Raw genomic sequence first — 144179 nt, forward strand, 5'->3', positions numbered from 1 at the left:
TTACACTATTTCATGAAGTCTTCATGCCTACAGGGTTGCCACCCCAAAATAAAGTACATAGGAAATCAACTTGCAGTCAGCTTTATTTGCAGACTCATTAAGCACCCAGACGTAGATGATGATTTGTGGCTCAGAATTTGTTTTGCAATAACCTTACGTTGTTTTTCAGATCAAATTGCAGTGCATTTTATCAGCTTGTGTTTAAGTGGCTTCACTGAAAATATGCATTATCATGTTCTATTCCCACAATAGAAAAAGTCTGTTTGAAGGGGGTTTTTTTTAATTATTTTATTTTATCAGAAGGATAACAGCTCATCTAATATATTTTTCAGTCTTAACTTGCACACAGTAAAAAAAAAAAAAAAAAGTTGGCCAATGCTTCATTGATGTTCTTTTCTGTATGTCATCCTGCACATATACTTTTACTGTATTAGGAAGGCTGATTACTCTGAAAACCTTTTCATTTCTTACTTGAATGGCTTCTCTGTGGCTTTCCTGTATGACAAACACAACCAAGTTCTTTGCTTTTCAATGACCCTGGACTTTTTCTTGAGGTCTTCAAGACTCCTTCTGAAAACCTGATTTTACTCTTCTACAGGATGTAAAGCTTTGGTATGTGTAATTTACCTTTAACCTCTGTGAAAGTACCTTGTGGTTGTGAGGAACAGAATGAGTAAATAGGCCTGCAAGAAAGAAAGAAAGACAGAAAGAAAGATAGATTTGAGGCTAATTTTTTGACAAAAGCTTACATTAACAAAGTTAACCTATTCTAGGTTCAGCAGTCTCTGTAACTCAAAAATATCTTGACTGCTAAACTGTCAACAACTTTGTATCTGATACATGCCAGCTGCGACCACAGCAGCCAGTAGCTATGATTGTGGTCTCCAGTGGCTATGAGCTGGCTGCGACCACAGTTAGAGCTGGAACTTGGCCCCACTGAGGACCCTTACACTGAGAAGATGCTTAATGAGTCTAGTACACATTAAAGTGGCTTGCCAAACTCACAAAAACCTGCTACATAAAGTTGTCATTCTTTTATGTAGAACTATTGCCTTCAATAAAAAAAAGTAATTTGAAGACACTTTGTTTACAATAATCAAATATTTATAATCATTCAAAGACATAACGCATTCATGTCTTTAAAAAGACATCCGCAGATGGATATGATTATGCTACACTAAGGAAAGGATGGGTTTCTCATATGCCCTGAAAAGAAGCCCAAAGATGGAGTTATGTCTGTGCCAGTGGCTAGAAATTTAATGCAAATATGACGCAAACGAGGGCAACCTAAAGAGGAGGTTGGAAAAAGTAAGACTGCTACACCAGTTCTGGGTTTGTGGTTGCAAGGTATCTGCCAAAACTGAGACAAACCCCATAATTCGCCCCGAATTTTACTCTTGTTAATTCATGGTATCTATAACAGATAGCAGCAACACACACACAGCAGAGAAAAAGAAACAGACACACACACAAACACATGGCAAAAGACGAGAGACAATGACACATGCCTCCATTCAGTGTTAGACAGACAAGAGTAGATGTTTTGCCTGTTCGTCATAAAATGGTGTTTTAAACAGTACATATTAGTCTGTTTATGCATTACAGTGTTTTAGTCCCTGTCTGTTGAGTTTTTTGTCTGTTATTTTGAATAGGGCCTGATGTGTTGATGTTATGATGCTCATTTACATTTTCAAGCTAAAGGTCAGCCTGTCTGGAGTACATTCTGCTCTTTATCCTTATCTTGATTATATCCACGATAAGACTCTGAACAGGGAAACCACCATGCATGTGAAGGTCTAATGACAAAAGTGTTATTAATTGGTATGGTACACAGCAAAAGTTAAGTGAACCTTGATAATTTCATTGTGTATTTTCACACTGATCATTTCGAACTAAAATATCTTTAGGTTGAAATGATCAAGACGTTAAAGGATCAGCCTAATAACATTTATAGGATGTGATCTTACCCCAAAATGACCAGAAATAGCTTTGTCCCTGTCGTCGGTCCCTTAGCAGTCCACAGGAACAGAGTAGAGCTCAGGCAAAGTGCCCAGGTGTAGACCAAAGTGAATTTTTTCATATCCACCCCAAAACAGAAAATATTTACTAAAAGAGGCAGTGAAAAAAGGTTTAAAACATGCAAAATGTACAAAAAAATGGTTTGGTTCGGTTCGGTTTGGTTCAGTTAAGTTCAGTTCAGGTAGCACTCCTCCTAAACAATGGAGGAGAACAACCTTTTATAGGCTGACCAATCCACTAACCTATACTACGGTGGAGCACAGGTAAGTTGACTCAACTACCATTAATAATTTAAAATTACAAATTTCCAAAAAGTAAAGTGATTGACTACATTTCACAAAATCATATACAAAGCTATATATTTTATTACGTTGACAGTGTGAAACTTAAAATATTAATTAGATTTGGTGGGCACTTAAATTAAAACACCCCTGCTACTCCTCCCACAGTGGTCCCTCCCTGAACTTTGGTAAGGTGCTCCAGCTTCCCAGGGACTCTTTTAACTGGAACACCTGGGACTAGACCAGAGAGAAAAGGGAAAGTCCACTTTCCACACACACAATTACACCATTTACCTTTAGTTTTACTTATACTTTCCTTTCTTTTGCAGGTCTACACTTCCCCCAAGAGCAAGACACAAAAAAATAACAAACAATTTGAAAATACATAATGTGCATTTCTCTTTGTCTAGCTGATTAGTAATGGACTTGTTACATTACAGTCCCATTAGTTGGCAATGGTTATTTAAATAATTGAAGACTAGATACGATAAGCAACAGAATAAAGAAATATGGTTTTAAAAATATGCATTTCTTTATGTCTCCAATTGTACATATTCTTTGGTAAAGAATGGCAGGTGGGCAGAACTGCTGTCAATGGCTTGTCTCATCTGCCAGCGAGCCCTCCATCCGTCAGGGCTTAAGTAGTTTTCCAACAGTACATTGACCTTGAGTGCCTGGTATCGATTTCCTGTGGTGTTGCACTGAGAGGGGTCGTTACCACATGGCCCCTGCCGTGGGGTGTGATCAGGAACAGATTCCTGAAATCCCGATGCAATGGTGATGGATCGCCAGCCTCTGCAGACCATCAATCCTCACCTAACGTAACCAGGGTGACACCTGTACTGAATTTATCATCATACAAACCACAGACATGGCACTACTAGGATGCACTAGTATGAAATAAACTTGACCACAGGTACAAACACATACACGCTCATTCATGTGTCCTGCAATATATCTGACCTTAGCAGAGGGGCATATCAATGCATTACATTCCTCAACTCATCCCTGACAGTCCTGTCGCTATCTACAGGGGACTTGTGATTAGAGTAAGGATAAAATTTAGATTGCTGATGTGACAAGGTGATGTACGAGTAGATAAAAGTGTATCCAGATATAGTTGTTCAGCTACATATAAAAGGCATCCACACAACAGAGATACCCTTTGTTTGACTCCCTGACATTGTGAAAAAAGTACAAACAAGACCTTGCTTTTTAGAGTTTGGAAGGAAAAATCTGTGCCCTTATATGACTTTATCTCAAATATTCAATACTGAATTTTTCAAGGTTCAGTAGGTAAGATTTGTAAAAGCTTATCTGAGATATTTGTTGGAGTATGTCTTGTTTTACAGGTAGCTATAGACTTATACACTGTGACCACTGTAGAGAAACAGAAAAGAGGTGCAAATTGGTGAGTGTAAAGTTTCTCGCCGAACAAAACTCTTCATAGAAATCAGAATAAAGCCTATTATCATAGATGTAACTGCCACAACAAGCATGACCTTAGATGCGGTGTTAACTAATGTCAACAAATTACTAGCACAAAAGAGACTCAAACACAAACTCCATGCAAACATGCCTGCACAAATCATACTGAAGTCTTTTATTTTATTCTATTTTATTCATTCATTCATTCATTCATTTATTTATATTTGGTTGTTATGGTATTGCTGATATTTTCCTGTGAGGGTCTTTGCCACCTTCTTCCTTTTTCTCCCCCCTTCACTCTTTCCTTCTCTTCTCCCCCTTTCTTCTCCCCCCTATTCCTCCATGTCAGGTCCAGCATTGAAATATGGTTCAACAAAACTCAGAATAAAGACAGTAGAACATCAAGGGAAACCTCATATACTTTATGAAGTTTCCCTTGGCAAAGCAAATCTGTTCAGCACCAAAAGGCAGCCACACTACCATTCTGCTGTTATGATGTTGGACAAGACAAGTTCAAAAAAAAAAAAAAAGAAGTTTTATATTTTAGGTTTATTCAGTCATCATCCATAATACAGAAAATACAAACAATGAGGCTGATTTTAAGTCAACAGACTGTGAATTCTGAAGACTGAATAGGCTTAGGCAGACGCTAAATACTTGTATACACCTCACCTACATTCAAATCAAAATTAGTTTTATTCTACCAATCAAAACAACAAAATCATTCCTGCTTGTATTCTTCAAAAATATCTTTACACACCAATGTTTTGAAAACCATTAATGAATTACACATCTTTAATGTATATTTATGCCATTCCATAATTTAACCCCTATAACAGAAATACATCTTTTTATACATTTAACATTTTATTTTTGGTTTTTTGCTGTAGATACAATTAAAACAATTAAAAAGTGTAATGTATACTTGAAAAATAGTTGAACACACAGATATCCGCTCCTTTTTTCTAACACGTCGTAGGCCCTATTTTAGTCGAAGTCTCGCTACCTGTCTTTTCATCTCTCTCCCGCTTTTGTATCATATTTGTATTGCATATTTTCTGTGTGCCTCATCTCCTCTCTGGGCAACAGGCCTTGCTATTAGTATTGTCTCAGAGGGAGCAGTCTCTGGTGCCATTCAGACCACAGCTCTGAGCCTCAACAGCAGGCCCCATGTGGAGGAGAGCGGCTTACAAGCTTTACCCGCCAGGCCAACACTCCTACAGCACAATGCTCCTTTTCACTGAGTTCCTCCATAGGCGTCACACAAACCCACCATGAGACGGAGCCAGAGGTTTAAGGGGACACACACACACACAACCACACACACAGAAAGCATAAGCATATAGACACAAACACACACAAGCATGTCCAAGATCTCACATACATCTGTCTCCCTTTTTCATTAACTCTGACAGCTGAGGAGATTAATGAAATGCATCCCTTACAGCAAAAAGTAGTACCTAGAGCCCAAAACTTCTAAATATGCAGATGCTTTTTCTCTCTACATCCTCTCACTAAGACGAGGATTAGGTTACATCAAAGAATGAAGATTGCAATCGATCAGTTTCTGTTTTTTTGATCCTAGTTCTTCCCCCAAAAGTAAAACTTCAGATCCCTGCTTCTTGAACATAGGGCTAAATATTGTCTTTTTGAACCTAATAGTGTTTACAGAAATACACTTAATGAATATGACACCACTGACTAATGACAGATGAAATAATATTAAAACACTTACACTGTAAATATTCTGGGAGCAGCTATGTGAACATTTAAATCATTTTAACTGAAAAAAATTGTAATAAATGTGAAGCCCTGTACTTAGGAGATATTTCATGTGAGAACTGGACTCTGAAAAATTAAAAACTGTTATTAATGCTTTTGGCAGCAAGCAAAAAGACTACCACTAGAAAATGGTTAAAGCCTGAAGCACCTACAACTGAAGAATGGATTCATATCATACAGGATATTAACATTGTGGAGAAGCCGACATTTTGTTTTAAGGAAATGAACAAACTATGTTAAATCTGAAATTGATGTGAATTGAATGTATTGGTCATGTGATAACATTTATATGATATACATTTTTGTTTAGGTTAATGCAAACATACACACCTTATTGTGTCATTACGTGTTGATGAAGAAGCAGAGCAAGCCCTCTCCTCCCGCCCACTTTTTTTTCTTTTATTTATTTATTTTTTAATTTGTTCTATATTCTACAAAAAAAACAAAACATGGATTAGCATCTTTTTTTGATTCAATGTATGGCTACTGAAACATACCCAAAAGGACAGTTTTGTATGACCTGCTTTTCCAAATATACAAAGAATGGAAAAAAACAAAACAAACAAACAAAAAAACTTATACTGTAGTTCTCTGTATATTTTCATTTAAACATTTTCATATAAAAAGCCAGACTATGTTGCTGTGTTAACTGGAACTCTAAGAAAAAATCTGTTTTCATATGGAAAATTGTGTTTTTATTCAACATTGTACTTAAACAGACTCGTCCCCTTTGATGCACTCAAAGGTGTTTCTAACCAGTTTGATTGTGAGCTGTGAAGACAGGGTTAATCTATCTACACATAGAGGATGGCCCTGACTACGCTCCAGAACAACATGCTTTGATAAGGAATGGCTTTGAATAATTCCCTTAACTATTGATTGGCTTGGAGATGACAATCAACAGCAAAAGAAAAAAGAGAGATAATATCAAGGGATTATTTCTTACAACACTCCAGAGGTCAAAGGTTGATGAATGTGAAGATACTGTAGGCTATACAGGAGACTCCTTTATTTTTATCCTGGACGTATGGGTTTTTAGATGTGTCCACATGGTGTGCATCCACTCCCATTACATTTCACAATACCTCAGCAATGACTGGACACAGTATCAAGTTTGGCACAAAGTTTGGTAGCAAAAGGTCAAAGGTCAAGGTGACCTATTGTCTCTTAATTCTTATCAACATTTTATTTCCGGAATGCCTTGACAGATTTTTTGGGTTTTTTTTTGGCCCAATCCCAATTCACCTCTTGGCCCTCCCCCTTACTCTTACCCCTACCCCTTGGCCTTTGCACCTCCCTTGAGCACTACCCCTTGAAATGGAGTTGCAAGGGGGAGGGGTTGAGAGATTCCCCTATGAAATGAGACAACCCTTCGAGACCTGTTACGTCATCAGCAGTCATCGATGCTGCTATAAACAAATGCAACAACTTTGTTTCTGAAAGAATTCACCATGCCGTCAGCGGCTGTAACCACCTCTGTTGCATGGGCTTTGGGCATCTTTTTGCAGCTATCAACCACAAATTGCAAACCATAATGGGATCCTGAAAAATCTCCATTTCAGGGCCAAAAAGCCCTCCCCCTTAGCCCTTCCCCTCCGAGTCATCGAGACACCCCCACCCCTTCACATGAATGCACAAAATAGAGGAGCAGGGGTAAGGGGGAGGGCCAAGGGGTGAATCTGGGTTGGGCCTTGGAATGTAGTACATATATTCAATTACATTAAAGGTTGAACAGGTTACATTTTTGTTGCCAAAGGTCAAAGGTCAAGATCACTGTGACCTCATGTACTTCATTCCTATCAATGTGATATCTCTGGAATGTTTGACAGATGTCTTTTGTGATTTGGTAATACATTCACTTGGATTGAAAGTTGAACCGATTAGATTTTTGTTGCCAAAGGTCAGAGGTCAAGATCACTGTGACCTCATGTCTCTGCATTCTTGTGAATATGATATCCCAGAAACAACTTGAGGGAACTTTTCATATATTCACTTGCATTTAAGGATGAACTCATTAGATTTTGGTGTGGAAAGGTCAAAGGTCAAGGTTGTTGTAACCTTTTGAGCCGTGATTCCTTGAGGAAAATGCATAAACAGATTGTGATTCAAGTACTAGACATATCTAGTTGAAGTTGCATTTCTTATTCTCATACAAGAATGTAGATCAATGACAAAGTGCATATTCAATTAAAATCTTCTTAAAATCTTTTTTGCTCAAATAAATTCAATGTCAAATTGAATTACTGTCAAGCGTCAAAAATAAAGACATGAATCCATTTGAGACTGCACAACACTAATGGTAAAGGATACCACTTAAAAATAGACAGATCCTGGCATCAGTTTACATATTTTCCTTCATATTTGCGGCTTTAGCGTGGTACAATAAATACATAAATAAAGGCACAGGGCTGGATGGGTTACAGTGGTTCTTCCTGTTTCCACTTGTGGTGTCCTTGTCCGTGGTCTGTTTCTGGCTGTACTGGCTGTTGTAGGAACAGCCTACTCCTACCAGTTATTCACTCTGTGCACCACATAATTCAGCCTGGGAGGTACAGATCATCCCCTATAACAAACTAGTGGCAAGACGTTACTCATTTCCTCCAATCTGCCACTTCTTGTCTTTATCTACTTTATTTATGATGGAACAGAGTTGGGAGTCATGAAATCCAGAAGTGTTCCATGTTAAAAGGGGAAACGCAGATCCTTGATGCTTTTTCTTTAAAAATATAATAATATCAGTATTATAGGCAGTCTTGTGGACTCCTTTGCCAGTGCGTGTGCCCTTCTTACCCGTGCTTTCTTTCTCTGTCTTCCTCCCCTTCCGACATTGACAACAGTGTAATTTGAACTGCTTTCCCAGGGGCCTAATCGTTTACTTCCTGCTCGCACAATATGCAGCTATTGATTAGTTATCAGATCCTAATTGGGGTGCAGTCTCTCTCTCCCTCAGATGTTCAAATCTATGATGGAAATGGCAGAAAGTAAATAAGCTAATAATACTTGTAAATAGTTTTGGCAACTTGCCTTGCCAGCCATATGAATGTGTCCAAATTTGTATTCTTTTGTGTTTTCTGTAGAGTAAGAATAGAATTAGTAGAACAGAAAGACCGAGAAAATAGATGATGAATGCATTTACATTCTAATTTAAAACCACAACAGCAGAAGGGAACATAAGCTGGGGTACACCATCTGTTTATTAGATCCGTGTAAGTGCTGGATCTCCCAGTTTCTCCCTGTGCATTTGTGCTAGGACTGACCTACATGTCTTAAGCACCAGGAAACCTGCACAGCTTTCTGTTCCTCTCTTCTTCCCTCAGCGCTCATCTCGGTCTGGCCTCCCTGGAAAACTGTAGGCGGCTCCGGCTACAGCTCCCACTGTGTTGGAGCATGGTGCACAGCGCGGCTGGAATGGGAATAGACAGTTAATGGGCACTTAGAGGATGGTGAAAACATTTTCCTCTGGAGACGCAGCGGTTTGGAGATTTCTCAGCGGGACATGGCCTAGCCAGCGCCCTGTCGCTCTGTTTTTTTCAGTTCGCTCACCCACTTGGTCTGTCTTCATTTCATTCTGATTGCTCAAAGCTTGTCATGTTCAGCTCATTCCAACCCAAGTATTTTCTACTCTGTATTTATTAATGCAACTCTGCCCCTAAATTGTTGACATATATGTGAAGTCCCCATTTATGCCAACTACAGTGTGAATGTTGTTACTGCTAAACTTACTGGAGTTCACCTTTATATGTTATTCTTACCTGCATCCAAGTTCATTCTGCTCTTCCTTTATTTTTCCTTCATTCATTCCATCTTTTTACTGGACAGGCTAAGTTGGCAGACACCTAAAGTACTCTGCTAACGGGTGTCTATGAGGCCCAGGGTTCAGAGTGGAGCCTTTAGCTCCATGCCCGGCAGCAGTGTCTGGTGATGGGTACTGGCTGGGCCCCAAGCCTCACGTCCAGTCCAGACATCTGAGAATGTCGTTTGAGTCTGGTGTCACCTCAGGATAAGTTGGAATTAGCTGTGCATTTTTCAAGCCTTTTACTCTGCTTTTGACTTCCACATCACTGTCTTGCTTCTTTTCAACAACACCTCATATAAATCTGAAGGCAGCTCATATTTACCGTTCATTTTATGATGTGTTTATTTTATATAAAAATGTGTTCCTATGCATTCATCCATATAGGAAAAATACTATGGAGAGTAGTAAAGAAAAGTAGAGTGGTACAAAACTGATAAAAGTCAGTGATTCTTTCAAATTAAGAAAAGTGAGGTTTTAATGACTGCAGTTATAAATAATATTACACTTGATACTGTGATCATCACCAGAGAGCAAAGGTTGTGGATTTTCACAGTAATTGCATTCACACTGACTCACACTCTCTGCTATCCCCCCAAAATTAGGCTTATAATTAACACTTTTTTTTTTTTTTTTTGCAATTATCAATGCTGGTGCAAAGCAGAGTAGACTGAGATATTACAGCATATTCAAGCCATGTCTGTGCAGGAAAGCATTACAGGAACATACAACTGTCAAAGCCAACTAATGGCTCCTGACTTCTCTGACCTTGTACACTGGTTGTTGTGCCACAGTACAAAATGTGCCACAGAGGATTGTTGAAGTGTAGGTGCTTATGCTCTGAGAGTGAGGGATATCTGCGCCAGTGGGAGGGAAGAAATCTGCAATGGGAGGCAGAAGTGTCCAAATGTGACCCCCTCAGCAGAACCATCCAACTCTAAAGGCTATCTAATTGACTGGCTGGTGCTCTCCTGCCTCCTTCTATCCTCCCCCAGTCCCTGTGGATAGCCATCAGATGGATTGTGTGAACTTGCCCCTAATCAAGGCCCATTCACCACTAATGAGAATACGCTTAATGACCAAATAATGTGTGTGTGTGTGTGTCTGCATTCGTAGGTCAGTGTGTCAGTAAGGCAGGAAATACATCAATCTTTAGAAGGACAAGGAGCCCCAAAATGTAAAAAAGGAAAAAAAATAATTATTGAAGACAAAAAAAATTGGCAGAAGTGGATCTATAGTAGCTACATTTGATGGAATAAACTTACAAAGTAGAATGACCAACTTAAAAGTTCCTTATTGATGTTTGGTTTGCTTTATGTTACATTTAATATTACAATGAGATTAAAAAGAAACAAGTAGCTTTGTATTTTACAGTCCTGATTCTTTGTTATTATACAGAAACTCCCTCTTAAGAAGTCCCAGTATTAAGGTCTTTCCACAGCAGAAGTGATGTGATTCATTTGCATATCATTACACACTCAGAACACAAACATTATGCTATAAAATAGTGGGATTTTGTTTATTTATTAATGAATACTGCCAATTTTTTTTCCAAGATTTAGCACAGTGAATAAGGGCATCAACCAGTGTTTTGTGAAGTCATGTGACAACAGCTGTGATGTATACAGACCTGTTGATTTGTAGCCACAGTTTGTAGTATGAAACATACAAACGAGGGGATGTCTGTCATGAAAACGTCACAAATGACATCATGTGAATCACACACAGTTTGCACAACACTAATCTTTTTACCAGGACATTGAATGCTGGTTCCAGAGGAACAGAACAAGCTGGATCATATAAATGGAGACACAGAGGCTGAAGATGAAGCTGATAATGACACTGAATCCATTACTATTTTTGTCCAGTTGGTCTGGCGCAAATTTATTCTGATCTTTTGTTGAACAAATGTTGCAACTGTCGCAAACTAGGATCATCAGAAGTTTTTCCGTAGATATTATTCTTCATATCTCTGATATACAAAGGCCTTCAAACATCATTTCTATAGTTTTACCTTGAAACAAAAGAGAATGTTGAATGGATTTCAGAAATATAATATGGTACACACCGTTTGGTTCCAATAATTTACACTGATTATTCCTGGAGACACAACTTGGTTATTATTTTGAAAATGAAAAGGTATGATTACATTATTTCTTATGTAATACTGAATAATTACTCCACTATTAGCTTGTTAATACCAAGCTGGAATGTGCTACTAAAATGCATAATAAAAATACACAATTTTAGTACCTAGCTAATATCAACATGATAATCATAATACTTCATTAGGCAGACGCAAGTGTATTTTGTTACTGTTGGCTACCTATTATATGACGGCTATGCGCTAAATGGGACTGTTTTTGAAACCAAAAAGAGATGTTTGAGACTATTCTACAAATTAAAGGCACTTAAGTATATATTTTGAATTCTGATTCATAATACTGTACATTTAGATTCATCATCGGAAGCAGTGGGATAAAACATATTTGCAGCCTTGTTTATGTTTTTGTACTTTGTTTAGTCATTTTCCTCATTTGTTTGAGAAGATTGTCCTTAGAAAGGCATTATAAAGACTAAGTGAAAAAGAAGTAAGCCTTCAATATCAAGAGGTTAAAATAACTCTGGTCCCCATTCAAACATGGAAGGAGGTGGTAATGTACCTTAGCACTGGACGCCATAAGCTATAAAATGAAAAAAGAGGAGAAAAGGAAATCCATTCAGAACTACTGGAAACATGGAAAAAATATGAATCATTTGCTCTTCGGTGGTGTGTCTGGAACCAATGCTAATAGTGTTCTGGGCAGTTATTTTATAACTAACATGTCAAGGCTGTCTGTTAAACTACATCTTTTTGGAAGGAATGGGTTGATTAAGTTCTGTCATTGGCTACAGTATATTCACTTCCATTTTATATCAAAGTACTGTGGAATTGTATAAAGTCAAGAGAGTTAAGCTTATTCCCACAACTACCATCCATGCACATTGTTTCAGTGTTTACTTTAGAACAATCTGTGTTGTCAGAAATGAAAATAGGACATAACCCATATTAGCCCTAACTCTAATAAATAGCCTGTTATGGTCATGTTGTTTAGACTCCTATCATCAATGTACAGCTGAAGTAAAGGATTGTCCTTAACACAAAACAATAATCCTGCACCAACAAGACAGCAAGATTATTTAAGTATGCCAGCAGCAGAAAGTTTTAATGTACTTCGTCATGTCTTCTCAGGATGTGACAAGTTGTAAAGCTGGCAGGAGGGCAAAGTTACTCTCTGAAGAAGGTCAAGTCATGGTACTCTGTTGGAGCAGTGGTCAGAGTCTGGGAATTCAAGCCTAGGTGAGTAACTGTGGCCTCTGTAGCAGAAATAGCAGACTTAAAACAAGATGAAATATTGCCATTCAAACTCCCTTCCAGAAGATCAGGCAAAACAGGGATTGTGCAGCACAAATACACCACAAGAGAAATGAGGTTAATGTGGATCTGATCATGAGGATTCCAGAAAAGCAGGATGAGCAAAGGTTCTGTCCGGTGAGTGACTTTGGCGTGGAGCCTCGTATCTAATACATTGGCCACAAGAGGGGTCTCAGAAGAAATACTGGCCTGGAGGGCTAGATAAATGTCACAGAAGTTTTCATCAGTATCAGAATTAATCAGTGCAGTCAAAGGCAAAGCTAGGTTACTTGAACAGATTGTAGCTGTGAGCTCTAGTTTGTTTCATTGGACTGAAGAGGCTCACCAGGACCCGGACCTCTAATGGTGGGCCAATGAGGGCAGGTGGCAAGATAATTCACTAATGTACAACGATAGATTAATTTAACAGCCCTTATTCTGTACAGGCCTTCAGCAGAGGTGAGATGTGCAAGACCAAGCTGGATCGACTTCTCATCTAGAAACTGAAGTAGAACTCTGAATCTCAGTATTCACTCAGTATTCAGTTTAATGGCTACAGAATATAGGAGTCCATGTTATCAAATAAATCCTTTAGCATTAGCTTAGCATCCTAAATCAACCGCTTATTCATTGTTCTGCTCATTATCGTTCTGCCCAGTTTTGGCAGCTACAATCCCAAAGTCAACTGCAATGCAATACTAGACTGCGTGAACATTAATGAACATAAAGAGGATGTTCAGCTGCCTCCTTGGCTTGTACAGGATGGTCAGAAAACTTTTCCATTTCCCCATTAAATGTATCATATTTTGCTTGAACATATGGCTTATTGTCTAAAAGAGCTGCATCTCAAACCAAAGGCTTCCTCTGCAATAACCATGTGATGAAAGCACAGTTTTTTTAGGTTATCTTATCATATGTCAGTGGCAGCTGGTCGAAACCAAACAGCTTTTAAAAAGTTTAACATCTCCCCGTATCACTTGAATACTGTGGATCTGGAATAAAAGATTCCCTGGGTTGTGGTTTGGGCAGAGACAACAGAAAGGAAGAAGAACTGTGGCCTTGGGTCAAGGGGCTTGAGTTGGGAGAAGCAAGTTATCAGGTTTTCTAGCAGGATCCTTGGCTGTCCACCAGGAATGGGGGGAGGGGGCTGGTTATACTGTTTGAGGAGGGCACTTTGACTGATTACTGCAAACCTGACAAGTTGGTAATAGATGAACTCATGTGGTTGGAAATGAGCAGGCTGGTGTTGTCCTGGTGGAGGAGCATGTCTATTGTCAGCTACTGTGATTTTTTTTTTTTCCTGCAGTTGTCTCAAGACATCAGCGTAGGAGTTACCTGTACTTTGTGATCCATGTAGTTCATGAGCAGCACCAGGAAAAACAGATCTATCCCCTTACCTGTACACATCACAGACTTGTCTTTCTTGGGAGTCAGATCCTGGGTGTGTCCACTGTGACAATTGTTCTTTTGTCTTATGTTGGAAGTGGAAAACCAAATTCTCACCCATGGTTACAAACAGGGGAAAATCTGCTTCTGATTAAGCCCAAAGTTTTGTTTCATTTTGGGACCCATTGTGCTGATGCCTTGGGTATTCAAATTTTGCTGTGGGTAAGTATCTGGGTATCTGTCATTGTGTTCTTCTTGAGCAGGGGTCTCAAACTCAACTTACCTGGGGGCCACTGGCGGTAGAGTCTGGGTCAGGCTGAGTACTCCACAAAAAAAGGGTTTCTTTACTTTACCCGCAGCTAGTAACATGCACTTTTTGTTGAACTCACCTTCTTTGAATGGCTTTCTAGCCCTAGCAATCATCTCACTCACCACGTAGCTAGCTTTGACTGCTGCTTCATTCTCTTTGCATGATTTCTTAAATAAATGTTGTTGCCTTAATAGACATTTTTTAAGATTGGCAACCTGGTTCTTCTTGTCATCTCTCTGGTATTTTGTGTACTCCTCAGCATATCTAGTTAAGTAATGAGGTAAGACGTTGTATTCCTTATACGCCACAACTTTCTTTGTGCATACGAGACACAAAGGGGTGCCCCTGTGCTCAACAAAAAAATATTCCGTCTCTCACTTTTCCTGAAATTGCCTGTGCTTGTTGCCAATCTTTCTCTTCACGGCACATTTTGAGAGAGACATGACTGGAACTGGGTGATGGCGTATATTTTCCGTCCACTTGGTGTCACTCTGGAATATTTTTCAACTAAGTGACTAACGTTCATACTTCCCCAGGTACCTCGTGGTAGGCTAGCTTGACAACCATTGACAACAAATGCAGCCAGAAGATGTCACAAGACTATATATGGTAGCCCATAAGTGATAAAGATAAATAAAATAAAAGCATGACAAGACTCAGCAAAAAGGTGCGTTTGAGAAGTATGTGTGGGCCGCACTAATGCTAAACTTTGATGTCAAGTAGGGGGCCACAAAATATCATCCCATGGGCCACATTTGGCCCCCAGGCCATGAGTTTGAGACCCCTATTCTAGAGGTTATGCCAAGATCATATCATTTCCTTTGTCAAAGGTTTCCTGTGTGCTCATAGAGGCAGACCATCCTGTTGCGTTACTTTCTAGCCTCTGCATTTGAAACTACCATCAAATTTCTTTATCAAGCTATAAGAACGGGCACCTTCACTCATTGTTACCAAAACCTTGTAGACCTTCTTACACCACAAGACATTGAAACTGTAGAGGATGATTGCACAAAGGCTGATGTCCATTTTTTCTCAAACTCACAACTTGCAATTTCCAATTATTCAACACTGAAAAATCATTGTATCTGTTAACTTTAAACTTTGAAACATGAGCTGTATAGCTATATTCTTTTCACCTTAGGATAGATACTTACAAATGTCATATTCTTAAACCAACAGATGGAGAAAAGTGTTTTAAAGGAGGGACGAATATAATGGGACCATTGAGGTGTCAAATGAAACTGTGTGACAATAGTAAATGTTTTACATAGCTCACAGATAACAGCTAAAGGGTCGCTTAGTAGAATTTTACTTAGGGAAATAATTTAGGATTTTTATATGATGTGTGCTGCATAGTACAAACAGAATGGCATCAAAATGGACCTGCCAATCGATAAATGACTCTTCTTAAATATTTGAAAGCTCTGAACCTCAAATGTTCATCTGTGTGAAGGGATGGCTGGGAACAGGATATCACTTTGATCTCAGTCTCCCTCTTTATCACCCCACAATCTTTATCTTGTCCCCATGGGATCTCTGTAGATCTGTTTAAAATTGGAAGCATGGAAGTCAGTCTTTGACCAGAACTTAAATAGACCCCCAGGAATCTACTTCGCCTACTCTTCAGTGTACTGGGTGTCCCTGTGAGAGCACAGAGCTAGACACCCATTAAAAAGGCCTTGGACGACCATTTGCCAGTCTCCGATACCCCTTTAAGAGCACAGGATAGTGCTTTAAATGGGCCCTTTCCTCACTGATTGTGTGTCATCTCTGGAGCAGATTAGACAGCAGGCAGCAGGGTCTTTGGTGGAGCAGCATGCTCCTTTCTGCCACAGGAGAGACGACTAAGAGGAGTCATCCATCACTGCTTTTGTGAAGCCCTTCTGCAAGAGGATGAGCGGCTAATGACTGCTCTGTGAGGGCCAGGAATGAAGCACTGGGGTATATCTGGGCCTTCTCTTGGGATACACAGACTGAGATTTGGGGGACCAGACATTGGTGTGACTTTGGAGTTAAATCTTTTCCTAAATGCAAAGTTTCTGATACAGAGCCGGGTTGACAATTTTTAGAAAACACGTGTAACACATTTTAGTGGTTGTTGGTGTATTTTCAGCAGTACGCTGTAGGGTTAAGCAGAAAGCTGCTTTGGCTGGATTGTATTCTCTTCCTCCACACTGTGTGAGGCCAAGGAGGGGGAAGGGAAACAGGAGATTTATGTCCTTCTGTGACACACGCTGCTCTAGGTCTCATGTTAATGGAAAATGAGATGTTTAAAAGTCTGGCAGAGAAATACAGCTCTCTTTAAATCCTCTGCTTGTCAGCCAGTGTAACAGCATTATAAGTATAGTCCAGCATGATAATGCTGTTAATGACAGTAATATGTCACATTTTCAGCACACTTTCATGCTTCTTTTACTGTGTATTTCTGTGAAAATCTTCAGCTTTTTCAAATACAGCTTACTTGACACTGTACGAATGGTCATGTCAGGGTGAATTTACACTGAATTATTAGATATGACCAGAAGAAATCCATGAAGTTACAGGAGAAGTGCTTCCAAAGCTGTGAACTAATTCAAAAAGTTCATTTACAATGGCCGCCCAGTCGATCAACATGTCTTCCCACTCTTCACCAATAGACTGAAAAGTCTCTCAGTGAAACAGACTCACAATGCTTTACCTAAGTTCTGTGGGAAAATGACTTGGGTCATAATCTTATAATCTTTTCCAAACAAGGAGTTACAATTCCATACTTTTCAGCCACCACAGTTACTCTTTGTCTTTCCAATCTGACATTCCCATAGTGCCCACATGCTTCAGATGCCTCCTTCTTCCTTGTTTCTTCAATTATGTGTCTGTTTACTTTCTAAAGGGCTTTCTCTGCCCTCTGTTCTCAGCCCTGCTGCCAACTGTTCTGTAGGAGAGGAATGGAGACAATAATATCGGCTGGATGACCTGATGAAGAGGACAATTTTACAGTTTAATAAGATATACAAATGTATCAAAGAAGCCAAATATTCAAGTCACTCAATCAAGGAGTAGAACTGTTAACCAATAAAAAAAATACCATGTCTGTCAACAACTTTTACAAATATGTCAAAAAAAAAATGAGCAAACAGAAGACACTAGCTTTATTTATTTCTATCTATTGTCAGGAAACAGAGATCAAAAGAGTTTACATGAACAATGCATTCAACCATATAAGACATGTTATAATCTTGCAATATACTGCTGAGAGATAGTTATCAGTGAGCATCCCTGTTCAGTGCTTTGACCCCAGCTCACCCTCATCAACCCACCAATCCCTAAAACAACAATAGGGGAGATAAAAACAGTGCTATGTAAACCACAGCAGCTTCTCTTCCTCCTGAGCACAAAACCATGGACACCACTTCCCGTGTCAGAGATTGCAGCAGGATTTCATCCAGGAAAGGATGAGTATTTTCTTAGCTAATCCTAGTTCTGTGGTTGTAGAGGGATGAGCCCATGTGGCCAAAGCGCAGAGAAGAGTCTGTGAAGCTGTAATAAAAGAGCTGAAATGATCAGCAGATGAAGTGATGACATACGCAACTTAATATATTTTAATTCAAATAATATATGATTGTAATTTTATGTGCAACTGTGGGAAATTTTTTTGCTATTTCGTCTCTGAAGTGGAATACAGTGGGCTAATGTGCTTCAGATGGCACTTACTAAACGATTTGTAATATTATAGCCTACAGATTATGCTGTTTGTACACCACACAAGGCCATCCTATTAAATCTCATCAAACACAACAGCCCATATCATGTCTTCTCTGCCTGGCACTCCTTAGAGATACACGCTGCTTCATCTATCTGGTCTGGATCGGGTCCAAAATCCTCCAGCAACCCTAAATTTGTGTAACAAGATCTGGACCTTGAGACGCACGCCTGCCACAACAAATTGGCCTCATGTAGAGAGAGAGAAAAAGTGGGAGGTGGAAGGGGGGCTGCAAAGCTAGTGAAGATGTAAGCTAGCAGAGGGAGGTAATCTTAGAGCCTCCATGGCCTGAAGGAGCCCTGCCCCCTGATGCTGAGCATTTGGCCCTGGCCCAAATAGTGAAGACAAACATCATGTCTTCCTCAATTAGACACACTTCTGTCTGGTATAGGCAGCACATGGTGCAGCGTGATCAGGATCAGGATTGCTTTTTTTTTTCTTTTTTTTTTTCTGAATGCAAGTTTTGCTCAGCTTTTAATATGAATTATTTCTTACCCAACTTAACCGTCTGGCAGATTTGTTGTATCAAATCAATAAATTATTGTAGAATTATCCTCTAGTATCAGTGAATTGCATATGTTATACAAAAGTAAACTTTAACCTCTGTATGTTGTTTGAAGACAGGTATTGATGACTACCAATTCATGTTTTGGGGTCCATACGACAAAAGAGACACTTAAACTCTATTTCAAATCATTTTCTGCCAGCTCATGAATTTGACAGTCCAAATATCCTCTCAATATAACTTTTTCAGTGCAATATTTCTGTCCTCTCTCTCCTTCTGTTTTCCTGTTTCTGCCTGGCAGCAGGTGTAGGTGTGAGATGAATGTGTCCCAATGGCGTGTAGCACAGCTGGTTGCAAGTTTTACTGCATATCCTTGTAAATCAGAACTTTCTCTTGTCTAGCGTCCAATTCACGTCCATTACCTTTGTACAATGTTTTCATTTTTCTGCCCATGTTTTTCTTCCAGTGAAGGTGGAAATGAAATCACTTGTCTACTTTCCAAAAGAATTGCAGCTGCATTAAGAGCAGTCATATAGTAGTGATTTGACATATGCCTTGAGTTTTTTTGATTTTATTCTACTTTATAACTGTGCATTGTTAATTGCAACCAATGACTCCTTATGTATTCATCATAAATGGAAGTTTTAATTGTGGCTTTATAAAAGTGGGTTAAAGTGAAGGTTGACAGTAACATGCTCAACTTTACTATAATTGCTGAAATGCTGTGAAATGTTAAAGATTAGATCATTGTTCTACAGATAGTACTACTGATATGATATGTGGTGTTCAAAAGTATGTCATTTCAACTGATGGTGTGGAACAATCTGAGTAAGTATGACACAGACATTTCCTAAGCAGCGGTGTGTGGAGTACAGAGCAGGCAGAAAGAGTGAATGCTGCTCCGTCATATAGCGCACTAATTAGGAAGGGACAGGCTGATGTTGAGCACCATAGGACAGAAAAGGCGACTTCAGACTTCAGTTGCTGTCTGAGCTACGACAATGCTCCATAAGTGGTTGGACGGACAAGTCTGTCTGAGTCCAATGACTGTAACACACAGACCCTGTCATTAAATGGATTATGGACAAAAATTGGAAAGTAGTTTCCCTTCAAATAAATAATTCAGATTTCTGTTGTCATACCATCAGATTCATTCTAAACTGTTAGATGCAACTTCTGCAATGCTCTTATTTTCTTTAATACAGTATGGTGGGATTCTCACCATCAGCAGCGCAATACAAAAGCCCATCAGTGCAGTGGAAGCTATATTTACATTAAAATCAACCTTATACCTTTTCCCACTTTTAACCATATATACCTTTATTTTCCAAAGCAATTTTGGGGGCACTTCTGTTTTATTTATGTTCATTGTTAACCTGGAATCATGGCAGTTACAATCTCTGCTCAATGAACATTTTGAAACTGTTTGTTAGATAAGAATTGAATTGGGAAAAAAAAAAAAAAAAACTTCTAGGTTTTCAGCTCCTGATGTCTGGAACAAGCTTCAGTCTGAGCTCCATCTACAAACACTGGTTCCTTTGACTGATTTTAAAGAGAAAATCAGCTCTGGATTCAAGACTGTTTGTCTGTAAATGTTTCGATTGATTGCATATGTTGTTTTTTCTATGTTTGCAAATGCTTTTATTATTGTAGAACTGTAATGATGTGACTGTATTGCTGCTGTCTTGGTCAGGTCTCCCTTGAAAAAAAGATCCCCCATCTCAGTGGGACCAACCTGGTGAAATAAAGGTTAAATAAAAATAAAAAACAATAAATATTAATCTTTTGACTGACCTTTGTGGAAGAGTTACTGCATATGCACATCTCTACAGTTAGTGCCTTCAGAATATAATGGGTTAAAACAAAGACTTCCTATCTTGGCAGAAATCCCAGACTAAGACGTGTCTGTGCACGTTTATGTGGAGACTACAAAACATCTGTGTGGCAGCACCATGACAGGAGCACCCACTAACACACTTTTGCAATACTATATGTGCAGAACACCCCCACAAACTCCATTTCTCGCTTGCCTTTTCTTATATTACAAGATGCTAAGATAACCCTGTATGCGTGACTCATCAGTTTATATTAAACAACGCTCAACCTTTCACAGAAACGCAAACTGTCAAGTCATGTGAAACTAGAGACCGGAGAAGCGGCTCTTAATGTCACTGCAAATTAGATATCAACACGGTCTTTGTTTCACATCAAAGGACAGTGTTAAATATGTGTTTGTGTTTCAAGCATCTTCAATAATTTTGTTATGAATATAAACCTAAAGAAACATCTTTTTTTTTTATTTTTTACACATTTAAACTTTGTTGTATTTTTTTCAGAGAAAAACCTCAATTCATTCTGTAACAGCTGCTGTTTTTGTTGATGTTTTTCATATTGCATTCTTAATCAATAGTATACCTGAGAAGCTGCAATTTTTTTTCTGTTTTTTCTCCTGCCAATTTTTAATCAGTTCTTGGCTAAAGAACTGACTGACTGGTTAGAGAAAATGTGCTGCTTTGGTAAAATAAAAAAAAAGGTCCGTTAAGCCTTGGACAGAGAGACACAATATGTTTATTAGCATTAACCTTTACTACCTTCAGTTATGATGCTTTGATTTCCTACTCTTAAACACAGATGGTCACCCTGGCATCTTATACTTTGCGTGTTGTGTGTTGCATGCTCACTGTCAACCCAAACTCACTCGAGTGCATTGGAAGCATTATTCATTCACATAAATATTTCCTCTGCATATAACACACGCAGTGAGTAATCACAACAATATGGCTGCAATTTATTATTATATACAGTAAATTTAATCTCCAGGGGACACTGTTGCCCATCCAATTTGTTGTGAGACAACAAATAAACTGGCAAAGGTGCATAATTGTGATTGGTAACTTTATAGGTATAGCTGTTTCAATCTGTAAATCACTTACATGACCAATTAACATTCTATCAAGTTCTCCTATTCGGCACTGTCACACCTACCAGATGTGATGTTACATCCCTTCCTGTGACATTGCATTGTCATGAACAAGGGTGTTGTATACAGGGTGGGGAAGCAAAATTTACAATATTGTGAGGCAGGGATTGAAAGACAGTGTATGACCAATTAGTTTATTGAAAGTCATGAGAATTTATTTGCCACAAGAAAATTGACATAATAGAAAATGTTTTTATTCTATGTGTCCTCCTTCTTTCTCAATAACTGCCTTCACACGCTTCCTGAAACTTGCGCAAGTGTTCCTCAAATATTCGGGTGATAACTTCTCCAATTCTTCTTTTTTTAATATTTTCCAGACTTTCTCGTAATAGTTTTGCTCATAGTCATTCTCTTCTTTACATTATAAACAGTCTTTATGGACACCAGCTATTTTAGAAATCTCCTTTGGTGTGACGAGTGCATTCAGCAAATCACACACTCTTTGACGTTTGCTTTCCTGATTACTCATATGGGCAAAAGTTTCTGAAAAGGTATGGATAATAGTGTTAGGTATGATTATGACATCAATATATGTTTGGTTTCAAAACAACTGACGTAGTGCCTGCTGAGAAAAAACAACTAAATGTTCATTGTAAATTTTGCTTCCCCACCCTGTACAGTACAGAAGACTGCACGTTTTTGATTTAGCAAAATTGTGTTGTATAGTTTCATGAGTCAAGCAGGGTACTGTTACATTAATAGCTTTTTTATAGACAAAGTGAATTATAATTAAATGGTTAGTGCTAGTAAGTTACTGATGTGGAATACATATTGATTGCCATGGCTGTGTCCCTTCTATCAATGCCTAAATGTGAACGATGTTTTACATTGTGTGTAAAAGGGGCTTTCATTTATTTAAGGTCCGCTATGCCAGATGTGAAGTATGCCGTAGTAGAGGTGCGATGCCCTGAAGCGGTCAAAGTAAATGAAAATCAGTTAAAACTAGCAGAGGGAAACAGCTGTTGTGCATATGTCTTACTGGAGTGAAACAGAAAGCTGCTAGGGTAGAACTCAGAGGGCTATCATGAAGGAATGGAATCAAATGTATTGTTTTTTACAGTCTGTGAAAGTTCTCATATCATCTATGTTATATCTGTTTTTCTTTGGCTGTAATTCATTGCTTCTCCTTTACGAAGGCTGTTAGAGTTGAGTTGTGCCCACAGGGAGAGGTGGACGTACAGGTGGAATTACTACCCTAACCATGCCACTCGACTCGCTCATCTCCTGCTACAGGTGTGTTGTCTGCTTGTCTGAGGGAGTCAGATCTCTCTTTGTTCTCTTCCCCCATTATTTTGTTACTCTTCCAGGAAAGGTACGCCTTGTCTTGCCAGTAAAGCATAATTTACAGATGTCACACCCCCATCTGCTGCACCCAGTTCATGTCAGTAACTTGACTGAAATAATGTTTTCACTGAGGTAAATCTAAAAAAAAAAAAAAACAAAAAAAAAAACCCAACTCCTGTCTGTAGAATAAAATACTATACACAACCTACAAAAAGAACAATTAGCACATAAACATGAAAATCCTTGATGTAGAGAAAAGATAAGATTTAAACTTTGTGAGTGCATCGTTTTACTTTTTGCAATACAACTCTTGCTTGATGCAACAGTTATGGATTTGATTTCTATTTGGGATTCAGTGTCTTATGTGGCATTTGTGTGCGCTGCACTTTTACAAGGAATAAAACATTTTCTGTTATCAAAACCCACAAATGACTGTTGCACAGGAAATATTGTAGTGTTTTAACACATATAGGTGAACGACAACACTGGGGTTCCCCACATCACCGGATGTTGCATATGAACATTCAGCATCATATCCTGCCTTCCTCTCATTGCTTTACCACATCACATTAAAGAAAATGTACACGCGCACACAAATACAAACACATTCAGCAATCAGATACACATTAATTCTGAGTGCATTCCCACACAAAGGTTCAGCTGAGTAGTTTCCTGTGGTGTTTCAGTTTTGTTTCCTCTGGTACTGTACTTCACCTACTTTCTAGGCTTTTTCTTTGCAGATGCAGAATCCTTCTTTCACCTCCTTCTGATTTTCTAGACTGTACTGTGCATAATGTAGGCCATGACCTCTATTCAGCATTTAACTGAACAAAGTTTACTATGCAGAATTTAGCAATAAATAAAACACTTGAAAAAAAATTCAGTCCAGAAAGAGAATGAAGTCTGTTTAGCTCTGTCTGTATCTGACTCAGTGCCCAGTGTGCAATAATGACAGAAGTAAAGCACACAGCAGTGATCTGTGGGATAAGCTCTAAGAGCCTCCATACACCCCTCTTCACTCTAATTGACGAGTGTAATTTGATGGCACTCGTAACAGAGTTAGAAAGCAATTAGCGTCATGGCCCATCGGCACAAACAGTGCAGAGAGCCCACCTGTGGGTCACTTTTTAATTTGGTGAAGTGCTTAGTGCTTATCACAGGACTCTGTCTTTGATATACTCAGTAGATGGTAAATCCTGTTAGCGCTAACTCCACAAACTACTCCACCGACCAATATCCATCTAATCCACTGGTTAGGAGCTCACAAAGCAACACAACAAATTATTAGGGTGTCATCTGGCCTAGGATTAAAATCCAGACTCCTTCGCATAAAAAGAGGAGGAAAAGTAGAGATGAAAGGGAGGGAGGGAATGGGAGAGAAGAGGGATGAGGCAATGATGGGGGAGGGTGTTTAATTAAAGCGACTGATCCGTGCTGTTTGTTGAAGGACTAATTGTCTTTCCCCCTGAGGAAGCTGTTTCCTCAAGGAACCTCTCCAAATTACACTCCAGACGGTAAATCCTTGTTGGTGGTGAAGACAACTGCAGTAACTAAAAAGGAAAGAATAATTCAAGGAAATAAGTTTATTTCAAAACAATAACATCACACGAGGAGATACTCTTTGTTCCTTTTGTTCCTTGCAGATATGGTTGGTCCCTGGTGTCTGTGTTTGTTCTAATTAGGCCAGTGTTGTTGATCTTGTCAGACACTGTGGTGTCCCTCTTTTTCCCCGGGGAGAGTGTTTAACATGCAGTCCCCTGGCAGGGTACTTGACCCAGAATGATCTTTAACCTCCCATTAAACCAGCTTGAATTTCCTTACTTAGCTATGCTCCTCTGGTCCAAATATCAGAACGGGTGCATTGCTCTGTAACATTGCCCTTGAGCAAAACTCCACATAACTACACATGGCACGGTATGTCATTCAGTTTTCTGAACTCAGAGTAATTTTATTGGAATGATTTGAAAGGGCACACACACACACCAAACAAAACAGACATCAGTGGGGCCTTACAAGATGTAGTGATATGATTTTCCCTCCAACAGATTGTGCACAGTATAGAGTAGGTCTATCAGGCCTGTTTCTCTTTAATCAGTTCATCAGAGCATCATCATGTTACCAGTGTCAACATTTCAGTCTCTTATGATCAGACACATTTGGAATTAGGTAAATTTATACTCAGGTATATTGGAGTTAACTTTGGATTATGTCTCTTTTTGCTCAGCACATGTAGCTCAGAATGATTTTCCACTGGACTGTTTCACGTCGGGACCACTGGCCCTGATAATGAAACAACTATGATAGCCTTTCCTTTAGTGTCCTCAAGTTGTCATTTAGCAAATTCTGACTGACACAGAGTGATTTAGCTTCAGGCAAGGCAAGGGTAATTGAGCACATCATCCACAGGCTGAATAATGGAGAGGCATTATGGGAAATTAAATGTGGTTATGAATATGATGAGTGAAGAGCAACCTTTGAATGAGCTATTCAGACAGGTCAACATTTCTGCAAGAACAAAAACAAAACATGAGATTTGGGCATAAGTATTTACTTCTTATCACTTCAGATGAAGACACTGGGGCTTCTGTCAAAATAAACAATCCAACTAAATTCATGCAATCAAAGAATCAATATACTGGAGTATGGCTGACCTTTGGTTGCTTTCTTTGTTAATTCAGTTATCAGCAGACTTTTGTAACAAAAAAAAATCATTTTCTTTTACAAACAACATTGGAAATGCATATATTAGACTTTTGCTACACCTGAATTTTGGTGCTAATAGATTTAAATCTGTCTTGATACACAAAATAAGGATTACACTGTGATTTTCTAACACATGACGCAAAGTTCCATGTTCAGTCTCAGTTCAGCATCTGATTGGTGAATGGCAAACTGTCACTAGGCAGCTTAAACCAGTCAGATTTCTGAAAACCATGCCCACATAGACAAAGCCAATCCTCTGGCCTCTGCTTAACCAAACAAAACCAACAAAAAAAGTGAGCTGAGTGATTCCACAGCACTGGACAATGGCACAGGGGAGACTGTATGGATGTAGATGTGAGTGTGCTGACAGACAGGCAGAACAGTCTCACATGTGTGTGTGTTGGTGTTACAACATCATGATGTTCTGAGTCACAATCCCATCCTTTGGCCTGAGTTACTCAAGTACTAAATAACTATTCAAAACATAGTCCAGAGTTCTAGTGGTACATAGTTTTTTGTACATAATGTTGTATACACATGGAGTTAAACACAAGAAATCAATACTGTAGTCAACTGTATATTTAATCACAAACGCTCATATTGGATAAAGTGTAGTGGTCTCTGGTGGGTTTGATCTCCTGCCGTTCTTATGGCTGTGGTCTGTGTGTAGACACATGAGTCCACATGGCACCCTTGCAGTGTTTCCAGCATGGGCTAATGCCTTTTACAGCCAGTTGCAGCCTGATTTGGGTGCAAGAGGAAACGTAGCTGTCATCGCAACACCCTTTACTGGCCAAGGGTCTTGGTGATAAAAAGGGGGTGGGATTTTTGCAGCGATTATGATTTCATAATCCCAGAAGAGGCTGTCCACTCGCCATCATGGATGAAGTTGTAATGTAATACGCATATAATGCAGTTTTTTTTTCTTCTGTTTTCTTCTTCCTTTTTTTCACAGGAAGGACATGGTTTTGAAAAATCTACTTTAAGAAAGTGAAAAGTACTGTGATTTGCTTCAACTCTGCATGGAGTGGGAGCAGCAGTCACAGATGGTGAACAAATGTTCTTTTGAGGGAGCGTTGCACAAGACTTGGTTCTTGCACGGCCCAGCAGTGAGCTAGCTCTGCTGCAGATGGTTTGAAAAGCAGCCACGAACAAACACGCTTGAAGCAAACATGACTTCTTTCAGCAATTTGTGATGCAATGCAACTGGAAAAGTGGGGTTTGTATCTGCTTTATTGCATTTTTCATTTTGTTTGCAGCTGAGCACTTACTAAATCATTTCACTTATTGATAGAATTGATCAGGGCGGTTTAGACAGGAACCAGTTAAACTAATCAGCGTCATTATTTCAACATCATCATGAATGTAATTTAATTTAATGTTGTAGGAGCATTTGTTAACTTCTCTACGGGTTTCATGTGCATTTATTTGTAATTAATCTAGGCCCAGTGTTATTACTGACTGTGTAATAGGCCTGTGAGCTGTTCTGTCTGGTCAACATGCACCAATTTTAGAAGAAAAGTAATAAAAACACTTAAAAAGACTTTAGTCAAACCAATGCTATTTCCATTACATCTGGGGTATTTCATCTCACACTGAATTACAAACCAGATTTTGCTCACGAAATTGCGACGCAGGCCATTAACACATAATTACGTGGTGTGAATAATGGCTGTGTGTTTGAAATACAAGCATTTGGACAGCATTTCTTTTTTTTTATGTCTTCTAAAATAACTGAGAAAATTAATGGAATATGTCTGAGAATTACCAGAAGAGGTAAACAGTGTCCAAGTAGATGTGAGCTGGCAAATACGTTTTGTTTTGAGAAAACATTTACAAATGTAATCTACTTCACTTTCCTTTACTCCCCCACAAAACCAACACACGTTTCATGTCAAACACTTCAGTGTTTCATATTGCTTAATGCATTCCCAGGACGTTCAAAAAAGTTATGCAAATAATATTGAAATTACAAAATCACAAGGATATTATCAAACATCAGTTGTGGTCAAGTCATCCCTCACAAAAACTCAATGCCATGACCTAGTTTGTTTTATTGGTCATTACGCTAATGTGAGAATATGCAATGACTGAGAATTCTTCTAATGAGTCAGTTAAGATTAATAACAAGATTGGACCAGGAGCAGAGGGAGAGGGGGGATAGCGGAATGATGAGGGTCCTGAGAGGGTTGCCCTTGTGTGCAAACAGTGATGCTCATTGTTTTAGTGAGTAGGTGTTTTGGTCTGGATTGGTAGGCCCAGTGCTGTAATTGCTGGTTGGAATGTCAGCCTGGTTAGAGGATGTGCCCCAACTACTGGGTGTCATTGTCTATGTGAACTCCAACGCCAGAACTCTGGAGTCACGAACCACAATTTAGATTAGCTTTTATTAGCCAATTTAGCTCCTCTGTCTCCATGGGAAGGGCACAGAGCACAGACAGTCATTTGACTCACTGGTCTCAACCATGTGATGTCTATGTTAAGAATTAAGCTAATTCTTATATTCACAGTAAATATATGTTGAAGTGTTTGCACATTTATATATGAATGTGTGGTAGTGTTTTGCGTAGGTTCAGCTGATTATCTGCTAATAATTTAGTGAAGTAAACCTGAGCATCATGCAGACCTGCCACATGTGACATATACCTCTGAGACTGCTCTGTTGTGGGAGGATTACTAAGCTTTAGACAAAGTAAGGATACGTCTGGATTAATGCTGTTAAATGCCACTAAAATTAAAGATTCAATATGTAACTCTTGTGAAGAAATTTACATTATTCTTTTTTTATTTCCAATCTGTGAATGACATACTTTAAGCATATGCGCCTTCCCTGAGTTTCTCAATTATCTATAGTCAGGATAAGTAATTTTTATATCAAGTACTGGAGTCAAATCTTCCACAATTACCTTTGTGCTCTTGATCTGCAAGTGCCTCAGTTCTGCTTCTCTACTGTGGTAAATATGTCATAAGCAAACACCTCTCATCTTAAAACAGACTTTGAGAAAAATGTAAGCACTTCATGACAAATGACACACATTTAAATAATGGGCGACCGAAGTATCAAGTCCTTGTTCTATATCCTTAATTCTTTAAACAAACTACTGTTGGTAATTCCAAAGCAGATTAAGCCATATTAAATATTTTGCTAATATACTTTTGCTTTTTATGACATGATTAATTTATTTATTAGGTACGCTACTGCAAAAAAAAATTACATATACAGGGTTAGTCATACTAAATATGCCAGTTTTTCACAGAAAATCTATGTTCAGCCTTTAAGCACTAAATAAACAAAATCTTCCTGCTAGCTGAAAAGGGTCAAATGCACCAAAATATTTAACAACTGTATTTATTTTAAACTAACTTGCAATGTAGTTATAGTTAACTACAAAGCCCTAGATTTTTCCCAATCAGTGATTAATTATTCTACCTCTGGCCCAAAAATGGGACTGTTATCCATAAAGAAGCTAAAAACAAAGTCTTACTTCATAACAAATGCAAACCATAACTAGCTTATTGTTTTTATTTAGCTCCAGTGTAAGAGGAATATGACTCTAGCCACTAATGAAAGTGCAAACTGTGATGAAGATTAAGAATCTTTGGCACCATTTTACACTGAGAGCAATCTGTCATAGACTGAAAAGAATAATCATCATATTGGTTTTGTTTGTAATTAAATACATTTTTACTTCTGTGAGTAACTGGCAAGCAGTCTAGATGTGAATGCCCACAGTGTGCAGCGATAACGTCTCTGTCTCTCATTCAGTCCCTCTCTCTTCCTATTTCCCTCTGTGTCTCTGTCTCTGTCAGACGAGCAGGGAGATTCATTGTTCTGCAGGAAATGCTCTCACCATACAGACGGCAGGATTGTATACTCTAGATTTAACCTTATAATAGCGTCACCAGCATTTAACCAAACAGCTTCCGTTTGCTTTACACTGAAGCCACGTTAGAAATACAAATTAGTAGACAAAAGCTCATCTGAGACATATGAGGAGACAGAAATGGGGAGGAGACAGAGCACTAGGGGTCTTTTTTCCCCCTAGTATTTTTACTGTCCCACTTTGCTTCCAGCTTACAAGAAGCTAAGAGGTAGATGTGTTTGACGTCTTCTGCCTTGAGGCCTTCAGGTATACAGACTCTGACAGGGGCCACGGGGAAAGCTATCGCTGTGTTCGCCACTCGTAAAGACTGACACATATTTACATGCATACACGTGTGTGTGTGTGGGGGACTCACCGTCTCTCTGTCATTCTCCCCAACACCAGCTCAAATACACACTTAAGAGAGCAGAGGGAGAATGAGGAGCTCTGTAATGGATGGTCCAGGTGTTAGGATGTTGTGATATGGGAATTTCCCCAGGCCATGAAATATGCCTGTCTATAGTGAAAGGGCCAATAGTAGCCTGTAGTTAGCAACATGTGTCCAGAGGAAGGAGTTTTTACTGGCCAAGCAGCACACCTGCCCTGTAAATATTCTCTCACTTCTGACTCATCTACTCCTCTGCTCTGCTCATCCCTCTTTATAGAGACATTTCCTCCTTTAAAGTCTTTACAATTCGTAAACTTTACATCATTGTCCCTTGCGCAACAACAGTTCTCTGAGTAAATATCAAGGACAATTATAAAAAGCATATTTGTCTGTCACTATGATTATTTTTCTAATGAATTCATAATTTGCCAGTGACAGATTTATTTATTTATCCAGTAGATGTTTCTATCTCCGTCTCTGTGTGTCTATCTCTATAGAATGGCCCTGACTAGGCATCCGACTCCCAGCCTTGTCAGTACCTCCCCCGTCCTTCTCATTTCATTAGGAATCACTCAGCACTTCAGAGAAACATTCAATTACGCTCCAATGGTAATTAAATGTTCCTCAAATGAGTTCATTTAAATCATCTTCATTTTGGCTTCAGTCAGGTTTTTAATGCCGAGTGCTCAACGCAAGGCTCAAATGAACTTTAAGTGCCTCATCCGCCGGGAGTGTTTGAAGGGCCATGCTCACAATCGCAGTCAGATGACATTTTAACCAGCTTAGCAGCGTAAGAAGTGAGAAGATACCATTATTAGAAACAGATACAGACTGCAGGATTCAAACACGCAAAGACCTTAACACTATTGGTTATGATACTGGTGCACATTAAATCAGGGGATGCACATTTGTAGGTCGGAGGTGGCTCTGATTAAGTCTTGCATTCTGAATGTGGCGATTAGTCTTTTTGCCATAAGAGCAAATGTGACATTACCTGTGATTACTTAGCTCACTATGTTAGATTATTTCTGATTTGACATGGGTAATAGGACTGCTCATCGGGAGGAAAAAACTCATCCACTCACGTTTCAGTACATTTTCTTACAAAGGTTTACAAAGTATGACGGTAAAAGACGTGAATGTCATTGCAAATCCAACAATTAGAAATGGCTGAAATGCAGGAGTTACGACATTACAGGATATGAACGGAAAGTTAAACATTATTAGTCCTCACCAAAGCCAAACTTTGTGCTCTCTCTTTCCTTTTAATAGTTTTTTCTTACAGTAGACAATGCACCATTAAAGCTATAGCTTCGGTTTTATATTGGCTTACTGCACCCCTCACAAAGCTGCAAACTATTTTCTTCTGATGTTAACTTCTGAGTGTAACAGTATTCACCGAAAATAAACTTTTAATCGCCTCCATTGTGCGTTAAAAGGTCTACCTCCTACCACAATGGACCAACCCTGTACAGACCAACATAATAAATGTAATAATTATGTGTTGGTGAAATAACTGTAAATCATTTAATGACCCTACAAGGCGAGAGTTATTTTTAAAAGGGGATTCATCAATATTCTCCAGGGGTACATGAAGAAAGGTCAGAAAATCTCTCATTAGGCTATGAGCATGCGCATGTGTATACCTCTACGTGCATTTGTGTAAGCATGCATGCATTTGGGACTAGATTTGTGCCATTGTTTTTTTATTATTATTTACTTGTTAGTGTGGGCGGCATGATTGGATTGGTGCAGCCATGTTATCAGAAGAACATGAAACAACGGGGTAAACAGCAATCTGTAAATAACCAATACACAAACATGCATCTATTTGGTTTCACTTACCAGTCGACTGGTGTCTATGTGCCACCCTAAGAATGATTTATAATTATCTCTGTCTGTTGTTGTCTCTGAGGGTTTGCGATATCTGAGCCACTAGAAATGCTTAAGACTCAACAGGCTTCTTGACATCTCTTGTTATGTAACCAGCCCCTATACAAATTTTGTGACTCTTATCAACTGTAGTTTTGCTTTAAACAAGCTCTTGTATATCTTCACCGAGTCGATGCCCTGTATTGGCATATTTGACAAACACTGTGTTGAATACAATGCAGAGATGGTCTCATTAAGTTCAGTTTAATGACTATGTAACGGATGATGAATGAATAGAAAAAATACTATGGAAAGGTTTGGGTCCATAAGTTAAACAACAAAACACACGCAGACACAAACACTCTAACCATTCCTCTTTTATTTGTCTGTCTATTTTCACTGACTGGCTGCTACAAGTAGTGTTTCCAGACATTTTCCCTACCTTTTCTCTAGTATTTCTGAGATTTCAGCTCACTAGCACTCTGTAACTGTGAAAATTGTACTTTATTGTTACTTTCAGTTCCAGGCTATTGTAGCTTAAGGCGATAACAGCTGAGGGGTGGAGGCTAAAGACTTGCCAGATAGTTGCATAAGAGGTGACAACGCCTACAAACATTGCTGTAATTCCTACTGAAGCTGTGTTATTGACAGGACTGGACTCCAGTTATTACTGTAATATATACAAATCCTAATGTCTTTCAGTCTGCACAAGAACAGGGATGGTTTGAAATGATCATTCTGTTTTGCAGAATGGGAACCAAATGTTTTGCTCTTTCTTGTATAAAAAAAAATTATTTACTTCTACAACAATAAAAGCACACAACAATACAAGCCAGTAGGTTTTTATAACATCACAGTTGCATTTATGAGTGCAATTTTCTAAATTTCTAGTGTGCCTCAGTGCAAATTATGACTTTCTTTAGCTTGATAGAAAACTGTTATTGTACTGTAAATGCTATTAACTTTTAATAATGACAAAAATTCAAACACATACATGCAATTCCATGCACTGACACTTGAAGTAAATATAGAGTACGTAGCTACGCTAAAGCACCACTCACACATACATACACATACACACACACACTGAGAGATGAAAGTCTAAACTGTGTGAAAGCAGTGAGGACGTCCAAAGGAGATAACCCTGGAAAGTTGTCCAACAGTTAACATTAAATTGCTATACACATTAACCTTACGCATGACAGTAAACCAATACATTATGTTCATGTGAATGTAATTATGGCTAATATGCAAGCCACCCTGCCAACTCTTGTGCAATATTGACCAGTCCTCTTCGATTAGTTCACATGTGGTGAACAGAGTAGCCCACATTTACGGGCCACAGTATTAATTAGCAACCATGTTATTTAACCTGACAAATATTCCGTTTTTCAGGCAAAGAGGACTAAATAATAAAGATTAAACCTCAAAACTCTGTCACCCCTGATCATGTGACACTGAGACAGTCCAGAAAACATGTGTGACTCCGCTGTTCACAGCAACGTTATACATTCACTGGTTTACTGTCGGTCCCTTGCCATCAAGCCACAGAAATGATACTTGCACATACAACAGAGTTACACACAAAGCCACTGGCTGTAGGCTACTACATACTTTCCACCAGTGTCAGAGGGGGCATCCAAAATCCACCGCAGACAACAGATCTGCTCTTTTCTTGACCTTGTTTTGTCTGCCCTGTCCTCTGTCACACCCTTCTCAGCCTCACCCTCCTTCTGACTAATGGATTAAGGTAATAATGACATGGCTGTGCCCACATTCTGTTGGTAGGGTGAAAATTGATATTGCAGCTTTGTTGTTCTCACTAAACTGTTGATGAAAGTGCATCGCCCCGCAGCCGTACAAGCTCTACAACAAATGTAAAGCACAACTAGCGTTTATGCCTTCAAATGAAAGTTGAAGCACTGCTATGTTTGGATTTTTGGTGGTGGTCTATCATATTAAAAGCGGTGTGACTCCATTCGTTCACCTATCAGCTTTCAGGTATTCACCAATGCTGATATGGATATAGTAATAAGCTCAGGTTAGGGGGCAGATTACAAAAGCGTTGGAATGCAAAGAGTCTGATTAGATGGCCTTATCAAGCCCTTTCTGGTCCAGGCAACCCCCTCCAACTCCACAACACCATTATATACACATAGGTGAACAGACATACAGTAAACAACTCAGTGACCTCTGCTCTCTCCACTCAATCGTATCTGTCACTCAAATAGTTCACTCCGAATGATACCTTTAATGATGTGGTTACTTTTATGGATTTAGCTGATTTACATGTCTTTTTTTCCTCAAACGATTAGCTCGACAAATAACAGACCCAAACACAGTGAAGTGTATATTTTTGACAGGACGCTAGGTGTTTGGGAAATGTGAAATTAAATAATAATAAATCATTTCTTCATGTAAGGTAATTTCTTGGAACTTCCGTCAACCATGATTTTACGGATTATGGGTCAAAACACAGTAATGTCCCGTCAGAGAGCGAACTTTAATCGATTGCCATTCCGATATTTATTTCAGTATAAAGTAGCTCCTTGTTTTGGATAATCCCTTATGGTCCAACTAAAGCAAAAATGGATTAAGAAGTAAAAATGTGGGTTATTTAGCAACTAATCTATCAAATTGTCTCTAAAATGTCCCGTCAGAGATTTCAAATACTGTGTTTTGACCCTTATCTGGACCAAAAAGATACTAGAATACATGCATTGAGTTAAATATGGTAGATGCTATAATTTAAAATACATTATTTTATTCTTGTCGATATAAGACTGTTGAGAAGGGGACATGGATTTGGAGCTTCCTTTAGACTGACAGTGAAAACCAGCACCCAGACGTCATCATAGCAGTATTATTCCAACATTAAAAAGGAATGGCTCCAGAAATGACATCTAATGTTTTACATCTTTGTTACACCTGTATTATTCTAACACTTCATCATGTGAACTTCTCCTTTCCTGGTTTGATAAGTTCTCTTCACAACGGGCCGATCCTCTCCATGTAGATCTCTCTCAGCTCTGCATCATCAATAACTTCAAAGACACAAAAGCAGCTAAATTAGGTCCGCCACTTTCTTCTGTCATGACTAATGAGCTCTGCCTTCGTTTGTGTATTAGTCTCGCTCTGCTGTGGCTGTACCCCAGGGAACGGGCCACTGCTGTGCCTTCCCATGAACAGGTAAGCCCAAACAGATGACAAGACAACAGAATGGAAATAGAAACAATAGGGTTCTGGTTGAGTTTTGTTTGAAACACACACAGTTATATAAACTTACAAGCAAATGCATCCGTTTACCCTTTACTAGAACATTAGGCACATGTTTGGCAGTTTGCCTGAAGATTAATCTACGCAAGTGCAAGTAATACGAAGAAACAAGTCCAATATTTCATAATTGGTAACTGTATGTACCCAGAAGTAATGAACTTGACACAGACACACAAATCAGACACAATTTCCACTTCATATATATCAGAGAAAACCAAAAGAGACAATCTGAACTACACTGTCAGACAACCATAAGGAAGTGTTGATCTCCTTATGGTTTATGAGAATCTGGCTCATTTTCAGAATAATCTTCTGCAGCTTTTGGAAGCAGGAACATGACTGATTCGGCCTATCATTAAATAGCATGCACCCAATACTAAAAATACACATGGTTGCAATGATGAGCTCATATACTCGGAAATAGAGAGACAGACTATGATTATAGGCTTTTGTCACAGGAAAGAAATGGTAATTTGTCAGCACCATGTCAAAGGAGGCCACAAAAGAAATCAACACTGTGACTGGCCAGTGGGACAAGGCCTTAGAATAGCTTAGCTCACGCTTTTCCCAAACAATTTGCATTATCCTTAAATAAGTAACTTGATCGTGCCATCAGTAAATGGCATTTTATATTAATGCAGGCACAATGTGGAACTCCCACTCATTAAGTATAGATTCAATACTAATGTAATTTGATTCTCATTGATGAAAATTAGGCTCACACATCGGAATAAAGTAGAATGAGGGAGCATTACGCGATTCTAAAAGTTACACAAAGCCTCTTTACTCGCTCGTATTTGTCAGTGCCGCACTAATAGTGAAGTAAGTGTGTTTTACATGTACAAAAAGTACCAGAGAAAATGATAAATCCACCATGAAACAACAAAATTCTGCAAAACATTTACAGAGACGATGCAGCTGCCAAAATGTAAAAAAACAAACAAAAAACTGTCTAATCCATATAGTTAAAACCAGGGAAACTCATCTAGACAAGACAAGGTATACACACACGCACACGGTTGCGTTGTGCATGAGTCAATTATAAGTACGAGACCTCTGAACTGGGATAAAGTGCAATGTACGGCAGTGGTTTATATGACTGCACTGCAATACTGTGCTTAGATAAAGTGATTTTATGGCTGTTAGACATAATATCAGTTTGGATGGAACACTGGGTTCACTTGGCTTTACTTCCTCTGACATGACTGCAGTTATTTTGTCATTTTCTACAGTAGTTATTAATGGAGTATGCTCAAACTTTAAGTATATAAACAACAATTTTTGTGCAAATGTGTTTTATAAACCTGTTTTAAGAATCTAGTAATAGTATTCCTTGTTTCTTTGTCTGAACATTGTATTGTTTGTGTGGTGGAGAGGGTATTCCATGCAACGTCATGTCCAAAAGGTGGCAGTGTTGAGTTTTGTAATGGTGCGCAAAGGCATGACCAATATCTTCAATCCACCTTTAATATTTATGGTTGAGTATTTTTCAAGTTGCCATTTAACGTCATCTCTACCCATAGAATAATTAATCTATACTAAAAAAGAAAAATAATATTAAAATAATTGGAAGCAACTTCAATTTTTTAATAAGTTACAGTTAATTGATTCATGTTATTATTGCTATTATTATTTTCTTTATTTGTATATTATTATATTTTTCTCAGGGGATGCTGCATTAAATTAACAATACTGGGATTGAATAAAGTTCATAAGAAGGTGAATGTTACAAATCTTAAAAAAAATAAAATAATAAAATAAAAAAATATTGGAAGAATTATGTGAAACTATCTATTAATCCATCAGTTCATCTGTATATTTAACGTAGCCTATATTTTATTTTATTTTTTCTTTCCACCTCGTTTCTTCATGTTTCTTTATATTCTAAATGAGGTTTCAGATTGTTAATGAATAGACAAAATAATCTCAACAGGAAGTCGTTGAATTCCAAATAAATGTAAAACGGTAAAAAAAATAGTGATTATAAATGAAAATCATAGCAGCTAAAGAGTTAAGAGAGTGTCTCCCATCTGACAGTCAGCTGATGGCCTTTGACAGTTGAGAAAAGTTTTGTTTCTGTAGGCTACTAATATGTTAATTAGCTCTCAGACTGTGCGACCCTATTGGCTCTTCGTCCGAGTCAATTTCCCATTTCCAGCCTGACGTCAGGGCAGCTACAATGCTCTTAAACTCATCTGCTGTGTGATCCCTCTAAAAAATCGCCCCACCAGTCAGCGGCTTATAACGTGCGAGGCTACATTTGACTCCCTTACTTTCGGCTTTTTCCCCCCTCTCCGCTTGCGCAATGCACTCATGAAGAAACGTGAAGTGTTAAATGTTTGAAATACAAAACCGCCGAATTTCATATGCTGAAAAAGGACTCCGCTACTCGTGTGCGCGGCACTGCTGTGTCTGTGCAATAGACTCTGCAAAGAAAACTCCTCACACACGCCTGCAAGTCTGAGGCTGCACAAGGGACGCTGAAAAACTCATTTTTCGTTTTTAAGACAAACGCCTAAAAAAAATATCAAACTGGCTCACGTTCTTCCCAACCAGCCCAGTTTGACAGCTGCTCTTCACCCCATTTGGAGGACTGTCAGCAGCAAGAGGATGGCATCAGAGCTGGCAATGAGCAACTCCGACCTGCCCACCAGTCCCCTGGCCATGGAATATGTTAATGACTTCGATCTGATGAAGTTTGAAGTGAAAAAGGAGCCGGTGGAGCCCGATCGCAACATCAGCCAGTGCAGTCGCCTTATCGCCGGGGGATCCTTGTCTTCCACCCCGATGAGCACGCCTTGCAGTTCGGTGCCCCCTTCCCCAAGCTTCTCGGCGCCCAGTCCGGGCTCGGGGAGCGAGCAGAAGACACACATAGAGGATTTCTACTGGATGTCCGGTTATCAACAGCAGTTGAATCCAGAGGCGCTGGGCTTCAGCCCCGAAGACGCGGTCGAGGCGCTGATCAACAGCAGTCACCAGCTCCAGTCGTTCGATGGCTACACCAGGGGCCAGCAGTTCGCCGGCGCAAACGGAGCAGGAGGCACCATGGCCGGAGAAGAGATGGGCTCCGCCGCCGCAGTCGTGTCGGCAGTCATCGCCGCCGCAGCCGCTCAGAACGGGGCGCAGCACCACCACCACCACCATCACCACCACAGCGGCGGACACCACCAAGCGCCCGGCGTCCAGTCCAACGGCACCTCCGGGACCAACCACCCACACATGCGCCTGGATGACCGGTTCTCAGACGAGCAGCTGGTCACCATGTCCGTGCGGGAGCTCAACCGGCAGCTACGAGGGGTCAGCAAGGAAGAAGTGATCAGACTGAAACAGAAGAGGAGGACCCTAAAGAACAGAGGTTACGCTCAGTCCTGTCGGTTCAAGCGGGTCCAGCAGCGGCACGTCCTAGAGGGAGAGAAGACGCAACTCTTGCAGCAAGTCGAGCACCTAAAGCAGGAGATCTCCAGGCTGGTCCGGGAGAGGGACGCGTACAAAGAAAAGTATGAGAAGCTTATCAGCAACGGCTTCAGAGAAAATGGATCCAGCAGTGACAACAACCCTTCATCCCCGGAGTTTTTCATGTGAGTCTCCACATTATCGTGAAAACAAAACAAAAAAAAAGAATATCAGATGAGTTACTCAACCCCGCTTAAAAGTTTTCATTATGAAACCTTTTTTTTTTTTCATTTGGCATAAATGCCTACTAGACCAAGAACTAATTCGCCAACTTGATTTTTGTTTTATTTTATACTTTTTTTTTTTTTTTTTTTTTTTTTTTTTTTTTTTTTTTTGAAAACAAGAGTTTGCTCAAGTCTGCGACTGATTTTAGATTTGGAGGGCTGATCATCTGTGTTTTTAATTTTGGAGAGGCATATTCAGAAAATTTCCATCTACTTTTTTCTATCATACTCAGTATATTATACATAGCCTGTTTGTCAAGATTTTTCATCGTTGTTCATTAGATTTGCAGTGTTTGAGTAAAATATGATTTTTGAAAGTTGATCCAACTTTATGCCGCAGTATACCAAGTGTGCATGCAGCACTGAGTATACTCTGAAGTTCATCAACTTGGCCCTTTTCATCATTTTACTTTGAATTCAGTGTACAGTTATCTGTCAAACTGCATCCCATCGACAATATGTTTTGGGTCTTTTTTTATCTTTCTTTTTTTGTCTGCCAAACTTGGAGGATTGCGAGCCTGCCGTTTTAACGCCACCTCATCTCATACGTTTGCTTGTTATTGTGTTGAGCAACAAAAAGACTATATCCATTACAAACTATTCATTGTTTTTAAAGAGATGTGTTATTGAACTGCCCTGCATGCTGGACATGTATGGTATTTTTTTTTTTTTTTCTTTCTGTGCTTGAAGATGTCCTTTTTGTCGGATGACTCCAGCATGGCATTCATTCTTCATTTATGGCCTCTTCACTTTTTTGGGACAGCAACAAAAAAGTGACAGGACTTCCCACCCCTTGTAATCTATACAAGTGCATTTCAGCTGTGTTGAAGTGCACGACCATCGGCTGTCATTCAGCTGCAGTGAATGCGCTATGCATTCCTGATGGAAGTTGATCGGCGGGGATCCGGTGCGAGGGGAAAAAAAGGAAAGACTTCACTGTTAAGGAAATCATCTATCCCTTTCCTGGAGGTTTAGTCTGTTGCTTAAAGCATATTGTTATTTAAAGATATTCCATTGTGCATTTGACACCATTTGAATAATTTTTAAGTATAATTTAAGTGAAAAGTTTTAAAATATAAGTTGCAAAAGATAACGTATTCTACAGGTTGAAGCTTATAGGACAATTAATATGGAGAAAAGACTGCACAAAGGTATTTTTTATATTGGTTTAGAGAAATTGGCTCGGCTCCAGTTTATACAATGAGCAGTATTGTGTAGTGCATAAACAGCGCTTTTGCAGCATGTGCTTCAAACAGAAGTGTGAGAGCTCTATTGGTCTGCGCCGAACATTTCATTATTGTATTTCATAAAGTATTGTTGGAGAAAATAAGTCTCGGAGCTGGAGTTTAAGTAAATTGCCATGCTTTTGGAAATATGTTTCATGAATGAATTGAATATTTTGGACTGAAATGCACTAAAAATCTTCGCCTGTTATCATGTAGAAGTTAAGGAAAAGTTATCTCCACAACTTAAGAAGATAAGTTTGGCCTACTGTTACGACGTAAGCGTAACATTTTCATACTTTATTATCAGTTTAGGCAAAACTGTTGTTTTTGTCTTAAACACTCAGTCAATATTTGCAAAGCAATAATTATTATTCTATTCAATAATGTCTGGACATTGTTAGATCGTCAGGGATTGACACCCTGCATGTATAAAATGAGGGAGTACCATTCGCCATTAAATCTTGAAAATATGTTAATTAATCTTTCATCTTATATATAGTATATATATATATTTTGCTGTGCAAAATTATTTCACTCACTAACCATATGTGATGTTCATATGTGCTCGTTTTTTTCATTTCATACAATTAAATGATATGCAATAAATGTATGTAATTGTCTTCAATAAGTTTCTCACTTTTCTTTTGACGTGTCCACAGAATTTTTTGCTGTGATTGAAACATGAGGAATTCAGAAAAGAGATCAAAACGTGATGGAAATCACTGCACTGTACTTAAACACTTTCTATTTACTGATGGCACCTTTTTCATGCATTTCAAGCAACATAAGAAACACCTTCACAGACTTGTTTTTACTCTGAACTTATTTCTAATTTTGCTCAAAAAAACCCACATTGAAGTTCAGACACTTTATGCACTTTGACGCATCACACTGATGCACGGAAATGCTGAGGTACAGGATATTACAGATAAGGTAATGAACACACAACCATTACAACACACAATGCCCTACAGTTTAATGCTTGTAATAAAATGTTATTGTGTTCACGTTCTTCAGCTGAATATTTAATATTTTCAAACTCCAAACTAAACTGTGAATGGAAAAGTATTTTAGCAAATAATGCTGTTAAAACATAGAGTGTAAAATACACTTTTGGGGGGGTTTTTTTTTTTTTTTTTTTAAATTTCATGCTGTTTCATTCTTTCAGTTTCAGTTCCATTTTCAATCATTACACCAGTAGTGTTATTTATATACAAATATTATTTGTACATTTTAATCCTATTTTAAGTCATGAACATTATCTGCTATGTGTTTATTGAAGCCACATCTGATCTGAAATATTTTACATCAAAATTGATCATCATACAGTAGTAACTGCAATGGTATGTGACATATGTGTTTCTCTGCATGTGTGAGAGAGAGAGAGAGTGGGCATGTTTGTGGACATGTGGCTGTGAACATGCATGTTTTAAACATGCAGTAGAGTGGATGTAAATGTGTGTATTTTCCCCTTAAACGATGGTGCGTCTGTATGACTTATTCTGGTGTCTATACATGTTCTAGTATGTGCAGTCCCATGTGTCCTTTTTTCCTCTTGTTTGTTTATATGTTGTGTGCCTGGACACTGTGTGCTCACTGTCATTAGCATGCCACTGTTTGGCTCTTCCATTATCTGGCCGCATTAGGCTATCCTGTATGTCAGAGGGCCTGGATGTTGGCCTGGAGCAGACAGTTCTCAGACAGGGGTACAATGAGGGTACAGTCATGTCAGGCATGTAAGGGGGCGCTGGAGAAGGTGCCAGTGTAAGTCAGCCACAGCGGTGGGCAGAAGAGGCTCAGCGCTGCTGCACCCAGTGGCGCATATCAGCCGGTGTTTAGACATCTTATTGTAACTTCCCTCATTATAACTTTTGAAGTGTACAACACAATACAAAATAGTTTTTTCCTCTTGAGTAAGACCTTGATTTTTGGGACTAGGAATAGCCTTGTGGGTACCGTCTCAAAACATTTTGCTTGTTGAAACAGGAAGACCAACGTGCCAAAATACACTCTGAAGAAACACAAAGGTTTCTGAGGACAGACTTTCCAACACACTCTTAATTTTTTTGCGTCTTAGCCACAGATCGTGGCTCACAGGTTGCTAACAGTCAGGACACCTTTCATAAAACTTATTCACATAAACAGTATGTTAAAGCAAGAGACATTATTGACACCAGTGGTCCTTGTAGTTTAAGATTTTATACATAATAAATTTATATATAAATGTATAAAAACACAACTGTGTGCATAATGTGTCAGTTATGCTGTGGAGCTCATCAAAAAAAGGAAAGAACAGCTTTAATCCAACACTTGTATGCACTGTGTTTTTTGTGACTTCTTGTGCTGAGGTGTGTGCTGCTGCTGTGGTGGCTGATTTGCCCAGAGTGAGGGGAGAGACTGAGACAATAGTCGGGCTTGGGCTGAATTAAATGATTTTGCTGATGATTAATAGTGGTGTGGGCCACTGGCTCCTACGATGTAGAGATGATAAATCGTGAGTGCAGCTCCGTGCAGCTGTGCCAGTGCTGGGTCTTAGCATGCACACACCATGCAATTTACAGCCAAGGCGTTCTCCTTCTTCCTCAATTTATCTAATTACATCTATTTGATCTAAACAGTAGTGCTGCTATATTTTCATATTTCATATTAAGAACAAGAATGTGTTGAATGACTTCAGGAAGGAAAATTGTTGCTCTGCCACTTTTAAAGAACATGTTGCAACACTCACCATCTCAAAGAGAAAATCATTTTTCTTTACTTAGGAATTGGCTTTTCTTTCCTTCCCTAAAGACCTTGCATTTATGTGGTGAGTTTTTTTCATGTGTTTTGAGTGGTATGTTAGAAATGAAAACTTGGTTTCTATATAAACTGCCTTGTTAGGATCGTTAGCATGTTTACTTTTATTGTTTCTCTGATGGGACAGACCTGTTATGTCCATAATACTAGAAGTAAGAACACACACACCATGAAAACATAAGAAATAAAAACACAGCAGTCTCTGCGCCAGCAATAACAACAACAACACACAAACAATAAATGACCCTACATAGATTTGCCCCAGCTTTTTGTTTCACAGCGTAAATGTTTTGTCTCTCTCTATTCTGGCATTTTAAAACACTTCAGTCTCCAAGTTAAAATGACATTTGCATGGAGACAGAAACAATTTGCAAAAGCTGTTTCCCTTTATATCTGTGGCACCAGTGTGCAAGGGTTATGTAAGTGATAAATCTATTGATCTTCTCATGATGCACTCTGTGGAACAGTGGCGTTATGCATGTTGACAGCATAAGATGCAACACTGTGTTCCCTCAAGTTGTAGTATGCCAGTTTACAGATCCCAAAAAGCTGGTTGTGGGTTTAAATTCTTACAAGCTTTAGAGGATGCTGGAGAAAAGGCCAGAGAGGATCTGATATTTGTGTTTTGTTGAGTGTGAATCTGCATTTTTTTTTTTTTTTTTTTTTTTTTTTTTTAACTCACATGGGCTTGTGTGCAAAGTCAAATAGTGATTGTGTGTGTGTGTGTGTAAATAAATGTGTGTGTCTGTGTGTGCATGTTTATCTCTCTTGTGGTCTTTTGGAGAAGAGGATGAGTAGAGGTCAAAAGTTACAATGCACAAGGCTGCTCTCAAAGTCATCAGAGTAATCCCTGCCCTGGAGAGCACATGCTCATTTCCTCCACTCAGAGCCCACTGAATGAGATGTACAGCACATGCACATCTGACATTGTCCAACACACAGTAAATTCAAGACTTCAACTTCAACTGGCTGCCAAATTTCCTGTATTTTGGCAAAGTCTGAGAAACTCACTCTCAACATACTTTTGACAAATAAATAGGATTTCAACAAAATCTCCTTAATTTGAGTCAAAAAGAGCGTGAAGTCCATATGGTTTGTGTTGTGTGTTTTGTCTCTGTGTGTGTGTGTAAAACCATAATATTTGACTGTTTGTCTTCATGACTTCATTACACATCATTAGTGTGAATAAAATAAGGTGTGTACTTGCAGTATGCCGCACAGATGTTGCATAAATTTGTCCAATGTGCAGAACCAGGGCAGACATGGCATGTGATAAAGGTCTGTCAGGTTTTGTTTCATGTCACCAAATATTTATGACTCCTCATCATGTAGCTGACAAGAATAACGTAAGTATTGAAATAATGACATGAGCAGAGATAAATGAACACTGTCACAAAGTGTGTCTCCTTCTATTCTCACACACATTAATCTATAGTTGAACTGTGGGTGTTGGAATCATAACAAAACAAAAGGTGAAACTTAAAAATGATTGATCCTACTGTTATCTCAGTTTTAGTGTTCACACTAGGGGTATGCTCACACAGTTAATAAGAACCATACATATAACAACGTAATAAATAAAATAAAATAAAATAAGTGTAGTTATCTAATATTGCATTGAGGCCAACTTTCACTTGCTTCTTCTACGTACAAGACATAAGCTGGCAAAGTCACCAAGCTTGGTAAAAATTAAAGAATGTAATGATTGACATTATATTCTCGATGACCGACCAGTCCAAATTCATAGCACAAAAAAAAAAAAAAAAAATGTTTTACACTATGTATGAGAGGTACATCACAGGGGCACTCACTCAGAATTAAACACCAACAGGGATGATTTTCTTTCCCTTTTTTTTTTGTTTTTGGCAGAGAGTCACAGTGTGTTTCAAATAGACATTAAGAGAATACGCATGGTGTCATTAGAGAGTTGTCCTTGAAAGACTGGCTGCAGGTTATGTTGATAATGAGGTGGTTGGGACTTGCTGAAGTAATTTTATATGTCTGTAAATGGACCCAAACCAAGAGACTGTGACTTAAATAAATTCAACACTATCTCTTAGTAGTCCCATTTCCCAAAAGGTGACAGAGTGAAAAAAAAAAAAAAAAAGGTAAGCAATTAAAGTAAGAGCAGTGATCCTTTTTTGTTTTTACAAAAGAAAATTCTTTACAAATACAGAAATTGACTGAACCACAGTTTGGATTCATTTATGTGTCATGTTTTAATTGCAGCATAAGTGAAATTTCTTTCTGTAGATTTTGAAAGTGTCCTTTTTGAGAAATGTAGAGCTGTAGCAGAGCAATTTTCATGATATATAATCCAATGAGAATTTAGCCACTTAGAGATGATAAATAACCAATATTCATCTGAGCTTTTTTTTGCGTAGAGGTGTTTTTTCTCTATATGTTTCTCCTTTTTGCACCTCAAGTGTAGGCACTCGCAATGAGTTACAGATAATTGTATCACATGCTGCGGAACATAAACAAGACATTTACATATATTTTAAAGATGTGGTTTACTTTCCCACATCCACTGATATTTTCATGTAAATCTGTGATATTTGTTAATACAGATGCTCTTTTTACTTTCCTCATTTCATCCTCTCATCATTGCACATTTTCTGCAGAATACTTCTATATTATATTAAAAACAAAAGCATCTCTTACATTTGATTTTGATGCAGTGTGATGTGGCCCTCATTTTATCAGCTTGCTGTTTTGCTGCAGTTTCTATAAACTCGGTTGAACTGATTTACTAGAATTTATTTGACAATGTCATGATTAAAAATTTCCTTTACTGCAGAGTATGGATAAAGTATTTCCACCTCTATCATCTTCCACAGTATTTTAAACACACCCCTGTTGGCATTCTTGTACAGTGAGCTAAGAGCTACGCTAAAGCTTTCAATTGTGTTGAAATATTTTATAGAGAGTATGAATAACTCATTGGACCTAAAGAGCTGCACACACACACACACACACACACACACACACACACACACACACAGTGAGTATGAGAAGTGTTGTGAAAGTGTCTGTCATGAAGCAGCAGTGGGATAAATAGTAATTTTCACCCTCTACCGTTTATTTGTCTCAGTGCTAAATTCCCTCTCAACTAATTATGCAATCTGAATAAATAAGCAGGTATAAAGACCTTGCCATTAAACTATTTTCCCTTTTCTGTGTGATAGCACAATGTATGCTTAGATATTTTACTTTTGTCTCTTGTGGTTACAGTGTTTTGATGCATGCGTTCTGCCTGTAGAATCTATTTGCATGCAAATTTTTACATTTCCCTCTGCATCAAACGCTTACTATGATACATGTACTGTATTTCACCAGACAGACAAGGTGAGAGAATCCCACTCGGAATAGATCTACTTGTTTCTTTGTGGTTGTTTGTGTGGGTCTGTGTATATATATATATATATATATATATATATGTGTGTGTGTGTGTGTGTGTGTGTGTGTGTGTGTGTGTGTGTGACAGTGGATGCCACAGACTCACACACACTAGAGGAAACACATGGGAGAGAAAAAGGGACACCTTGCCTCAATAATTATTTATTCATTCTCATATATTTTGTCTAATCTTATGTGCCCCTTTAGGTCATCGAGAAAATTCCTCCATCTGTGATTTCAAGCCCCACTCCTTCGTGCCCTTGGTTTCCTGAGGTAAAACACTTCTTACTTGATCTCTCTCAGCTTTTTTTTTTGTTTGTTTTTCTTTTTCATGTAAGTTCTGTTTTATACCATGTGCAATGTCACTTTTGTAAAGTAAGTCTCCAAAATCCTATTTCTCTGACAATCAGAGCTGTTTTTAAAATAATAACATTGCTATATTACTAGTCATTTTGTTTCAATTTTCTTTAATATCACATGCATCTAGATTAAATATTCATTAATGTTAGACTCTAATAGTAAATTGAAAGAGGCTGTAGTCACCGCATATGGTATTAAGTGTTTTAAAGCATACTGCACATGCCAGTAAAGCTTCCATTATGGATACATAATGTACTGTAGGTTGTCAGTTCCAATTCATATGCACACTCCTTTTTTATGTTGACAGTATCTCTCTCCATCACATCTCTCCGATACCATAACTTTACAGACTTCCGTATGCATTTTTCCACTGTATTTAACTCCATGAAGCAAAACAGATATGAAGTTTTCAACCTCCCTCGATCAACAGCCCAACTAGCAGATTATAACAGCCCATTCAAATGTAAATTACCTGTTCAGATATTGTATGAAAAAGACTCAAAAGGAAAAGCAGAATGTTGGACGGCAGGGAAGGCAGGGTGAAGAATAAGCTTCTAGTTCTGAAATCAATTCTCTGAGACAGAGAGGAACCTGGGTAAATGTATATTGCAAACCCAATTGTTCCTATAATGGTTTCACTGATTGTTCCAAAGCTCTATGATGTATTTGGTCATGACACATGAGGATAAGAGGAGCTTCAAGCTTGTATTTATGAATTTGCACCTTAGTCCAGTAAAATGTACAGTATGTGTGTGTGTGTGTGTGTGTGTGTAGATGTATTCGTATCCAGCGTTATTTACTTGATTGTGTCTAAGTGGGGCGTGGGATCAGTAACTGGCTCTTCTCCAGGTCCACTTAACTTCAGGAGGGGAAACAGGACAAAAGCCATCAGGGATGACAAGGACAAATCATCTTTAGATGAAGTGTTTTAAGTGCTTTGATTCTCCTCCCACGTCATCACTGTGAATTAGATGCCCTCTGCTCGCTGCTAAGGGGTGTGGAATATAAACAATGCCAGGGGAACGGATGTTAAACGAATGAAAGTGGAAAACCATGAGGGTGTCTATCTTAGTCAGTCTCGTAAATCTCGACTCCCTCGCCACGCCACTGAGCTCCACTGATGTTGCACTCTGTCGATCTGCAAGCCGAGCTTAGAGGGGCTGCGTGCGGTGTGGTCTGGTCGATCCTGTTCTTAGCGGTTTCAACCAAGGCAGACGTTGCAGGCAGAGCCATGTCTTTGTTTTATGCAAATCCATGCATATGAGGAGGGGGGGAGGGCGATGAGCAGTCTGGCCACGTAGCTCCAGGAGGACAGGCTGAGTGATGGAGATGGAGAGCCAGGTCTCAGTGTCCTTGCCTGGGGAAACAGTGTCCTGACTCTGGCCTGGACTGCCTAGACACCACCAGGACACTGTGTCACCGTGCCTCTACCACCACTGAGAGAGAAAAAGATTTGTCCGGCCATAAAAGTATTGACGTTACAAGATGTTGAGTTAGGCTGGAGGTAAAGAGAGGTTAACTTTGGAGTGAGTCTGCCAGTAGGCCTTATCTGTGACTGGGGTGTGTGCATGCATGCATGTGTGTGTGTGTGTGTGTGTGTGTGTGTGTTACTAACGCAGGCACACCTCAGGGGTTCACCATGCAAAAAGACACTGGAGTTCAGAACCCAGCAGGGAGTTGAAGGACCCAGAATATGCTGACAAAGATAAAATGCCAGGTGTGTATATGTACTGTAAGTGTGTGAAATAGGCTGTGAGTGTGTGAGCTGAGTACAAATATAGACTAGGAAAGCAGGGTTATGTGTGTTTATGTATGCGACTGTGTGCATGCAAGTGTTGACACAAAAGCATCCTGTAACAGGTAGGAAGGGCCACCACCCATGTGGCTACTGAATATCAGGGTGGTTTACATGAAACCTGCTGAAACAGTGTCACCCACACACCACATCTGCTCGTAAGACTCCACTTCTCATAAGTGTCTGGTCTTGTATGTCCTTCTATCAGTACAGTATTTGTACAGTAAATTATGTTTTGTAAGTGCTTTGTCAATGCTGTTGTGCACCCATCCTGCCTCGCTAACCCTATTTTAAAGCTGCTTGCAAATGGTAATGGTTGGTCGGAGGCTCCTCTGTTACAGAGAGCTCTATTTCTGGGTGCCAGGATGTTGGTCTCAGTCACCGGGGGCAGATGAAATTGATCCAGATTGACCTGTCATGTGGAGGAGAAAATGAATGAGATAGAGAAGGGGTGCAGAGGCCATAGAGAGAAGGGGGAGCAGCGCAAAAGTATAAAAACAACCTCCTGCTCCATATGGGTCAAAAGTCAAGGGATGATTTATTCAAGACTGGGTGTTATGCCTCCTTCCCCCACCTCCTCTCTGCTCCACCTGCCTCTCGGAAAGGAGTGAGAAACTGGAGACTGCTCAGGAGAAGCTGACTATATTTAGCCTTGGTGACCAAAGACACTGTGGTCTAACTTTAAAGTTAAAAATACAGATAGGCATGTACAGTGAGATGGGCATAGTTTTAGTCACTATCATGCACAAAATTCTTCATCTTGGATCCACTCAGCCTGAAGATAGTGTGTCTTTTTGTACGGGTGTATCAGCCACTGGGTGCTTATTCTGTACCAGAAGTCTTTATACACAGATATATTTATTCAATTATTCTTAACGGCTGTTTCATTTTTTAAAAAAGTGTTTCAATAATGAAATGAAATGTTATATGTTATATTGTAAGTGGTAATTTTGTGGCAGATAAATACAGAGAGAAAAGCAAACAAACAAAAAGAAAGAAAAAACAAGCAAGAGCGTAAGAAAGGGAAAGATTTATAGCCACATTTGTATGTGAAGTGGTACTAGATTTAGCCCTGTGTGTTTGGGCAGAGCTCCACTTTGCTAATTATTTTCCTGTGGCAGAGTTCTCAGCATGGCGCTCCTCTCTCGCTCTAAGAAAAGAGGCTCAGCAGTAAGTGCTTAGTCAGCCCTACTCTGGGTGTGAGATACTGTTGAGTCTCTGGTGGACTGTCGGGGAGGCGGAGCAGCACGGGATCAAGCCATCGTAAGGGCGACGGCTTTGAGAAGAGGGAAGGCCCATTATCACCCCTCAGTGAGAGAAAGAGTAATAAAATACTACTGGTGCTGACCATGAATGAGAGCTCTGTATTCTATCTGTCTCAATCCTCATAATGATGAGGCACTCAGGCACTATTACTGTAGGATTTTTTTTTTTTTTTTTTTAACATGTCTGCTTAGGCTGATAGTACAGTATGTGCTGACCAGATCCTACTTACAGAGGCAAAAAAGGAACCCCAGTCATTCTGGAGATAGTTGTTCTAAAAGTCTACAAAGCTGCACTCACAAGCAATTAGTAAGGGCATGGACTTAAAATGTATAAACACATCATAGTTGGTTTCTGTTCTGCCTTTATCTCGGTGCCAATCTGTCAGTCATTCAGAGCAGAGGAAACTATCTGTGTTCTGTTTCTCTCCTCCCACTCTATTTTTAATCCAATGTCAAACTTGTCTTTCTTTCTATCTGTAACCCTCTTTTTAGAGTGACACAAAGTTCCTCCTCTTCTGTCTGCCCTGCTATCCTCCAAACGACTCTCCTCCGCCTCCCAAACAAACTTAGCTTCCTTCCCTTTGCCTCTGTTCCCAACATCACTTTCCCTCCCTCTCTCCCTCCCTCCCTCCCCCTCCACCCTCCTTTCTGCCTCACACTGCACCTGCTTCCCTCCTGCTCTCTGCTCCCTCTCCAAACGTCACTTTTCCCCTGCTCTCCTCCTCCACTCCTATTCTCCCCCTCGTTAGCTTGATGAATGGCTTCACTGCAGGGAAAGTGCTGATTTTCATCCCTCTGTCTGATTTCTGCTGGCTGTTATTAATTTCAAACACTCAGAGAAAAGCAAGTGAGTCAATAAATAAGGAAATGAACACACTTCATCCTGCCATACACCAGCTCTCACAGTCATTCACCCAGGGTACAGGTCGTCTTTGGAGGCCAGGCCTGCATTTATACTGATAGAGTTTAGCTCCACTCTCAAATCACAATATGCTTCAATATTTTTTAATGCAAAACTAAAAGTCACCGGGTACTACTACATCAGATCGAAACGGTGTGTTTCTGGAGGATTTCGGTGTCTCTCTTTATTCAGACAAACAAGACCGGCGGGAGACAGGGACTGTACAAAGTAAAAGCTCAGAAGAGACCTGCAATGTCCCCTCTCATCTTTCATACCACCGCACCATTTAAGAAATGTATACAGAGAGTTACAGTATGAAGGAGGATAGTTTAGATGCAGGGTGAAAGAGAGGCAATAAGCAGCAGCAGCGGCCTAACAGAGTTATTGCTGCACATTAAATGATGTTGTCCACACAGTGTGGCTCAGGCTCTATGTCTAAGTGCACATTACTTACATTGCAGCCTTAATGCATTGTACCACCCTGTTAACATCAAACACAAAAAAGCCTTTTTAGACAACACACTCTGTTTCTTGTTGTCAGAGAGAAACACATGTACCAAAAGTTGTTATGCTCTATTTTATGTGCCTAATCAAAAGGAGTTTGCGTATTTAATCAGAGTAGGATCACCATAAGGCATGCATAGACACAGAAATTAAAGCCTGTGATATCAGCGCACTGTTTACAAAGTGTTAAGACAAACAGTCTGGTGGAGTGTCCCATTAATGCATGGGTCTGAGACATCCACATGTCCTCACTTATGTGGTCTGCAATGAGGGTTACATTTCCTCTGAGGCAATTATATTACCGGTAGGACATAAATAAACATATTTCATTAGCACCAACACTTCTGTAATTTCCTGATGATCGTTCTGTGTATATAACAATGCACATAATTGTTTTCTTCACACTCTGAATATGTAAAAAAAAAAAATAAATAAATAAAAAGTGTACAATGTCACGGACAAAAGTGAAAGAGGTAGTGGATGGAGGTTTCTTTTTTGACCCAAGTTCAATTCCGCACCAGACTTTATTTCAGAACCACAAGTAAAATTTGTGCCAAGAGAAGTGGTTTGACAACTTTGGCAGTTAATGGATTCCCAGAGGCCCACTGCAACCTTTGTATATGTGTGTATAAATATTTGCAAGAAAGATTTGAAAAGTTTATGAAAAATCTGCAACATCATTGTGTAAACCTGGAAAAGTGATAAAATGTACACTATGATAAACATTGCATTAAGTTTATTGTGAATCTGAGGAGAGGAGACGAGGAGAGAGGGAGGAAGAAGAGAGAAGAGGAGGAGAGGAGGAGAGGAGGAGAGGAGCGGAGAGGAAGAGAGGAGAGGAGAAGAGGAGATGAGGAGAGGAGGAGGAAGAAGAGAGAAGAGGAGGAGAGGAGAGGAGAGGAGAGGAGGGGAGACGAGGAGAGGAGAGGAGGGGAGACGAGGAGAGGAGAGGAGAGGAGAGGAGAGGAGAGGAGAGGAGAGGAGAGGAGAGGAGAGGAGAGGAGAGGAGAGGAGAGGAGAGGAGAGGAGAGGAGAGGAGAGGAGGAGAGGAGAGGAGATGAGGAGAGAAGGAGGAAGAAGAGAGAAGAGGAGGAGAGGAGCGGAGAGGAAGAGAGGAGAGGAGAAGAGGAGATGAGGGGAGGAGGAGGAAGAAGAGAGAAGAGGAGGAGAGGAGGAGAGGAGAGGAGGGGAGACGAGGAAGAGGAGAGGAGGGAGAGGAGAGGAGAGGAGAGGAGAGGAGAGGAGAGGAGAGGAGAGGAGAGGAGAGGAGAGGAGAGGAGAGGAGAGGAGAGGAGAGGAGAGGAGAGGAGAGGAGAGGAGAGGAGAGGAGAGGAGGAGTATTGTATTGTATGTATTAGTTGTAGCTGCAGGGGTAGTGGAGCCTGTATGTCTGCTTCATGGCTCTGTGAACGCAGACATAACTATTGTGTTTACAAGGCTGAGTTGCTCTTACTGTTAAATTATTGGGGTGGGGGCACGTTAAAGGAGGAGGGAGAGAAAGAAGGAGCAGGGGGAGTAAATATTTGTTCGTCTCTCTCATAGTTCTGGTTAACCAGGCTGAGGAATGCTCTTTGGATTTTATAATTACAGAGTTTGGGTATAGTGTCACCCTAGAGTATGTGGCCTCAGAGACCTGAGAGATGAGGGGGGGGGGGTTCTAAAGACACAATATCGTAACTCAGTCCTAAAGTGTGGCGGTTGAGGAGCAGCACACTTGTCACTACTGTTGAAGAGGCATATTACGTTAATGGCCATTTGCCGTGAGGTTATTGTCTGAAGGGTAACAGCTACACCAGGCCAGACCAAGCTGTGAACTCCGTTGGTCACCACACTGTTGTCTTTTTGTTTAGCTGGAAGGGTGTGTGACCCCTGGGAAAGAATGTTGTGGCAGAGACTAACACAGAAATCACAAGAGACTCGTAGCACCGCTTTGCAACTCTTTTCTGAGAAATACAGAAACTCTTCTCCTTTTCACACATGTATGCAGCCTCTCTGTTGAACATACACTGTGGCTTCACCGCTCTGCAATGCTCTTACATTTTTTTTTTTCCTCTCTGCAACCTGGCCATTAAAGGAGAGCGATGAGTTCACAGCTGATAGTCTCTGGTTGCGAAGAGCGCAGAGGAGTGTAGGATGACATTATCGGAAGCGGCTGCATATAGATACTAAAAAAAAGAAGACACAAACAGAAAGAGAATACTATGGCGCACTTCTCTCAGTATAAACTTATGTCTGCTTGGATTACACTAATGACCCCTGACAAACCATAATAAGACACATGCATCTTTATGGATACCAGCCATGACCAAAGGAATGGCCCTGTGTTTACTTTCTAGTTTATAACATTCTGTAGTATGAGACTTTCGTTAGCAAAAATAAAAAACACCATTAGTTTCCCGCTGTGTTTTAAAACCAACAGTTCATCTAACAAAAACAGAAAAAAAAAAAAAAAAGCATATGCGTACAGGCAAATGCATTTTAAGTGTACAACCCAGTATTCCACAACTGCCATTAATGAGAGTGATGTGAATGGAGGGTGATGGAGAGGGACAAAGCTTTCCCTCCATCCCTGTGGCTGAGGCAGAATAGTTGTGGTGACGGGTTGTGACAGCTGAGGGAGCGAGGGAGCAAGAGGGGAGTATCACTCCAAAATCCCCAGGAAACGGAGCGGAGGAAAGAGTAATTTAGGATGAACTGCCTGCTGTAGCCTCGCTTAGTCAGTCTAGGTTGTGTTGTCTTCTCTGCTTTGAACACGACACTGTACACACTGGCATTCACACGTACAGAACATGCTTTGGGTAATAGCTATTTATTGTAAGGATTCTTTTATTAAGTCTCTAGTCACTACATTTTCATAATGATTCAGCCAATAAGTATTAATATTGGCTTGGCGGCTGTGTCCTTTGGGTCAAAATTAGACATACGTCAAACATATATGGCATTCCAGAATTAGGTGCACGTGGGACCAGCGCACTGACTCTCATTTCCTTCCCCCCGTCTCTTGATAGTATCCCTAATAGACCTCTCTCCCAGTGGCACACTGCTGTTGCAACATTCACCTACTATTGCTTTAATGAGATGTCTGTGCCGTAGTGTGTATGTGCATGTGTGTGTGTGTGTGTGCATGTCTGTATGAGTGTGTGCCTGAGAAAGAAAGATGTTAGCGATCCTTGTGGCCCTGTTTATCTCCACCCTTGTGTTGAAGTAGAGGGAGGTCAGAGGCAGGGCTGCTTGTATCCATCTCCATTCCCACGGCTGCTGTCTCACAGGCACAGTGGTCACAGGAGGATGAAAAGACTATAGATTTTTTTTTTCCCCCCTCCTCTGTACACTCAACAGAGCAGGAAGATTAGACAGAAGATGAGCACAGCCTGGCCCATTCAAAGCAGCGCTAAGCCAAACACTGGAGGCACCTGACCCCAGCTCTGTGGTTCATGGAGCACACACACACACACACGCACACATGCACACACACACACTCTCACATACACGGACTTTATCGGTTCAGTTTTCTGGTTCAGAGCCTGGTCATATATAAGGTGTTAAACACTAATCCTGTGACCTCTGCATATTCACATGCTTATTGCCTACAAGACGCATGTAAAACAGAGAGGGAAAAAAAAAAAAAAACAAGCACTCACCCTCACTTTTCAGCAGCCCCAGATGGAGGCTGACAGTTGCATATGTATAATAAGACATTTTGGGGAAAACGTGATAGACAATGAGGTGAAGCAAGTCAGGAGGGAAGAGAAGGAGAACCATATGGGGCGGGAAAGTGAAAGACAGGGAAAACGATGCAGGCAAGGAAGGAACATGATGATAGAATTCAAAGCTGTCTGCATGAGCAATTAGAATAATTTCAGTTTAATATGAGACAGGCTTATCAGTTTCAAGTTGAATCTCCTTCTTCTCCTCCTACTCTTCCTCAACTGGAATCCACGAGAGGCACTCATAACTACAACCAACGCAGTTGCAATACGGCCCGCCTCCTTCACCCACTGAATATAAACATACAAACATGCAAAAAGGCAATGTCAAGTTTCTGAATGACGACATCTCGATCCTAAAGTCTGAGCTTGATCTGTCCTTCTGTTTCTTTGTATTATTTATCTTTTTCCCTAATATTTCTATGTGTCTTTAGTACAATTGTTTAAAAAATGGTGCATGTCTTGGTTAAGGTCAGCCTTCTCTTTCTATTTCTCACATCACCTACAACATACAGTAACTGTTATGTCTTTTGTCTCCTGATTGAAACTGACTTTTGTTAACATTAGATGAGAAAAAAATACGGAGATGCAACAGAACACACATTAGAGAAAGTGTGGGCGAACAATGATGTAAAACGAAAGCAATTCTGGACTAAACGAAAGCAATTCTGGACTGAACCATTTGGTTATTCTGTATAGTTTGTCTTTCATTCTGTCAATTAAAAATAGTAACAAACACTCATAATACATGTCGTTGTGACATGCGTTCACTAAAACGTTATTGGCCGCGATGATATGGTTCCATGTAAATTTTTTTAAGCTTGTTTGATATGTATAGGAATCGATGAAGTCATGGTTGTGTTGCTTGGGAACAGCGGGGGCGGACCATCACCCTTCCAACAGTGCAAGATGACAATTTGACTTTCACCTGTGTCAAACCTGACATTACTTGTCACCGAATGGCTGCAGTGAATCTTTATGGAGCCAGCAGCAAGAGATTGTAACACTAAACTATTAAATGAAGTCTTCCCCCCCTTGAGACAAAACAATCTCACATTTGATAATTGCTCAGTTCCTCATGTACAATACTTAGTACAATCACTGTGGTCAAAGTGTTGACACTGTTGCTGACGCTGATGTGATGTGACAACTGACTATAAACTTTCTGCTGCTCGACATACACAGCTGTGGCAGGAAATGGTCAGTGTCAGTTATGGCTGAGGGCATGCTGTGTTACTTGTACAGTGTAGCCTGGTTTTAGAGCATTCAATCAAATGTGAACCAGCGGCCTGTTTCTGTTACTCACACGTGGCTCCAAACTGCCTCTGTCAGCATCTGTGTGCATGTGAAAAACATGGGAAAAGAAGAAGAAGAAAAAAAAAAAGCTATATAGAGAAGTAGGTCTTTTTCAGACACAAGATAAGGTTTGGTGTGAGTTATTAAATAATCACAACAAATAAATAATTGAATCATAATTGACCAGATTATCAGCAGATGTTTGCCTCTGTAAAGTGGGTTTGAAGACATGAATAGACAGTACTTGTGTCTATACATGGAAAGCTTTAATGGGCATGCCCAGAAAAAGGCGGCAAGGTGGCAGCGTGTCTGCGTCATTTGGGAGGTTTGCTGTTGTCACGGACACTCAGAGGGCAGTGTTCCAGTGAACAGGAGGTGGGTGCAGTGACATAAGCAGGGCGCAGTGCCCTTACCAAACACGATACTCTCACAACACCTACATATGGAGGGGTCAAGGGCATATACGAACTGGTTTACACACCTACGTGCACATCCTATTGTGGCGTGTAAAACATCTGTCTATTTTAAGGACATTTTTGTCTTGCAACATTTCTTTGCATTTCATATTGTATGCTTTTCAAAGTAGACACGTCTTTTTTCAGTTTGAGAGTACATAGAGTACAACACAGAGAGAGTCTAGTTCCATAAACTTGGCAGCATCCTGCACACACACTGTGTGAGTGCTGTAAATAGCCAGAGTGTGTTGTGCATCTCTGCTGTGTTTGGACCTATTTTAGAGCTGACACAGGAAACAGGGCCATTCTGACAGCCACCCTGCCAGCCGGTACTGCACACAGCAGCCCCGGAACCTTCTGTCACACACACACATACGGTACATGTGCATATGTGTGTGTACACGCAGAAGCACACACTCAGACAGCCTGCACCAATAATTCATCCACCTCATAGACTTCCACGAATCATTTAATTTCCTTTGTACGTCAACACTTTTTCCCATCCTACTGATCTATTCCAGTATTCCGCCGACTTAAACTGGAAAGATCTTTAACAAAAACCCCCTGCTGCATCACTTGGCGGTCCCTTTTCCTCTACGCGTCCCCCCATCTTGTCTTTAGCTTTGTATATTTCAAACCTTGCAGTGCTGGGGTTATTTCACTTTTGAGCCAACTACAGAGAATCTAGCTGCTTTTCTGTGTTACATATCTATGCATAATAAGCAAAATGATAACTCTGGCAGAGGGGAGCTCAATTACCCAAGACATAGGTTTCTTCTTTCAGCTACATGAGACAGCTGGAGACCTGACGCGGTATGCAGAGTTAATTTAAAATTAATTCATGTTTTTTGGGGTTTTTTTTTCCTTTATTGTTTCTGTAATGAAAGAAGCTCTGTGACAGTTGTTTCTTTTAATTTTCTTTGTCCACCAGGGTGATGTAATGTAATTCTGTATCTTTGTAATTAATTCAATCACCAAATATTTTGAAGTGCAGATAGTGAAGCCACGACTCAGTAAGTTTAAACCTAAATGAAGCTGCATTTCAGTGATGTGACAGTGCTAGCTCATTTAGGGACCATAAGCATACAGACATAAATGCCTCTTCAAAGGCTGAAGCAGGTTCCACTTACCAGCCTCTCACATTTGGGGTGGAAGATAAATTCTGCAGGCTGCCTCTGCCTTCCTATGTAATTATGTGCATGGTGATGTGCTTTTACAGCTTGCCTAACAGTCGGAAATTATCTCCCGGAAATGAAGTCCAATTAATTGTGGCACTTTGCAGGCGTACGTGTGTGCAGAAACACTGTAATGACACTTAACGGGAAATTGGCTCCTGTTGAAATATTTATTAAATAAGACGCGAGGTGAAACAACATTTTATGATACTGACAAAAGCAGCTTGTTCTTTCAAGTTTTTACAGACATATATGTACAAATCCACTGCCCCTTTTTCATTTCAATTAACAGGTTACAAATACATTGGCCAGTGTTTAAGATGCACATTAGACAGTTGTAAAGTCACTGGTTTTATTCTTACTATTTACCTGCTCTTTCTCATATTTCCTGTCACAGTCTCAAAAAAAAAGGTGAAATGCCAAAGGAGATCTTTTACAGTGAAATAACAGGGACATTATTTTGAAGTGGTTCTAGGCTCTAAATATTGATATAACCTAAAATAGGAAAGTCTATAAAAGGAAACAGCGGTCTTTTAGGGTCAGTGACATACTGTGTCACGCCACAGTAGCTCTCCATTGTAGGACGCAGTCTGATGACTCAGCACTTTCACAGAATAGCACCTTTTGTTTTTGTCCCTGGAAGTCTGGCTGTTCTGCCCAGAACTACTGTCCAGACAAAAACCCATTCATGAATTTGATTTATACCTAAAAATTCTTCATTTATTTTGTATCCCATTATTCTGTTCATTGTCTTAACGTTTCCTTAATTCATCATTTCAGGAAGTTTCTAAGTATTAATTGTACCGCAGGAGAAAGACCAGACATTATCAACCTGTGAAACAACTATTAAGTTTAGAGAATAACAAATACATACAGCTAATTTAATAAGCTCTACTTCCTCCAACTCCTTTTCGAATGTGCAAATGAAGTCATATATATGTATAAGTTTTGTTTGTTTGTTTTCTTCCATGACTTCTTACTACCTGTTTTATTTCTAAGGACTAAGTAAGATTACTTTGTCTTGTTGCATATTTGAAATAAACTAAACTAATTTCTTCTTCTTGATGGCTAAAGCTGATTTTGGTTACTTTTCATAAAAGGGTCCTCAGAAAAAAGCCGTTAAAAGAGAAATAACTTTGTCACTTTTCACAGGAAATGAGAAGTTTCATGTATCAGTTTTGATGTAAGTTATGCAAAGACTTTTCCATTAAACGTGACATACAGTGTGGTATTTCAACAACCCAAGGCCATCTTCATAATGCAGGGTTAGGAAATAAGTTACTTGCTCTTTAACATCACATTCTACAAGACAGGTTTTCATAAATGTCTTCGTGTCGATTTACGTGTGTTTGCGTTTGCCGCTGTATATTTATTTCTTTATGTTTATAGCCCTCGCATCCATTCGTTCATTACCTTAGGTCATTCTGCTCTGCTTGGTTACACGTAACAGCTCAGTGGTTAGTATGTGTTGCTGTGTTAGGGTCTACTGTAGACCCATTCTGCTTGGCAGTATGGCACGTAAATGGCAGTGGAGTGGTGTGAGTGTCAGCCGGAACGTGTGCTTGGCAGGCAGTGGCTATGCTATTAGCAAGCGCTAACAGTTTTATTATTAGAAAATAAACGGTGCGCTGCAAAACTCTGAATGTTATTAGCACCTCACCATCTGGGTCTGACAGCTGTGTTCAGCCACCATCATGGCTGAACTGCTAACAGCGATATCTGAAATCTCCACTCCTTATCTATAGTACTTTCACTCTCATTCTGCGTATCTTTTGATACCTCTTCCTCTCTTTCTCTCTCTCTTGCCATCGCTCTTTCTTCATTTCGCTGCAGACATAAAGATGCCGGAGTGGATAATAAGCAAAAACAGTCAAATACAAACATTTATTTTACAGCCTCTGACACACACATAGATAAACACAGGGGATGTTACACTGACTTATATTCATTTCCTAGAGACTTTTTCTCACCTCAACATACCAAACTACAAGAGTGAATCTGCTGTCAGAATTAAACCCTAAAATCTAGAAGCAAAACACAAAAAAAGAAACCACATGGCTGTAGCCTGGGTCCTTTACTAGTGTCTAACTTTACAAAAAAAATGCATTTTACACATAACATAACCAAGTACCTTTAGAAGCTGGTATTGAAATAAAAAACTGAAAAATAATCATGGGTTTGAACTCTTACAATAAGTTTAGAAATGTGTTTATGTCAAGCACATGTCACATCACATCTCCTTTTTTTCTTTTTTTTCCCATGTGTGTTTTTCCTCCTCCACCATGCAGTTTTTTAGGGTTTATTTAAACAGATAACCTGTTACCACGGGCCCTGAGCACCCCCAAAGCCTCCTAGGTCTACTTCTTGCCTCCCGGTCTTCCTCAACAAACCCAAGCAAAAGGAGACACCTCAAGAAATTAACACTCTTATTGCAGACACTGCAGAAAAGCTTACCCTGCAGTGCTTCTCTTTCTGTTACAGAAAATACTTTTCTCCACTAAAACAGGCCAACTCCTTCTAGGGGTCTGTCTACGGTGCTCGACCTAATCTACATGCATACTTACCTTCCTTATATTTAGGGACGTCGCTACCAAGCAGCGTGAAGGACTCTGGATGGCAGAGGAATCTATTTCACATATAGATGCACAGGACTACCGTACAGGAATAGGAAATAGAGCAGGGAAATAGTGTGTTTTCAATTTCACTGACCCTCTTTTGTTATTTGCTATGGTTACCAGCTGTCTAATTCTATATATTTGACTGTTTCTCTTTACTGCTTCTGAAAAAAGCTCTAACGATAGATAAATGCTTTTCTTTTGTACTTCACATCTTTCTTTCTTTCTTTCTTTCTTTCTTACTTACCAACAGTGGGTGTACTCAAACAGGATTTTTTGGGGACTGAGTTATGTCTTAACTTTCCATGCCAACAAAAGACTGTGTGTATAGTTACTTTTAATAAAACCTCTGCTTTCCATTTATGTAAAAAAAAAACAAAAAAAAAAACAAAAAACATTGCTACAGCATAGCGTACAACACAGCTATAAAAACTGAAACCCATTCTGTTTATTGTCTAATGTGGGGTGATGATGGGATTGGATATCTGGATGCAGTAATTGGGGTAATTTACAGATCTACCTTAGATTGAATCCAGAATAAATGAGTCACTCTGTCAGAAGAAAGTCTAGTGAACCTGTTGAAATATGCAACACAGAAGCTTTTCAAGTATTTTCTACCGCTGTACATGAATAAAGTCTAAACAAATAGTTTCTGAAGTGGTATTAAACACTCAACAAACAAGCACATTCATTTCAGTCTCCTTGAGGTTTGCAAAGAGACCATTTCTTTTTGATGGTGTGCGTATTTGTGTGAGTGTGTTTATGCAGCTAAATGTACACATCTGTGTTACGTGGTTAATGCACTTGACTTGAGCCTGACCACAAATCAAAGTGATGGCTGGCGAGTACCACAGAGCAGAAATGAAGCAGATAAGTGTTGAGATCAAACAGACCTTACCCAACTGAAAGCTCCCCTAGAGGGCAGGAGGGCTGCAGAACACACTCCTCAGTGTACATCTGCTTTAGTGGAGGAACACCCACAACCGCTAACGAGGTGATAACACGGAATGATGATAAGTTAATGGGAGAAAAACATCAGTTATATCACTTTTCTTTGCTCTTTCTGTGTGTTGTTCGTGTTTATGGAATGTTAATACAGAATATGGTATCAGTACATCAGTGGCTGTATTAGATCTTAGACTGAAGTGAGATCAGAGCTGAAATGGTCCAAACATAGCAGACAATGGGACTCTGAAAAGAGATGAGGAATGGCATTGATGAGAGATTTCTGTCACTGGGTTGGCTGGGAGCCAGAACCTAATGTGGACTGTGGAGTGTTAGAGTTTGACAAGACTGAACAGTGTTTGTCTGACAGCAGCTTACTGCTCTGTGCCCGAGACCAGACCAGATCATATCCAGACCTCTGGTAATTCAGCAATTTCTTGCCCCGTTTTTCTCTACAATTTTTTCTCTTCTCTTCTCTACCACTACACTCACTTCAGAGTCTCCAGTTAATGGTACCATCCCTCCTTTAATGTCCTACTGTTAGGTTTCCACTTTCTCTATCTGACTCCCTCTGTCATTGTCTAATTCATCTCAGGTAGTCACCGTCCGTCCAGGAACTGTGTTTTAGCTGACTCTATTAATGACAGGGTGGCAGAATCAAAGACAGCTTTGTAACAGTAATTCCTCCCCACCGACAGCCAAATTGTTCTGAGGGAGAAATACTGACTTATCTTGTCTATTGTCCCTCTGGTTCAAATTCAACCACTGAGAAAAGAATACAATAGTACATTTTTACACTTGAAATAAGCCTTGTAGTCAGCTCCCTCTCCCTTTGTGTTTTGTCACTGTAATATTCCAAAGTTATTTAGGTTTCAAAGACGATAGATTTGATAAGTTATGTCTCTCTGGGAGGAAATGTGCAGTGTGTCGGGGCGTGTATGTTGCAAGTACTGCATTGAGAAAATGTTATTACATAAATGGACTATGCAAGACAAAGACTTCGATATTATCATAATTAAAAGTGAGCAGCACCATATGGTGAGGGAGAGGAGCTGCACATAAACAATCAAATTGAAAGCCTCTTAGTGAAAAGAAATACACAAAATGCTCATTTTTCAGCCAGAAGAACTGACAAAGTCTGAACCTACACTTTTCCATAACCTTCTCCTCTCCTCCCATCTCCTCACCTTTTCCTCTGCCGTCCTGTATGTGAGTGTACGCCTGGTCAGTGCCCTGGGCCTGCTAGGGGTCTACAGTATGCTCCAGGAATAGTCCAGTCACGTGGCTGCTCTGTGGGATCTGTTCCCCTGGCAGGAAGCTGTTATATGGTTACAGTTATTTTTGTTGTCTGTCTGGGGATAGTTTTTACTGTGCTCCAGAGGATCAATAATTGTCATAAAAAGACTGCGTCACCCAGTGCCCTCTTTGAGCAGGACAGTGAGGTGGTGTGTGTAGGTTAGGGAGGTATGTGGATGCATTTAGGTTGCACAGACATTTGCATCTTTACAAGCATTGTAGGTGTGAACGGTGTGCGTGTTTTAACTGACTATTACAACGGAAAGTGGCGTATGATGTGAGTTGATAAGAAATGACTGTGGTTTGTTTTAAAGTCAGTGTTAGTGGACATTTTGAAAGTGTAAGGAAATTAGTTTTTTACAGTGTGGTATGTGAGGTTGTGAGGTGTTTTAGATGTGTTAGGGTGTTTGATGTAAAGAGGGAGCGGCGCGGGTCAGCCACAGCATGCTGCTGAACTGACCTACCGCCTGATCCCTTGTATTATTTTTGAATCAGCTCTGCTACAGACCGCCATGTACCTTTTTGACCTACGTTGTCTGTCTGCAGTCCTGTCTGTCTGTTACTTCTCTGGAAGGCCACACCACATCCCTGTCTATAGCATGTCTGCCTAGTATCTGTGTCTCTCCTATAGCATGTCTACTGTATACAGTATATGTGCCACCACAGCCCGAAGCTGCAGTCAGCCCAGGGGACTCAGAGAGGAGGTCCTATAACAGCACAGGCAACGGAAGCTGGCTCCCAGCTAATTGGTTCCTGTGTTAGCGGCACACAGAGACGGTGTCAGAGTCAGCACTTTCCCTCCTTCTTCCCTCCTTCTCCATCCTTTTCCCTTTCTCCATCCCTCCCTGCCTGCCAACCACAGATGCCGCAGGTTTGACATCCCTTCAGGACACATGCCTGAGCTAATATGTACATTGCTAGATGTTTGCACATTGACAGCGAATTTGGGTGTGTAGCTGCCGTCGCTGCTACCCTGAGAGGCTAAGTTGTTGTAAATAATAAATTCTAAAATTTTGTAAAAATTGAAAATAAGAGATAAGAGCAATGGCAATGAGTAAAGTGAAAATTAAATATCTTCGCTGTAAATGTCCTTTCAGAAAATCTGCCCTTTGGTTCATGTTTCCATCAGTTGCCTTTTATTGTCCTCTGTCCTTTGTATCTGTCTCAACCTACAGCCATACCCCACCCACAGTATGGACAGAGCAGATGAAGGTCACTACGGAACAGTGTTTATGTTGCCCCTCCCCCCAAAATACACTACCCCTCCTTCTGCTGTCGGTCCCAATGACAGGGAAGGTAGACTCTAGACCAGGTAATCACAGCTTGTAGCTGTCTGTGTTCTACAATGCATGCATGTGTGTTTGTATTGGACACAGATGCCTTCTGCGTGTGTGTGTGGCTTTTCATACTGAGAGAGGAGATCACTGTGAAGTATATCCCACTGAGTTGGAGTGGGTTTGAAGAGAGCAGACCTGTTCCCGCTCTGATCACAGAGTAGGTGTGCGGCCGGCCACAGGCTGCAGCCGCTGTGTGTTTATCATCGTATGATGTCCTCTCACAAACAGGCCTGAACTTTGCAAGCCTCTCACTACCTCAAACTGAAAAAGTATTATCCTCTGGGTTTCATGAGCATTTCATGGTAGCTTACATTAGAAACAAACATAGACTAGATATTTGACAGTACCGTGTCATTTTTAGCAGATTTAGAGGGGCCATTATTCTGTTTGTGTAGCTCACCACAACAAAGTAAACGTGTTGTCGACTAATTGTTGTGACAATTTACTAGACTTTAACACAGTTTATATTGTGCATCTCGTGTTGTTCTGACAATGGAACACAAACAGATTTAGAGAAAGAGTGACTTTCATAATGTATAAAAACAATATAATTTTTGTACTGTAATTGTTCCCTAACTATTGCAGCTCCATTTCAAGGTATTTAAATATAACCAGTAAATATCACTGGTGCTTGAATTGCCAGAAGCACAAACAGTGTGTATTTGAAAGGAAATAAAATATGATGGTTATGAATGTTTTGCAGATTTGATTAATATAAGCATTTCTCCTGGGCTGTGAACAATTTGCAGATGTTTATTACATTTTATTCCTTGTGGCACTATGTTCACTACCGATCATATTTGCTCATTCAGATTAGTTACATGTGAACTGAAAGTTGAGGAGACAGACTGTGATGAGAGCGGCCTCTATAGAGGAGTGTGACCTTTTAGATGGTGAGTCCCCCACTAGACTCCTTGTGTGACAGACACTTGTCTCCTGTCACACTGCTTTAAAGTCGCTGTGGTCTCTCTCCAGCCCGTCGACTCAAATGCTGACCCCGTCTATGAGGGTGGCAGCCAAGCCTCGGCCCCTTCACTGCCCCAAAGCATTAAACATTGATAGACCTGTAAGGGAAGGCTGGAGCCTGTCTCCTACTGAGGTCTGGCCTTTGCCTATAGCAAGTCTCTCTGGCTGCAAGTTGTCTCCTTTCCATTTCTTTTTCCCTCTATTTGATTTACATCTGTTTTAGGGCTGTGCTTGTTTGAGTGTTGTCGAATGAAGCTGTCTGCAGCAAGAGTTGCAGAGTATAAGGAGATACATCAAATCTCAAGAAATGAGAGTGATAAGTGTCTGCTGCTGCCTGTGGCCAGTTGCAGCAGTGAGACGTGACTTCCTGGAAATGACTCTCTGTGTGTATTTGATTCCTGTATTTGCATCACTGTCTATGTGTGGTGCATTTATGTTATGCATTATGACTTACCACAGCGCACGGCTATATGAAAGGAAGTGGTAGGAGACACAAGACGGCGAGATACTTTCTTTCCTTTATCAGTGTTTGTGCGTATGTGTATGTGTGTGTATACGACACTGCTGCATATTGTAACATTAAAGCACAAGGTTAACAAAGTTTTGTTTCATATTAAAGTCACATGCTGGCCTAAGAACACATTATAACACATTCATAAAATCAAATGAAATCAGTTAGATATACATTTGACATTTGGTCCAAAAAATGACTTCTTTCAGTGAATACCTGTAAAAATCCACATGGTCAGTCCAGTGGGATATCTGCCCCTCAACCAACAAGTGGTAGAGTTCAGCAGCGTACCAGACCTGATACTGAGTCCTGTTAAGAATGTAAATGTATTTATAGAGTGCAATTTGAGCAGGATACGGGGTGGACTGTGAGAGAACGAGATGTTGTAATCTAGCATGTGTGAGAATTGATGTCTTGTTTGTGTGCGAATGTGCGACGTCTAAGAGGGAGCTCGTTTGTGTTTTCGTGTGTGCGTTCATGCAGTGCGTTCATGTATCCATTACTATGTGTGGATGTTTATTCATGGCTGGAGTGGGCTTGTCTTAATCACAATCATGTCTGATTATGTGGCCGCAGGGTACGTAGGGTTTAGAGACAAAAATCAGTGTTTTGAGCTGGTGAACTGATGTATTTAAGTCCTGTGAACGTCTCCTGGCAGATCTGGTTTGGCCCCTTTAACCTACCACATAGGCCTCAGGCAAACTTCTATGCAGCACGGCAAACTACAGTATCGCTCTCCTCTGCTCTATATTACACAAAGCAGAGATATGATACAATCTAACCACTCTGAAGCACAAGAGAAAATCAGATCCTAATAAATCTGTGCTATGAAAAAAATAAATAAATAAAGGCTATGATTTTAATAAAACAACTCTCAATTCATAGTATCAATTTCACATAAGCTTGCAGATTCTCGCTAATTTGTGGAGCTCAGACCAGTTGTCTGCTTCAAGGAGAGAAAATCACATGAGAATAATCCTAAGTGAAATAATCACAGCTATAAGCAACAGCAAACGGGGATGAATAAATAAGGCTGACTAAATAAATGATCAGTGATTGTTTGGCTCTAAGTGCTGTTGCTGTAGCTCAGTATCCTGATTTAGTCGAAGCCTTCAGCCATCCCTCAGCAGAGCTATGGTCTTAGCGGAAGAGAAACGGCTAAAAAGCCCCATTCTTCTTCATACCTTCAATATTCAATGAGAGTGCTAATTGCACCGTGCTGAAAGAAAGAAAAAAGGGAGGGAGACGGAGAGGTGGGAGGGATCCAATGGCTAATGGTCTGTAGGGGGAAAAAAATAAAGGATAGAAAAAAGGGGGGATTTTAAAAGTTAGACATATCCTCAGGAGGTTCCTTCCTCTGTGTTTTTACCTGTGCGTCTCTTAGCAATAATGCTAATGCTCATTAGCCAGTCTGTGTGATATCCGCAGCTTCACGGCTACTGTTAGCGACCGTCACCGGGAGCACTGTGGTGAAACGAGTGCATCCAGTGGTTACACACACACTCCTCTGTTGTCAGCCGGAATCCAACTTCTCCTTTTTTGTTTTACCTCAAAAGTTAGTTGGAAAAAAATATCTTGGAATATATTCGCTCAAGGTGCACCCGTTTGTGAAGAAGAATTGGGGAATGCATATGCATTAAAAAGTCTTTGTGTGTATAAAATGCTAGCACAGCACTTTAGCCTTCCCTCATCTTTCCACCCCCGTTTCTCCGTTTAATCTTTGGCGCAGTTATAATACAATAAGTCCCTATAATCACTGGATCTCCTCTTCTCGACTTACCTGGGATAAATGAATGGGTTTGAACAGGGAGAAAGGGAGAATAGGTAAAAACAAAACAATGCAAACTTTGAATTCCACATGATAAAATGAACAATGTTAAAATAGCAGAACACTTAATGAGTTTTACTTGTGAATATGCTGCAGATTACCACAAGGGGCAGCGTGTACAGGACGTGTGTCTCAGGTACCAGGCTGCAGTGTCTCCTTCTCCTCTCCCCTACAGTCAGCCCTTTCACTGTCCCCTGGTATACAGCAACTGAAATACTGCTGATCGGAAGTTTTTCTCATAAATCATGCCATCCACCAAACAAAGCAATAAAGATGTTTGTTTGCATTATTGAAGGAAAAGTATTGCCTTAGGTCAGCTTTAAGCAGTGGTGTGTGTGTGCATGCATGCATTCTTAAAAATACATGTTCACTTGGGTGTGTGCCTGCCAAGTATTTTTTCAAGAAAAAAAGTAATTTGCTTAAGAAAAGCATATTTTGTTAAGTTCACTTTACCTTTTTTTCAAGCTGAAGTCAGTAATAATATTTCTGATTGCTCAGCCAATCAGAAATTAGCTGTGTGTGTGTTTGAGTGTGCGGTAGGAGCACCGGGATATATATTGAACGCATGCACATGGTGGAAATGTATGTTTGACTGCTGGCCTGTGCTTGTGCATGTGTTTGTGTGCTTTTATGTTCCAGTTTTTGTCTTTGGGGATCATTTACAACTCTCGACAATTTTATAACAGCCCATTTAGTGCTATTTATATTGATCATAGAGGCTGCCAAGGCTCAGGCTCAGAATACAGGCTTTTCCTGAAATGCACTCTTTCTGAGCCTAAAGCTTTTTGCTTCTTACCGTATGTAGCTCTGTTACCACCGTTTGCCTTTTTTCATTAATTTTACTTCTTTATTTATGCAGGCTCCTTTTCTCTCTTGCACATAACCTCACACAATTCCTTCTAGATCTTCCAAGTTTCATGAAAATTTTGATTTTCCTAATTATATATTCATCAAATAGTTATAGGATGTCTAGGCTCCAAGCTTAACAAACAGGCAGTTTTTCTTCTGTGTTTTAAGAACAAATTTTCACCATAGTGTGTGTGTCTTGTGCATGGAATTTAATTAATGAATACTTACACTCGTCTCAGAACATGGATATTAATAGTGTTGTCACTACAGTGATATAGAAATGTAGATAAATACTGTTGGTACATGTGGTTTCTCATTTTCTATTTGATTCAGTGAAAACATTAAAATCACTCAGCAAACAATACAATTACTTTCTAAATGTAAGATCTATATAAAATGCTGAATACAATTTGTGCATTTGATAACCTGGCAAATGGTACAAACATATGCAGTACCTGACATATAATTTCTGCCTGCTTCCTAATTGGAGAGAAATTTAACCCAAGTCTCTATCAATAGGATCCTCCACTCAGTTGGTCAGTCAACAGCATTCCAAGTTAAGCTTGAACCTGGTACACTCATTAAAACCAAACCCAAGAACTGGGTTTGCGGTCCTCAAGGCTTGCATATAATTCATCACTGCATGTGTTTGTGTGCGTGTGATGAAAGTGTATAGGCCCATCCCAGTTGTGCTGTAACTTAACCCTGATCCATGGGAGTCTGTTCTGGGCTCTTGGCTCTGCTCTCGTGGCCTTCAAGCATTCAACACTTCATTTGAGGAGGAGTTTGTGAGGGGATTTGGAGTGCTTTGCATGACCAGCAAACTCTTGTTTCTTAACTGAGACAGTTCCAAAAGATCAGAGTTTCTCCTGTTTCCAAAATAATCACGCATTTGGCTCCCATGCATTCAAAGAAAAAAAGGAGTAGAAAGTACTGTGGAAGTGGAACATTTTTTTGTTGTGGTTGTTTAATATTACAAGTTTTTACTCTGCCTTCTCATCCTGTTCACTCGTCCCTTCTGTCACAAAAATTACTTAGAGTAAACAACCCTCTGTAGAGGGTTAGCTTTTGTTCCTCTTAGAAGTAGTCAGATAATTTTTAAACATAAGCAGACTCTACTGAAGTGAGGGAAGGCAGCAGTGACATGGTTAGTGGTGTGAGAGGGTGCATCCTGGACTGGGAAGCTTTATGAGCCCAAGGGGACCATAATGATGATGGCTTTGAGGCCTTCAGCTGCTCCCTGGGTTAGGGTTAGAAAAGCATGGATGACCGGGACAGGATGCCTGCTTGGTCAAAGTTCATCCTTATCTGAGCAGAGTCTTACCATTCACAGTAGCCAGACCAAAAGTGGGTTAGATTTACAAGCTAGAAGTAGATAAGCATTCATGGATGCGAGGACTGTGATAGAGCAAATATTTTTTTCTAAGAGAGAAATATATAACAACTATATATTGTATTGAATTGTATAAGTACATATAAATATGCTATATGCTCATATTATCATCCTAAAATGACCACACAGAGGCACAAACACACCCACCTACAGGCTGGCAAAAAAATTATAATTTCCTGCTTCTCACATACAGTACCTGTGGCATATTGCTGACAGACAGATGGCTGCGTGTTTGTTTTAGCAGCCAGGTCTTTGGATGTCTGGAGGAAGCTCTGGGAGAGCAGTATCAGTGTTTAGACAGATACTACTATGCTGAAAAGACACACACTGTCCTCAGGCCCTTAGGGCAGTGCTCACAGAATGAAGCAAAGGCCAGGCAACACATAAGTGGCCACAGAAAACTGAAAAAAAGACACTGACATGCATTAACAATCAGGATATTCAATGCTGATCTTATAGGAACTGTGAGCAGACCCAGTAGGTTGGTTTTAAAACATGCCCGTTGCACCTATGACCAACTGTATTAGGCCGTCGACATTTATGACTAATTCTATTTTACTGCATGTTTGCCCTTATTTTCGAAGCTTTCATTGTGACAGGAGGTGGCCCACTTGGCAGCAGTTTAAGAGTGTTTTATGGAGTAATCCTCACTGTCCCAACCTCTTCATGGTAAGGAGTTAATGGGACCAGGTTGAGGAGGAGACAGAGAGAAGGCGAGCAGCAAAGACAGGTTTAGACACAATGGGAACACACTTGCAGACCTGCATGGGCATCTGTTTCCACCGAGATCCCACTGATGGAGAGCAGAGACTTCACCATCTGCAACTCAAAGCCACTGAGAAACACACACAGGTGCATGCAGACACACATACAAACAGCACAACACTAGATGTGCAGTCATATGTACATTAAAACCAGCTAAATAAGAGGTATTTAGTGCAGGGACCGAAACTCTCCTTCTGCCTGCATTTAGCAAAAAGAACTTGGTATGCGGTGTAAAATAATAATGCTGTATATGTTTGTTGTCGTGACTAAATGCAACTAGCCATGTGAGATGGTGGAGGATATGTGACTCAATGCCAGCCACCGCGGCGCACTTGCATGCTGTTTTTCTAGGCGTGTGAGCGAGCATTCCCTTTACAACCTCTGACAGTAAAGTGTGAATCATGAGTTGTTTCATCATCATCACACTCTGCCTCCCACAGGACCCAGTATGGGGGTTGTGACCGCTCCAGCCCTGTTTTCTAGTAATGTGTGAGCCAACCAAGACAAATACTCGTTAACGTCTTTTCTTTATGCTTTCTCAAGCACTCCTCTGTCTCTATTTCCATCACAATCTTCAAATGGTTAAAGAAAAAAGGCATTTTATTTTGAAGTATCTAGAAACAATGATTCTCACTAAGAACACTGTAGTATATACTACACAGAACCCAGTTATTTCCATGTAAGTTTTACTACAGTAGATTAGTCTGTGTGTTTAAATATACTGTATATGTTACTACTTCATCTCCTCTTTAAACCACAAATTAGTTTTCTTGCTTCATTTCACAGCATTTGCACTCGATCTGTTTATTAATCAAATAACCTTTTTGAAGCACTGATAGGAGTTTTTCTCTTTATTTTCCATTTTTTAAGCTTAGTGTGTGCAACCACATTTTGTCTGCTTGATTTTAACAGTTCATGAGGCCAGGGGGGTCCCAAAGAAAACTTGCGGTAAACGTGGTCACACTGAGGTTCACACACATGTGTATGCTTTTATGAGTGAGCTCTGGATTATTTGTGTGTGTGTGTGTACGTGTGCCTGCACGCACCTGCAAACACAAACTTACATCCTTGGGGGGGGGGGGCGCAGAGGAAAAGGAGAGGTAGGTAGCGAAGTTTCTGTTGCCACAGATAGTGTATCATTTCTCACCACCTCAAAAGTCACCGGAATGCGAGACTGCAGCTACTGCCGCTGCTGTGCAAACGAAAACACTAACAGACTCAGAAGATCTAAAATGCCCGCTGACATGTTCCGCTGAGCGAGCTTACATAATGAATGTTGGTTTTCAGCAAACTGTCTTGACAATGAATTAACAGGATTTATTGCGATGGTACATAGTGACCCAGGCTTTCTGCCGCTGGAGACAAAACACTAATGCATCCAGTTATGTAGGTGTGCTGCCTTTGTAGTTATGTACACTTGTGTGGGTTGTGGGAAGGTGTTTTATTTATAGTTATATTGTTTGACATTTCTAAAAATGTATTATTTGAGAAATGGCTGTATTGAATTGCCTTAGAGGAAATGTTTTCAGGCCTATAAACAAATGTTGATACATGAGAATTTTCAGTGTAGTGTAGTATTTGCAGGCCGAACATCACAGACCGCTCAACGCAACACACATACTACATAAAAAAAACAACCCTCCCACCCTGTGTGCATATGAAAATGGAACATCCTGTTCGTTATAATAAAAAAGTGCAGCCTTTTGCAAGAGAGAGGGTATGTGTGCTTGCAATGAGGGGATGCACATTGTAAATAAGTCAGAAAAACAGTTGACGTAAATGAAGAATGGCTTCATTGAAGTAGTTTCAAACCAAATATAAAATCACAGAGTGAAAAAAAAGACACATTTTACTACCAAAATACTGCATGACCACAGAATTTGTTCTGCTCTGTTTGTTTTATCCTCGGATTACAGCAGATGGTTGTTATTGACTGCAGTCTCTGCTGCTGGAGTGGCAAGGAAAATGAAATCTGTGATCACCTTTAACAGAAGTGTATTTATATCCAGTTTTTGTATCGTGTTCACGTGAGAAGACATTTAAAGATCTATTAGGATTACTTACTCTCTGCGAGTCTACAATGTACCCTCTGATGTGTAATTTCTTGTCTTACGGTTGTGTTTGTTTTCATCGGTTACGTGATTGTCCGATATGAGCTGCACCTTCCCAGCAGTGCGGAAAGAATGGTATCTATTTCTGCTCCTTCCTGCCATGGTTTAGTGCATGCATCCATATCTTACCATAACCTCAATCGTAGTTCACTCTAGACTCATATCTCTGTCAGCCTCACAGATGAAACACTTTTTCCTGTTTGGTTTGTCCAACCTGTGCCAGCTCTCTTACTGGCTGCACTAATGTTCCTATATGTCAACTCTGACCCTACTTAACTGAAACCACTACTCTCAGCCCAATTCGCCTCAGTCACAGGAAGTCATGCTCTGAACTCACGGCCTCAGAGATGGTTACGCACATAGGGAAAAGTGAAAATACACTAAATATGAACGTATATCTTCATACTTGCAACACATAACAGTCTCTTTGGGACTCTGTAAACTTTGAGCACTACAGTGTGCTTTTCAAATGACATGAAAGTGAGAAACTGTCAGAAAGTAACAATACAGTTGTCAAGAAAATAAGAGCTCAAAGAACCGAGGGGAGGAATAAACATAGTGAGAGATACTAAAGGCAGGAAGTAAAAATAAAAACAGAGCAGTAAAGAGAGGTGATATTAGAGGACAAAGTGTTGGTTTCTCTAGGCTATATATAATTTATGTTGCAGTATGAGTTTGCATTGTATTGTATTGTAGACCTATTCCCATTTAGATAAAAAAAAACCACAAACAAACAAACAAACAAACAAAAAAAAACAACTTAAGGTTTCGATCGCCTCTGGAGTCTTTCATTCACCCATTCAGAGATGTTTTCTATTTGACTGTCTCCTCCATCCTTCTCCTTTTCTGGTGTACTCTTAACCACTACACTCCCACACGGAGCACTGCAGCTGAAGGGTGAGACAACAAGTAAAAAATTTAAAAAGACAGGCCTGCATTGGCTTAGTTACAGGAGCGGCAACACGCAGCTAGTAGGCGCTCTGCCCCACGCTGAGTTTAAGGGACAGGAGACGTGAGCTCCAGCAAAGCCCCGTCTCCTGAATTATGATGTTGAAAGATCCAAAGTTGAACTCACTGACAAAATATCTATTGGGAATCTTTCATGAGTGAACAATGTTGAAGAAAGAAAAGAGGAAGATTAGGAGGAGAACTTGCATGTGTGCATCTCTGTGGGAGTGCACAAGGGAGAGAAGTTGAGATATGAAAAAAAGATGAAGAGACAGAAGATATGAGGGTGGGACAGACAGCACCGCAGACCACTGCCTGTCTCAGAAAGTGAGGGTACGACCGTCTCCATCAGCCTTAATAGAAACACGCACCAGCCCATTATAGAGAGGTGTTTTAGAATAAATCATCTAACAGGCCCCTTTTCAAAGCATTACGCTGTCAAACCTAATCTAAACTACCTCTGTCTGCTCTCTCCTCCCATCCCATACCTCCCCCCATCCTCCCTCCCTTAGTGAGCAAAGCCGTTTGCCGCCTCAGGCAAGGGCTGGGAACATAAGAGCAAAGTCACAGCCGAGCCGTAGATTGGAGTCACCACCACACTGTCTCCTCTCAGACTGCTCTGCTTCACAGGAACAGGCCCACATTGACAGCCCCGCACTGGGTTAACTCCATCAATATGTGTTTGGTCACCCATCAAAAACTCAGGCCTCTGAAACTAAACTTTATTCCTTCTCCAAGTGTGGAGTTTATGTTTAATTTGTAAGTGAATTTGTTAAGAGTTTCGGAGCAGGAATTTCTATAGCCTTCGAGAACAAAAGGGAAAACAAGTTAATGGTCTTTGATGTGACCACTGCTGCTGTGAACATGGATGAGAACTGCCTTCCTCATGTCTCCTCTGTGTCTGTCACATAGTGTGGTTTTCACCACAAGACACATCCCCTATCCTTCTGGGAACCATAAGGGCAACCTCTATGACAGAACGGCAAGCAACAAATAGACTAGCACAGAGACTCTAACCAAAAGAGAGGACTTTAAGAGAGGCATGGAGACTGATATCTCTTATGCCACATTTGAAGACACTACATGTGTCATGCGCAGAAGCTCTTCAAGTGTAGACTGGCGTATATATGTATTTATTTATTGCCTGCATATTCAGAATTAACGTAATTACCTGGCAGAGCCTCTGATACATGATAACCGCTTTGTACAGGTTTGCACTTCCGTTCTCACTTAAGGACAAGCCCCATTGATCGGTTGGATATGGGGCAATAAGCTTTGTGTGTTTATCCATGGCTCCCTCCAGTGCTGAAGCAGGCTGATGCTCTGGGTGCTGCTGTATGTGTGAGATGGCCCGGCCTGCTGACTGACAGCTCTGGATAAGGGATAGAGTGTCTGCCCTCAGTGCCAGCACAGCTAGAAGTGATAAACACCGGCAACCTGATCCAGAGACAAGAGACGCCTCTGCCTCCGACAGAGTTCAAACTTAATGCACTTCTATTCTTCTTAGCCAAGTCCAAATTTGCTTGGCCCAACCTTGCTCGGCCTGAGATGGCCTGGCCAGGTGGAGGTCAGTAGAAGCTATTCCAGCAGTTTTTCACCACTTCTTATTGGCCCCTTCTTTTGCCAATCTATCTCCTTCCCAGTCTGAAAGACCATCACAATTTTAATCTGTCTGCTGCCACTGCTTTATAGCCAGGCCTTTCAGCCTCCATTATTCCACAAGCTTCTTCTATTCAATATTCCTCTTGCACCAACAGGACCTGAGCATTCTCTCTGGTCTGGAATATTTATGGAAAGTTTATTTTATCTGTTTTTATTGCTACTCTTGTGCAAATAGGCCCCCATAGAGTCCCTGGTCCCTGCCCTTGCAGTAATGGCAATGTAAACATGGGAAAGTAATTTGAATTCTAACAAAGTGGAGATTAGCTGGTGACAGTTTGTGGCATGGGCGATTATTTCTAAAATAATCCTGTTTTGATATGCATCTGCGTCCCGGCAGGAATTTTCAATTTGTTTTCCCATTGCTGCATGTAAACAAGCTCTAGTGTCTCCTTATCATGGCGTCGCACGGACAAGGAAAGAGCGTATGTCTGCCTCTCCCCCTTCCTTCTCCCATCTCACCACATAACCTGTCTCCTGCAGCCTGCATCTGGTCGCTGAGCAGCCGCGCTTGTCTGGGTTTCAACAAGTCTCTTTATCGAGAGCAGGTAGGGGGTTTTATGTGTGTACCTGCAAGTCATTTGCAAACATGAAGTCCTCAAAACGCACCGCCTGAATATGTTCTGCTTGAGGAGTTCTGCCCATTCCCCATCTGAATAGGCAAATATGCAGCTTGGCAAAATGGCCCCCTGTCTGCCAAAGGAGCCATCCAACCCACAGGCCTGGGGCATGTGATAAATGTTTACACTTTTGATTGTCAACTAGGAGTTAGAGAAAGAATTGACTATTTATTTGAATTACTTTCATTAAAAAAACTTTAATTTAAAGTTACAAACTTCAGACAAAATATTATTGGAAAATGAACTATTATAAAGGCAGAGCTCAGGATGCATTGTCATAAGTTTGGCTCGGCTGCGTCGAACATGGCAACTATTGTAGAGGTTTTCATTAAATTGATGCGGTGCCAGTAGATGTAGAAACATCACAGAAAGTCCAGGCAGCAAGATATTAGCTTTTTACCCTCCCTTCATGTGGACAGAAAGCCAGGTTGCTATTTATCTCTCTCTGATTGATTGCTCCTGCCTGAAGCTAATCAGCATGTAGCTCGTTGCGTCTTAATGTTTATGGGGATTATGGGAGGATAAACATGGTAATCCCCAATGTTGTGCAGGACTTCCAATTATCACGTAGCTTCACCAAAAATAAGGTCGCCATAGATTTAACCTATTAATGCAATATAAGCCAGCCAACATCCCTTTGCTGTTAATTTCACCCGAGCTAAACCTGACTCTACGCCCACAGGAACCTGGCTGGCAATCGGAGGTGAGTCATCTGTGCTTCAGTGGGTTGTGACTGGAGCTGACCAGCTAGGTTAGGCTGTGGTCACTGCCGTGAGTGAGGCAGGCTTCCTTACAGATAGAGATAACAGGCAGAGGTGAATGTCTAGTCCATGCTGACAGTCTGGATCGATTAGGGATGGATCACTTACACGCACCGATCGTTACAACCCCACCCCAGCGCTCAGGTGGAGCCATGTAGTGACTCACAGCAGCACTGAGAGGTGATGTTCCTGACTGAATTGTGCCCTTGCCAGACGCCGCTTTAAAACTCTTTTTATTAAGGGATGCCCAGTTGGTGCTTGGAGCAGGTTATTTTTCGTGTCCAAAACTTTCGCCAAAGCACCATAAAATCTGTTATTGACAAAGATTACATGATTGATAAACCTCCACTTTTCACACCATTAAGGGAATGTGAGTCGGAAGGATGCAGAGTAGCCTGGCTCACAGTGCTAGCCACCTCCATATCCTCCCCTCATTAATCTACTCTAATACATTCACTGCAAAGAGCTGCTTTCCCAAGGAAGAGCAAGCAGGCTTTAAATTACAATACAGAGGAGTGGAATCATTACTACCTTTAATGTTCCCAATCTAATTGAGGCATTAATTTAAGTAGAGTCTCTAGCGAGGATTATTCATAACTGCTTTTTAATTTAGAAGGGTGATCAGCAGGAATATTCCGCATATCAGAATCCCTTCTCTAGTTTCCACTTTCACTGCTTTTAAAGCCCCTTGACATTTCCAGGGTGAAGTAGATAACAGCAGCGCAAGCTTTTTAACAATAAATACAAACACTTGGGCAAAGCTGCTCTTTTGACATGCTCTTTTCTCATTTTATATTAAACACTGTGTGTGCTGCACACAGAACCAAACTTAACAATAAGAGGCAAAATCCACCAGGCATCGAAAAATAGGTCTTACACCGGTATCAAACAGTATCTTACAGAGAACTATCAGATTCATCTACTGTTGATGTACTGTTTTATTATGATGAGACCCTGAGATAATAAGGGTTTCATCACTGGATTTTTAGCTCCTTACCTAAATTTCTATATTTCCATTTTTCATTGATTAATTTTACTGTTAAGTACAAAACAAAAAAAACAAACAAACTGATGCACATATCATAACATGCACTTATGATATCTATTTTACTTATCAAAAATGAAATTGTTATGACTATTCTGCAGTCACAGTTCAGGAAACATTAACAGCGTCTTCGTTTTTTTCTTTAAATCCATTAAAAAAACATTTCAAGACCACGGTTAATTACTAATTGAATTCTGATGTGCATCTAAAAATGTTTCTCATACATCTTATAAAAATAAAAGGTAAAGTGAAAACCTTCAAATAAATAAATACAGAATGAGCTGAAGTGACTGCTGCTGTTTAATTGTCTGTGTCAAAATGTCTGATGATAAACAGTGAACCTGGACACATTTGGAGCCCCACAGGAGCTCAGACACTTGGGGAGTTTGATCAGTAATTCAGCCTTATTTGCTTCAGTTTTAACAATGTCAATCTTTCAGCCTAAAACTTAAAACTTCAGGAATACTTAAACCTTAACTGAAGACAGACTGGTTATTTAAAGCACAATATTTTGATTTGTGTGAAAACTAATTTGGTTCAGCTTCATGAGATTTACAGTTTCCTCTACCTGTGTTGACAGGAGCCGATTCTTCTGCAGTTACACAGCCATGAAACAATGAAAGCAAATCTCTTTCGTCATCAGTGCTATTTGAAACGTTGCCACTAAATTGCTTGTGTCTTTGTTAGACTGGCTTATGAGATGGAACCCATGAAAAGTGATATGGGAAAAAAGAAAAAAAAGATGCATGAACTGTGAAGTGTTTTTGGCATTAATGAGTTTTCACAGACTGCCTTGTCCCGTTTGAAAACACTTACTTAAGTAATGTGGCGCAGTGGGGAGGCTTATTACTGAAAGAACTCCATATTGAACCACAGCAGACAAATTTGGCAATAGGGGAGAAAATAGCAACACAGGAGACACCAGCATCCGACTTTTGGGGCTCTTTAAAACACACAACCAAACCTGAGCGCTTCAGGGACGATCGCGCACATCCACAAATACATGTATTCATCCCCAAATACACATGTATACACACACACACTGCTCATGCCCAAAGGGAATTGAGTCACATACATAGATATCGTCGGTCGCAGTCCCCCTGTGGCACTAGAACCAGGCATGGCATGCCATCTGGAGTTGGGAGGAGGGTTTGTTAGAGGGGTGTTGAAACCGAGTGGTACATGCTTCGACCGTGCGGCTGACCATCTGGCTTGGCATACTGTGTATCAGTAACTTTGAGCAATCCTGCAATAGAGAGGAGGAGGGGAGATAGATGGATTGAGACAGAGGGGTAGATAGCTGTAGGGTTAAAAGCAGCCAGAGCTCAGTGCCACCAATTTGATGGATGTATTCTGCATAGTGCTCTCTGTCTCTCCTCGCCTATCTATCTTTCTTTTTTCCTGTGTGTGAGTTGAGAGAGTAAACTCTGTTTTGAAACTGGTACAGTATCTGCTCAATTCTTCACCCTCTTTCTACTCATAGACTCCTTGTTGTCAGATGAAAATATAAATTGTTTTATGCCGGGTGCTGTAAATTATTCATTCCATCTAGTGAAGTAATTTAAACGGCTCAAAGCTTAATTTATTTTCTCTCAAGCGTACAGAAAACAAGGGAGGAGATTGGGCTTGTGGGCTGAGGTGGCTTAAGAACTTGACCCCCCATGTGTGGGACGACTGCCAAACGCAGACAGACATGCTTAAAGCCTGCGCAGCTCAAAACTCCTTGACCCTTTTCTTATCAAACAGACTAGGTGAGAGACTTAGAAAGAGAGACAGGGAGCAGCAGAAAGTGAGGAAGAATGAGATAAAGAGGGAAAACAAGGATTTATCTTATGGGTTTATATGTGGCCTGATTCATGTCTGCATTGAGCCAAGTGAGGTATCCACTTCCCCTTAATATTTTATAGTTTCCTTCAAAGAGATCTTGCTGCCTGGACTAAAGTCTCTGCATGGGCTTGGTGCAAGAATTTGGACTTCTAACTTTGTATCCTACCCCTGTATAGTGTTACCGATCTCCTTCCTCAAATACTTTATCTCCACAGAAAAGTGACTACACAGTACTCTTTAACCCATAAGTAGCAGTGTCTCTTAAAGGTTCAGTGTGTAAGATTTAGGTTGGATCTTATTGCAGAAACACAATATAATATCCATAATTACGTTTTCATTAGTGTTTAATCATGCGAAAATAAGACTGGTGTTTTTGCTACCTTAGAACAAACCAAGACCACTATTACTGCGTTTCCACTACGTGGAACCGGCTCGACTCGGTTTGGCTCGACTCGACTCGGGTACCAGGTCCTATTTCTGGAGAGCGTTTCCTTACAGGTTACTACCGACTTTATAGTACCTGAACGTCATAGCGATGCGGCGTGTTACTTCTGTGTCGTCTGCTCAGAGAGTTGCTGATAAACTCACTCGTTGCATGTTGTCTCGTCAAGCTCATGCTGAATTTTTACGTCTGAACCTCCTTGACAAACCATGGTGTAGTTTTGCTGGCTGTCATCATGTGGATTAACTTACCGCTATATTTACTGTAAACTTACGCGTCTGTTTTTGTAAAGCGGCGGGTCACAGAGACGACTGTCTGACCAATCAGTGGTCTGCAGTGTTTACACGTCACGTTTTCGTATCTGGTCCCCAGTCCTGGAACCTCGGCGGAGGCGATACCAAAAAACTAGTACCAGGTACCAGATTCCAGGTCCTTTTTCACAATGGAAACGCAAAAAGGCTGAGTCGAGTTGAGTCGACGCACGTAGTGGAAATGGGGCGTATGTTTCTGAACAAATATTTGAGGTGTTGATGCAGGCCAACATGCTGTCGACCAAATACGATGAGATCACAGTGGGGCATATGTTTCTGCAATTTTCTTCTCAGTTTTCTTGTTTTGTAGCTTTTAGGTCCAGTGCATTCACCTGTTGTTTTCTATCCTCTCATCCATAAGGGATGGCGAGGCACTCACTTGGTTACCATCTCCTACTTTACCACTAGATGCCACTAATTATCACATTTTGAGTAAATATTTTAAATACTTGGCCGCTCAGGATGTAGTCCACTTCAGGAAGCATGTTTCTGGTTGATTATTTCAGTTGGCTTTCTGTGCTTCACCATCTGTGTGTTACCTTGTTATGTGAAATGGCATCAATATTTTATCTATCAACTGCACACAAAAAATGACTTGTTTTGATGAACATGTGTGTTGTGCTACAAGGCTGTCCTACTTGTTTCTTTGCTGCATTTTCTTTTTTCTCTTTGCAAAAGAATCCTCCCAGTATCATTGGCTTAGCGCCAACTAAGATGAATGTAATTATCTTAAAGAAAGAAAACCAAGACAGAGAGGGTTTTTTTGTTGCCAATTCCAGAATGATAATGGGTTTAGCAAGACCTTTCTCCACTACTTGCATAGCACTAAAACAAAGTCAGTAGATGGATCTGGATATGCAAACTACACTTCAAGTTGAGCTACAAGACGAAAAATAAGACGACTCGGTCCACCTATCAAAGCTTTAGTCAAGTCGGTATGGTGACTGTGCTGACGAGCAAATCCCTAACCATTACTGACTGACTATTGCTAACATCGCCGACTACTGGAATTAGCACTTGAAGGCTCACCATTTCTCTGACTCCTCAAAGAAAAACAACATAAGAAATGTGAAAACGTATATGTATGGAATGTATTCATGTTGGTTCCCAATTACCGACCAGTCAGAGGAACTACAGGTTTTCAAGAAATGGATAAAATCTGGTATTGCTTTAACTTCAAAGCCGGGGTAGGGTATAGAGTTCCTAAACACATCATGAATATTGCAAGATTGTAAAGTCACTCTTTCTGAGCTGAAGGAGAAACTTTTGAAGACCTCCACTCCGCCTCCTTCAGCCCCCCAACTTACAGTAGCTGAAGGGATGGGCAGTCCATTAACTATTTAAATGCACACAGAGATGTGAGAAGTAGTGGCCAGCATTTTAATGAAAAACAGAGAGTGGATTGGCTCCTGATGGGACCACTCTGTTTCTGATTACCATTACTACAGCTCAGAGTTACATTTATAGGTCTGGATGTGATTAAAGTTACATTGATATTTTCTTTTCTTCTTTTCAACTCTATGCGTGCTCTTTTCCACTTAACCAGATGTGCAGTGGATATACTTTGTGGCAGCTTCATTTTTAAAACAAGACAGTGACAAAGTGCTGTAAAATCCAAATAAGCCTGACAGGTCTGACGCAAAAGTGTCATCTATCCATCTCATTTCATCTGAGGGCGTTCTCAAATATCTGTCTTTCATGGTCCTATCTTTGGCACTGGGCTAATAAGGAATACCTAATATTAAAGCTGCGTGAGACCCCGTCAAGGATTCAGGTTCAAGGCAATGGCCACCTATTCACAGACACACTACCAGTTTGGGAAGGGTGATGAGGGTTACAGAGTTAAAAGATATCATTCCTTCACTCATTGACTCTTACTGACTATAATTAGGTGGGGGATTGTATAGCTCCATGGGTATAGATTGCTAAAGCTGTCACAACTTGATGACATATTGCACATATCAAATCCTTGCACTTAGAAAAAAAAAAAAAAAAAAAAAAAAATCTATCTATCTATCTATCTATCTATCTATCTATCTATCTATCTATCTATCTATCTATCTATCTATATATATATATATATATATATATATATATATATATATAATATATATATATATATATATATATATATACAGGGTGGGGAAGCAAAATTTACAATAGTTTGAGGCAGGGATTGAAAGACAGTGTATGACCAGTTAGTTTATTGAAAGTCATGAGAATTTATTTGCCACAAGAAAATTTACATAATAGAAAATGTTTTATTCTATGTGTCCTCCTTCTTTCTCAATAACTGCCTTCACACGCTTCCTGAAACTTGCGCAAGTGTTCCTCAAATATTCGGGTGACAACTTCTCCCATTCTTCTTTAATAGTATCTTCCAGACTTTCTCGTAATAGTTTTGCTCATAGTCATTCTCTTCTTTACATTATAAACAGTCTTTATGGACACTCCAACTATTTTTGAAATCTCCTTTGGTGTGACGAGTGCATTCAGCAAATCACACACTCTTTGATGTTTGCTTTCCTGATTACTCATATGGGCAAAAGTTTCTGAAAAGGTATGGATAATAGTGTTAGGTATGATTATGACATCAGTATATGTTTGGTTTCAAAACAATTGAAGTAGTGCCAGCTGAGAAAAAAACAACTAAATGTTCATTGTAAATTTTGCTTCCCCACCCTGTATATATGTATATATATATATATATATATATATATATATATGTATTTATATATATATATATATTTATATATATATATATATATATATATATATATATATATATATATATATATATATATATATATACATATATATATATATATATATGTACATATACATACTCATTTGTTTTATCACATCAAAATCTTTACTTTGCCTAGACTCTGACAACTGGGGTTTAATATTATGAAGAGAGGTGGGCATGAAAAGTCTAATTTTAACATCACAGAATAGTTTATGTGTCCACAGTGAAAAATATAAAAAAAAAACTGAATGAAGCTGTAAAAAAAATTGCATTTTTTGGTTAAATAATAGAAATGTTAGTGATTCATATTTTAAAAGTTGACATTGTCAGTGTTTAACCAACACCAGTCTTATTCTTACCTTAAACCAGATGCTTTGACCATAAAAAAATCAATGACGAGTCAGGAGATCAAAACTAACAAATAAAGTGTGTTTCTGTTCACCTCTACAGTAAGAAATTGAAGATGAAACAACTTATTTTATCAATAACATGATGAAACAATGTCTTCCTATTAATGATTCAGGAACACATCTAAAACAAAATTCTTATTTGTTTTTATAAAGTGTTTGGCTCTGAAGTATTTTTACCCATGAGACACTGCAACGACAGGCACTTGCGTGTTCCCTCGGGCAGGGTGCTAAGTGGCTGAGAGGACCAGCAGAGGCTTGTGTAAAAGACTAAAGACATGCCTCTGTAGACACGCATGCATCTTTGCACTGCTCTCACTTCACACACAAGCTCTCCTCAGCAAAGTCAATAAACTGTTTGTTTTAAGTGTCTCTCTAGCTTTTATTCACTCTGTGTATCCCTTGCTTCGCTCTCTGTGTCATGATATGAGACGCCTTACTCTCTCTTTCTTCCTCTCTCTACTCTTCTGAAGCAGTGCTCAATCTTGCGCTACAGCGCAACAGGAAGCCGTTTAGAGTACCGTCCCCACCATTGTTCCAGTCTGTTTCTCTCAAAAAGCTTTTATCGCTTCTACTAAGCACTCTGCCAGGGGAGAAACAAAGATTTGTTGATAGTTTGCCGCTACTAAAATTGCACCCTGGAGGTTTGCACATTTAACATGTGGAACATGTAATAAATTAAGAACAACAAGATGCAAACTTGGATGATGGAGGATGTTCCTGTAAGTGATGACAGCAGGGTCATGTACCGTGGCAGGGACACTGCAGCTTCCTTTTTGTTATCTCAGGGTCTTCACTTGAGCTTTCCTGTTTCTCTCAAATGTCTCTTTTCTTCTCCTCTTTGCAAACAGCAGCGCCTTTGTGCGAAAGATGCTTACTGGATATAAATTAGGTGACTGTATTTAGTAGCTCAGTGTTATTTTGTGTAAAATTATAAGATACAGTCATTGCATCTGACTGTTGAAGAAAGCAGAAACCAAAAATTTCAACAAACACCAGAGACTATGGGTATGCACAAATAATCAATAATCTCATGATTAGTAAAAATGGAAAGCATATTAAAATTCTTATTTTAAGAGTCAGCTAATTCTTATTTGGGGTGTGGGGAGAGACGGAGCAAACCTTTATAGTCACTGTATCTGTTAAATAAGCACAAAAGAAAAAACATGGTTTTTATATGTGGTTCTCCCACTTCTTAGTTGGTCAGTTTTGGGTTTTTTTTTCACTGTTTTTGTTTGAGTGGAAGGCATGTGTTAATGAAGGTATCACTACTAATTGACTAATCAACTTAAACAAGCTTGACTACTCGATTTCAAATAGTTATTAAATTGCCCTACCCTTAACAGTGCTTAGTTCCTCGAGATGTTTTTGTTTTTTTTTTTAACCAAAAAAGCACAATCATTGATATATGTGCAAAAATCAAATTTGCGTCAAAGTTTGTATGTTCCGTGTCTGTGTGAGTGGAGTCATTTACACACAACACAGACACTAATGGCTAAATTATTGTGGCTGCACCTTGACCTCTCTTTTTGAGTCTTATTCAACACTTAAAGTCTAGTCCGTTCCTTGACCCTTGCTGGGGTAAGCTGCTTTGTGTAATAAGTGGACATAAGTTAAAGTTAATTGCCATGTCACAATGTCACAGACAACACAGACTCACCCAGGCTACGTGTGGGGGGCAGTTGTAAGCCGATTACAGAGACCAGATGTCTGTGTGTTTAGTTTTGGCTTTAACCCAGACAGGTTCAGGTCAGAGTAGCCGGTGCAAGTTCCTAGGAAAAAAAAAAAACAAAAAAAAAAACAGAATCTATGTTATGCATATCCTTCTATTAGAAGCCTTAGTGTTCCCAGGTGCTGATAGTTACAGTAATGAAAACCATATCATAACAACAGCGAGAGCATGTAGTACAGCATATGTTATCATGGAGGGTGAGAAAAATCACCCCATAACTTCTAGACAGTGCTTCACTAACAGGCAGGCTCATTTTTTGCATAACATTAAACTATAACCTTTATGTAAATAATTTAAAGTGCCACTTGAATTATTCATCAAAAGTGGCTATAAAGCCAAGGGAGCTCTCTATATAGCCATGTTCAATTTTTTAATGTTCTTTACTGTAGTCACTAAATGTATTTATTGTAAAAGACATTACTGCTCTGGTTTGTTGTTGCATGGATAAATGTATAATGAGAATGTATATAGTCTTCTGAAAGCACATAAGGGCTCAATGGTTTTTCCACTATGTCTACATGTTGTGGTTACATAAAATGCATAGTCTGCTTACGACTTAAAAAAAAAAAAAAAAAAACGTCCACAGGTTTCTGTCTTATACACCTTCAGAAAAAAAAAAAAAATTAATGGCGGAGAAAGAAAAATACATTTTAATTGTGTATTGTTTCAGCTAAAGGACCACAATGAATATACCCCAAAACTACTGTCAGCTGTTTAAACTTTATCATATAGAGTAGACCTGTCTTGTCCATTGGAGACGGCTGTAGCTCAGGACACACCAACACTAGCTTCCACAAAAGATTCAGTACCGGAGTTACTTCTTTAGGCCCGTACCTGAAACTGGAGGCACCCAACTGTAACAGACTTTTGTCACCCTGTCACCGTTTCTTTTCTCTGAGAAATATGCATGTCCCACTGGGCAACTTTGGAACTGCATTATCTGTGTGTGTATTGTGAGAATGTCAGGACCTCCATGTATGCGGAGGTCTAACTTTGCCCCGGCTGACTCTCACTCTTACCACACAGACAGATTTACATGGCACAGGCAAGGAGCTTTGTGCATTCTGTTGGAGAAGTATGAAGTCCCCTGATGCATGCTGTTAAACTGGGCTACGATGTGTGATTTATGAACCTGGGCTTTTGAAACGTCTTGAAAATGAGCACCACATCTGAAAATATAAACATATTAAAAAAGATTGACCAAAATGCCTTTCCCCAATGAAAAGATTATACAAAATTACACAAATTACATGAAAAATGTGACCTCCTTCAGTTTTAATGTGATAGAAAGTAAGATGGCTATTTACTTCTAGCTTATTTTACTTTCCTTTCCTTTTTCCTTTTCTTCTGACTCTTAAGAGCATATTCTGTATAACCGAACTCGACCGTGCATAATTTTTGACTTGGGGAATATAAGAAATAGAGTAATTTATTCTATTTAGAAACATTTTGAGAGTTTCATATTTGATAATATGATATTCAACACTTGTCTTATATTCAGCTTCAGTTGCCTAAATGTATCCTAACCTTGAATAAACCCTCTTCCTTGCCTTCACGTAAAGCAAGACAGGTCAGCTATATTGTTAGATAATTTAAAAACCTTACCAGTGTGCCTGTTCGTGTTTATTTATCCTCAGATTTTATGAGTCTTTGCTGTTTAAATACATTTTAGTAAAGCTAATTATGAATATTTAATAGCACAAGAACTGCCAATAATTTATAGGGGGTTGTTTTTTAGAGCACTCCCTGACTAGACTATGTAAACTCACCTTTTCTGATAGAGGAATTCTTTCCACTTCCACACTATAGTGCCTGTACACATCCAGTTGTCAGTTCACTGGTTGAAAAGTGTAGTGTTTTTTTTTCTCTGGAGAAGCAGCACAGGGCTCAGAGCAGGGAGCTGAGGCTTTGTAATCACTGTCCTGTCTCTACCTCTGCATTTCTCTGTCTGTGTTTTCTGTTAGTATTGGAGCTGACAGCCTCTCACTGGAGGAAGAGCTTTGAACCTGAGGGCTTCTCTTTCTACCAAAGGCTAATCGCTACTTCAGAACAGGGGACTGCCCCTAAACAAACATTTACTGCTGTAAAGACAGGGTTGGCCCCTAACGATGTAGGTCAGCAGGGCTTTTTACGGCAAGGCCTTTATGGAGACGGATGCCAGAGATGGACAAATAGCAGGACATTAGCTGTCAGCAGCACCAGCAGGAGCCAGATCTGGCCGCACTTTAATAGCTGTTTGTTGGTGGAGAGGAAGAGACTCATAAAAGAGGAGACTCTTATCTTCTGCGGACCCTGTGTATTTGTGTCACAGCCAAGACTGACCACAGTGAAACACAACTAGTGCCGGCCAGGCCAGAGATGGACGGCACTCCATTTGATAATTGCAGTGCATCCTCATATCTGCATGGGCCACAGGGCTGAATCCTAATGCTGCACTACCACAGGCATCGAGCCGCCTTTATAGTACACGCTACCACGCTTGATTTGTCAACACTGTAAATACATCTTTCGTGGGGAGTGTAATATAATGCTATGATTTTTCTGACAGCATAATCAGTTCATCCAACAAGGTTTTATTTGGTGACAGCTTTGAGGGTCTTTCTCTGCCTGAGGAGCTACGCTCTCCCACTCCACATGCTCACACCTTTAACGACTTCTTAAATGTCACAGAATGTCAGGTGGAGGTATAAAAGCAGAAGACCTCCTCCTGCTTGCCAGTGATCCTCGGTAGTTTTTACTACGCTACAGTGCTGCCGGGCAGGACATATGCACTCAGGTGTGGCCCAGATTTCACCGGACCGGCTGGTGACATGATTTAATGCACTTGCTACTAAGGAGCCAAGTGAGAAGAGCTCTTTGTCAGAGGAAGAGCACTGATTGAACACAGCATGGCCTTACAAATGTATCCTTTGTGCATGCTACTTAGATGAAAATCATCCATCACATGTGGTTTCATACAGTAGAAGCCTCAAGATTATAAAGCATTCTCTGTAGTGGGTCAAGCTGCTGCCTCACAAACACCACAATATTTTTTCTTCATTTCACAAAGATTTAAAATCACTGTAGGTTGGCTGTACATTCCCGGGGGAACCAACTACTGCTGTGATGAAATAAGCATAAACTCTGCTCAATTTTCCATTGAGCTAACCAGGCAGCTCATCTCCATTAGTGTTAGTCTAACCAGCTCCGCTCTGGATCTCTTTAGCTGTGATCTCGCCAGAAGCCAGCTGGGTGAATGTGTGCGTCTGTGTGTGTGTGTCTCTGCACACGCTTGTGTGATTTTGCGAGAGCTCAGTACTCTGAGCCCTACAGCTGTGAGAGATCTGAGTGTAAGGCCATGATGGGGCTCCGTTAAGCTCAACAGCGTGAGCCTGTATCAATTACGCTGCAACAGCGATATGGACACAGCGTGCGGTCTTCAAAGACAAAGACTTATGACCGCCCAGCGTCTCCTCAGCTCCTCTGGCCACAGAGTCAGCTGGATAACCTTCAGACAACACACACTAACTAGGGGAAGAAGGACACAGAATGATCACTTTTATTTACTGAGTTTATTTATTTTCCTAGATAATGCTGTAATGAAATTGAACCTGACAATTAACTGTCTTGCAAATATTTGTAAAGTGACAATTTATTTGCCCTTTTCTGTTCATTTTGTCAGTAATAGAGTATAAGCAAAACAATAGTATATTTATTTTCAATAGTATAATATTTATATTCACTCAGTACACCTGATGGAGAAGAAGAAGGAGGAGAGCCCCTAAACACTGGAAGACGTAAATAAAAATTACATTCCTATTTGCCTTTTAGGTTTTGTAAACAAAAGTTGCACAGAGAAGATTTGACAAAACTGACACCAGTATACGAAGCCTATTACTGAGCCTGAAATATACAAGGAAATTACTGGTAATGGCAGGTAAAGAAGTTAAGCTCTTCAAGATGAAGGGGATGCAGAGAGATTAAAAGAATGTCAGTTAAATCTATGTGTGCAAATACTGATGAAATATGACATTTCTTTTAGCGTCATACAGCTGTTTTTACACAGATAAATGGAGATGATTATCACAATTACACAACATAATTGCAATTGCAATGAAGGCAATTATGTAATAATAGTGACAGGCCTAATGTCATACTTATAGCTAAATCTATGATAGTTATAATATCACATGTTATAACTGTCATCAATTACACTTTAATATGTGATTGATATAGTTTTTCCACTTTGTTAAAAACTACGTGTATATACAGAAAGTAAAACATCTCTGTGTATTCATTTTTGTGTCTTTTGTGATTTATGAGAAAGAGAAAAAGGGGAAGGAGAGAGAGATCCTTCAAAGAACAAAGTGGTGGCCTGTGACCTGCCTCACCTCTTAGTGGTAAAAAGGCTCTGTGGCCCAGCACTCTTTGAACGGCATATGGATCCAGCTCCTGGGCTGGGGACTAGCAGTATAGATGTATAGATGAGCTATAATCCATGTAGGTCTACTTCTACTCCCAACCTTTTTTCCACTACCTTTGTACCTTTATACCTCTATATTCAATAGCACTCCAAAGACAAGCTTACGCCTTTGAGGACTCGACTAAAGTTTGAGAGATTCTGTCGGCAAAACTGTCATGCATAATGTGTGTAGTGTGTGGTATTTTCCTAGACTTCTGGTTAAAGAAATGACTGCCATACCAGCCAGTCAGCTGTGGACTGTTGCAAGGGTGTAGGTATGCACTGTGAGTGTGTGTGTGTGTGTGTGTGTGTGTGTGTGTGTGTGTGTGTGTGTGTGTGTGTGTGTGTGTGTGTGTGTGTGTGTGTGTGTACAGTGTGGTAATGAATGAAGGTAAATGGCGGGGTATGAAGCACTTCCCATCGTAATTTCACACTTGTCAGCTCTTGTGAGGAAACTTCACCTTTACACAAGGATAGCAGAACAGGCCGGTCCAATAGAAAACAGAGAAAATTTGTCTTCGTGTTGTGGGATAAATTTTCTATGCAAGAATTTCCTTTGCATATATTCTACTAACAGACTGCACTCAAACAACACACAATGGTCTCAATACATAGAAGGCATTTTATTTAATATGGTGAGCATCACAAAAATCTAAATGAAAATATTTCTTGTATTATTAGTGAGTGTTTTCGTAACTGGCATTACTTTATAGATTTACATATATAAAGTGAATTTAAGTGCGTGTGTGTGTGTGTGTGTGTGTGTGTGTGTGTGTGTGTGTGTGTGTGTGTGTGTGTGTGTGTGTGTGTGTGTGTGTAAATAGAAGGAGCTCCATCCTGACAGGAAAATGTGTCATCTAAATATAATGAATATACAAATTGCAAATTATTTAAAGGGGTTTATGATTAAACCAGAAGGTGAAGAGGTGAAGATACAATTAAATCTAGGTTTCAATGGCCACCTTGACAGAACTCACTCTGACCTAACGTGAACTGTTTTTCATTAATAATCCCTGTGCGTTAATGAGCCGGGTCCATGCCTAGAATTGTGGGATAAAAGGTGGCTGTAACACCCACCTGCCAGGGGCGCACATCTGAGATATTCCTCAACTTCACACAACTGTTCCTCTATAAAGTGTTGCAGTAATGAGGCAGCCAAAGGAGGAAAGGAAGAAACACCTGTTTCACTTAATTTACTGGGTGAAGGTTGGTTTATGCATCGTTTTATGAAATGTTCTGTTGTTTAATATATCCCACATAAACATTTATCCTCAGTGTAAATTTAAGCTGCAGTCTGTACATAACACAGTACTTAGCTTTGTATCAGACATGTTAACCCTGTTTTTAGGATTCAATATCACAGGATGAAAAACACAAAAGGAAGTTTAATTTTTAAACAGCTAAGGGTTCGGACTAATGTAAAGCAAATGTGTATTTCTGTTGTGGGTGTCAGAATGTGGAGTTCTTCAGCAATGGAAGAGAGGAGCTGTACAAATATTTTTCCGTTTAAGAAGTTGTATAAGGAGAGAATAGAGAAGCTTTACAAAAAACATATAATGAAATAATTTTACTTATGGATTTTTGGATTTGTTTATTTTCATTGACTATGACTACGAAGGGGCAGGTATTATAAGTTTTTGTCATCCTGCTCCTTTCCAAACATTTAGACTGGAATGAATAAATAAATGAATGACATGAATGAAAATATTCTCAGTATTTCACTTGTGATGCAGCTCAAGGTGCAAACTCTTTATACTATTTTGCAGTAGTAGAACGCTGAATTCTATACTAAAGGACAATGTTTTATCGCTTCGATCTATTTTGATTCAAGTTTAACGTAATGTAAAAATTCAACACTAAAAAGGATAATGATATACAATTCATGGGATCTGTAAAACACACTAAACGGAGTCATTTATACACGTCAGGTCCTATCTATTCAGTACACTAGATAAGTTAGTGAGAGTGAAAGTGGCACTGAGAGTATGTTTGTGTGTGTGATGGCGAGTGAGACAGAGCAGGGAGAAGGAAAGTGTGAGTAGAGGGAGGATATGAGAGCCTTCTCCGGGGACCTTAAACAAACTGACTAAAGTGGTCCTGTTTTCTGATCAGGCACAGAGAGGAGAACACTTAGCACTGCTGGAGACACTCTAAACAGCCACTGAGGAATTAGCCTGTTACTGGGAAACTTCACAGCTCCTGCACTGGGCCGTGTCCCCGACTAAGTAATACAGAAAATAGAACAGGCAATAAACGGCAACAAACAAATGCACATATGCACACACTCGCCTATCCCCCTCCCACTCACACTTACACAGGTGCATAAGGATGCTCTGTATGTATGCCAATAAGCACAGCGCTCATGATGCCTGTCTCAAACCAGCACAGATAAACACGTAAACACACAGAACACAAGCTACCATATGCGCTGCTCTCTCTCCGAGGAGAACCGGCAGATAATGAATGGGCCCCCTCACACACTCCAGAAAAGTGTCGCAAGTGACTTGAGACAAGGAAAAATATGTTTTCACTGAGGAAAAGGAATGACCTTATTCCTTCTCCGTGTTCGTATACAATATCCTTTTGCCTGCATCACCAGGTTCGGCCAAACAAAGATGAGCTTAAATTTAGGCCCCATGATGTCAACACAAACACAGGATAGAAAGTTCATGTTTAATTAGGTGTCCCCCCTTTTCTAAAGTTCATTTCAATTAGTCCCACCTCGGCCCCACTTTCAGGTCTCAGTGATTTGTCAATGCCTCAACTTCTATGTAGTGCAGTGTGGTCACAATGCAGCATGTAAATGTGTGTGTGTGTGTATATATATTTTTGCATGCGTGTTTATGTTGTGTGTGTGACCCCAACAAAACGGGACTCCTGTGCCCTTGACATTTCCTTCTTGTTCTTATGATGAATTGCAGGGGTTATTTACTAGTTCATAGGAGAGATTCACATATCCCTGCTTTGTTCCCAAACACTAACAAAGAATGCGAAGACTTTCAGAAAAATAACTCTAAAACTTTAGCTGACACTTAACAATGACAGAGACACGGGTTAATAATAATAATCATTACATGTACGTTTACGATCCATTTATCACTGTTTTATATTGAGGGTGGAAATTGTGTTTCACAGGAGGTTTTGTATGTAAGTTTTTGATAAATGAGGTGAAGAATAATTTTGTGTGTGTCACTATTTGGTAGTTGACTTGTAAAAAATATAAATAAAAGTGGAATTTATATTGTTGTAGATCATTCTGACATTCTATGTATAGACTTTTTTTGCTAAATTGTACTCTTCAAATGTAAGGTATATTAATTTACTAGCAAATATTTCATAAAAACACATTCGGACGAGGTGCATGCAGTACCACTCACATGAACTGTACATCCGTGGATATAGGTGCCATGGTTAGATGGCCTATATGTCCTATGTAGGATCCTGAAGGTGTACTATGTCTGCGCTGTCCATTTTGTGACACCCTCACATAAGCCGATCAATCAGCTGTAATGAAACCCATCAGGTCACCTTTGAAATTTATCATTTTTTTGTGTGCGTAAAATGAAACGCCCCGTGATGGTATGGAAGGCTAAATTTAGATTACCTATATGCAACATATCTCTACTCCCCCCCTACCAGCAAAAAAAGAAAGAAAGAAGGGGAAAAAGGTTTATGAATTATGCTGAAATGCAGAGCTTATACTGTATGCCAGTGCGCTAGTGACAGGTATTATCAAAACACTGATTTTATCTTCTTTTCTAATGTTTAAGAGAACGTGCAAAGAATCTGAAAGTTTTAATATATTATGCACATCAGCGGAAAAAAAAAAAAAAAAAAGAACCTGAGCAATCACCTGACTGTTTGACTTATCTCTTTCACCCTGTGGTGTGTCTCACTGTGTTTCTGTCGCTTGCAGAGGTTTGAGGTACTTAGCATCTCTTGTTTGCACACAATCCGTCTGTGATTATTGCCCGCTTCAGGCTTCATGCACAGTGATGCGTCTTTTCACAAAGCAGCCTCATTTGCATAGCTTTTGCCAAGAACCTCTCAAAATCTTAAGGAGAGTGCTTAAAGACGAGTTATAGATGAGCAATCATAATGACAGATCGCCTTGTTTGTGTTAAAGGCAGGCTGTGTCAGTATCAGCAAAGTCGCACCCAGTAAATTGGCTCTTCAAATCAGAATAGCTCCACGAAAACTTTTATCAATTTGTTTTGATGCAGTTAGGATTACTTCCAACATTTTACGGGTTTTTCCACAGCAATTCGGGGCTTTTTTTGAATAGTCAGGCCAAACCTGTTTCAGTGCAATCAAGGTCCGACGACACGGTTCATTTTCTGCAGATGGCACACAAAAAGTCCTTATTCGAGCATTTGCAAAGAAATAGGCTTTTCTTATGTGTTTGTTGATTTGTTTATTTATTTCTTTATTTTGTTGTTGTCATTTTTTTTCTGCTGAACACAGCTGCTCAGGCCCCTTCATGCAGAAAGGCCCAGTATGGCTCTGTCTGTAAATCGGAGTCCGGGGGCCACGAGACAGAAAACGAGGGAGAACCACCCGGTGAAATTTAGCGCACGATGGCTCCCAGCGGGCATCATTTGGGGACCAAAGAGATTTTTTCTTTTCCTTTTTCCTGCATGGTGAGCAGGTTGGAAAGCTCAACCCTAACATTGCTGCTGACACAACCACTCAGGGACGGCTGTAACAGCTCTCTTAGCATGGCACCTGTTATTGAGCCGTCAGAGAGAGCGAATGAGAAAGAGAGCGTTGGCGAGGGAGGGAGAACAAGGAAGGGAGAAGGTGTGAAAACAGGAAAGAGTGAAACTCAATTGTAATTTCAGGGCTGTCACAGTTGTGAGAGCTGGTAATTCCGCTGCCGTATTGGTGAGTGTACATGCTAGACTGCCTCTCGCTGCAAAAGACTGAGGGCATCCTGATCTCTTCCTTCACTGTGCAGCCTTCCTAAATTTACATTCATCTAGGATCAGAGTAAACAAACTCATTGTAATTAGATTCACACCGGGCTACAATGCAAACATACAAAAGAGTATGCATTTATAAAATGGTCACACTCCAGCTCCTTATATTTTGTTGCTTTGTGTCTCAGGTTAATCACATTTTCTTTCCCGTGTCTCCTTTCTTGAGCTATTCAGTCTGGCTTTTGTACAACTCTTTTTTCATTGCTTTTTTTACACTAAGTAAAATTGGCTTTTGGATTTTTTTTTTAATGATTCATAATGCTTTCATCAAATTAATAATCATTATTAAGACCACCTTACGAAGATAAATGACCTATTGTAGAAGAGCCAGCAATGAAAGCATATGCACTGTTTTCAATACTGAGCCTTTTCATTTGTAATTGGTTTTCTTTTAAGACGATACAATAAAAGAGGCTGAAGAAATTTAAGGATTTCTATATCAAGTTAACACAGCAGTTTGTGGCAGAAACAAATACTGACAGATACCGAGAAATAAAAGAAAGAGCGTGTGTGGGGGTGGGCTGTTTTATTTTCTTTCGGAACCAATCATCAGAGGTACACGGCAAGTAGCTGTCCATTCAAGCAGAGCAGTGGCGTTCCTCTGCAGAGCAATCAAAATGGATTAAACCAACCACGCTCCAGCTGCCTCCACGCAAATCAGATATGCCCGTGATGATGATAATCAATCCATAATAAAATAACACAACATAAATCTGATAGTGTTGTTCCAACAATTTTAATAACATAGATTTAAATATTGCCATGTGCAGTGGAGTGATTTATTAATGAAAAAGTGCTATCAAGCTTATATACACCCCAGTTCTGGTGGCTCGCCAATAATACCATTAACTGCATTGTTCAAACTCATTATGTGATGAGAAACACAATAATAATCGCAGGACTACAAACGCACAATTTCTCCCATTGAGCTAATCACTTTTGCTAGCATTATTAGTCTCTCTTCCTCTCTCCCTCTCTCTCCTCTGCTCTCCTGCTCACTTTGTCATAAATCCTAGGAGAGGCTGGCATATAAATCCCTAGTGCTGAATTAGTATTGTAATTTCTGGTATCCATGCATGCTTTGCCAGCGCAGGCTTTGGAGTTATTAATCTGGGGGGACAGGTGCCATAGAAACAATATGCTGAGCGGTTGGCCTGGAAAATCGTCCGACCCCACCCGTGCCAAAGCCCTCAGTGCATTGAATTAGAATTACAAGGTATGGACCTGGGCCCAGTTTTAGTAAGCATAAAAAACCTGCGAGATGACAGGGTTTTATGTGTGAAGTCTTCATCATTACCATTTAAGTTAAAATTTACGCTTTTCAATAGATTTCTTTTTGTTAAATGCAACTTATAAATTCTAGTGGAAATTGAAGCAAATACATGAATTCTGAGTTACTGAATCACTGACGAATGGCCATCGTGCCTCTTTTGACATCTCAGAGTGTATGAGCCGAGTTGTTTTTGGAGTCCCATAACGTGTGATATCATGTGGTTTACCACCTCTCTGACAGAAAAGCTGTTAGGCTGCACATATGGCTCACTGACAAACATGACAGATGAAACACTTTGTTTGCTTTTGTTTAAGCACCGGCTCCTCTCCTAATACAAGCCTTTTAAGTGATCAAAAAGGCCTGGCAATATTTGATGTTGTCTACGAAGAGAGGGGGAGGCAGAGGAAGTGTCATTCAGTGATATACAGCTCCAGTCCTCTGTCACACAGCGCAGTGTCTGCTGGGAAATAATCTGACATCTTGTGCTCGACACATCCAAGCGATGAGTAGAGAAGGAGTGAGAAAAAGGAGGCAGGGGGAGAGAGATGGAAGGTAGAGAGTGATGGGACAAAGAGGAGAGGGAGGAGAGAGGCTGAGGGAAGTGGGAGAGAGAGAGAGACAGAGAGAGAGAGAGAGAGAGAGAGAGAGAGGACACAATCAATTCAGCAGCCCCGTCTCCATCATGTCATCGCCTGTCAGCATAGATTTAAGAATGAAGCTTTTGAGAGACCTTCCAGAGCTACAGTCTGATCAATGCACTGACAATGTGGGCCCAGATGTCAGTGACATGCATCACACAGCTGCTCAAAACACAACCAACCCCTTTCTGACCACATCACCGGAACTACCAAAGGCCTCTGCCCTCCAGTTTGTAATGGGACATGGCAGACTTTCCACATTTAGACAGTCACCGTTTCCTTTTATATTACCACAGAAATACAGGCTTTTCTGCAGAAAGGTGTTAACCTCATGCCTATAAGATGAACAACACTGAGAGAAAACTGGAAGTGCATATGGACAAGACCATTAGAGGAAACAGAGAGGCAAAGATGAAGAGAGAGTGACTGGGTGAATAAATCGAGTCATTAAGCATGTGTTTGTGGGAGCATGGCTCCCATATGACAGTGCAGGGTGGCAGGATGCTTCTGCTGCCGTTGCCTGTAAATAGACAAACAGATTGGCTTGTTTGCCTCTCTCCTCTGGGCAGCTTTTGGCTTTTGGTTTCTAGGGAACGCTTAGGCCTCCCCTGGATCTCTGGAGAGAAAACTCCTTATGCTGTATTTCAATTTATAGCGTGGGTTCTTTTAATTAATCTACACCACTGTCAAATACTGAGCTCATTTTGAACGCAGTACTCAGACCATTTAGTAGATGCATTTCCACATTTAACTGATTTTAAAAAAAGTGCCCCAAATTCAGCGTTGCTTAAAGGTTTCACAGGGAAGAACCATATGCTTGTACAGTAAGCAAGTAAGCAAGCTCTGCACTTTTTGCAGCCTGCAGGATGAATAAGTAAACTTGCAAACACCCTAAAGCAATGCATCCTTGTTCAGAAACACACCCAAGAGTGAATCTCAAAATAAACCTAAAATGCAACAAATATCACACTCACACATCATATATATATATCATTTACTATCTCTAATTGCTATACCGAGAAGCTGATCACATGATCTCAAAAGAATCAAATTTTAGGAAAATTACAAACTGTGTCTCTGTCTTTTCGTGGCATACTGTGAATGCTGAGTTTATATCCTAATAAATAAAAATACAATATTTATCACAGTGCAGTTCTGGCAGTCCTAACTATATTTTCCCTAAAACGATCGGCTCCTTATTATCCTGACACTGGATAAAATGCACGGAAAACTCCAGACTCCAATGGACATATTTGTGGTTTATGCTGACCGAGCAACTGAGGACATGTGACTTCAGGTCTGACCAGAACTCGCTGTCTGCTGTCGACTAGCAGGTCAAACACATAATTATTATTTACAGAACATTGTTTTCAACTTTAATGGACATGACCTATAGTTGAGAAAAGATAAAAATACAATCAGTCTATATTTTCCACTGCAAATCTGATTTTTTCTTTGAGCGTAAACATGCTTTTTAATATAGACAATACTAAAAATTAATAGTATAACTACTTTGTCTTGGTGATAGTAAAAATCTAGTGCAGAATGAAGTGTAACAAATCATATCTGCCAACTAAGTGGAACAAATTTCTCTCTGGCCAGTGGAAAGAGAAAACCACGGTGACTCCATCTCTACAGCATCGAAATGGAAAATCTACCTCTGATTTCAAAACCTTATGAAAATGTTGAAGGAAAAAAAATACTGTTTCACACATGACACCGGGGTAAAATCTAGTCTTTTTTTCCTTCTCTGTCTCTTAGATGCACAACTGTTACTCAACTGCCGTTACTTCCGTTCACTTCAGTGCTCTCCAGCCCTCTCACTCTCTCCTGTCTTTTGATTTCAGTGAGGAGGGCAATCGTTACGTGAATGATGGTACCCATCAGTGTAGTGCATGTGTTGTAAAACTGTCAGCTACTGACAGATTGACTGACATGGTCAACCCTTCGATCACCGCGGCAGAGATGGCAGGGCTCGATGGAAAAGGATGGTGTGAAAGCGAAAGTAGAAAGACAGAGGGAGAGAAAGGGTGAGGGGAAACAGGTGCATTTAGAAAGTGGTGTTTTATTTTGTTTTGTTCTGTGAGCACTGATCAAATCTGGCACTAAACTCAAACCATAAAGCAAACATGGTTGAATTTAAAAAGGAGGGGGGCAAAAAACGACTGATATATAGAGAAGCAGTGTTCCCATGTAATTTCCAACAGCTGTTGATTCAAAGGGAAAAACTTTATTTGGTCCAGATGGTCTCAGTCAGTGGCAGAATGAGAGAGCTGACTTCATTGGCTCCAGCCATGTGTTTTTCCTCCTGATAGAAATTAAAACGGTCGTTCGTTTGTCACCGCTCACTACACAGCTTAAAATGTAGCAATGAAACGTTCCTTGGCGATAATGCACCATAATTACTCAAACGCCTGTTCTTTATCTGCAGCAGAGGGAGGACAGAAGGAACATTTTCCTCGGATGAGATTTTAAAACCCAGAGCCTGCCCAAGCCACGGCAAAAGATGGAGAACACAGTCAAAAGTATTGTTCTTTTTGTTCTACAGAGCGCCATAAGTCTGTCATCATCTTCCTCATAGCCATAAAAATGACAGTACAAGTGTTATGTGACCTTTTTTTTTTTCGTTTGGAAACAGCAGCTTCCACCGCCGCCGGGTGAGCCTGAGTATCTCTCCCTCCAATCAGACGTACACATGCTGTAGTATTGTGGCGTAGCAAGTTTCGGGGTGTGATAAATGTATTTATGTTAGCAGTCTGATGGGTATTGATCTCCTCGGTGGCTCCTCAGCAGCTGAACATTATGGGACCCTGGAAGGGAAGAGAGTGGGCGGCTCTCTGCTAGCGCACATCTTACACCTCAGAAATGAGGTGAAAAACTCACTGCTGTGGAGGTGTGAAAAGGTTAACAGTGGCCTCTGACTGCTGGTTAAATGTAAAATCAGTCATTTACCAGAAATAAAAGTATGAATATCTCAGCAGTCACTATTAGAGTGATGAAAAACCCAAGTATGACAGTGGTTGAGTCATGGTAGCACAAAACTGACAAAGAGCAAAAAAAAAAATTTATATATATAAATGTGCTGTTTTATGTGAACGTCCATGGGGGAACATGTGTGGGCTGAAGTGGTATGGGCATGAAAAATAGTAGATGTGTCCTGTGGTTTTTTGACTCACAGATCTACTAGAGCACCTTCGTCCCTGTGGCTTCACATTAACTGTGAGAGCTGCTCAGTGAGTGAGTCATGCTGTCGGAAATACGCTGAACGTTCGGTTATACCTGGACCAGACCTGGCCGCAGAGTAACACCACTCATAATGCTGCGTGAGAAATAAAACAGACGCCCACTTTTCAGCTCGGTTTCATTTCTGTATTTTTCTTTTGATCTCTGTCTTTGTCTTTTCTTGACCTTTCTTTGTTTCAGTGCTGACAGATGATTCATTAAGTCTTTTTTAAATCTTTGTTTAACCCATAAAGACCCAAACATCCACTGGCGACCAAAACCATCTACTGATGTAACTGTCTTTTCATGGTCATCAAATATGACCCATTTGGACGTTCAGAGGCTCTGTAGTTACTGTGGAAACACGTCATCTTCTACACCATTGATTCACCAGTAAAACCCATGGAGTTGGATCAGTGACAGTGGATGGAGACACTTGGTTCATGTTCTGTTGATGATAGATTTGCTGAAAAAGTCACTTTTTCTTCTGTTTCCTCTGTTTTTTATATAATAACCATCAACTTTAATCTGAGCTTTTATGAACATCTACATGATTAGTAAATTAAATGTAGGAAAATATCAGATTTTCACTGAAAAAACACAAAATACATAAGATAATAAAACGATAAATGGTGATAAATTACTTAAGGATGGTTAAATAAAGATAAAAAATTTATTTGGGAACTGCTACAAAAGTAACACTGGGTCCTTATGGGTTAAAATGCAACAATACAGTTTTTGATGTGTCATTCAGCCCTTTGGCCTCACACCTCCATTCTATAAGCTCTTTTAGAGGAAAAACTGTCTCATTTGTTTGGGAAACCTGTGCTTTTAAAATGTTTTCTGACTCCAAACGGCTTCTCTAAAACTTACAATCCTCTTTTGATTTTAGAGAAATTATTCAGTTTTCATAGCAAAATTCACAAAGCATGATTTAAAATTGCATTTAATGCCTTTGTAATCATGACTAATATATGATGAAGCAATTAAACTATGTAATTTGTTAAAAAAAGATATGTCATTCTCATTCATAGTCTTTGAAAAGCATCTGGTCCAAAAATGTATTAGAAAACTTAATGCACACATAGACACTTTTGAGAATGATATATAATTGGACAATGAAAGCCATTATTCATTTGCAGAAATAGAATTTTATGTCTTTCAAATAAAACTTGATTCATCTCAATAATCAGACTGAATATGTTTTTAACAGGAATAAAAGGAGAGAGAGAGAGAGAGAGAGAGAGAGAGAGAGAGAGAGAGAGAGAACATATGATAAATGCAGCATTTTCATGACATTCTGAATTTCAACATTTAATTAAACACTGCTTTATGGGAGTAAATAAAAATGATGAAATGGCTTCTTTTTGAACTAAAAACACATTAAAAACTTAAAAGAAAAACTAAAAGCCCAAATATTATAGTCTCATCTGAGGTCAGGAATAGACTTTGCAGTTCTGTGCAGATGCTGCTAAGGAGCCACAAATTGTGAAACACAAAATGAATGCAGTGACGCTCTCATTGTGGCTTAGTCTATAAACACAGGATCTGATTGGGTAATCACTGTCTCCGTTATGGTCTCTTTAACAGTAAATTCACCCCAAGTGAAGGGAGGAGGGCTCACTAGAATAACAAAATATCCACAGAGATAAGAGCTGCATACTCTATGACCCACTAATAATATTTCATGGAAACTTCCACAGCAGTCAGTGAAGAAGATGGACCTTTAAAGACCATCATGATAAGAACTAATTATCTTTATGTATGCTTAAGAGTTTCTGCTACTATACGTTAGTTATAAATGAGGAGTGATGACTTCAACAGACAGTCATACCTTCCAAGACGCACTTATACTTAGACAAACAAGAGTACATGACTAAAAAAAAAAAAATCAACTGTCAGAGTACAGTACAGTACAGTACGTACAGTACAAGCAAAGGTCGCTGATGAAAACAAAAATAAGTGTGAAATGTCCATCTAGATATGGAAAGTACATCCTGGCTGACTTGTGAGTCATGTGCATGTTGTGCAGCAGATGTTGAACTTTCACATTAACAACTCGTGTAAACCTCTTTAATGTAAATGTCAGCATTAGAGAAAAAAAATATAATCACAGTAATTTTTTCTGTCCTGGAACTTGTACGCATGAATGTATTGTTAACAAAAAACACAGTTAGTGAGACAAATGGTTTATTAGCAGGTGATTGGTAGCTGAAATACAGGTATTTGCATTTCAGGAAGTGTGTCAGCCATGAGGGGACTGTCCCAAGACTGAGCGACTCTTTCTGCTTCTAATGCCCTATTTCATAGAAGTACTTGTATGCTGAAGTATATTTGTTCCATGGATATACTCCGGAGCAAAATCAACATTAATGCAACACATTTAAAAAACAGTGAATAAAGTAGTTTTAAAAAAAAAAAAAAAAAAAAAGGTACTAAAATGAGAGAAAAGCTGACTCTCCAGGAAGCTTACACTATTCAAAAACAGGCAGTATTTAAGACATACTTTTCTATATTGTTTTTATTTTTCCATTATGTTACTCGATGATATGTTATCTGTTTCCCTCTTCCAGTAATATTGCATTATATTTCCAATATTCATGGTGTGTTTTTCCGTCTTTCACAGATCAAGGCTTCATGGGCTTTTTAGATGAAAAATTATCAATACAAGATGAAGCATCAGCAAAAAAGCAGTGACACATTGCCAACATGCTCTTGTTCCCGGTGCCAGCATCAATAATTCAGCCACTAGCTCATAACTTTATTTTCAATGCATAATTGAGGCCAACCAATGTTTTCTTCAGCCATTTATATGTCGAGTAATTTTTAAACAATAAAAGGAGCAGTCCATTAAGCTTTTTATGTCTTCTATTTTTCATACTTCAGTTCATGATTGAAAGTGTGGACAATGGAAGCTCTTTTCCTCTCACTGTACAAGGGCTCAGTTGTGTGTGTGTGTGTTTGTATATACACACTACTGTTTATATATATGCATATGAAGGGTTTTCTCCGCAGTCATTGAATGTAAGCATCAAAGTCTTTGAATGATAACGGTGTGAGAGCTGTGGTGAGTAAGTGTAGAATCCACATTTAAAAAATGTGGTTTGAAAAGGAAGGGGGTCTTTGGGTGAGCTGAGGTTTCCGTACCTGCATGAGTGTGTGTGTGTGTGTGTGTGTGTTTGAGTTGTGCATGTGTGCTTATGTGTATGTCCATGCTAAATAATTTTACAGCCCCCCCAATTCATTTTTTTGTCATTATAGTAGAACTTTTTTGTTATTAGGTTTTATTCCTTTATTTTAAAGACCAGTACAGTCTTTTCTTTTTGTGTGTATTGTGAGATTTAACCTGACCATGCAGCATCGTTTTGCAAAGAGAACAGAATTTTTTTGCACTACTCACATCCAGACAGGATGAAGAAAGACCTGAGTAAATATCTTTACATTGTCCAGTGCTACTTTGAAGAATCTTCTTTATCTATTGTCCTATTATATGACCTTACTATGTCTCATTTGTTTTGTACTACTGCTTAATAAATATTGATTTACTATTTTAATTACATGTTAATCTCAGAACGCGTAGGTGCCAGGGTTATGACTCTCTCAAGTCATACTGCAAATTTCCTGTTTGCAAATATTTATTGAGGATGGCATCCTGAGAGGGCCATAAAAGTGAATAGCAATCATTAAACAGAGAGTAGCTGTCTACCATATCTGCCCAAGTGTCAATATCAGCAACACAGTTTGACCCATCTCCTAATCAATTATTTTTACTCTTCTTTTAAGGCATGTGTCAGGACACAGTATCACTTCAACATGCTTGTGTCATCTAAATATCAATACTAAAATATTTTCCTGAATAAAAAGCACAAGAACTGTGTTAATGCTGCCTGAAAGAAGCAATAAAATAATACTCAAACATTCCTGTTTTGACATCTTGAGGCTACATTTTACACATACACTGATTTATACTTAGCCTTTTTAAACACTTCTGTTTCCTTTCAGAAATATAGCCTAGTTGTTAAAACACACAGACTTTGGAAGCTGCTAATGATTTCCTCACCTTTTAAAAATAACACTTTTGTAGCTCAATCCAGAGTGACATCTTCTGAAAAAAGTTGGATGTTTTAAAGTGATGTAAAAATCTTAAAAATCTTCACTGAACAGTAAATTGACTCAATGTTTAAATGTAGTGAATTAAGGTTTGTATAATCTAAAAAAATAAAGAAATAAATACATTGATTGATGTGTTGAGCAAAACCCACAATCTCCCAGAGGGAATATTTCAAATTTTAACTTAATAAAAAAAAAGATACAAATTTGTACTGCTGAAAGGATGATCTTTTTGCTGTAAATTTCTTTAGGTCCCATTAGCATTATTAAGTCTCATTGTTATTTGTAATGTTTTAGTACGTTGTATGTTTGTAGTAAAAAACATAAACTGAGGTATACTTCCTTTTCTATTTACAGTAGGTGGATTAAATGAAATTCTTATCACTTGCTGCACAGCAATGAAGGTTCAGTCTGTGCTGTCCTCCCCCTCATCATTTTCAGTCGAACTCTTTTTTCTTGTGCTCTTTCTCTCTCCATCCAAGTCCTTCCATTGTGAACATATACTGACACTGGGACGTTAGATGATAAGAAAACTGAAAAAGTATTATTATTATTATTATTATTATTATTATTATTATTATTATTATTATTATTATTATTATTAAATAATAATAATAATAATAATAATAATAATAATAATAATAATAATAATAATAACAATAATAATAAAAGTAAAAGCAGGAAAAGCTGTAACTGAAGAACATGAAGAACACTTAAGATGTGGCCAAAAGAACTGACTAAAATATTTACTTTAGAAAAGGTTGCTCAAAGTGTGTGTTTGGGAATAATCCATGCAGTATGTAGTGTTTGCATGGTTTGTTCCTGAGATCAAGGTTGCTGGTTTAACTGAGCCTGCACTGGACCCAGGGCTGAGAGAGCAGGCAGAGGCGCATCGATAAACTATGAAATGGTTCCAATATGGCCAATCGATGAGGCTTTGTGAGCAGCTCCCTTGGGGCTTTGATTTTCCTCTCAAACAACAATCCAGGATCTCTGCTCTTCAAAGGCAAACTCCATCTTTGCTGTTATTGTTGTTGTTGCTTCACCCATGTTTGAGTGATGTCACTATGGTCGATTTTATCCATGTCCATAAAGGCTCTCCCACACTTGAATCACCCAGGAAACGGCTTCTGTTGGTCTCTGCAATGGTAACAACAACCAATAAAGGTCAATCTCCCATGGTAATGGCCAATTGGGTTTGTTCCCATTATTGGCACTCTGAGCCGTGGTCAACAGATGGAGAGCTGGCATCACTGACACAAGTTACACTCCAACCTTAAGGAGGTTTAGCTCGGCCTCTGAGCGCTGTTATACGATTCCTCTCGTTCTCTCCCTGATATTGTGTTGGCCTCTACATCATTCCATCATGTGCAGATCCTGTATAAGTACACCCGCCGTAGTAGCGTCACAGGAGCGCTGCCAGTGAAGGCTAACCGTCTAACCATTTCAGCTAATTGCCTCATTAATGATTCACCGGTGTTAGGCTGCTCTAGCACTTCGCTGTGGGGAGCAAATTGTTCTGATTGGTTTGCCTCTGTCAATTATTGATGAGGCAGTGAGCTGAAGTGCTAACACCTGGCTTTGGAGGTCCAAATGGCCCTGCATTCCCATCACATACTCTGTTATCACACACCATGGGACCACATCCAGTCTTGAAGGCTAGAGTCTTGACTGTTGGTGTTCTCAGAGAGTGGATGTAGCATGCCCCAGGGCGATGTCTGTGATCTCAGTTGTATAGCTCGTAGAACATGGCTCACTGCTGCATAAAAGGTGGACAGTACATACTATAGCTTGCAGTGATTTGTGCTGTGAGTAGTGGAAGACAATCACAGACAATGTCACTTGTAGAAAGGCCAGAAGCATAGCTGGACCATAATGCATTTATATTCTGTATATATGAGTATGTTGCCTAAAGCTATGTCTATAAATACCACTTTAATAAGTACATACCACAATAAAACATATAATGCATCTTATTAGGGCTAATGTAGGTAAGTAAACAAATAAATAAGAGTGAAGAGGAGAGGGGATGAGGAGGTGGGGCTGCATTTTAAGAAAAAGGAGTTTTTCAAATTTCTGACTCTTAATCTCAAAGAATATTCTAGTTTTTCTCTTGAAAACAAGCAGCATTAATCTTGCAAATTTGTGACTTTATAATTTCAAAGAAGAGTTTTTTTTTCTTTAGTAATTTCAGTCTTGCAGGTTATTAATTTCTTTGAATATTGCCAGCCCAATTTTTATTTTTTGCAAAAAACATTCTGAATATATGAACATCCTGTCCATATATATAAACTGAAAAAAGTAAAGTAAAATAAAACATACCAATTCAATGGACAAATGTCTTAGGTAATCACTTCAGGTTTTAGTATTCGCTGTTAGTAGACGTGTAATGTATGCAATGCAATGTCAACAGTTATTTGTGGTGATGTTTCTGGTGATTTATAATGGATGGTCCTTACAGTAGAGAAGCTTCATTCCCTGTAGTCTGTGCACAGTGGACCACCCACAAAGTACTGCTTCTGCTGATATGAATCACTTGAACAAAAACCTCATTGTTTTCCATTATTTTCCATTTTTACTTGAATAAAATAGATAAGAAAACCATTTCAAACAATAAAAACAAGGTGGATAGTCACATGCGTGATAACTAAATGTGCTCGTCTCTTCTTGGCCTTAATTGAAGCTGATTAAAGAGTCACCCCCCATGCTGACGCCACTGTCACTCTGAATCTCAGCCAAGTGGGCTTGCTGTGTACACTCACAGGGTGGTCACTCCGCCTTTGTTTTCGTACTGGCACAAGTGACAGCAGAGCCCACCCCCAGCCCCAAATACTAGGACTGTGACTCACTGTGTGTCACTGTCAGCCCTGGATCGTGAGACAGAGTTTAGACTAGGTCCGGTATTGCTCTCCATGTTGCCTTCAGTCAGTGTCTCATCATGCACTTTGTGTGTGTGTTGGAAGTACTTGAGCATGTATGAAACTCTGGTGGTCTGAGTCACACTTTAATGACTTTTCCCCCCTTTTCTTTTCTTGTCCAACCCCTCTTCTTCCCATCTCTCTTTCCCCTTCTGTTAACAGACGACTGAACGACTGAGCAGTGACGACATCGGAGCCGTTGACCAGTCGCACGAAGACACCTACAAAGCACAACGTTCAAAAATGACTTCCCTGAAGAAAAGACCTGCTGAAATTCCTCCAGATTCCTTACAGTGAACATCTTTAAAGCCTCGAGCAATTCACGTTACCCTCCCTGATATTTTACCTCCAGCTTTTTTCTAGGAAATACGGAAAATCAATTTAAAAAGAGAGACTCTCCAAAAAATTCATTGGGAGGACTATTTTATCTTCGGTGGGAAGATCACAGATGCATGCTTCTGTAAATAGATCATAATGAAACCCTGTTCTTATTCCTGATATAGGAAACATACCAAGACGTTCTCAGCATCTCATACACCTTCTTGACTGTGGATAGAGTACTCATGGTTAACTATTTTCCATGTAAACCCAGTCTTCTTCTTCTTACCTCCCCAAAGACTATGTAATTATCAGTTTTAAAATATCATTTCTCTTCTCTCTGGAGTTCTTTGGACGATAAAAATTGTACTTCCTCATCTTCTTCTTACTCTCTTTGCATAACAGCCTAGTCTTCCTCTCCAGTATCCACTCTAGTTCATGTAAATAGAGATGAATGAAGACAACAGCATGGAACAGACAATAGTGTATATTTACCACCTCACCGATACATCACAAAGCTCAATATTGTGGATATTTCAAGATGTTTCCACCAAGTTTTAAATACTTGAACTTGTTTTCTGATAGCTAAAGACATAGACCCAGATATCTAAACATCTGTCCCTACGTATTTGAGTAGAAGCATAAAGAAGCATTAGCTATAGGTGATGCTGTTGTTTGACTTCCTGACAGTGATTTTTTTGTATTATGACTCAATCTGCCAGGAAATGGTCAAACTAAAAAGGACAAGCAGGCATTTCACACAAGCCATTAGCTGGACTTGGCAAGTTTTTTATTTATTGATATATTATTTATAAATGTCATTTTATTTTAGATTATTATTTACACTTTTCTCCCAGTATATACCTTTTTTTTTTTTTTTTCCCGGTTGTAATATCTGCCCTCCACAGCCTCTTATGAGGGATGCAACTAAAAAGCAGCTGAGTTATTATTTACATGGTTTAAACATTGCTCCGATCCTGAGCCAACATGCGGGGAGAAGAACACCTCAGTGACTGCAATGTAGACATGAAGGCTCTGACCTCCGTCTTCTACTGACTATGAAGAAAACCAAATGGACTCATAGATAATATGCCAAGCCAATGAACAGACAACCGGAAAGGTTATCCCTCAGTGGTGAAGACAGAAAACCTTTGCATGGACAACAGGGGAAATGAAACCTTGTTGAACACCTCACCTCCACTGTTGTGCATCCTCTACCTCTCAGTGTGTGCTGTGCATCAAGGAATTCATGACTTTTCTGTGACCCCTCTACTGTCCCTGCAGCCCACTGCTCCGCTGCATGTCCCCAGAGTCTCATGAGGAGAGTGTTACTCCGTGATGAATGCTACTGATGGATGCACATGGCAATGGGGAAAATAAACGCTTGCTCACTTTGACACAAACAAAATCACACATCCAAGCACATACACACAGATGCACAATCATACACGGCTTCACTCAGATATGTTGCTGTATATATATGTACAGTATATCCACTATGTATAGTCTCAGATGCTGTACTTTGCATGTTGACTTGTAGATGGAACGTGACCATTATTCATAGAAGAGGATGTGCAGGTAGGCCTAGTCACTCAACTGACTCTCTAAACCAATGCAAGCTCTTTGTCAGCTCTTTAGTTTGCTTTTTAGTAAATATTAAGTGACATGAGTGAAATACCTTCACCTCTTCAGTCTTATTCTTAAAGGTCCTCTTCAGCCAAACAGCAGTGCTGGTAGGTTTTAAACTCTTTGAAGAAACATATAACCTCACCTTTGATGTTAGACAGAACCTGGCCATAGTCAGCGCTGGTAGGAGGAGGAGGGGCGAAGGCGAACTGGGGCACTCCAATTAAATGGCAGCACACAAAGTGGCATGGGGCATCCTGCCAGCAACTGTCTATTCATCCTATGTCAAAGGGATTTGCACATCTCAGTGAGTCAACGCATTGCCAGAAAAGTCCAAGAGAGATCAGGCTAGATTGGAGAGAAATGATTGGCGAGAGAAAAAAAAAGGATATTTTGCCCAAAGTTTAAGCGCATACTGACCTCAAGTGAGCAAATTTTCCCAATTGCCGTCCACCTATAGAACACACTTTCCAGATCGACAGCTTCTTCTGAGAGGATTCATCACCCCTTGACCTTAAACAGCAACAGCATCAGGCAGCTCTTTGGGCCGTAATGACCTCACGTCCTGTCTGAGGTTAACTCTGTGTTAATGAGCATGGCCCTCAGCTCAACCAGATGTTCAGCCTTGTGGTTAAAGACCTGTTCTATCCTGCTGATACTTTAATTCTTGCCCACTATGGCTGGACATGACTACACTTCACCAAATGAAAGATAATACTGAATAGGAATTAGCTTTAAGCCCTTGATGACAGTCATGTTTCATGTTGTACCAAAAATCACAATCTAATCAGTGAGGCCCATATTTAGACTTTAAGTGACTTTATATTTAGAATCCCTGTTTTTTTAAGCACCCTTGCGACGCCAATTTACTGTATAGAAAATCTACTTAATTCATATACTGTTAGAGTACACTGAATCACATACTGTTAGGGTATTTACAGTCAGCATATAAACAAACATGAAATTAAGGCTTACGTCTTAGCAGTGAGTTTTTTTTTCTTTTTTTTTTAAGTAGAAGATTTAAAGGAAAGGATGAAGATGTCACTCAAAACTGAGCAGTTGTATGCGGTATGAAAGAAGACATTGAGCAAGCACTGATCTTCTCTGAGCCTTAAGGCTTTCCACTTTCTTAGAAGTGAAACAAAGCCATATTTCTGCACAGCTGTAGGCAACGTGTGGCAGACCGATTTGTTTTTCTCAGATTTTATATACTGTGTTACTCTGCCCTGATAGGCAGCATGTGGACTTGCATCTGGCAATGACCCTGACTACAATCAGGAAACCTGCGTAGAAGTCCACCTTCATATACAAAGTGTATGCCAGTGCACACAAACACACAGAGGCCCATCCCTTCTCTTTTTTTCTCTATCACACACACACACGCCATGCTAATCTAAACAGCAAGGCTGTATGTAAACAGATCGTCGACATAATGGGATTGTTCAGTGTGCAAACAATAAGCTGTTAGAGTAATCACAGGTCAAAGATATATTACCCAGAGGGCCACGCTGTAGGTATATTAACATGATGGATATGTGGTAGAGAGGAGGGGGCAGGGATATGAAGGATATAGAGCTATACTGATTCAGATTTACCCCCTATTGGGCCCCGTCCGCTGCCTTTCTCTGTTCAACCTCCCTAATATGGGCCCCTCTTAATCAGCCGTCCTCCCTCTCTTCTTGCTCTCTCCCTCATTCACACACCTCTTTCTTACACTCTCAGTCCTTTCCTTTCCGTTTCATCCCTCTAAGACCTCATCCTTCCTTTTCTAATTTCATTGCCTCTATCCTCCCCATTTCCCTCTTGGTCAGAATAGATATAATCTGCTTTCCCCAAAATGATCCATCCATTTCTTTGGTGGGTTTAAGAACAGGATAAAGTAGCTCTGCGATCATGTTTTTGGATTAACCGTGATTTTAGACCACTGACATGTATTATCAGGGCTTTTATCTAACACAGAGTGGAACAGAAAAACATGTGTAGCATTCCTTTAGATATAGTATATTAAGTTATATTTATATGTCTAAGAATTGGTTTCAATAGTGACCTTGTGAATGAAGATGAAACATACCTCATGCCCAGTAATCACCACTTAACTAAGCTAAGAGTATGGTGCATATGTGCTTCAAAGAGAGGCGGCGTACGAGTGGTATGTCAGTCAAGATAAATCTTGTGTGGCTTACTCCATTGCACATCTAGCTTATTAACTTATCTCCACTTTATTTGATTACCATCTAACCCATTCTCTCAACTGGTTAATAAGTCTATGTCCTCCTGACTAAACACTCCATTAGTGTCATCACCGGCAAGCTTGTGTGTACTGCAGACGTCAGTGGGCCATTGGAGCAGATACACATTGAGGCCAAGTGACAAAGTAAACACTGGGCTGAACACTGGGGAGGAAAACAACCTGTAAGACAGATGATAGGTACAAAGGTCTGATGATGACAGTAATAGCAAACCATTTTTCTCATGCACTTGTAGCTGTAGAGGTGGGTTTTGTATGTACAGCCCATAAACACTATGCACTCTGGGAGATTAACATGTTAAATTTAACCCTGACTTAACTGGTGAGAAAATAACACATTTATTTTTTACCAGGGAAAAAATGGGATTCACTTCTGTTGCCTATGCAGGGAAACATTTACAAATGCACAAATTCAAGCCGTTTTCCTTTCTCTGTCCACACTCCACACACACTAAGACACAGAGCGCCTGTGTGTCTGTGTCTGGTGGGGTGTCGTGATTAACACTGACCTCAAACCAGACGTGGTTGGGGTAGTGGGAGTGGGGTGAAAGGTGAAAGGATTACAGTGAGGCAACCCGGGTCAAATGCTCTGCTCTGACCTCTGGCTCAGATGTACCATCTCATATTTTATGACATATTATGTCTAGTGTACATACCCTCTTTACTACAAGTGCTTTCATGTTTTGGAATTTAGACTAAAATCACAATGTATAAAATGCTTATAATGTAGTACATAAAGCAGCATATTAAGGCAGAGAGGATGAGGGTTAGTCTAATGAACAGACAGTTACATGGGCAGAGGAGACCTCCTTATGTCACGTAGCTAATGACAGGGATGAATAATAGAGCCTTTTAAGCCCTTAGTCCCTCCTCATTCTGGCCGGCACATAAGCTCGTGGTCTGGGTGAGCAGTTAGCATCAAGCCCCTTGCTGAGATGAGATGGGCTCCCAAGAAGATTTGGGGGAATGGAGAGAATCGGATTAACCAAAATGCTTCAATTGGAATAAATGCTCTAGGCTGACCGCAGTGTAATACCACTGATAAATGCTATAAACCAAATCTTTAGCATCTGATAAGATAATGGAGGAAACACATCCTTTTAAGAATGATTAGCTGCGGTGAAAATAGCCGGAACTGGTTGTATAAGAATGCATCCAAGCCCAAGCAGGCTGAGTTGATATAAGCAGTGGAGACTTTTACAAATATCCAAGTTCTCACTATAGAAATAAATAAATGGGGAAATAATAAATCGCCAGAAGCTGTGGACAGGTGGCATTTCAGCCTGCACCGTTTAGCTGTGCAGTGTGGTTTCTGACAGCTTGATTTAGTCTCCTGCACCTGAGCCAGAAAAACGAGAGAAAATTAAGAGAGGAAAAACAGCTAAACTAGATTCCAATTTGCCTGCTTTGAAACAATTGATGAGGCTTATGGAATACACAGAACGGGCCGAGCTTATTTTGATCGCGCAAAGATTATGTGTACTCATTCAGGGTCAGGTGCACAGGGCAGTTAGAGAGGTAATAGTAGATGATTTGATTTACCCTAATGCTGCCATTTGAGTCTGGCACTTTTTTTGGGCAAATCGGTCGTTAGGGTGTAAAATAGAGATTAAAGTGACTCAAGGGGAGATGCTAGGATGCATGCTGGTCTCCCTGCTGTGAACAGGGAGTAATCCCTCAGTTTTAAAGAAGTGAAAAGTTTGTAGAGTCCAGAAAGTTATGCATACATCCCTTCTGGCCCCCCTACAGAGCAGCGAGTGTGAGACAGCAGGGGATAACCATATGCTATCAAAGTGTTCTTCAAAGCTCCCATCTTTAGTCCACTAAATTATACAGTATCATCACATATACCTGACAAAAACAGAAAAAAACATATAATTATGCAGCTCAATGTAAAAAACACATTTTAGCAAGTAAATGAAATGTCGCCTTTATACACTTATTTATTTAATTGTGGGATGACTTTGTTTAAACTTTGTTTAAACAGTGGCCATGTCCCCATAGTGTGGGTCAGCTCATGATTTTGTATTTACATGCTTTTAAAATACTGCTGCTGGTGGACAATTAAAAATTTATGATTCCTATCACAATGAGCCCCTTCACTGTAACCAGAGGTTAATTTGCACTCGCCCCTCATTTCAATTGTACTCTAGTAAATGTCCACATTATTTCCCACATGGGCCGGGATGAGGGGTTTGATTATCCAAAGGTAGGCCTTGGTTGGATCTCTTATTGTCAGAGGGGTCGTAAGCTGCAGTAACAGCTTCTAGGGTCTTATTGCTATGGTGATCAGCCCCTTGCCACTTGGCCTTCGTGACCCCAGTCAGAGATAAGCTTTATGGGAAAGCACATTAACATGCTCCAGCAGTCACCCCCTCCTTTATCAAAGGCAGTTCTGTGAAATCAAGTGTTTATAGACCCCCAGTGAGGCTGTAGTGCTGCTGATTGCCTATATTAGAGGTTGAGTGTAAATGAGCTGGAGGTGGACAAAGGACCTGTGCTAGTGGGAAGGATTGAGTGAGTGAAACTGATGTTATTCTCACTAACTGAGCAATATCTTTAATGACTGCAACACCCCATGAGCAAGTTACCACCCCCAGGATTACAAATATTGTCTGCAGTCTTAATAAATCCATGTCTTCCATTCTTTCTACAAAAAATGACACTCCCGTAATGTAAGAAATTTTAAAATGTGCATAAAGATATGATGTAATATATTTTGCAGTTTTTTGCAGATTTATTATATTCGCATTACGGTGTACTCTGTGTACAAGATTTGTCTTCTAATGTCTATTTCTTTGTGTTTCACTGATGGCATTTTATTATATGATTTTTTTTTTCTTGATTTTTCTGCATATTTTATGTTGAGACGGGCCTTGTCCTGCGGCTTTGAACGAGACATGGCAAAAAAAAAGTGTCAGTAGCGTGTGCCTGCTTACAGCCTGATCACTGGTGAAAGATCCTTTCAGTATGTCTGCAATGATGGATGGTGATAGCCCTGTGTCTTTGTACACATCAGGGGGCTCTACTGTTGTCACTAGATAGATAGAGGGAGCGAGAAAGAGAAAGATGTAGCCGCAGCTTAATGTCCTTCTCTGGTGCTGTGCATGCTCTTTCCTATTTGCTTTTCCCTTCACGGCACGGTTAACATCGTAAATTAACCTTTCCAAGCCCCCTGTGCTCAGAGACTGGTGCGCAGTACAGACAAAGGAAAAAAAATAGATTTGTGTTATGCAATGCGGTAGCACTGGTCAGGGATGTAGCCTGTTACGAATTGAGCTATTCCTTATTCAGTGGTAGGGTATAAAACAAGATACTTTGTTCAGACAAATAACCATTCTATTTTATGTGCATGTCCTGTGTACTCTGCAAATCAGTATAAGGCTGCTTTTTGTTCTCCATTCTAGAAATGTAAATGAAACACATGAAAGAACATGTATTGTAGACCCCTCTCTTCTTAGTTCAAGTCTGTAAATAGGATGTAAATACCAAACAGCTATGCATGCTAATATACAAGCAATTTGTTCAGGTACTTTTGTAATCCAGACTTCTCATATGGCATGTAATGATGAAAAAAAATCAAACATGAAAACATAATAAATTGTGACCTCGGCTATGGTTTGTAAACAATTTCAAAACTGGAAAAATATATGTCTTTGCTGTTAATGTTTTCTTACTGATAACTAATGCATTGGCCTGCCATTTACTACAGTGCTCTGCTCATGTTTCTTGTTTATCTTTTTTATGTTTCATAAGGTAGGGCTGAGGCAAAAAGCACCATAAATCACTGGTTTGTGGAAAAGTTGGGTTGGGGAATAACAGAGTGAGGGAAGAAATGACAGTGTTACTCTTTGTAGTTTTTCATTGCTACTGCATGTTCACATGCATACACTTAATAATTAATTACATATCCTTAGTGTCTAACACAGCCGATAAAATGCCATGATTAAACTGTTTAGCTTAAAAGCACTACAAACTGGCCTGTCCTTTGAGTTTTCTCACCAAAAATAAGTATCACCAGCTTTAAAGTGTGCCATTTTTTATTTAAATGGTATGTTTTTTTCTGATATACAAATGCAATACGACAAACAACGAGGCTGGTGTAACAAGCGATTTTGACTCATTTCAAATGATCCAAATCATGACTGCAAGGGACTTTGAAAACCTTTCTCATTTCTAATATTATGTCCAATAAAAACAATTATCTATGCCAAATTTGCCTCTGCCCTAGCAACTCTAAGCTGACATTTTATGGAGATAGTGAGGGATGAAGTAAGAAGAAAATCTTTTTGAGTTTTAAGAGTGTTTATTTTCGACCATGTTACAACATTAAATCCCAAGGCGCTCATGGTAGATGGAAGTGTCTAATTTTTAACCTGTGCTAAAGATATTTTAAATTTAATAAATAATTATTGTAACAAGAAAGCATTCTGTGTCTTGTCTTGACCTCTTTCAATATTTCAAATGATCTTGTTGCTGAAGCCATTTGGATTTTTTTTTCTTTTTAAGTAGGAAAACCTGTATGAGATCTATAGTAAGTACGCAGGGGTAGGAAATGTATCATGAGATTATTTTTTTAAATCAAATTTTAACATAACCACCATGTTACCAAAAGCATGTCTACATACGTATTGTAGCTGTAATAAAGAAGCAACAGAGTGTGAGTAGATAACTTGAAATAAAGAGCTATTTGTTTTTATTACATACATTAAAGGTTATATTCAGATTCAGACTCAGATTAACTTTATTGATCTCTAGGGGAAATTCATTTGTCCTTCAGCTCAAGAAAAGACAAAGAAAAAAGCCTCAGGAGGTCGACAGCTCCAATGTCATATAAGCTCAGACAGGAAGTAGCATAAGAGCGCATCACTAGCGTAGCATCAACATGGCTGAATAATTTAGCACCAATGGTTAAGTCTGTATAAAATACACTGAGAAAGAAATCTGATTACCCCCCAAACTATCTAAAATTTGTGCAAACCACTCATATAATGTTAGGTGTCGTTGCTGCATCAGACCTGTGCTGCTCTCAGATTTGTTGTGCGTCAGTATTCGATTTTGGCAGGAGACCTTTTGTACAGGGTTTGGCTCTACTTGATCTCTTCATGCCGTTCTTTATTAGACAAGACAAAATGCGCCACAGAAGTCAGGAGTTTGTTTTGCTGGCACTGTCGCTATTTCCTGTTTTTGCTTAGGTTGGCTGAAGATACATTACAGCAGATTAAAACACTAGTATCTAGCGGTCGTGAGTTGGAACATAACACACAAAATATTCATTTAAAAATCAATACGGAATTTTTTTTTTCCTATCGATACAGTTTCATAAAATGCAATATTGATATATATGTAGATATTCTTACACCCTTAATAGTTAATGTTAGGGACAGTTTATAACAGCTGACACAGCAAGAGACCATGAAAGCTAAGAAATGTCCTGCTCTGGTTAGAAACAGCAGAAAAAAAAAAAAATACTTAGCCACCTATAAATAAGGCCCATCTTAAAGAATAATCATCATTACATTTAGGGAACGCTACATTTATAATATGTTGCCACTTTACCCTGCTGTCTCCCTAGGAGGAAACTGAAGCAATTACATCACTCTGTTCAAAGCCAAACACTCCTTTAGCAAAAACAGTCATTTTAACCCACAGAACTTATGAGTTGCTGGTCTACCACTGCCACAGTCAGTTAGCTTGGTTGTATTATTGTGTGACTTTGTTGTTTTAAAAAGGATTAGCTTAAATCCAAAATGATGTGTTAAAATAACAACTAATCAAAGATCAGCATCTCTGGAAGGAAAAATTACTGTTTTTGTCAAAAAAGTGGCTTTGAAGACAGTGAAATAACAGTTTCAGTTCAAATTCAGAGAGGGCGGTACCTCATATAACCCCATTTTAACCTCATGTTGCTCATTATATTCCTGTTGAAATTCAAAGAAACCACAGTCTCACAAAGAATGACCTTTGACCCCTGTCTCCCAGCTGTGTTAGATTGTTCATAGACATTCACTTTCACCTTGGCTTTGGCCAAACACATGACTAACAATTATTAGATCTCACTTTTGCTGCTAAACTACCAAATGTGACTCTGCAAATGTGATTAACCACTCAACTACAAGAGTAGGAGTCTAAGTTTGTGAAGGTTATCAGACTCAGTCCTCATCATTAAAAGTGTCTTAGAGTTGTAGAGAATGCTGCAAGACATGGCTGTTTGTGTTTTGTACATTTCAACAAATTGTTCGCAAGAGGACACATTCAATTAGTTATTTCATTATTGCCCTAGGTGTAATCAATTGACAATGCCGATAACGAAGCCACATCAATTTGTGAGCCGACTCTAGCACATTTCTCTAAATGATTGAAGAGCCGTTCTATTTTTGAGGCTCATGAGTCCTTGTCTGCTTTGGTATGTCAGCAGAAACCTATGTAATGCATCATATTATCATGCACTGTACACCATGAGGATCCTTTCTGTTTTCAGCGTCGTGGTCAGAATCTCTGTGTAAATTCTCTGTTCTGCAGGGTGCATGTTTCTATGTTCCTTCACCCCCCCCACCCCACCCCACGCCTTTCCCCTTGAGCAATATATGGCAAAGAAAGAAAGGAGCACTCAGTTTCCCTCTGTCATTTCCCTTTCTCCCCTCCTGTAGCGTAGATAAACAATGCAAGTGACAGTCTCTCATCACTCAAGAGGCTGAATCTCTGGCCCTGACCCGATAACATCAAGTGTGTGTGTCACCTGTCAAGTGGCTTCTGTCACACTTCAGTGGGAACTCAAAACTAGACTGTATATATGTGTGTGTGTGTGTGTGCGGCTGCGAGTGCGTGTGAAGTCGATGGGGGGATGGTGTTGTGGGTTTAAGAGTGCCTGTTGGCATGCAAGCGCAGGCCTCTCTAGGCATGAGTGGAGTTAAGAGTGGCGAAGGGGGGTGGGGGTGGGGGGTGGGGTGCTTGTGAAGGTATGCCAGGAAACTGAGAAAGAAGAAGGGGGAGGTGTAACGACCCAAATGAGAAGGACTTGTGCAGACACTGTGAAACTATCTCATTTTGTAGGCTCCGCTAGTCTCATTCTCATGTTCAGAATGAGCAGGGTGATCTGGGAACGCAATTATTTTCACCTATAAAAGGCAACATATGCCAAGATCATAAAAGTTCTTATTGGACAGTAATTTATTAAAGCAAGTCATAGAAATGGAGAGAGGTAGGGCACAAGCTATAATATGAAGGTGTCGTTCTGCTTCTCATTAAGGCCCGAGTGTCAGTGAAATTCAATACCCCAGGAGCCTGACAGAAGAGGGATGGATGAGCTAAACAGAAGATGTTCTCTCTTTATAAGATCTTGGGGAAATAGGAACATTTAGATGGTCCACATCATGATAAAGTTCCAATCTCCATTCGTTTACTGTATATCAACTGAAATCAGTATGTATGCATCCAAATATAGAACTGAAGAGTTGGGAAGTACAAATAGTTCATTAATGAATTTGCAGGTACTTTGTACTTGTACTCCCTACATTTGACCATAAATATCTGTTGCTACTCCTCAAAACAGAGTATTTTTAGCACATTTGAGGAAACTGTTATTTTTTTTTACTTTGCATTGTTTCAACCTAAATGATGTCTCTTGTATCCTTGAGTGTATAGAACTCAAAACAAACACAGGACAAAAAAGGCATAAAAGACACAGAAAAAAGTTCAGTGGAGAAAGAATAAGGTCTGTTGAATATACATTAATAAAGAAATAAATAAAAAAGTCAGCTGTGTGTATAATCATACCTGTTTGCATCTCACACCACAGGGATATCTACTATATATCATGCATCCTTGGTTCATGGAGTATATTTTTACACACCATTCTCCTCGTCCATCATCCAGCTGTTCAAAGGTAGGTTTCTGCCGCAGAGAACAGTGGGACATTTCTTTGGGACTAACAATAATCTGCATCCTCCAAACAGCAAACAGCTGCCACTAGTACAGAACTGGCATCTTCTTAAATGGATGAGTGATCCGAGACGATGTGTTTGTTCCTTTATTGTAAATGTTTAAATCATTGTTGAGCTCTGAATGAGTAATAATAAGCCATCATTGTGATCCTCACAATACCGAATAATGTGGATTAGCCAATGGGGAGTAGACTGTATTGAGGAACTTATCAGCATCTTCTCATTATCTAATACACAAAGTGCAGGGGGAGACGCTTATGTCTGTGGCACATTTTACCCAGAACAATGGAAGCGTGTGTACCTCTGTTCATTTGATGCACAAAATAAACGAGACAGATATATGCTATTGTCTGGGCGTATTGTAATGGTAAAATACAGTTTTTGTTAATGTAAATGATTGTAAATGACTCTTCTTTCAGACAAGAGCGAGGGTTTTTGTATCCTTTACTGAGATAAATACCATCACAAATGAGGCTGGACAAAACAAAAGCAGAACACAAAAAAACAGGCAGTTTTCATAGGGGGAAGGCAGGGTTTTGTGTACGCCTATTGTGTAATGTCTGGCAATGTGTTCAGATGTTTGTTGTTGTCTTTCACACTGACGACCGTGTTCTGACAACAGTCACACTGAATGCAAACGGGGAAATGTAAGCACACACACACACACACACACCTACACACACACACACACACACACAAACATAGAGAGCATGAAAACACGTATAAGCTGATGGATATTCTTGAATGATCATCACTCATCTTTTACTTTTTTCGCAGCTCATGGGGACAAATATCCTGCTCCAAGTTCCTCTCTTTTAGATTCATCAAGAGCATGAAAGAATCTAAAGAATAATCTGCAAAATTATGAGCCTCAGTGTTAAAATTACAAATCAGAATCACACACACACACATACACACGCACACACACACACACATACACACACACACATCTGCACTGATTTATATCATAATGCAAACATTTCATAGATGTTCATGGTGTCATAAAGCAGCAAGTCAGTACAAATTCACATGCTTACACCAAACTCTGGATGTATATTGGCATTATGTTAAAAGACATTTGATTTTGGTAACTTCAGAGCCTATATTTTCCCATAACCTCTACATTGTGTTCAATCGTGTATTGACGTAAACTTGGTCAAGGTTGTGCAGGCCAGCTGGTCAGCCCGTCGAACATGTTCAGATCATGTCTGCTGAACTGTCCAGAGAACACAGACAACCCTAATCCCTTGTTTGCATTGGAATCAATTCCATATTGATCACAGACTAATAATATAATCATACTTGTATTAATATCAGATGGCATCGATTTTCAAACACTCATTTGTTATATAAAAGTAGCGTAGTTTGCAATGTGAGAGAGGTAAACACACATTAAATCTCCTTGTCATTGATCCTGATTCTGCATGTCTTTCTGGCTAAGATACAGACAGGCTATGCAAATTCAGAACAGACCAAATGAAGGAGGCAATTTGAAGTCCAGCAATGAACTTCATTAGTCACAGGCATGCACACTTGAACGTACAGATGCACATTCAGACACAGAACTCACATAGACACACATATGCACATATTCACAAATGCATGCAGCTCCTGGACATGTCTCATTAAATTCAGGTGAGCAGATTAATTAAAATGATATTTAAATCCCTCTGGTCTGTAATCTGCACCACTGGCATGTATGTCACACACACACACTTCTGCACAAACGCACATATTCAGGTATGGCAGCACCAGGCAGAAACATCCCTCAGATGTATACACAAATGTATATTATTGTCTTCACGTCAAACAACATTTTAGTTTTTAACCACTCATCTGAAGTGATCCATTGGGATTTAAATTGAAATATAATTGATTTAATTAAAAAAATTTCCAGTGCAAAGCTTTTTATTATTCGATAATCTGACCTTGTGTGTCCCTCCTCCAACCCCCATCCACTCAGCCTGCTCATCCACTGCACTGACCTTAACTGCAGCTGTAATTGTTAGACCAGAGGTACGCTTTGTTAGCCTTCTGTAAATTCTGTAATAACTTTACTGATTGCCTGGCTCTGATGTAGTTTGAATGGCTCTGAAATGTTACAATGAAGATTAATCATTAAAAAGAAAAGAAAAAAAAAAAAAGGCGTGGTGCGTCAAAAGGAGAAGAGGCTCATCCTATGACTGTGATAATCACTCAATGAAATGGTGCTAAACAGGAGCTGAATCCACAGTTGTCATCAAGAAAAAAAGTGATATGATAATTAATATCAACATGTGATTTCTAGCGGCTCAAATTCACCATATTAATAGCAAACATCTGAAAGCAATATCAGCACACTGAGAACCTTCCTAAACGGTGAATCAGCCAGTGGGTGATAAATTCGGTGCTATTTGTTTTCTAGTTCTCACGAGATATTTATATATATATATTTATATGATATCAAGAGAGTGTCACAGCATACCAAACACAGAGAACATAAGTGTTATGTGGGTGTTGCGTTTTACATATACTCACCTACTTTCCCACCAATCACATCAAGATAAGAAGGAAACTGAAACTTGAGAGCTTGTTGGTGTGTTTCTATTATCATAGGGGAAATGATGACACGTGTTAGGTACGCATCAAATTTGACTGAATTTGTGTTTTTGCAGTTTTTATGTTTCTGCAGTTACGAATGCGTGTGCACTACAGTAAAATACACCTTGTTACAGACTTCCATCAGAAAAAAATTTACAGTGGGCATGACAAAATGAGGGGAAGAAATGAGAAAAAAAAGAGAAAAAAAAAAAAGGAAAAGAAGTCATCAACTGCTGCGCTGTGGGCCCTCTCGTGACCTTCACCTGCTGCAGAGGCAAATTGCATTACAGAATGACATGTCATTCATCTGGGCTGTACTTGGAGGATCATTTAGCTAATTTAATGATTAATAAGTTTAACACCTCTTAATAATTTCATTTGGCCCTGTGATTGAAATCCTGGCGAGCTGGGCTGAGCGCAGTGGGAGGCAGATGAGAATGTCTGGGACTGAGACTGTCTGTCTGGAACTGAGCAGAAGAAGAGAGAGAGGCACAGAAAGCAAAAGATAGAGAGAGGAAGAGAGCGCCTAAGAAAGAGAGAATCTCCCTGAGGACTACAGATCAGTCTATTACCACCGTGACCTTTTCCCTCCACTGGATATGCCATTAGAGAGGAAATCTGAAAGTAAAGCCTTGATTAACACAGTTATCCAACATGTTGAAAGAAAAATGGAAAAGAAAAAATATGTTCCTTCATTAGGAAAATGTTCTGCATTATTAATGTTAGAGAAGCCAGGCTAAGTGGACCTCAGAGCATTACTGATTCTTGGTTTAACCAGAGGTGATCACTGTAGAGACTCACAAAGTCTGTTCTGTTCAACATGATTCTACACTGGCGACGGACGGATTTACTGGAAACCTTTAGAGTAATCAATCTGCAAACACATCTACATGAGAAAAACTGACATTTAATTCAGACTTTTTTTTTTCTTTCTGCTGCATCACCCAAGTTATGACCTTTTAACTCTTTTCTGACCGACCACACTGATAATAGAAAAACATCCACAGTTTACTGAATGAACTGGAAATGTTGCTAAATACATATTGGATTAAAATGTATACTTTTCCTTTTCTCGTCTTCCTTATGCAGCATTTTACGTTGCAGTTCTCACGTTGTAGCTACTCTCACATTAAGGTATCAGTAGGAAATTATGCTCTCCACTGAAACTCATGACAATTTTCAGGGGCTGAATGTGAGCAGAGTGAAGCCAAATTGTGGTAAGATCACAGTCAGATCAGAGCTCAACACTTCAACGATTATGTCGTAGGTGGGATGAGTTCAACAACTAAAAACACACCAACACACGTGTTACACATGCAAGCAATCCAGCCTAAGAGACACATACCTCATGCTCCTGCTGCAGTTTCACCTCAGAACTCATGTCTCTTTATTTCTCAGTTCCCACAGATTCAGTCAACGGCAGAACAATGGTCAAAACCTGAAAGGAAACACTATAATAAAACACAGCCTCGTGTACTTGTTACACAATCCTACATCCTGATGGGGTGGCTATTAAAAGGCACCTTGTTCGCTTGTTTTTCAAATCAGAACACGAGAAGACATTCACAGAAAGCTTTGATGTGTAACACGGGATAGAATCATGTTCACCATAGCATTAAATTCAGATTGGATTTAAATGGGACTTTGCCCCTTCTCACCTTGGTGTCCACATCTCCTGATAAGCCCATTTGCTGTGGTCCATGTCAACTAACTAAACAGCACCCCCCAACACCATCTAAAGACAGAGTGACCTTGTCCCTTTCTGTTTCAGACCACACACTCTGCCCCATCCTCATCTCACTCCACATGACCCAGGCCACCCAAGGTCATGACAGATCCTCCCACGTTTCTTTGCGTCTCCTTAGAAAAGCAAGCTCTGTAGTGTTAGTGTGAATGCGTGGCTAAACACAGAAAGACCTCCAGACAACCTTGAAGGCACTGTTCCAATCTATAGAGCCAGCAGGTGATGCTTATCTATAGTATGGCAGGAAGAGTCCTCTCTAATTGTGTGAAGCCACATATTGTCACGGTGGACAAAGAGTGTCTATTAGGTTCATGATATTAGGTCCAAGGGAAGCAAACCGAAGACCGTGACATGTGTCAGAAGCATCCCAGCTGGCATCTTGCTGGTCTTTGTGCCAATTTCCAAAATAAATGTTTCTTATATGACTGCATACAAAGCTCCAAGTACAATATACTGTATCTCTGTTTAAAAGATTCATAAACTAAACAGTGTGAAAGACTTAGCAAGATCAAAACCACAAGAACATTTTTTTTCTGTTATGTAAAAAATATTTTTTACATGCCACAAAATTCCTGGCCTGTAAAGTTCCTCCTCTCTTCAAAACAAGCTGGTGTATGTGAAACATGCACAGGGCTGTGGAGGGACACACCAAGAGGAAATGGCTTCGATCTCTGTGATCATTTAAGTTGGATGCCGACACACACTGCATGTGTGCTTAAAAGCATTGGTGAAACTCAAACCTGTTCAAAAACTACCTAGGAAAATAAACACAGCCCCCATTCCAAATAAATGTCTGTTTGAAATGAAATGTCAGGCCAGTAGTGCGGCTTTGGTTATTACCGACAGAAAGAATGGAATACATTTTGTAAACGGACTTTTTGTAAAAGTGGAGCTTGAGGGATTCTCACTTTGAGGGTGGTGCAGATCAAAGGTTGTGCACTGCCTGTTTGTTAGGGCAGACTACCAACAGCCACATATCTCTGGCAGCAGCACCATTTCTCAACAGGGTGCACCTGGAGAACACTGAGGCCAGTGTTTTGGCTACAGACGTCTGCAGCCTGGCTTTCAGCACCTTCTCTCCCCCTTTGCTGAGACTAAAGCAACTGCTGGAACCTATAAGCACCATTTAAAACAGTACTAAACTGCAAACTCACACAGAAGATGTACAAACCAATAGATGTGCAATGACATACAAAATGGATGCAAATGCAAAATTGGAAGCAAACGCTTGTGTACACATGCAGGCACAAACTCAGAGAAGCACACACACTTCTGCTGATTTGTGGTAATTGCTATTTAGTTGGGGTAATTATTGCTTCTTTTCAACTGAGTCGTGTTCAAGTAAAGGGGGGTTAATAAGTATTTCATTTCATTTAGCATTTATTATACTATCAGCAGCTTTTCCTCTTCTGATTGGTGTTTATTGGCGATGCACTCCAAATAGTGTGGCGGCCCCGGGTGTTTTTTAGTTTCTCATTTCTGTTTTAATTGCCTGCTTCCACCTGTAGAAAGAGGAGTGGAGAGGTTTTCCCCTCTCACTGACGAACACAGTAGGCTTTGAGATGTCAGCCGCTCTCTTTAACAGGCCAGTGACAGTTTCTTCCTGTCACAACTCTGACTTCCTGTACAAACATAACCTCATTAAAATTGCCACCCTGGTCTGTGGGCGGGCCTCCTGGTCCTCCCCTCCAATTAAGAGCAGTAAGGGCTGTCGCACTGACAACTCCCACTTTGAGTTAAAATCCAAGCGCTCTGGGGGCTAACGCCATGTGTCAAAACATAATTATGATCTCACCCATACCTCTGTCCAAGAGAAATGAGGGAGAGAGCGAGTGAGAGGGAAAGAGAAAGTGAATGAGAGAGAGGAGGGGAGGCAGGAAGAGAGCAGGCTTGGGGTCGGTGAATGGAGGCAGTGGAGGGGATAATGAACTGAGAGAGATAATGAGAATAGTTGACCATAACAGGTTAACACCCCTCCCCCGCATCCCTGTGTCTTCATAATAAAGTGTAATATTTATTCTGTGTACACCTGGACAGGGCAAGGGCATGCTCATCACATGTCCGTCGACGCTGGTTTCTCACAGCAGCGAGGGTTTAAGTCAAAGTTCAAAAGTCAGACCCTACCCATGTAAAGGATTTCTGGAGATGACAGTGTGATACTACTTGTTATCCTCTTCGCTCACAACTCAACACACACAACAGACATGCATCCGTGTGCGTGCCATGCAATCAATCCACTCCCTCTCAACTCTTATCCCAGCGTGAAATGTGAGACATGTTTTGCATGCCAGCTCCTCCCGCTGATAGGAGTTAACCTCGTTTCATTCCAGAAGACAGGAGACAGAGATGAGGAGGCCAGAGAGATGAGAGGATGCAAGAGGGAGGTCACAGAGGACTCTGACACCGAAGGCAACCCCCTGTCTGCAGCCCACAGCGTCACAGCGAGGCCTCACTGACCCCGTAACAGGACACTGCAGGGGCCAACACAGTGCAAGCTGTGCCCACTGTCACAGCTGCCAGTCAGCCAGGTTTGATAACTGACAAATTACCTCGTCGCATGAACCACACACTGATAAAGAGTCTAATTAAACCTCTATTTTGGCAAATTAACAGTGTAATTATTACAACTGCAGGAGACAGTGTTGTGAGATCCACCAGAACCATCTTGTTGCTCTCAGTAGAGGGTATTATCTCTTCATTGAATATTTCAAAACCCCCTCCCCCACTTTTGTCCTTCCTCTCTCTTGTCCTGCATGATGGAGGTGAGATGGGGTTGGAGACAGAAACAGACAGGTGTTCAGGTGTGTGATGTTTGACACGCTCACACAGCATGCGTTCATCATAGCGAAGAGACGTGTTTGACAGCAGTGACTCCCTGACCATGATTACATTATCTCTTGGTGTGTTTCTGAAGGTCAGGGGAGAGTCCCAGTTAGTGAGCTCAAACAAACAGTAATACCAAAAGACTGGAAGAGTACTTCCAAAGACTCAGAAGATGCTATCTATACGTTAAGTGGTTAGAAAGAAGAACCTACAGATTTTCAGAATGATGAATAATACTGTGTGACACTTTCATTTATGAATTAACCTCTACTATTGATGATGACAGTGCACTGTTATGGTGTCACTGTCACACACAGCAAGAAATAAGAACTTGCAACTGATAGGAAACCCAAGGATGTGTATCTAACTATCTGATATGAACTATTCATATCTGAAAAATGACAGTTAGAATAGAATAAATTCACCCTTTTTACCAAAAGTTACAAAAAGCATTTAAGAATTCTCAAAATGGCTAATTTTTGATAAGTGACTGGTTTATTATATTTTCGAGACAAAAAAGAGAATAGTAATTGTTTGAAACAAGTCAAACTGTTCTTTCAGTTTATTACTACAATCTAAACCTAAAACTTAAACCCAATTAGAATAAATTAATGGGTTCTGGAAAGCACTAATGCATACAATCTCAGTTCCTCTGAAAAAACAGAAACTAAACATGTTCATTTTAGCTTTTCTAGATACATCTACAGTATTTGTGAAAGTCTTAGTACACCTCTAAGGTTGTTGTTTTTGTAGGGTTTAAATGAGTATACATTTTTATTTCTTGTTCTCTTTTCTTTAGATATAACAAGAACATACAGGAAATATGTGCACAGCCTTAAAAGACACATAAAAAAAGTGAATTAAATGGGTTCTAAAGGTTAAAATCACATGATGACCCCATGACAAGAAGCATCAAAAACAGAAACATTTGACATGGGTTGAATGAAATCTGGTATAAAACATCAGACAATATATGTAATAAATCTCATATTATCTGAACAAAAGGGTTAAAGATACGTTAAGTGTAAAGGGAGGCCACACTAAATACGACCACTTTGATTTATAGAAGCTGTTTTTTCCCTGAAACCTTTGTTTTTTCTGCTGTACATACTTCACATATATTCAGATTATACCTTAAACACAGACTGGGAAATGTACATGTGTCGTCATTAGAGGTTTTTTTAGAGGGAATAGAATGAGGCTAAAACAGCAACTGTATCTCAGATATATTAGCATTATTATACATTTTATGGGTAAGTTCACATACTGGCAGCAGGAGTTAGGTTTAGGGAAAGATCTAGGGCTGGGTTTATCAGCAAAAAAATACAAAAAGGTGTTACAATAAATAACCCATGACATATTTATTGATATTTGAACCAAATTGCTCCTCATAATAACCAAAGTCCTAAAATTCCTAAACCTAAAATCTTCCTGGAGTTGTGAGAGTGATTGAACTCTGATTTCTGATGGCAAAGTCCTGGATTTTTTATTTGGATCATCCACCCCATCCATCTCTAACCTACTGAGAAACGACAAAAAAATAAAAAAAAATAATTTTAAAAAGCACAACCTTTAATGACAGATGACATTAAGACCGTAGTACACATCCATAATCTACACAAACATACAACTAGGCTGAAAAGCTTCCTGGGGGCAGCTGTGGCTCAGGAGGTACAGAGGGTTGCCCACAAACTGCAGGGTTGGTGGTTTGATCCCTGGCTCCTTCTGTCACTATACCAAAGTGTCGTTGAGCAAGACACTGAGGGCAGGCTAGCTTTACAATAGAAAATCCATCACCACTGGTGCTTTAGCTTATGCATGAATAGATCAGTGTGAGGCGTGTAAGGCGCTTTGGGTAGAAAAGCATGATATAAATGCAGTACATTTACCATTTCTTTGCAAAAATACTGAAAGTCACCTTGGGAGCACCCTCACAGAGATGGATCCTGATCCCAGCACGGGCTAAGCAAGCAATGGCTGCTGGGATCAGGCAAACAATGCTTAAATATGATCAAATTGGCACATGAATAAAAGCCAAAGAGTAAACCATATGAGAGTCCAGCATAGATTTGACATGGTGCAAAAATGTCTGGGGTGGACTGTGAAAATATAAAGAAGCACATCATTTAGGGTTAGGGGAAAAGATAAAAGATAATCCAAGTGTTCAAACCCATTTTGAAATGCCAGTCAGAGGTAAATTGCATAATACATTAGCTCCTCCATCTCATGGGTATTTACACAGTCTAACCTGGCTGGAAGCAGGAGGCTACTCAGATTAAATATGAAATATTTGTCTGGAACCTATGAATTATACAAAGCTTGGCATGATGATACAATTATTTACTCATTTTGGTTTTTCCTTTGCTGTTCCTTTTTTTGTTGAATATCAACAAACCAAGCAGAGCAAAACAATAAACATTAGCTGAATAGAGATGTCAGTTACAGTGGCTACAGAGCCATTATGTGGCATTCCCCCTGGGGTGGTAGTGTGACTGAAGAGGGGGAACACTGGGATAAATGGACCCAGTGTTTGTAATGGAGAGGAGCGTGGCCGCTAGCCAGGGATTTGAGTTAGCAGGCCTTGTCCTGGAGAGGAACACTTCACACTCTGCCAACTGGGGCTGCCCGTGCAGGGAACGGCATGGGGAGACCCTCTTTTCTCCCATCTCCTTATCCTTGTGTGTCTCTCTATGTGTGTGTGTGTGTGTGTGTGTGTGTGTGTGTGTGCATGCATGTTGGCCATTGTGCAAAAGAGTATGCTTGCGCGCTCGCGTGTTTAAAGTAGAGTGATTAAGGAGAGTCCTCTGGAGCACGCTACTCGGCCCTCCTCCCTTATGTAGGCTGACAAAGAAAGCGCTGCTCTGGCCTGTTCACAGCATTTTCAGCTTGAGCTGCAGGGTAGCCATGGCAAACTTATGTTGAAATGCCACATTGTAGGAGCCGCTACATCTCTGCTGAGAAAGGTCTTTATTGGGTGTTAAACTATCGATTTTAACCATTTGTTTTCAGAAACAGCCAGCCGATCGCATTCTACCTTCTCGCATACACGCATGCACGCATATGAGCATAACACAAACACACACACACTAATTGCTGTAAGTGAGTGAGCGTTTGGAGCGGGTGGACAGGTCTGGCTGAGTGGACGGTTTCATGCGTTCATGCACTGCTGCTCCAGCAGCATAATGAGGTGTGACGCATCAGACTAAGTGGCTAATGGGGTGTGAAGTCATTAGAACACTGCCTGTATCCCTCTAGCCTTCCCTGTCTCTAACACGATCTCTCTATGCAACTCTATCTCATTTGTTTATTGGTATTCCTACCCATTTCATCTATTCATTTTTTTTTTGTGCTTTTTGAGGTCTGTTCTCTTTTTCATATCATCACTCCATATCCGATGAGTCTTGTCTTTAATTCCTCATTAATTACTGTATTATATACTGTATGAACTGCATGCTTTGCTCATTTCTCCTTTCTCTTAATTTTTCCCACCACCTCCTACCTGCTGTTAGGAGTTTACACAGTTTATACAGTTAATGATCTTGAAGAAAGCCAAATGTAGTTTAGGCAACTAATAAACTATACTGCATGGGCTAAAATGTGGGGAAAGAAGCAAAAACAAAACTGAAAACTGCTGTAAAATGGCTGGCAATAAGAAAAGACTCTTTAAACAAACCACAAGCATAAAAAGTAAATGAGAAAAAGTTCTGTTTTAAATAGGAAGTAGGTTCCAAATGCAGCCCATATATAAAGACACCTATAAACAGTTGAACATAAGCATGCGTGAGTAAATGGTGATACACACGAAAAAAGTAAAACGGTGAGAAAGAGAGAGAGAGAGATCACCATCTGTTCCCCAGGATCAGACTTAGCTGTAAACAGCTTCAAGAATAGACCGCAGACTGAAGACAGTGAAACTAAATATCTTTGTCCTGCTGTCATTCTTGCATTTTAGCTCCCTCTAATCTTTATTTCACTCTTTCTCACTAGAGTACAGACACACACCGCCATGTGCCCTTTGACCTAATGCATCCAACAAAAGCACTGAGTAAAACATCACATAACATATGGCCTGTGGTCTGAAATAAGGTTGCTGGGATTCTATAGGTTAATGATTTGAGCTTTGTATTTTCCACTGCAGCTTTCAATGTTTTACAGATACTGTGAAGATCATGTACACATTCTAGGTAATGCTGTTATTAATATTACACAGGATGGCACGGTCAAGCAAAAAGTAAAAAATATGCCAAGTTCTATATAAACACACATACATAGACATGATTTCCTTGAAAAGTAAAAGGAGATGATATACAAGAAGACATAGATGAACCAGACTGGAACCAGGCCTGTTTGAAGGCCCAAAAAAAACCCATAAATACACAACTTAAGTTACTACAATATAAATGGTTAACAAGGGTTTATATAACCCCTGAAAAACTCCATCATATGTCCAGTCATATTCCAGATACATGTACTAAATGCCAAGGTAATAAAGGAACTCTTATTCACTGTCTATGGGAATGTTCAAAGATACAAAGATTCTGGAAGGAAGTCATCAATTGTATGTCTGAGGTATTAACATCAAGATTTCATTTTGTGCAAAACTTTGTATACTGGGAATGTATCCTGAGGATTTCACACATACTAAGAAACAAACTAAAGTTTTGGACTTTGGACTGTTACATGCCAGGAGAGTTATCGTTTTGAACTGGAAGAGCATGGAAGCTCCTTCTATGGAGCAATGGATAAACGAACTATCAGAGTGCATCGAACTGGAAAGGCTGACTTGTATTATGAAAAGAAAACTGGAGGAATTTGTGCAATTATGGGGAACCTTATATGAACATTATGGTATCTGGAAAATAGGGACAAGTCATCCAAATTATTACTGTTTTATTTTTTTATTATCATGACTGTTGTATTTCACTTTTTTTTTGTACATATATGTACACACACACACACATATATTTATATATATATATATATATATATATATATATATTTATATATATATATATATATATATATATATATATATATATATATATATATGTCACAGTAGAGAGAGATTGAAATCCAGTAGGATTCGTAATCCTACTAGGACAGATAGGAATTTTAGTTTGTCCTAGGACAAACTTAAATTCCTATCTGTCCTAGTAGGATTACAAATCCTACTAGGACAGATTGAAATTTCTGTTTGTCCTAGGACAAACTTAAATTCCTATCTGTCCTAGTAGGATTACAAATCCTACTAGGACAGATTGAAATTTCTGTTTGTCCTAGGACAAACTGAAATCCTACAAGAAATTAGGATCTGAAGATTAACCCTAACCCTAACCCCCTAACCTCCCCCCCCCCAACCCCTAACCCAACCCTAACCCTAACCCTAGGACAGATAGGATTTCAGTTTGTCCTAGGACAAACTAAAACTCCTATCTGTCCTAGTAGGATTACGAATCCTACTGGATTTCAATCTCTACGGTGATATATATATATATATATATATATATATATATATATATATATATATATATATCTCATTTGGTGCAAGTCTACGTGGTGTGAATGGGTGTGTGTATGAGTGTTTGTGTTGTTTTGATTCATGTTCCATATGTATATTATTAATTACTTTGTTTAGCTTTCATTATAAAACTTAAATACCAATAAAAATATTGTAAGAAAAAAAAAGAAAAAAAAAAAAGAAAAGAAAAGAAAAGTACAAGGAGAAAGTCTGCACTACTTGTTGCAAAATATATTAGAATATTAAAAAAAATATACATGATTTTCTTCAATCTCAGTAGTACCAGTTGAGGACTGTCCACGGAGCTCCAAGTGTAAACCATTAGATGTGCCAATCTTTACAATCTGCAAAGTGTGTGGACTTAATAGAGACACGGAAAATAGAAGAAACCGAGTTCCCTGGTTGCAAATTAAGTGTGTCGCTGTGTGAGAGAGCACATCTGCAGCTGGTAACAACCTCCTGCGTAATTTCATTAACCTTTATGCAGAGCACTGCATGTACAGATCCTCCCAGCAGATTATACGCACTAGAGTCCTCCCACACATTTACAGAAAGTTACAGCTGTGCTGTGAAAAGGTGATAATCTGTAACATTCTTGTTTTTGGAAAAGACTGTGTGATAATCATTCAATGCTTTAGTGATCTGCACTCACTATTGGCACTTGCCCAACATAAATAGCAGCACTCAGTGAGTAGTACAGCTGACCCCAACAGAATAAAGCAAAATGAGTTACATCTGCGTAACCTTTTAAAAGCAAATCTTAACATTTTTAAACATCAATCACTATTCTACAGCAATAATTATCAATCACAGTAATTCATTATATTATTATAATTACTGTTAAAGACAAAGTCTGTTATATTCTACTATCCAGTCACTATTCCTTACTCTTTACCCCTTATTCCTCTCTTGTTTGTGACAGAATATCCATTGCTGACTGAGCGAGAAAAAAAAAAAAAAATACAAAAATTGACATGGCAAAGAAAAGGCTGTTACTACATTTTTTACAGTACGAGTGAAAAAACCAGTATGTATAAGAAACCTCCAGTTAACGTTTTGCTGGTTTAGTTTTAAACACACTCTGCCAATGAGGACACACACACACACACACACACACACGCCCAACAGTAAGAGAAGAGAAAAGTCTTAGAACACAGTGAAACATCATATTCCCTTGACAAAGGCAGACACTGTCCCCAGGCGCTGATCCAGGTTAACTTTCACATTCTATCATATAACAGTGAGGTCAGGGGCTGCGATAGGAGAATCTGATTCCACACCAGCCCATGGTGATAGCCCTTCCCAAGGAGCATGTCTCCTCCCACCAGGGAGAAGGAGATAAAACTGACAGGCCGGGAGCTAGCATGGACTGGAGGAATCAACAGTTTATAACACTGCAGACTCCTCAGAACTCCCATCAGACCTCATCAGGATTCCCTCCGTTTGTCCCTTTAAAGGAACATTGCAAGGCTCAGTCCATACATACACTACCAGTACAGAATATCACAGTGAATCCTTTTTGTAACCTGCACTTGGATTTTTTTTTTCCATGAATTACCTTTTTTTACAAGTGAGTATGTACTGAAATTTTGCATTAACATTAAAAGACCATATACACATTTAAAATAAGTGATAAAAAAGTCTGCTTGATACAGTTTTATGTGTTACATTATTCAGAAAGTATTATAAATCATTGGCTGTTGGGTAAAATAGTTTAAGATTGATATGTGCTATAACAGTCAACCACGAAATGTGCGACACTTTAACATGTTGTAGATGTTGTCCTTTACTGTACAGCAGAGGGTATCTTTCTGTAATGTGAGAAAAAAAATACAACTCACATAATTAAAACCAAATCTTATCATATATATATTTACCCCAGGTAGTCCTGCCGAATGATTTTCTTCTGATCAACAAATCAATTATCAACAAAGAGTTGTTTTTTTTTTCATAGGAGATAACATATCATCGTAACCTGATAATCATTTCTTTAAGGCAGCTCACATTACTTGATATTCATTCAGTATATCCCCATTCCAGTGTGAATAACGGTATTAATTAGTTTCTTTAAAAAGCAAAACTTTTCCTCACACCTGCCTTTTTACTGCCTCCAACTTTCTTATCCCCTAACGTCTTATGTATGGTTTTCCAGATATGCAAATTCAATCCTGAGATAATCAAACATATTTTTAAGATAATCACATAACAGGAAACACTTATCAGATCATTGTGTACCACACACAGAAAACCAAATGTTTTTTCTTTTAAAAAAGCTATCACTTACTAGATCTATAGATGCGTCCGGCCCTCCTGCTCAGAACAAACACAGTTATTTAAAAAGATTTTGAGCTTTGCCTCTGCACATTACTCTTGCTCAGCGATTATATCAACCACCTATTTTTCAACACCACAGCTGTGGAATTCCTATGAGCCAGCCAAGTTGGGGTGCATATTTGTCTAAAAATTATTCACTTATATAAGCACAAAACTGCATTTTCTAACAAAATAAACAAAACCAATTACATTTCCAGTCCAGTGCACCTTCTACTACCAGGGGCCATGCACGAAATGTTAAAGCTGACCTGAAAAACACTCATGTTAACTGTCCTTGGATATTTGAACCCATGTATAAGTTGGTAACATGAGCAACCTTAGGCAAAGGTTTTGGAATACACAGAATTAAGCAGAATTAACTATTTGTTATCACCAACCAGAAAAATCCACAATTAATACTAGCTATGCCATGTCAACCAGTACAACTGACTTGAACAATACAACAAGCACTGTATGCACAAATGTTACTGTATTCAATGTCATTTACTGTTTTAGTTTTAATAGGTTGGAAAAAAATTATAAACCGCAGTATAATTCAGTTCTGTACAACACTATGGCCTTTAACACAATCAAAGAAAACCATAGCTGGGAGTATTTCCATGTGAAAAAACAACTGAAAAATAAAGCAATAAAAAGAGATTCTCAACTTTTTCTAAAATAATTTCCATTCTTCTGTTTGTCTTAACAAAACCCATCGAGGCAGGAATACACATGTACATATTTTTCTAGTGTAATATTAAGAGAGTAAGTTGAAGTCTTGCCCCTTTTTGATTGGGCCCCATGGGATCTTTTTTTTTTTTCTCAGAAAAAGAAATAACATTTTTTTTATCCCCTCTGAATTATACCATCTTTATACCAGTGTTTGTCAATGTAAAAGATTATTTTGTAAATCAAGACAGTTTTTTCCTAAAAGTATCAGAGTGTAAAAATATATAAACACAGACTACAAAGCAGAACGTCTGTCTCTCTCTCCCTCCACAATCTGTTCAGAGTCAATGAAGATGTCTTTGCAGCTTCAACATGACCAGACTGTAGTGATTATCACTTCTTTTAATGCTTTTTCACCTCACCCGTGGAGACTGAAGTAAAATGTGCAAGAGGTAGCAGCTATTTTGATCTTGTGACATTTTCACATGCAACGAGAGATGCAGTTGATTGAGCTGTTCAACACAAAACTACATGTTTTTGTTTTTTTTTTACTATCTTTGCCACAAACTTATTTAATTTGACAAACATCATCCATCTGGTAAAGGTTCATATTGTGTTCCAAATATAACTATTGTGGGTAATTCATTTATCAGAAAGGGGTAGTTGTTTGTTTACCTGCTTGACTAGTTAGACAGGAAGTAGCTGAAACTAGTCAAGCAGGTAAACAAACAACTACCCCTGTCTGATAAATGAATTACCCACAATAACTGACAAACATCATTATGTGTAAATGGTGGCCGTTTCCACACATGACCATCGACGTCCGTTCATATGTTGGACTTAAACTCACTATCCTGTACCAACATGGAGATTGTTTTATTCTATTATTCTATTACTGACAAGCATTTATAACCTACTTACCCCGATAGAAACTAATCCAGGATGTAAGATTAATTCTGCCCTATGTTAAGGTGCGCTACAGGAGGTGAGAAAGAGAAAAGGACTGGAACCAGCAGTACAGTCTGAGCTAGTATACACTTCAGTTACTGTACACTGAGCTGTATTGAATATAAGTAACTATATTCAGAATAAACAGAGACTAGAGTGTGGGTTTATTTCTGTTTACTCTGAGTGCTGTTTACTCCTGTGACATGGATAACTGCAGACACCATAGACAGCGGCACTGAAGGGGGGAGAAAAGTGATAATGATTCTAAGGGCACATGACTGACAGGGGCCCTAGAATATAGTAGAACATTTGTCAGTTTGTTTTTCTACAAACACTATAGAAGAAGTTTCATAAGCACTGAAACAGGTGCCAGAGCTCCTAGCTGACACTAGTATATATCCTTCCATCCAAAAAGTTTAATTGTACTTTATTTCTAGTTGTATATCAATGTAAAAATACTGTTATCATTAAAACATATTGTTAAAATGTAAAAGATGGCTTGCACCTTTCTCATCAATCTTACATGAAATCTATTGGAAGCAGAATATTGATCCATGTCTGCACAGTGTTGTATTTTTAGGGTTTACAGCATTCAAGTGGTGGGGACCAAAGTGTTTGTTTTTTTTTTTTTTTTTGTATGGGCCCCAAACCCTGGTGGCTCCCCTGACCGGTGACTTGCAAAGTGCAACAAAATCCTTGTCAAAAACCCAACTTTTTCCACCATGGGGAAAATAATGGTTCAACATCATGACAACTGCTAGTCATAAACAAAATCAAATAAAATCTATTTATTTATATAGCGCCAAATCATAACAAAAATCATCTCATGACACTTTATATATAGAGCCGGTTGGAACCAGATGCTCAAGCCAATTTACAGAAACCCAACTGAATCCTCCAGGAGCAAACACTTGTGAATGGTGACAGCGGTGAGGAAAAATTTCCTTTTAACAGGCAGAAACCTCGAAACCAATGAATGATAAAATTATCAATCAGTCTATCCTAATTAGCTTTATTTTAGTGAAAATGTAAGTAATTAATGTAGTACAAAGAATACAAGACTGAGACACACACACACACATACACACATACAAGCATCGAATTGTAAATTAATAATTACCACAGGCTTTTGGCTCAGTGCACACCTTTGCCAACAGTCTGACATATCAACATGGGGTGAGGACAATATGTGAAATTTAATTTTTAGCACTCTCCAGAGCAACCCGTGTGTAATTAGATCAATGTTCACATTTGACTATTTAGCTTTTAATTTGAAAAGATTAGAGCTGCCCCCAAAAGGATTAAATGTTCATTTGAGGACCAGTGACGTGTGGCCATTACTCTTGACAGGATTAAGTAAACTAATTAAGCAGAATTTGCATCTGGAGTTAATTGGGTGTATATATTTAGAGAATTGGAGGGATCCAGAAGGTCAGAGATTTGTTTTAACTTCCTCTCTTACTGTTTGAATACGGTGAAATGGTCTGTTCTCAAATGGGTCTTTACAGGCAGAAGAAAATGGCCTCATGCCGTCAGACAAAATATAGGGATTAGAAAGCAAAGCAGTCAAAATATCATATGAGTATGATGAGAGGTTCCTTATATGGAAAGAAAAAAATATGATTATAAGGAGGTTATGTGATCACTGTTGTTTTCTACGCATCGTCACCCCTCTATGTACTGACTTACATGACATTTGGTAAAAACACAGGGCACAAGCCAACAACAAACCCCTTGGAGTTTGGAGCAGATCAATATAAATTTGCCTACAGCTTAAATTGTTTCTCACTGTCTTACTTTTACACCTTTCATCCACACTATTTCCTTTAGGATTGCTAAAACAGAGACTTTTGGAAACTCTACTGACCTTGTTTTAGCTTGGGTACTCCAGTGCAGTGGTGTGTTACAGTGTGGGTGGGCAGGAAAAGTGTCTAAATCAATGAAGTGGGCACTCACATTCACTGCCCGTCTCGCTTTTATCGGTAACCACATCCTATCTCTTTGAGTACGGGTGATCAAAAATGGTCTTTATTTGCTGTCAAGCTGCAGTGTTTAATTGTTGTTTTTAAAATCTATAATTACCTTTCAGCATATTGTAATTCAACTGAGAGGAAATGAGATGTCTTCAGGCTGTAGGAAGTACACTTTGGCTAATCGCAGATGTTTTCAGGCAGGTAGGCGGGTCAAAAATATGACTGATAGATGTAATTACCAATTGATGGTCAGATTCCATCAGATGTCACTCCTTTGACTCAGAAGCTTGTTATTATATTTAGTCTTTTGATTTGGACAGACAAGAGGGAGCTGCAGATGTAACATGTGTATTATCAGATTTTGTTAGGAGTCCTTTTTTCCTCTAATTTCGACTCCTGTGGCTTGACTCCCATTGTCTGGTCATCTGTGAACAGCTACCACTGTAGAGCAGGTGTGTACATGCATGTGGCTGTAGCTGTGTGGTCCGGAAAGGAGAAAGGCAGGAAACTGGGGCCTCATTAAACTGGTGCTAAACCTGAGCAGTAGTGATAAGCAGCAGTGTTCAATAGGCAGCCTCACAAGGGGTTCTTAATAGGAATGTGGCAGTGGAGCCAAAATATTGAGGACTACTTTAGCAAGCAATAAAAAAAGAAAAAAAAAAAATGTGAAAAAAAAAAGTACAAAATTTGGTCAAAGAGCGCAGCATTTAGCACATGCTTCTCATTTTCCTTCTGACTCTTTAGTCACACATTTCATCACCTCTAACTACCAAAAGAAAGCAGTAATGGCAAATGACTCCATCTTGCACTTACATTATACCAATGGTTCCACCCTCTATTACGTGTCATTCTGTGATGTTCACGGTCATAACAGGCGGAGTGAAATTCACTTGCCATGACAGTCTAACTGTAGTCCATATGTCAGAGGGAGGCTCTATGGCCCAGCATTTTGCAGAGGGGTCAATCTCTCAACCTTAATGGCTCTCTTTGGGTCATGTGACTGCCGAGTGCTCTGGAACACTCGTTACAGCAGATAGGAGCAGGAAATGATTATCAGGAGGTCAATTTATGCAAGGGAGAGGCAGAATGACAGAGTGAGGGGTCAGAGCGCGTCCATATCTCTAGGCATTAAAGATTGACATGCAGAATCTGAGAGGGCCCCCACACTGCTTCACTCCTCACCACACACACGCACTTCTCCATTTAAATATCTGACAGACGATGAAAGTGCAGCCATTAAAATGTCCACTGAGCGCTTCAAGAATGAAATGAGGGAGATAAAAGAATTCCCCTGGGTAATCAAGAGGGCTATGAATTAGCCCTGAGTTTTATATGGGGGAGGGGGGGGGGGGGGGGGGGTTAAAAGTGTTGGTGCAGGTTTTAGCTTCATTTGTTGTTGATTCCTTCAGAAAACATCAGTCCAAGGAGGAGGATGCACATAGTGGTAATGCTCCCCAATCTACAGTTTAAGAACATGTAGAAGAAAAGCACTTAGAAGTGAAGATGTGAATTTATTCTTCTCTCAGAATGGATTTTAGTCATGTTTAGTCAGCAAGTCCTAATCTGAGGTCTGAAAACAGTGGAGGTATTGGTTCAGAAGTCAGGTTTTGCCTAAAATGCAAGAATGGAATTAAGGCTGCTCAATTTGGTGAAAAAGTCATATTGTGATTATTCTAAGCAATATTGAGATAGTGATTTGTACGTACTTGCTTTCTTATAAAGTAAAATGAACAGATTACTGAGATATCAAAAAAACAAACTTAAAAGAGTACAAAAAAATGTTCTGACTTTACTTTTACCATAATTTCTATGTCTATAAGCCTTTTTTCCACATGCTGAGAACCCGTAGCTCAACAATGATGTGGCTAATTTATGTTTTCCGGGCTAACAATCGATCTGGCTGTCGAAGAAGGAAATAGAGCTGCTGCATGTAAGCTTGGCATCAATGAAGCGATAGTGAGACGTTGGAGATAGGGTGGGTGCAGCTTATAGTCAGGTGCGGCCAATAGTTCGGAAAGTACGGTACCTGTTTTACATAGTACTTCTATCTATCTGCTCAGTGTCACAAAATCCAAAATATCACCTCTTTTATTTCTGCTTTTCTTCACTCTAATTCATTCTAAATCTGACCTTTAGTTTCCACTCTTTTGCATTTAAACTGTATGTTTGCATTGGCTGATATTTCAATTCCAACAGTGCGTCCTTTTGTGCCAATGGGCACACAACATCTCCACAGTTGATCTCCAACCCTGTCAATCTTGTGTTTTCTTTCTGATTACTACCAAAAACTGTCCCAGTAGATCCAGTTCCATCTCTGCTGATTTTCTCCATGAAACCCGTGGTCCTCTTTTCCGCATCCCTTCAGGGGCCCAGAAGAGTGCTGTTTTGGAAATGTCAAAGTTTTCCTTTCTGAAGACATGTCTATCAAATCTGAGTTTCCTTCGAGTTATTTCCACCATATCATCTGCAAAGGAGAACTGTCTCTTACTTTGCATGTCCACTTCTTTTGCAGAATTATTCCATTCAGTTAATTATGGAACCTTAAATGGAGTCATTTCTGGGCCGTGATCATGAGTCCACAATGGTTTAATCATCTCATCGAGAGAAAAATGTTACTGATCTGCAGTTACAATATTGAAATTTGCTTAAAAATGCTGATAAATCACAATATCACCTTGTTTGATACTATGAGATACTATATTTTATATGGGTAAATTTAGACACATAAAGCACTTAGGGTTATTTAAAGATGTCAGGGATATGCTTAAAAAAAATTTAGCAAAAATGTGATAAAAAATACACACAATGTATTTATTAATATTTAAACCTCACCATGGAGTTCCTGACCAAGTGCTACACCTAAAAAAATTCCTGGAGTCTGGATATGTACTTCAGTCTCTGGCGCCAAATCCTGGATTTCATATATCTACCATCCATCCATCCCACTAAGGAAAAGAAAAAGAAGGCAGGATCCTACAAATATAAATTATGCTTTCTTGTAAAAAAAAATATCAAGACACCGATTTAGTTGGTAGTGAAACATTATGTGAGCTAGGTTATTTTTAGGGATGTACAAACAGGATACGCCCAAGACATCTCAGTGTGGGGGGTTTCTGGGGACATCCAACTAGGAGACAACCCAAGGGCATACCCAGAACACTGGAGATTATTCTGCCTCCTCCTGGGATGCCCCAGGAGCTCGACAATGTGGCAGAAGAAAAGGACGTCTGTTCGGCTTTGGTTGGTTTGTTCTTGGCTTAACATAGACAAGTAAAGAGAAATAAATAGGTAGTCTACCCAATAGGTTTTAAAACCACAAATCAAAAAGAGGATAATGTTTGAGGGTTGGTAATTGTTGATACACTTTTATTCTGGCTCTTAGGGAAAATGAAAGACCTATTTCTGACTAGTAATTTTTAGAGGCTCCTTTGAGTGAGTTTCTGCTAATAACTAGTGCTGTGAAAAGATTATCATTTTTAATCAGATTAATCACAGGGTTACTGTGGATTAATTTCAATTCACCACAATTAAATATCATTCATTTTAAATCTATAGTATATTAATACCGTTTCAGTTTGCATGGGCAAACTCAAGAAAGAAGGGAATATATATGCACTTAACATGTTTATTAAACACCTTCAACAGTTTCAGCAAAACAACTTGAAACAGCTGTTCCATCTTGGCTTTTTTTGTACTCATATTTTCCATCCAAAGGACCAACGTGCTGTTCAGCATCTTCCATCTTTATGGATTGGTTCTGCTGCCTGTCACTACCAGATCAACTGCCCATTTGCGCATGTGCAAAGGTAACTCTACTTGGACAAACTCCCCAAAATGCGCTGCAGAGACGTTCAGAGTCATTCTGCGCTAGAGACGGGTTAATTGCATTAAAATTTTTAATCAGATTAATCATGATGATGGATTAATCCATGTTATTATGTTAATTTTGACAGCCCTACTAAAAAGTTTTTTGGTCTGATACTACTAATGACTAAGGAGACAATGTCACTGAAGACTGCTACTGCTGTTTTCAGTGGAAAAAAACAGTCCACATTGGTTAGAATATGAACCTCTCTATTGTGAGAGCTAGAGGGAGGAGACAAACATGAGAATATAGCAGAACTGGTCATATTGAAGGGTTTTTAGTGAGGCCTTATCATGTTTTAACACCATATTTCTGTAGTAATGCATACAGGGAGCCTTCCTACCATCAGATAAAAATGACTGTAAGGCAATTTAAACCAGACATGATATCATTCAGCTGCCTATGAATGTGCACATTGTTGGCCTGAGCAGCAGTCTTTTTGCATGGGACTTGTATAACTTAGTTGTATAAGAGGTATAACAGAAAGAAAAAAAAAAAAAATCTTTCTCCTGTTTACCATAAGATAGCACTAAAATATGACTGCGATAATAAAGAAACATATCATTTAAATTCATCCGGTTTTTTGCAGTTTGGTAAAAATGTGCAGATAGTTCATGCAGTGACTGCTAGGAGGAGGTCACCACACCAACATTTTCTGTAGCTTGATGTGTCATAAATCTCCTTTTAACATATGAGAAAAAACTCTTGACAGTCCCAATTTAAAAAGTGTGGGAAAAGGAGTGCTTCTACTGGGGGGGGTGTGTGGCCATGGCTCAGGTGGTAGAGCGGGTCGTCCAATAACCGAAGGGTTGGCGGTTCAAATCCCGCTCTGTCCATGCGCTGTTGTGTCCTTGGGCAAGACACTTCACCCTCCTTGCCTCCAGTGCCACTCACACTGGTGTATGAATGCGTATGAATGTTTGGTGGTGGTCAGAGGGGCTGTAGGCACGAATTGGCAGCTACGCTTCTGTCAGTCTGCCCCAGGGCAACTGTGGCTACAGATGTAGTTTACCACCACCAGAGGGGGAATGTGAGAGCGAATGAATAATGGATCAATAATTTAAAGCGCTTTGGGTGTCTAGAAAAGTGCTATATAAAATCCAATCCATTCTACTAACTGAAACCCAGCAGAAAATATACATAGGCAACAATAAGAAATAATCATTTGCACTGTATTGGCAAGGAAATTAAGCTCTTAAAAGGTTGATATAAAAGCTGGGAATTACTTGAAGTTTGTTTACTAATAAGCTTACATAATACATTGATTTATTTTTTTATATGAGTAGCCAAAATGTCCTGGATAATCATAGCCAGAACTGTTTTATTCATCTACTACTGCATTTTGATGTCCTTATTAGCAGTCCAAAAACCATGTGCACTGTGTCACATCCTTTCATAATTTACTATATTATAATAACAGTTTCTGTGCCACGGAACCTCAGTGACAAACGTGCAGTCTTCAAAGCCCTTCTCTGAAGTGGCAGCTAAAGTGTTAAATGCAGCTTGTCTCTGAGGTGGGCTGGACTGATTCTGGCTGCGGAGGATGACTGAGGTGAAAGGGTTAGGAGAGGAGCGAGCACAGCTACAAGGGCCTCTGTCCCAGGCCAGGCTGTGAGCTGCAGCCCTGTGCTGATAAGACTGTAATAGTCCTCCTTAGAGGACCCAGGGCTCCGCTCCCCTTATTAGTCATTTATCACACCTGGCAGCCTCACTGAACCATAATTACTCTTCCCTTATCCCCCCGCACTGTCATGTCCATGAGAGCGAGTGGGGCAGAGGGGGAGGGAGAGAAATAGCTGTGAGAAACAGTGTTGGGAGAGAGTGGACTGAGAGAAGGACAGAGGAGTTAGCAGGTGAGGTAGAAGAAAGAGAAAGTGCTCGTGAAGTACAGTCATGAAAGGACAAAGTATAAACTAGACACATGAACGGTACATAAAGTATTGGTACATACAGCAGCTTATCACCGTGAAAGTTATGAAACATATGATCGACTCAGAGAAAAAACAGTGACTGGGAACTAACCTTTCATACACCATATGCATGTAAGGATGGAAAGGAATTTAATCTGACAAACAGACCGTTGCAAACAAACCAGTCCTTGTGCTACAAATTAGAACCAGTTGTTCTAACCACAGTTCTCCGACTAACTGACGAGACGATCTAAACAGAAGTTTAGACCCAACACAAAAGGTTTGGAACTGCTTGAAAACAAAGATATTGGTTTGCAGATAACTGACTGCACATGATTAACAATGCATTATAATCACAGTTACAATATTTACATTTGCAATGGTTTATAGCCAGAGTAACACCACATGAAACTGGGCATCTAAGAATTTCTCTGCAAACCAAGTCTTCATATCTCTGCACTTGCACGCCAAAAGATGTTTAACTCTGCACAACCTCCCTTCCCCTGTCTGGTACAAATACAATGCTAGTTTGTCAAAACTGCTCGCCACAATCACATTTCTTTCACAAGTGATTTACAGGGACACTTTCTCTGCAAAGGTTTTCCTCTGTTGCCACGTGCCTGGCTGTCACGAAAGCGCCTTCCTTGACACTGTAAGCAGATCCAGATGTGAGCCACATGCTCCCAATCCCAAGCTGAGGTTTTGCCTCCTACACCCCAAACCACCTAAACAACTGAAATAAGGTGTGAGGCACCGCTCAGTGGTGTTTCATTAGCAGAAGGACTTCACCATACATAAGAAAACAAACTCCCGGTGTTAATGTGCTGTATATTGACACTGATATTAAAAAATACCCCTGTACATTACAAATATAATACGCTTCGATGAAGGAATAGTTATTGCAGGACCTTTCCATTTGTGTTTTTGTGATGAGATGAACTAATGTGAAATGATGAAGTAATAATATACTATTATGTACTGCATTTGTTTCATCCCACACAGATAAATATGATGAAAAGCATAAAGAAATTGTTGAAATTGTTTATCAATAAAAGCAATAAAAGAAAAACTGAACAGATTGATGATTAGATTAATGTGATTAATGTAGACGCCACGCTAAATTGCCAAGGAAGAACAGTTTCATTGCACAGGCTCCCTGGTTTCCCTCTCCAACCCATGGCCCAGACAGTAAAAATTTTGCCAGCAGTTGTGTCGTCCTTCACAGATGGGGACCACACCAGGGCTCGAACAGCGAAGTCCAGATGTGTGAAAAGAGGAAGAACAGAGGGACTGCAGCAGGAGGGAGGGTAGAGAAAGTGGGAAGAGAAATGGGATTGCATGAATTTTTGCTGTCATTAAAAAACCCAACAGATGTGTGAGTCCCAAAGGAAAGACATCTGGGGGCTCTCTCTCCCTCTCTCTCTCTCTTTCTCTCTCTCTCTCC

General features: G+C 39.6%; 1 protein-coding gene across 1 annotated transcript; it reads left to right on the top strand.

Annotated features, from left to right (window-relative positions):
* Nucleotides 1-37210: 37210 nt before the first annotated feature.
* Nucleotides 37211-114877, top strand: mafa (MAF bZIP transcription factor a). Its single transcript, XM_030129494.1, has 3 exons — nucleotides 37211-38581; nucleotides 46309-46374; nucleotides 106420-114877. The coding sequence occupies exons 1-2, from the start codon at nucleotides 37614-37616 to the stop codon at nucleotides 46334-46336; spliced, it is 996 nt and encodes a 331-aa protein (XP_029985354.1). The 5' UTR covers nucleotides 37211-37613; the 3' UTR covers nucleotides 46337-46374; nucleotides 106420-114877.
* The last annotated feature ends 29302 nt before the right edge of the window (nucleotides 114878-144179 follow it).

Source organism: Sphaeramia orbicularis, chromosome 3 (assembly GCF_902148855.1).
Source record: "Sphaeramia orbicularis chromosome 3, fSphaOr1.1, whole genome shotgun sequence".
NCBI lineage: Eukaryota > Metazoa > Chordata > Actinopteri > Kurtiformes > Apogonidae > Sphaeramia > Sphaeramia orbicularis.

What these genes read in the sequence shown, in the direction of transcription:
- mafa (XM_030129494.1), top strand. Translation starts at nt 37,614, where the DNA reads ATGGCATCAGAGCTGGCAATGAGCAACTCCGACCTGCCCACCAGTCCC. An exon ending in TCATCCCCGGAGTTTTTCAT is followed by an intron (nt 38,582 to 46,308) that starts GTGAGTCTCCAC and finishes GTGCCCCTTTAG; the next exon opens with GTCATCGAGAAAATTCCTCC.